General features: G+C 38.5%; 3 protein-coding genes and 1 pseudogene across 4 annotated transcripts in view; 3 read left to right on the plus strand and 1 right to left on the minus strand.

Annotated features, from left to right (window-relative positions):
- Nucleotides 1–215: 215 nt before the first annotated feature.
- Nucleotides 216–115,804, minus strand: SLC41A2 (solute carrier family 41 member 2). Of its 2 annotated transcripts, XM_042947580.1 has the most exons (12): nt 115,683–115,804; nt 110,268–110,433; nt 95,476–96,201; nt 76,260–76,367; nt 64,236–64,307; nt 61,881–62,025; nt 57,572–57,718; nt 47,740–47,887; nt 42,154–42,233; nt 38,342–38,473; nt 36,372–36,520; nt 216–625 (listed from the first exon to the last, which is right to left on the minus strand). In XM_042947580.1, the coding sequence occupies exons 3-12, from the start codon at nt 96,028–96,030 to the stop codon at nt 440–442; spliced, it is 1,722 nt and encodes a 573-aa protein (XP_042803514.1). In that variant the 5' UTR covers nt 96,031–96,201; nt 110,268–110,433; nt 115,683–115,804; the 3' UTR covers nt 216–439. The 2 variants fall into 2 exon arrangements, with proteins under 2 accessions (XP_042803514.1, XP_042803515.1); XM_042947581.1 differs by lacking the exon at nt 110,268–110,433.
- Nucleotides 27,539–28,078, plus strand: LOC122225025 (40S ribosomal protein S11-like). The gene has a single exon (XM_042947582.1). The coding sequence runs from the start codon at nt 27,554–27,556 to the stop codon at nt 28,028–28,030; it is 477 nt and encodes a 158-aa protein (XP_042803516.1). The 5' UTR covers nt 27,539–27,553; the 3' UTR covers nt 28,031–28,078.
- Nucleotides 115,805–128,051: 12,247 nt separating the features above from the next.
- Nucleotides 128,052–129,381, plus strand: LOC122225026 (annotated as a pseudogene).
- A 12,944-nt stretch (nt 129,382–142,325) lies between these two features.
- Nucleotides 142,326–144,179, plus strand: part of NOPCHAP1 (NOP protein chaperone 1) — a 7,278-nt gene continuing 5,424 nt past the window's right edge. Inside the window, exon 1 of the mRNA XM_042947584.1 lies at nt 142,326–142,471. Within this exon, the coding sequence (XP_042803518.1) occupies nt 142,360–142,471 (112 nt within the window). The 5' untranslated portion in view covers nt 142,326–142,359. The remainder of the gene's footprint in view (nt 142,472–144,179) is intronic.

Here is a 144,179-nt window from a genome sequence, read left to right on the forward strand (position 1 = left end):
GTTGGGTCTCTTTCATTTTGTAGTAGGATTTGCAGTCCAACACATCTGTGAGACAAGAAAGGCTAAAGTAGAGCTCTGTTTCCTTGAACCTGGCATTGTAAGTTAAACAATAACACATATTTCCGCTACATCAGCGGTTTTTAACTTCTTCATTGTAAACATCCTATATTCTTTCCTATTTTGTTAATTTCAGAGCTTGAGCTTGTGTCTACATCTATGTCAAATTATCATTTATTCTATGAAAAGGAGCACAAATACTGTTGATTCTGGTTTTAACACAAATTCCTTAAAAAAATGTTAAGGCCATTTAATTGAATCAGGGCCAACTGAAGATTACCCTGGTAGAAGTCAAACTACTGATTTAAGATTTTTGAAAAAGAGTCATAAGTGGTTGTCTTGTGTTTTCCTCCGTGGAACTTGAGAACAGTTTGAGGACTTATTAGTCTCCAACGTCTCCATCTCGATCGCCAATAAGCCAAAGAAAATGAAAACTTAAGGCTAACAAAGCTGTTCCAAGCAGATCACCCAATGCCGTCAGATAGGGGATGGAGAAACTATCCGGGTCCTTTCCTTTCCTCCAGAAGTGATGGACCATCCAGTCAGCAATCCACAGCAAGGTAAACACCTAGAAAACACCAGAGATTACTTCTATTGCCTGGATATTCGTACCCCAGTAGACAAAACGCCCACTGGGCCATAATCCTACACCACTGCTTTCTGAAAGGAAGAGCATGCGTCAAGTCAAGAACCATGCTTGAAGAGAAGAAATCTTTAACTGACAAGAACATCTTTTCACAAGAAAAAATAGCGTGTGTATCTGTTATTAATAACATTTTTCTTCCACTTTTCATATACCTTCTCATTTTCTTCAAGCTTCCCCAAATCCCACTAATCCTTATATTGAATAGTATTATACAGTTGCCAAATCACTGTAATATTTCAACTTCTTTCTATATGATAAACCTGAGAAGAGCATATAAAGAAGGAAATAAAAACTAAAATAAGGAATAACATTTCTCCTATTGAAGGTATATCAAATGAAATAAAGATGGGGAACTGACCACACACTCACTAATTATAAGGCCATGGGTGGCTTCTCAAGGGAAATTTCAGCCAATGGTAAGGACAGTAACTAGAAGGGAGGTGTAGTGAGGAATGACTCCTCTACATGGATGTATTATAGATCTAGACATACAGTCAAAATATATTAAAGGGTTATTCAAATGCGAAGGTGATATATGTAAGCACTTTCTAGGATATCAGGAATATGAAGACGTTTGTAATGCTTTGAATTTTGGGACCAGATATTTTTCTCTTCGAATATTTAGAGTAGAAGGATTGTCTAATTTTCAAATTCCTTTAGTAAGAAGGGATTTGGGACTAGAGAGGTCCGTGTTCCCTGGTTGTGGACAACTCGTCAAGTAGAGTTTAGTGGCTACGAGCACTTCTCTGTCACCTACGAGCCAAATGAAGGCAAGTCGCTTAACCTCTCTATTTCTCGCAAGTGAACGTTAGAGATAATAATGGCACCTACCTTCACGAGAACGCTGTGAGGATTAAATAGACTGAATAGTTCGGTCCTTGGCACACAATAAGCTTTCATCAGATGTGTGCTACTAGTAGATTTTAATGGTGTCACTGCTAGGACCATTTGTGGCCATCTCATTCCTATTTCTATGTGCAGGAGGAGGCGCATCCTAGGCCCAGAGTCTACGCCAAGGGTCTGTTACCTTTCACTGACATGTAGATATGGAGGCTCACTTTGGGCGAGCTGCCTTGGGTTCTACACTTGTGTGTGCTGAGGTTTAGCTCTGACACCTTCAGAGGAGACTGGCTCGTCTACACAGAGAGACAGATGTGTACCCATTCCAAAGGAGTGAACTTTAAATATCTTTGGACATCTGTCAGAGAGGGAGGCTGTGTTTTAGCCCATTTTATTTTGTATGAAGTTATTTGTTCTTTAGTGTTTCCCTGGCAAAGACTGTTTTAGAATCACAGAAAGTTCCATCAGAACAATCTGTTTTGCGTGTGGAGGAAGCATGGAATATTAGAAATAATTCTGGACTTGAAAATGATAAGATGCGGATTTGATTTCCATTTATCAGCTGTATGACTGTGGGCAAGCTTCTTACCATGCTGAGTTTAAATTTTCTCATTTTTAAGAAAAAAATTTTAATGGTTATTCATTTTTTGAAAGAAAGAGACAGAGAGCAAGCGAGGGAGGGGCAGAGAGGGAGGAGACACGGAATCCGAAGCAGGCTCCAGGCTCTGAACTGTCGGGCACAGAGCCCGACATGAGACTTGAACCCACGAACCACGAGATCATGACCTGAGCTGAAGTTGGATGCTTAACCAACTGAGCCACCCAGGTGCCCCAAATTTTCCCATTTGAAGAAAACCCAAAAGGGCCTAATATCTGCCACACTGACTTTGAAGTAAGTAATAAGAGCCTTGGTCTGGGGGCATGAAGAGAAAGGTAAGAAAGCACGATCTCAGGGTACATCAATAAAAGCATAATGCACAGAGAGAGAAAGAGTCATCCACTGGACCCTGAATGGGCCAGGCCACATCTGGGCAGTGCATTCTGTTCCGGATGCCGTATTTCCATAGAAACTAGGTCACCCAAGTTTGCTAGATTCAGGGTCTAGCAAAGTGAGTAGCTCACAAAGCAGATACTTGGTATCCAACTGAATGCTGGGGAATCAGCGTGAGACAATGTCATACAACAGTCTGTCCCAGGCAGGGAGGGTGGCAGATGTGAATGTAAGAAGGTTATAGTATCAGGAGATGCTAGATTATAATACACAGCTTCAGAGGGTAGTTTTAGGCTAAAGGATAAAAGGTACCAAAAGACAGAACTTTTTTCAAGAAAACAATTGGGGTTGTCTATAAATAGAATAAGTTAGGTAGTAAGCTGTATAATACTGGACTATATGGAAGTTCAATAAAGGAATGTGCTGATGAATGAGTAATGTGTACAAGAGGAAACAACAGTTTTAAAGAGAAAAAGGTAGCTGATTTCCATGAGACTGGCAAGAAATGTAAATAAATAAATCTCTTTTATCATATATGCATCATATTATATATTCATGTAGGAGATATTTAATATATAGTTATATACATAAATTTATTCAATATATAACATCATACATATGTGATATATACACAATTTACTAATTCCTTGTTGCACATCTGCATTGAATAGATTAGATTTGTCTAGAACAGGAGTGGGCAAACTATAGTCCATGGACTAAATTCAACCTGCCAACTGTTTTTATAAATAAAATTTTATTGCAACACAACCCCACCCATTTATTTACTTACTTTCTATTTAGTCTATTATTCAATCCTCACAAGATTCTCATGAAATAGGCACTATTATTACTCTTGATGTTCATTTGGAGCAATCAGGTCGGAGAGGTTAAATAACCTGTTTTACAGGTTACACTACAATGACAGAACTATGTAGTTGTGACAGAGACCATATGGTCCACAGAACCCAAGACATTTACTCTCTGGCCTTTTACAGAAAAATGTGTGCTGACCTCTACTCAGGAGACAAATACTTATTCATACAGAAAGAAATAAAATAGCATCCTTACCTCATACACTAAAATAAATTCTAGCTAAGACTCAAGTACAAAAAGCAATAACTGAGAAGTTCTGTAAGAGAATGTCTTGTGACCTTGATGTAGGCAATGATCTCGTAAGTAAAATGCGTAAAAATGCATAAAATATTTTAGTTTATAAACAATTTTAAATTAAAGATTTATAAAAATAAATAAATTAATTAAAGATTTCTGTGGTTCAATAAATACCATAAATAAAGTTAAAAATCACTCTCCAGGCTTGGGGGAGAAAAAAATCTCTGCACTGTTTATAACTGACAAAGAATTAGTATTCAGAATATTTAAAGAGAATATACAGAGAACTCCTACAGTTCATAAGAAAAAGAAACAACCCAATAGAATAGAAAAGGGAATCTAAAGTGTTAATAAACATATGAAAAGATGCTCACCCTCACTAATAATACACGAATGCAAATTAAACCGCATTAAACTCCATTTCATACCCAACTGACTGGCAAAAATCAATTTTTAAGCAACAGTAATAGCAATTTTGTTTTGTGAAACAGCTGTAATGGGTACATGCAATGTTCAAAGAGGTTCATGTAAACGGATTGAATTCTCAAAATACCTCTATTATATGCTATGGACTATTACTATCCCTTTTTGACACAAGAGGATACTAAGGCATATGTGAAGGGTTGGAAGCCTGCCCGAGATCACACAGCTCACGGGCGGAGACAGGCTCAAACCCATATCATAGTCTAACGCTAAGGCCCAAATTGTCACCCGTCAGTGCAGCTCACTGTTTTTGGTCAAAAGAACTCTGCACTGCCAAAGGGAGTACAAATTGGCGCACTGCTTTGGGGACCAACTCGGCAACATGTGTGCATTTCCTCAATTCGGTAATTCCACACGAAAACATGATTTTTCCCCTCCGTTTCTTCTGCAGCATAGGTAAAAGGGTAAAATTGTTCATGGCTGAAGGAGACTGCCCCGGGGGCTTCACTGAGCCCCAGTCCCACGTGGCTACCTCAAGGACTGAGAAGACCAATATCTTGGTGTGTTTGCAAGAGCGCCGCCGGGAAACTCCGACATGCATGCTCGTTGCACCGTTGTCATAAAAGTCCAAAGTTGGAAATAACCTAGAAAGTCTCCAGGCAGAGGGATGACTAAATGAACTCCGAGGTCACATGACTGAACACTGCAGAGAAGCTAAAATGAATGAAAAAGAGCTACGCGACTCGATAGGAGCATGTCTCAAAAGCCTAAGGATTGAATGAAAAGGCAGTAGGAGACTACGTAAAGATTCCAATGAGGCTTATAAATACGACAAAAAATACAATATGTTATTTATAGATTCATTCCGTAGCAAGAGTACAGAAACATGCTTGGTAGTGACACATACCAATTTTGCTAACTGCTCGGGAGGGAATCAAATGAGACCGGGTACAGAAGGCACCAGCCCTATACATGATGTATTTTTGATTATTTTGAAGTAGTTGTTTAAACAATTTGTTAAGAGTTGATAAAGCTGGTGCTAAATACAAGATCATCTTATTTCCTATTTCCTATAGTTCCTGTTCATTTGTATTTTATAATTAAAAAAAAAAAAAAGTGAGCTGCTGGGGCAGTGGTAACTCACTGACCGGGGCGATCCAAGCTACATCTTAGAATGCCTGCCCAGGGGGATACCTGAGAGAGGAAGTCAAGTGTGCCCTGAAGAGGCCACAAAAGGTTTGGACTTGTTAGTACCAAATGGCTCTGAGGCTAACACCAAAGGGGTCTTTAAGTGTCTGTGTGTGGAGTGAGAAACTGGCTGGTTCTTTGATCATTCTTGCAACTGTCCTCTCCAGCTGGGAAATAAGGGGACGTTTTGTGGAGAAACTGAATGGGAAAGTCTCAGGACGCAAAAACACGAGGAAGTATCAGGCACTGGTTGAGAATGAGGATTAACTGGTAGTTAACAATGGGATCCCTTTAGCCCCTGGTTTTGTTCCAAGAACAGTGGCAGGTGGGAGTATACCCCCCAGAGAGGACATTAGACGTTCACATTTGGAGGGCTCCCAGTTAAGCGCCCCCACCCCTCCATCCTCTGCTGGTAGAGCGCCCAGTCAGCAGCCTTCTCCACTGCCAAGCTACCTAAGTTTGCCGTGCCGCAGTCTCCTCCCCGTAAGATAGAGGAAATGATGCCTACCTCAGCGAGACAATGATGTGAAGATGAAATTGGGCAGAATACTTAGAACAGCGCCCGATACATAGAAAGAGCATAACAAACACTGACTATGATTTAAAAAAACAACAGGTCATACATGAAGGAACAAGAACCTGACTTTTCCAATAGCAATACTGGGAGACGAGGAAGCAAACGCCTTCGACATTCTGAGAGAAAGGCATTTCCAAACTAGAATCCTATACCCGGTCAATTTATCTACTAAGTGTGGAGGCTAAACGGAAGCATTTTAAGACATGCATGCGCTCAGGAAGTTTTCTCCCATGTTCTCTTTCTTGGGAACTTTCTTGAAAATCTGTTGATGCAAAATGAGGGGAGAACCAAGAAAGAGAAAGAACGGGGATCAGGAAATAGAAGAGTGAACCGAAAAGAGCAAGGAGGGAAGAAAGCTCTGGGATGGGAGCCATGCAGTGGGCTGGGGAGCCAGAGTCCAGACACAGAAGGAGGATGGAGTGTCTGGAAAGGAGGTCTCTGTGATCAAGGCAAATGGCAAATTATCTGACATAATAGAGTTTGGGGGCAAAAAACTAAGTCTAGGTATGCAACAACTGTGATGGAGCACTTAGGAAAAAATTAAGGATAGGTCTATAGGAAACTATGCCAGTGAAAAAATAGGGCAATTATCTCTGGGAAAAAATCAAAGAGAGGTTAAGAGGAAGAAAATATAAAAGGAAAAGAAAGAAAATATCATTATACTGCATGACTCGGCTCTGTGATAAATGATATTTACGGTCATAGAATATAAACAATACTATTTGTTAAATAAATTTGAGCCTTCCTATATTAGGAGGATGAAAGTTGGGGAAATAAGGCATTGAGCAAGATGGCTATATCCTCATCTACCATAACTAAAAGTCCATAGATAATTTCTTAAATTAAGAAAGCAAAATTAGCAATCCAACATAGAAATAACAGAAGTAGTACCTAAAGTTGCTCTGGAGGACTAGTAGGAACTAGTTTTATACACACACACACACACACACACACACACACACACACACTTAAAAGAACTTTTTAAAGCATAATTGTATATAGAACATATCCTTTTCCAATATGTGACCCATGAATGAATTATGAAATCAATTTAATGTAATGAAATAGAATAAAATAGAATACAACGGGTTAGAGTAGAAAGTACTAGCATGCTACTAAGGACATTTCATAAAACTTTTGTTTCAGCTACAAAATTACATATATTTAAATATAAATAAAATATAGAAATATATATGCATTAGTTTCAGTATAAACATATTTCTTACTGAGTGTTGTGGTCGAAAACATTTGAAAGCTACTGATCTAACATGTACTTTTCACATGTTAGGTTCCAGGGATCTCACATGTGAATCTCTGGAAGGGGAAAACCATGCCATCTTTCTATTTGACCTCTTGGTTTCTAGCAAAACACTTTTACATGATAAGCCTGAAACAAATGGGTGTTGCTGAAGGGGCTCTACCACTGAATGACTGTGTTACTGTCAACGAGTGAATAAAACCCTCAAATGTTAGTTTCCTCATCTTTTCAATGAGATATCCATTAACTATCTCATTGGTACATTGCAGAAATTAACTAATATGTGTTAAGGGTTAAGCAAATGTCTGTACACAGTAAGTACTGATGGGGAGAAAAGAGAGGGTTTCAATACCACTAGAATTCTATAAACACTAGAGTGCAGAGTCTGAAGTTTCAGAGCTCAGTGCCTGGTGGTGCTCTGGTGAGGAAACAGGGCAAGAAATCCCCAAGAGCAGGCAGCAAGTCTGAAGGGTCTGTGTGCCACACGGGGAGAAAGTGGTTCCCCTGCTTGAAGAGCATTTGGTAGAGGCCATTCGGCCTCCCTGCTGGCAAAAGTCTCAGCGGACCCCAGAGAGCAGCCACATTTGCTGGTATTGGGACAAAGATGCTAGAGTGTGGCCAAACCTGGCACTGACTGTGTGTTGCGATTTGCCATAATCTCTGAACCTCTGTCACTGAGTGACCACACAAACGTTTTCTAGGGCAAGCCGGCACTGGGCCGTTGCTCAGCAAGACCCTCCCCGAGAGAGTTGGTGTGGGTCTCAGCCACAGGGGTTTTGAAACACAACCTCATTTGAGATAAAACTCTACAGAGAGGTGCTGCCTGGCAGGTAGACAGCTTGGGCACAGACAGGATAGAGGTGGGTAGCAGACAGAGAGGGCTGAGACAAAGGAGGGGTGGGGTTATTTTTAATCTTATTTTTTATTTTTTTAAATTTACATCCAAATTATTTAGCATATAGTGCAACAATGATTTCAGTAGTAGATTCCTTAAGCCCCTTACCCATTTAGCCCATCCCTCCTCCCACAACCCCTCCAGTAACCTTCAGTTTCTTTTCCATATTTATGAGTCTCTTTTGTTTTGTCCCCCTCCCTGTTTTTATATTATTTTTGTTTCCCTTCCCTTACGTTCATCTGTTTTGTACCTTAAAGTCCTCATACGAGTGAAGTCATATAATTTTTGTCTTTCTCTGACTGACTAATTTCACTTAGCATAATACCCTCCAGTTCCATCCATGTAGTTGCAAATGGCAAGATTTCATTCTTTTTGATTGCCAAGTAATACTCCAGTGTATATATATATACCACATCTTCTTTATTCATTCATCCATCGATGGACATTTGGGACTCTTTCCATACTTTGGCTATTGTTGATAGTGCTGCCATAAACATTGGGGTGCATGTGTCCCTTCGAAACAGCACACCTGTATCCCTTGGATAAATGCCTAGTAGTGTAATTGCTGGGTTGTAGGGTAGTTCTATTTTTAGTTTTTCGAGGCACCAAGGAGGGGTGTTTGATTATGGGTTGGTGAGTGCTCAAAGTTCCTGCACCAGAGACTAGGGAGCTGGGTGAAACCATTTCCACCTCCCCTGCACACTCGCATGCACATGGATCCACCCCAGGAAGCTAAGCAGCCCCATCTAGTGGAGAATCTAGCCATTACACCAAACCCCACCCAACTGTGCCCTCCAAGGACATCCCCCAGAAGACCAGCACAAGTCACTCCACCTGCTTAGTGTACGGACTATAGAGTGCTTCATAGTTTCAGTTCTAGGAGAAACTGGATGTAAATTCATTTGGGTTTCATTCTGTTTGGTGGGTCATTTGTTTTCTTTGCTTGTTTTTGCTTACATTGCTTTCTTTTTTCCTTCTTTTCTTTCTCTTTCTTGGATACAGAAAGAGAAAAAAATTATTTTATGTTTTTAAATTTTTAAATCTATTATTACATATTTTTTTAATTTTTAAATTTTTTCTTACCTTTTTTCCCTTTTTTTTTTTCTATATTCTACCGTTTCTTTCAACAAGGAGACAAAAACACACCTGGGATCTAGCTTTGTTTATTTGATTTTTTGTTTTGTTTTTAATTTTTCAATTTTAATTTATTTTATTAACATTTTTCTTCCCCCAAAATGACGGAATTCACCCCAAAAGAAAAAACAGGAAGAAATGACAGCCAGGGACTTAATCAACACAGATAATAAGTAAGATGTCTGAACTAGAATTTAGAACCACAGTATAAGAATACTAGCTGGGGTTGAAAAAAAGCACAGAAGACACCAGAGAATCGCTTTCTGTGGAGATAAAAGAAATAAAATCTAGTTAGGCTGAAATTAAAAATGCTATAAATGAGATGCAATCTCGAATGGATGCCACGATGGCACAGATGGATGAAACAGAGCAGTAAATCAGCAATATAGAAGATAAAATTATGGAGAATAATGAAGTGGAACAAAGAGGGAAACAAAAGCAAAAGATCATGATACAAAACTTAGAGAACTCAGTGACTCATTAAATAGGAATAACACCCAAATCATAGGAATTCCAGAAGATAGAAAGGGGGGAACAAATTATACCAGAAAACATTCCCAATCTGGGGAAGGACACAGGCATTAAATCCAATAAGCACAAAGAACTCCCAATAGATTCAACAAAAACCAACCATTACCAAGGCATATCACAGTCAAATTCACAAAATACACAGGCAAGAAAAGAATTATGAAGCAGCAAGGGGGAAAAAAGTCCTTAACCTTTAAGGGAAGACAGATCAGCTTTGCAGCAGACCTATCCACAGAAACTTGACAGGCCAGAAAGGAGTGGCAGAATATATTCAACCTGCTGAATCAGAAAAATATGCAGCCAAGAATTCTTTATCCAGCAAGGCTGTCATTCAAAAAAGAAGGAGAGATAAAGAGTTTCCCAGAAAAACAAAAACTAAAGGAGTTTGTGACCATTAAACCAGCCCTGCAAGAAATTTTAAGGGGGACTCTTTAAGTGGAGAAAAGACAAAACAAAAAAGATCAAAGCAACAAAGACTAGAAAGGACCAGAGAACATCACCAGAAACACCAACTCTACAGGCAACACAATAGCACTAAATTCATACCAGAGACTTATTTTAGACCTGAGACCACCTACAGATCAAAAGTAAGAGGATGGAGAACCATCAATCATGCTAATGGTTGTCAAAAGAAAGCTGGAGTAGACATACTTATATCAGACACACTCGATTTTAAAATAAATACTGGAACAAGAGACGAAGAAGGGCATTCTATCGTAATTAAGGGGTCTATCCACCAAGAAGATCTAACAATTGTAAACATTTATGCTCCAAGCATGGAACGTCCAAATATATAAATCAATTAATCACAAACATAAAGAAACTGATTGACAATAATACCATAACAGTAAGGGACTTCAATACCCCACTTACATCAATGGACAGATTGTCTAACTAGAAAATCAGCAAGGAAACAATGGCTTTGAATGACACACTGGACCAGATAGACTTAACAGATATATTCAGAACATTTCATCCTAAAGCAGCAGAATACACATTCTTCTTGATTGCACATGGAACATTCTTCAGAATAGATCACATACTGGAGCACAAATCAGCCCTCAACAAGTACAAAAAGACAGAGACCATACCTTGCCTATTTTCAGACCACAACGCTATGAAATTCGAACTCAACCACAAGAAAAAATTTGGAAAGGCCATGAATACTTGGAGATTAAAGAACATCCCACTAGGGGCGCCTGGGTGGCTCAGTCGGTTAAGTGTCCGACTTCGGCTCAGGTCACGATCTCACGGTCCATGAGTTCGAGCCCTACGTCCGGCTCTGGGCTGATGGCTCAGAGCCTGGAGCCTGCTTCCGATTCTGTGTCTCCCTCTCTCTCTGCCCCTCCCCCGTTCATGCTCTGTCTCTCTGTCTCAAAAATAAACATTAAAAAAAAAAAAAAGAACATCCCACTAAAGAATGAATGGGTTAACCAAAAAATTAAAGAGGATATTAGGAAGTATGTGGAAGCTAATGAAAATGAAAACCCGACAGTCCAAAACCTCTGGGATGCAGCAAAGGTGGTTATAAGAGGGAAGTATACAGCAATCCAGGCCTTCCTAAAGAAGGAAGAAAGGTCTCAAATATACAACCTACCCTTATACCTAAAAGAGCTGGAAAATAACAGCAAATAAAGCCTAAAACCAGAAACAGAAGAAGGTAAGTAACAAAGATTAGAGCAGAAATCAATTTTATATATACATAGCTGTAGAACAGATTAATGAAACCAGGAGCTGGTTCTTTGAAAGAAATAACAAAACTGACAAACCCTTAGCCAGATTGATCAAAAAGAAAAAGGAAAGGATGCAAATAGATAAAATCACAAATGAAAGAGGAGAGATCTCAACCAATACCACAGAAATACAAACAATAACAGGAGAATATGAGCAGTTATATGCCAAAAAATTGGGCCATCTGGAAGAAATAGGCAAATTCCTAGAAACATATAAACTACCAAAACTTGGGGCGCCTGGGTGGCTCAGTCGGTTGAGCAACTGACTTCAGCTCAGGTCATGATCTCACGGTTTGTGAGTTCGAGCCCCACGTCGGGCTCTGTGCTAACAGCTCAGAGCCTGGAGCCTGCTTCAGATTCTATGTCTCCCTCTCTCTCTGCCCCTCCTCTACTCATGCTCTGTCTCTGTCTCAGAAAAAAATAAACATTAAAAAAATAAAAAATAAAAAAATAAATAAACCACCAAAACTGAAACAGAAAGAAATAGAAAATTTGAACAGACCATAACCAATTAAGAAACTGAATCACTAATCAAAAATTTCCCAACAGACAAGAGTCCACAGCCAGATGGTTTTCCAGGAGAATTATAACAAACATTTAAAGAAGAGTAGGGGTGCCTGGGTGGCTCAGTTGGTTAAGCGTCTGACTTCAGCTCAGGTCATGATCTCACAGTTTGTGAGTTCGAGCCCCGTGCCAGGCTCTGTGCTGACAGCTCGGAGTCTGGATCCTGCTTCGGATTCTGTATCTCCCTCTCTCTCTCTCTGCCGCTCCCCCACCCCTCAAAATTAAAATAAAAACATTAAAAAAAATTTAAAGAAGAGTTAACATCTATTCTTTTGAAGCGCTTCCAAAAAATATAACTGGAAGGAAAACTGCCAAACTCATTCTATGAAGCCAGAATTACCTTGATTCCAAAACCAGACAAAGACCCAACTAAAAGGGAGAACTACAGGAAATTTCCCTAAGGAAAATAGATGCAAAAATTCTCAACAAGATTACTAGCCAACCAGATCCAACAATACATTAAAAGAATTATTCACTATGATCAGGTAGGATTTATTCCTGGGATGCAGGGCTGGTTTAATATATGCAAATCAATCAATGTGATACATCACATTAATAAAAGAAAGGATGAGAACCACATGATCCTCTCAATAGATGCAGAAAAAGCATTTGACAAAATACATCATCCTTTCAGGGTAAAAACCCTCAGGAAAGTAGGGATAGAAAGAACATACCTCAAGATCATAAAGGCCATATATAAAAGACCCACAACTAATATCATCCTCAATGGGGAAAAACTGAGAACTTCCCCCCTAAGGTCAGGAACATGGCAGGGAAGTCCACTCTCACCACTGTTACTCAATATAGTGTTGGAAGCCCTAGCCTTAGCAATCAGACAACACAAAGAAATAAAAGGCATCCAAATTAGCAAGGAGAAAGTCAAACTTTCACTCTTCACAGATGACATGATACTCTATATGGAAAACCCAAAAGATTCACCAAAAAACTGCTAAAACTGATCCATGAATTCAGCAAAGTCGCAGGATATAAAATCAATGTACAGAAACCAGTTGCATTTCTATATACCAATAATGAAGTAGCAGAAAGAGAAATCAAGGAATTGATCCCTTTTACAATTGCACCAAAACCCATAAAATACATAGGAATAAACTTAACCAAAGAGGTGAAAGATCTATACACTGAAAACTACAGAAAGCTTATGAAAGAAATTGAAGACACACAAAAATGGAAAAACATTCCATGTTCATGGGTTAGAAGAACAAATATTGTTAAAATGTTGACACCGCCCAAAGCAATCTACATATTCAATATAGTCCCTATCAAAAGAATACCAGCATTCTTCACAGAGCTAGAGCAAACAATTCGAAAACTTGTATGGAATCAGAAAAGACCCCAAATAGCCAAAGTAATGTTGGAAAAGAAAACCAAAGCTGAAAGCATCACAATTCCAGACTTCAAGCTGTGTTATGAAGTGGTAATCATCAAGACAGTATGGTACTGGCACAAAAACAGACACATAGATCAATGGAACAGAATAGAGAACACAGAAATGGACCCACAAACGTACGGCCAACTAATCTTTCACAAAGCAGACAGAATATCCAATACAAAAAAGACAGTTTCTTCAGCAAATGGTATTGGGATAACTGGACAGCAACATGCAGAAGGATGAACTTGGACCACTTTCCTACACCATACACAAAAATAAACTCAAAGTGGATGAAAGACCTAAATGTAAGACAGGAAACCATCAAAATCCTAGAGGAGAGAACAGGCAACAACCTCTTTGACCTCGACTGCAGCAACTTCTTGACATGTCTCCAGAGGCAAGGGAAACAAAAGCAAAAATGAACTATTGGGACCTCATCATCTCAAGATAAAAAGCTTTGCACAGTGAAAGAAACAATCAGCAAAACTAAAAGGCAACTGACGGAACGGGAAAAGATATTTTCAAATGAAATATCAGATAAAGGGTTAGTATCCAAAATCTATAAAGATCTTATCAAACTCAACTCCCAAAAAACAATCCAGTGAAGAAATGGGCAGAAGACGTGAATAGACACTTTTCCAAAGAAGACATCCAGATTGCTAACAGACACATGAAAAGATGCTCAACATCACTCATCATCAGGGAAATACAAATCAAACCATAATGAGATACCACCTCACACCTGTCAGAATGGCTAACATTAACAACTCAGGCAACAACAGATGTTGGCGAAGATGTGGAGAAAGAGAAACCCTTTTGCATTTCTGGTGGTAATGAAAACTGGTTCACCCACCCTGGAAAAATGTGGAGGTTCCTCAAAAAATTAAAAATTGAGCCACTCTACAACCCAGCAATTGCACTACTAGGTATTTATCCAAAGGATACAAAAAGTCTGATTCGAAGGGGCACATGCACCCCAATGTTTATAGCAGCACTACTGACAATAGCCAAAGTATGGAAAGAGCCCAAATGTCCATCGACTGATAAATGGATAAAGAAGATGTGGTATACACATACAATGGAATAATACTCAGTGATCAAAAAGAATGAACTCTTGACATTTGCAACAACATGGATGCAACTAGAGTGTATTACGCTAAGTGAAATAAGTCAGTCAGAGAAAGACAAATATATGATTTCACTCATAGGTGGACTTTAAGAAACAAACAGATGAACATAGGGGAAGGGAAGCAAAAATAAGATAAAAACAGAGAGGGAGACAGACCACGAGAGATTCTTAAATACAGAGAACAAACTGAGGGTTGCTGGTGGGGTGTTGGGTGGGGGGTACAGGCTCAATGAGTGATGGGCATTAAGGAGGGCACTTGTTGGGATGAGCACTGGGTGCTACATGTAAGCGATGAATCACTAAATTCTATTTCTGAAATAATTATTATACACTATGTATAATCCAACTAACTTGAATTTAAATTTTAAAAATAATAAAAATAAAAGGTTATTGGACTGGAAGTGTAAACACTGGTTTCTAACACTTACTAACATGATCTTTCCCCCTGAGCCTTAGTTTAGCCTTCCTGAAAATAGATGAATTTATGTCGTCACCATCTGTTCTAGCTCTGGAGTACAAAGGTAAGAAATCTGTTGTCCTAAATTACATAGTGATTGTTTGCCTCACCTTTGCATTTCTTCTCCTGCCCTGCCACACATTCTTACTCTTTTAAATAGGATTTAAATTCCCTTCCCATGCAATTTCTTTTTAAAGGTATTGGGATGACTTAAAGTTCATGCAGGTTTCAATTTATTAAATTATTTTTTTGCAAGTTAACAAAGGATATCAGTGTTTCCTTGGAACAGTGTACAATGCATTATTAAAGTCACAACGAATATCAGATACTTCTTAATGCAACATGTTTTATTTTAAAACTAAGTGATTATTTAAGGACTGCATGCTTTTCACTGCAAAAACACACTGAAATCAAACCAAGGGTAGACTGTGTTTTTACATCGTCTGTTTTTTATGAAATATGCATAAATTCTTTAGGTAAATATACCTTCTGAAAAGGCAACTTTGTAGCCTGTTCTGCATGTTCTAGATGTGTTGCTTGGAATTTAAATAAATATCCCAAATACAAGAATATATGTTTGCTTTGGACGATATTGATTCTCTTGGCCAGCTCCTTCTTTGAGCTAGAATCAACATTCCTGGGTACTAGCATCCCCTCAATGTCCCAAATGCCAGTAACAGCCTTGTGTACTGTGTAAAGAAAGATGATTCTTCAGGGAAGGAAGGCTTAGAAATATGGTACAAATAAATGCCAGGAGTAGCAAATTAGTGCAGTTCTTCCAAACCCCTAACTTACAAAGGCTGAATTTACTTCTATAAAAATGTGCTTCCCTAATCCAGTCTCCAGACTAGAAACCCTACTCATTAAAATCTAATATACAAATGTTTGCTCAGAAGAATTTAGGATTATCAGTCAACAGGAATTCAATCTAATTCTGATATTTAAATAAAAGCATCTTTTCTTTGGTCTAAACTATTCTTGGGAGGTGGCAGGTGGACGAAGGTGGGAAAAGAATAAACCTTGTTTTGAGAAGGAGTCCATAATATTCTCAAGGAGTCCATGGCACAAAAACGGTTAAGACCTTCTGTCCAAAAGAAACTTTTATTTATTTTTTTTATTTTTTATTTTTCACTAAGGGAATATCAGCTTTATTTTGTAACTTTTAGAATGTGGAGCTTTACAAGGTACAAATACTAAGGTTCTGGTAGTGTTCTGTTTTTTTTTTTTTTAATTTTTTTTTTAACGTTTATTTTTTTGAGACAGAGAGGGACAGAGCATGAACAGGGGAGGGTCAGAGAGGGAGACACAGAATCTGAAACAGGCTCCAGTCTCCGAGTCGGCACAGAGCCTGACGCGGGGCTCGAACTCACAGACCGTGAGATCATGACCCGAGCTGAAGTCGGACACTCAACCGACTGAGCCACCCAGGTGCCCCATGTAGTGTTCTATTTCTTAAGCTGACCGCTGAGGGTCCTGGTGTTCACTGTATTATTATTCTTCATACTTTGTGCAGGTCACTGTTTAGTCAATATTTAATATATAATTAAAACTTTAAAAAAGCATAATTTTTGGCTGGGTGCTCATTAACCCTGGCCCAGTTAATCCTGCCACTGATCACTCCCTCATCTGACCATGTCATTCTGTTCCAATCATGCAAAGAGCCAGTGATAACTAATGTCACTTAACATTAGGAAATGACAGCCTGGAAAATTAAAAGAAAAAAAAAAAGTCAGGCAAAATAAGATGTTTCTTAGTTTCTAATAAGAGGAAAAAGGATAGAAATAAAACATATGTGCATAGCTATAGAAAATGAACCTTTATTGATTTTCAACTACCAAGCTAAATTACTTGAATGCTGTTAGTACCCACAGAATAATAAGGAAAGACGCAATCAGCAGAGACCAGGCCCTGAGCCACTTAGGGGCTCCTCCTTCACCCTCTGCCCTTAGCCCAAAGATGGCCCTGCTTGTCTTACAAGTAGGAGGCCTTTCTGTGGGTTGCCTAGCAAAACACTTAACTGAGGAAAAAAAAAAAAAAAAAAGAATATTCATTCATTTAAAACCACTTATTGTATGCCTTTCCAATATATGTATTACTCAAATTTGAGAAATAATCTTTAAAAAATGTGTTTTTTTAATAGCACACCGAAATATTTGTGGTGGTGGTCTTTGGATTGGGGCAATTTTACCATCATGAATACATGTTGCTTGACAATACGAAACAAAATTCAAACTAAAACACACAAAAACCCCATGAAATGATGACCCAAAACCCCTTCCTTGCCTAAATTCAGTACAGAAATCTGTTTTTTCACTTTACTAGGTGACATAGTGTCTCAGAAAACAGATTTAAAAGGATAACTTTGAAATCTATAGGAAGTGAGTAATAAATAGTGCTAGAACATGGAACTACCTGGAACCACTCTGATTGCAGGTAAAATAAAAGGTGTCAGGAGTACAGTTCTGAACTTCTTTGACCTTAGAAAGGTAAACCCTGAAAGGAAGACAACTCATTTTAATGGGAGAAAGGAGCAAAGAAACAATTGAGAGATTTGAAAATAGATCTTTTCTTGATATAGAAGGGTCTAAAGTTATGCTTAGAGACAGAATATGGAGAGAAGCAGGGAACAGAGTTGGATGTACAAAAAGAAGGAACATGCGTAGTTAATCGAATTCACATCTTAGAAAAAAGCAGCCATGAGAAGTGACAAGTGTGAAAGCCCAGACATAATCCACTTGGACTTCCATAAGGTTTGAGATACAGTATCACATAAGAATTCATAAATATAATTACTGCTGCTGTTGAAATGCTAGCACACTGAGAACTCTTTGTTAAGAGTAGAGAACAAAAGGATGTTGATTTGGCAGGAATCACAGAAAAAAACATCTACATTAGTTTTGGTTATTTGGCATATCTGTAGCTGTAAAAATAAAAATACTCCCATAAATGAACTGAGACCCACATAAAGAGAGCTTGCAATTAAAAAGAACGGCCAAAAAAAAAAAAAAAAAAAAAAAAGCAAATGATTTCTCTTGAGGCTAAAATTAAAAAAAAAAAAAAAAAACACCATGTGAAGGCTCAAAAGAAAACAGTTGCATAAGAATAGATATATACATCAGTGAAACAGAATAAAATTTAGAAAGAGACCCACATATACATAGTAAATTGATTTCTGATAAAGGCACTAAAGTCATTCAAGGAGGGTAAGGCTAGTTTTCTCAATAAATGGGGCTGAAACAACCAAGTATTCACAAGAAAAAATATGAACCTTAATCTGTAGTTCATAAAAATTAACTCAAAATGGATCAGAGCCCCAAAGAAAAGCTAAAAAATCCAGAAAATTTCTAAAACAAAAAAGCACTAACCGTAATGAAAAAAATTGATAAACTGAACTTTATTAAAATTGAAATTCCTACTGTTAAAATATATGGTTAAGAAAATGAAGAAGCAATGTACAGACTGGGAGAAAATATTTTCAATACATGTATATGACAAAGGACTTATACCCAGAATATACAAAGAACTCTTAACAACTCCATAAGTCAACCCATTTTAAAAAATGGACATAAGATTTGGACTTCACAAAAGAAAACATGAACGGCCAGTAAACCCATGAAATTAACCCTGTTAATCAGGAGGCACATGGAAATTACGATGGTCATGAGCTACCACTTTTATACCCACTGGAATGGCTAAAGGCATAAAGACTGACAATCCTAAGTAATGGTGAGGATGTAGAACAATGGGAACTCTCACCCTAATGGGAATGCAGAACAGTATAACCACTTTGGAAAAAAGACTGGCAGTTTCTTCTAAAGTTTCCAGAAGATCCAGCAACTCTACTCCTGGGTATTTACCCAAGGGAAACAGAAACATATGTCTACACAAAACTTATACATAAATGTTAATATCAACTTCATTCATAATAGACCCAAACTGGATACAAACCAAATGCTCATCAGCAGGTGAATGGATAAACCAGTTGGGTATAGTCATATGATAGAATACTAAGCAGCAAAAATGGAACAAATTACTAACATATGTAACAATATGGATAAATTTCAAAACACATGTGGAGTAAAAGAAGGAGTCAAAGAATATAAATTTATATTCATTTATATGAAAACTCAGAAAAGGAAAATACAATTTATAATGATAAAGGATAGATCAGTGGTTGTCTAGAGCCAGGGATGGAGGGGCACTGACTGCAAAGGGGCATGAGGGAACTTTTTGAGGGCGAAGGCAATGTTCTATATGTTGATTGTGGTGGTTGTTACATGGATGTATGCATACGTCAAACTATGCAAACTACACAAACTAAGCAAACTACAAACTATGCAAACTATGTATGCAAACTCATCAAACTACACTTTACACAGGTATGGTTTACTGCATATAAATTAGACCTTAATGTCATTGTCTTTCAAAATTGCTTTTGTTGGAGAATTCATCTCTTTAAAACAAGTAGCAGTGTGCAGCACATAGGGAGAGGTTTGATAAGTATCTGTTGAACTTTTTAAATCTGTTTATAAAGGAAAGGAAATTCCTAAAAATATGTAAGGACTCTGATAGGGGTTTCTTCTAGGAACAGCCTACAGCAGGGGTCAGCAAACTATAGCCTGTCTGGCCCAGCACCTACCTGTATGGCCCATAAGCTAAGAATTTGGTATTTCTAAATGGTTGAAAATAACCAAAGAAAAAATAGTATTTTGTGACACATAAACATTTTAGGAAATTTCATTTCCAGTGTCCATAGGCAAAGTTTTGCTGGGACACCAGCCACACTCATTTATTTACATATTGTCTGTGGCTGCTGTTGTGCTGTTCTAGCAGAGTTGAGTACTTGTGACAGAGACCGCATGGCCTCCAAGTCCTAAAATGTTGACTCTCTAGCCCTTTTCAGAAAAAGTTTGCTGACCCCTGCCCTCGAGTGTAGGACCTCTTTCTGTCATCCTCTGCTAATAAATAATGAAATTACCAGGTTAAATTCTTGGTCCTTTTACTTTGTGATAGAATAGACAGAACAAAGACTTTGAAGTAACACAGATCTAAATTCAAATTTTATCTACTACTTAACTACTTCTGTTACTCTGCATAATTTTTTTTTTAAATGTTTATTTATTTTTGAGAGAGAGGGAGACGGAGAATGAGCAGGGGAGGAACAGAGAGAGGGGGAGACACAGAATCCAAAACAGGCTCCAGGCTCTGAGCTGTCAGCACAGAGCCCTACTATGTCGGGCTGGAACCCATGGACCGTGAGATCATGACCTGAACTGAAGGTGGACGCTTAGCCAACGGAGCCACCCAGGCTCCCTGACTCTGCATAAGTTTTTTAAACTTTCAGTCTCTCTGATTTGTCACTTGGAAAGTAGAGAAGACTGCATATCTCAGAGGGCTGCTAAAAGTATTATGTGAAATAATTTCAATGAAAAGTGTTGTCTGGGGCACCTGGGTGCCTCCAGTCGGTTGAGCAGTCAGCTCTTGGTTTCAGCTCAGGTCACGATCTCATAGCCTGTGGGATTGGGCCCCATGTTGGGCTCTGTGCTGACAGTGTGGAGCCTGCTTGGTATTCTCCCTCTCTGCCCCTCCCCTACTCATGGGCTCACACCCTCTCTCCCTCTTAAAATAAATAAATAAACATTAAGAAAAAATGGTGTCTGGCTAGGGCACCTGGGTGGCTCACTTGGTTAAGCATCTGACTCTTGATCTCAGCTCAGATCCTGATCTCAGAGTTGTGAGTTCCAGCCCCACATTGGGCTCCGAACAGGACGTGAAGCCTACTTAAAAAAAAAAAAAAAAAAAAGTCATCTGGCAATTAATAGACACTTAATAAATATTAGTTCATATTCTTCTTGTAAATAGGGTATCTAAGAACAGTAGCGAGTAGAAACAGAGGCAAGGAGAAAAAGAATGATCCTGATCACTCACCAAACAGTTTTTGAATTAGAAGCCACAAAGCTATTGTTTCTTCCTTTGCCCCAGTTCTTATTCTGGCACAAGTTAGTTATCAAACTTCATTTACTTTCTTTTTTAGTTGTATATGCCTTTATCTATACTTAATATAAATGTAATAATATATTATGTATTCTTTTTGTGTCTGGCATCTTCTGCTCAAGCGGTTAGCAACCATGTCAAGTATTTTCCCAAATATCCAAAGTATGCTCAATGCATCTTGAATCCAATTTAACGAATATTTATTGGTACCTAACATAGAAAACACTGTGATAAGCTTTCTGGGTTACTCAGAAAAGAATATGACATAGTTATTGCTTTCAGTGAGATCAGAATCAAAAAGAAACATGACTGAAATGCCTAAAATAATCTAAGAATTATATAAAGCTGAATGTATTTGATAATTATTTACTGCATTAGGGGCTGGTGCTGAGTCTATGATGATGAATAAAATAATCCCTGATCTTTTTGTCTATGTACAGGTACAACCCTGTTTGAAAGGAATGTCAATTATTCAGCTAAAAACAAAACAAAACAAAACCAAAACAAAACAAAACAAAACAAAACATGATCCCTGGATAAGACTGAACGATGGACATCCTCTGGGGGAAAAAATGGAAGGGACCTTAGAGGAGCCGGAAGGTAATACCAGTCGAGAACCTAAAACAGGTTCTCCAAGGAGCACCTGAGTGGCTCAGTCGGTTAAGCACCCAGCTCTTGATCTCAGCTCAGGTAATGATCTCATGGTTTGTGAGACAGAGCCCCGTGTTGGGCTCTGTGCTGGCAGTGCAGAATCTGCTTGGGATTCTCTCTCTCTGGCCCTCCCTCACTCCTGCATGCTTTCTCTCTTTCACAAAATAAATGAATAAAACTTAAAAAAAAAAACAAAAAACAGGTTCTCCAGAGCACCCCCAGGAACAGATGATTCATAGAACTTGACTATTAACCCAAGATTCTCAGAACAGAGATGATCATACAAGTAGACAGCTTCCACACAAGACTATCAAAATAATAGTTCCAGTTATAGATGACAGAATGGCTTTGGACTTTCTTTTGGCCAACTGAAACCATTACTAACACTCATGTTCTTTATACCTGACCCACATTACAGGTGGAATACAGCAATCTATATCTAAGCTGAAAGAAAAGGCAGTCTGGCCACCTAGGGAATGCCTAAGACTTGTTTTCTTGGTCATACCTGAAAAACCTTAGGTTATGCGAGTGAAATATATACTAGTCCCTCCCAATACTTCTAATTATTCTTGTTTGCCTCAGAGTCATTTGATGTTTATTGTCTAGCACCTCAAATTCTTCTACAGTTACTGTCCTGGCAGATGTTTCAATAAATGCTTCAAAGAAATAAATGAAATCATGCTGATTGATACAAACTGAAAATCAGAGCTTCACAAATGAAACCCCATCTTCAAGAAGAACCAACAACAGAGGGGAAGGTCTGGACAATCCTTAATGATCTCCTGGAGCTTTGACTGAGTTAAGAACAATGGGGACTGAGAATTTCGAAAGTTCCCCCATTCCCGGGAAAACACTGATGATTCTTTCACCATGTAACAAAAAGCCGACAGAAGTGGTTTTGAATTCATTCAATCAATAAACAACTTACATTCTTGAACACACTTTAAAAGCCAGCCAATCAATGACAGTCCTTGCTTCTGAAGTAGCCAATTAGGAACAAATTCAGTCCAATAAGTATACGGCTTGGGGCCAACCAAACAACACTACTCACACCCCAGTAACCGTACTTCTCCACCTGGCATCAGCCCACTTGTGCTTTTGAACCCTCAACTCCCAAACCCTAAACCCTATGTAAGAATGGCAGTTTGCTGTCTCTTAATTTTAGATACAGAATGATGGTCTCATCCTCCTTTGACATTGTTTAAACATTCCTTTCAATAAGTACAACTAGAGCTGACATAGACATTTAGCTTTAAAATTTTTTTTTAAAGTGGCATGGCACTAAACATTTTTTTTAAAATAAGCTAAACATTTTAAGTGATAAAATCAGGTCAGGTCAGAATTTTTACAGTGACTATTCTGGAATCACAGTTAACCAGGACTTTATTCTGGCAAATTTGAGTAATGGTTTTTATATTTTTCAATTAAGTGCTTTCCCATAGCTGTGTTATAAGATTTTTTTTTTTTTTTTGTCAGTGATGGATGAGTGCTCTAAGTCACGTCTGCAGTCTCAGCAGGATTCAGAGCACGGGTGGTTACATCCTCACCAGAACACTAGAAAAAGACAGCTCAGCGTCTCTGGCCCTACCTTCGTCTTCATCAGGGTCGACAAGCCTGAAGAGAACTCCCTTTCTCAATGCCTCACTACCCAAGGGATCCAGCATGCTATGTCTCCAATGAGGCAGGCTATGGTTTCATCTTCTGCGGCTGTCTGGCCTGGAGCCCGAGCATACTTGTCTAGAGAATTAATCCTAAAAAGGGATTTGGGAAATTGTCTCCATCTTAAGACCCTACAACCTAAGCTACAATAGCGTCATCACACTATCGTATCACAAAAAATACAATCAAAACAAGGTGAAAAGGGAATCTCAAAAATTCACCTGTTTCAACTGTCTACCTTAAGGTAACATATTCATCAACTCGCAAAGCTAAAGTAGGTGTTTTTAGAACAAGAGAAGAAAATTCCTGCAACTGTTGACCCTCTCCTCACATTTCCTTACCATTCTCTTCATACTTTTCCTTCAACCCAAACAGAAACCAATGAAGAAACAGAGACAGAATGCAGAAAGAATAAAGAGATCCTTATTTCCCATTTGAAATCTGGTGGATTTAAATCTTGAGGAGTGAGAAAAGAATGGGAATGAGGTCAGGCAACCTGTTACAATCCCCTAATTGCTTAGATCCTTCCTTTGTGATGCCATCTAGGAATAGGATTTGAGTTAGTGTTGTAATAAAAAAAAAAAAAAAAAAAAATATATATATATATATATATATATATATATATATATATATATATAACCATACCATTTAATAAGGCCTACTATGTGCCACACATTTAAACATTATTACTACTATACAATGAGGAGTCATTATCCTCATCTTGCAGGCAAGAACAATGAGACCCCTAAGGAATTAAGCAACTTGCCTAGGGCTGAGCCAATTAACTCTCTCAGTTATTGGGTAGTTATCCTGGGATTCCAGTTATGGGCAGGTTGCCACCACATGGCTACATTCTTCCTTACTGAGAATGACTCCAAGCAATTACTGGGGTATCAGAATCATGGTAGGGACTCTTGATGCTAGATTCCATAGGTCTTGATCCTATCACTGATCCCCTAAGAGACTCATTACTCCAGTAATCCACAGCTACTAGTGATGATGGTAATAAAATAGTAAAACCGTAATAGCACCTTTCATAGATTATCTCGTTTCATCCTTATAACAACAGCCAACAAGGTGGGTCTATTCTTAGCCACTTTTTATATATGAGAAAACACAGTCCCTGAGAGGTTACCGTGCTTAAGCTGACACAGGTACAAGTGGTGAATACCAGAGCCCAAGCCCTTACATACTATGCTCCCTGCATCGGATGAATGAAATGTTATCAGATCTCACAAGTTTGTTGCAAGGGGAACAAATTTTGAAAATCATCATTTTGTAAAACAAAATAAACTCGTCAGTCCGGTCTTCAAGATCCTTCACGATCTTGCCACAATCTGTTAATTTTCAACCTTTTTTTCCATCACTTCTTTACATAAGCCCCTATGCTCCATAAATTTTCTTACTATTTTCTGTAAATGCCCTGACTTTTCTCATTTACCTAATGCTATTTCCTTTTGCTGAAATGGCATTTTCTATGGATTCCACAAAACAAAATTTTATCCATTATAAATCTTCCTCCCCATGGAGGGAAAAACTCCCACTACTGAACTCCCATAGTGCTTTGTGCTTCTCTCAGGACATTTGTTTTCTTGACTGGATTCCTACCTGACTTCAGTAGACAAAGATTCTATGTAAACTCTGTGCAATGAAGGCCCTTCTGAGGCAAAATGCCAGGCTGGAAGGAATATGAGGATGGAACAAAATAGAGACAAAAGGCAGCTTTAAGTCTTCAGAAACTGCCATCCTAAGAACCATGTACCTCTAGGAGCACAACAAAGTGTCAAACTTATTCTTGTAAAACATAGTGGTTAGGAGTACAGACTATAGACTCCATCTTGCTGTGTGGCCTCGGAGAAGTCAGTCAACTTCTCTCTATGTCATCTGCCTCATCTGTGAATGGGAACAGCCTAACGTAGGTCATGGAGTTGTAGCGAGTACTCAGCAAGTTCATATATGTAAGGTGCCTAACAGTAAATGGCTCATAATAAATGCCATACACTGTTTGCTATCACCACTTTTGAAACTCTTATATATATTGAAAAAGTGGCTGAGATTACCAAACCCCAAGAAAGGAACTGTCAGAGATGGGAAACTTTCAGAATATATAATTTAGGTGATGAGGTGATGAACTGGCCTATATATACCATTACGCTCTTCCTCTAAAAAAATCCAGAAGAAATATAACTGAACACTATAATATAAGTCAAATTATGGCAGAGAGAAATGCCAGGCTTCCGGGTTAAAAAAAAAAAAAAAAAGACCCATTAAAAATAAGCTATTTTTTGAAAAAAAAAGTTAGCAGACTTGGAATACAATTTTTCAAGAAAACAACATTTTTTGTATTGCTTTGGTTCTCTGGCTAACCCATAAAAGCCAATTTAACTTAATATTACTTTAGCAGCAATTATTGATTTCCATATTAATAGACTGTTGTAGTTAGCAGATTATTTTTTTTTTTTAACGTTTATTTATTTTTGAGACAGAGAGAGACAGAGCATGAACGGGGGAGGGGCAGAGAGAGAGGGAGACACAGAACCGGAAGCAGGCTCCAGGCTCCGAGCCATCAGCCCAGAGCCCGACGCGGGGCTCGAACTCACGGATCGTGAGATTGTGACCTGAGCTGAAGTCGGATGCTTAACCCGCTGAGCCACCCAGGCGCCCCCAGATTATTTTAATATTAGCATATACATTACTAAATATATACAACAATGCTTTGTAACAAATCATCTTTTCTGTAGAAGTGGGAATTCACAAAATCAAACATCATGAATGCAGGAGGGGATCTGAGTGATAGCTAGGGTCACTATGCTTCCTCATTTGCCCAGAAGTGATGGTCATTCTAATTATCAATAGCTCCCTTTCACTCTCCAAAGTGTCCTAGTTTGGACTAAAATTAAATGGTTACCTTAGTGTTAGTATCTTCACTGTAATGTTACAAGTGAAAAAACTAAGCCACACAGCAGTGCTGTGACTTAGCTAAAGTCACAATACAGGAAGGGGCCAGAAATACTTACTCCAGGGAGCCCGGGGGTCTCAGTTGGTTAAGTGTCCCATCCGACTCTTGGTTTTGGCTCAGGTCGTGGTCTCACAGTTCTTGAGTTCAAGCCCTGCACTGGGCTCTGCGCTGACAGTATGGAGCCGGCTTGGGATTCTCTCCCTCTCTCTGACCCTCCCCCCCCAACATAAAATAAACAAACTTAGAAAAAAAGAAAGAAATACTTATTCCTAGTCCAGGAGTCTTCCCGTCACAATGCACGCACTTATCAGTAGCAGGATAATGGTGATGACTGTGACGGGCAGGATTTGGGGTGTCAACAGTGCACATGCCATAAGCCTACGTGAATGAGGCTCTCCCCATCCCAGAGGGACTTTACAGCATCAGGGGCTGAGGATGGAGAGGTTTCGAGATCTTTGCTTGTGTGCCCTAAGCTTGGCTTCTTTCCCTTTTCACTGTACCCCTTGTGGCTTCTCATCTCCCCACCCCTGCTACTGAGATGGGAGAGATTATGGGGGAACAAGGAATTTAGTTTTGGACATTTCACGTTTGAGAGATCTTTCAACATATAACTGGAGATGTAGAAAAGGAGTCCAGACTAGAGACGTCAATATGAGAGCAAGCACTGCAACGATGCTATCTAAAGCTTAGGCCACTCATCAGAAGGGCAAGAAGGGAATTGTGTGGTAAAGAACAGGCGTCAAAATGAAGGTGTCTCCAATAATGAGAGGAAGGAAAAGTGATGCCTCTGACAATAATACGATACACTGCAGCTACTACCATTATTGGAAACTTACTATGTCCCAGAAATTCCACCAAGTAATTTATATACATTAACTTAGCTCTCATCACTACCCTCTGAGTTAGGGGAAAAAAATAAGGCCAGGAAGGTTACAAAACTTGATTAAAGTCACAAAATAAGTAGCAGAGCAGAAACTCTGACTCATGACTGACAGTGAACAGCTCCAATCTCTCTACAGTATTGCTCATATTGGGATCTTATCTTCCCTCTTCTTCCCTTTGTCCTTTGTATGGGATGTATGTGATTACAGACAGCCTGCCTTATAAATATCCTTCTGTGAAAACATTAATTTTATGTCTTCAAAGTTAAGATGACACTAAATCACGTGAATGTGACTTCAGAACTAAGATGCGGCCAGTGCTTCTTTCAGTAAGTATCTAGACCATGTTTCTGTCCCAAGCATACTCTACTAGATAAGAAATGGAAGATATTTGTTTTTAATTTATACTATTTGTGTCGTGGCCACACTCATATTACAAACATATATTTCAAAATGACCATGAGCGCCTTTTTCCAGGCGGCCGGGAAGATGGCGGACATTCAGACTGAGCGTGCCTACCAAAAGCAGCCAACCATCTTTCAAAATAAGAAGAGGATTCTGCTTGGAGAAACTGGCAAGGAGAAACTCCCGCGATACTACAAAAACAGCGGTTTGGGCTTCAAGATGCCCAAGGAAGCCATTGAGGGCACCTATATTGACAAGAAATGCCCCTTTACTGGTAACGCCTCCATCCGAGGGCAGATTCTGTCTGGTGTGGTGACCAAGATGAAGATGCAGAGGACCACTGTCATCCGCCGAGACTACCTCCATTATATCCGAAAGTACAACCGCTTTGAGAAACGCCACAAGAACATGTCCGTGCACCTGTCCCCCTGCTTCAGGGATGTCCAGATCGGCGACATTGTCACAGTGGGCGAGTGCCGGCCCTTGAGCAAGACTGTGCGCTTCAAAGTGCTCAAAGGCACAAAGGCCGCTGGCACCAACAAGCAATTCCAGAAGTTCTGAAACTAGACGTCTGTCCACACCCCCGAAGAAAATAAAGTTATTTTCCCAGTCAAAAAAAACAAAAAAAAAAAACCAAAAAAAACCCCAAAATGACCATGAGCTAAAAAAACAAAAACAGAAACAAAAAAAAAAAAACAAAACAAAAAGCCCCAAAATGACCATGAACTATTATTTATAAGACAGAAACACTTATTAGGAAATTCATTAATCAAGATCCTAATGACAAATTTTATTATGGGGGCATACATTTGTTCATTTAAGGTGGGTTTGGGATTTGCTGGGAACAATTTTTCTTGAGAATATGAACCCATGCGATTTGCACATAAGTGTAAAATTCAAAATCAAATACTGTCTACCAAAAGGTAGTAATAAAAACTAAGAAGGGGCGCCTGGCTGGCTCAGTCAGAGGAGCATGTGACTCTTGATCTCAGGGTTGTGAGTTCGAGCCCCACACTGGATGTGGAGATTACTAAAAACAAATAAAAAATAAAAAATAGATAAACTTCAAAGAAAAAAAAAACTAAGGGGACTCCATTTTTTTTAAATCATACTAATAAAAAGTGTAAGAATCATTATTTTGCTAAGAATAATTTCATATTTATCAATATTAATTGAAGTTTCTCATCAGCTACAATATATACTCTGATTCTCCTCTTCAAAAAAAAAAAAAAAAAAAAGGAAAGAAAAAGAAAAATCTAAGGGGCACCTAGCTGGCTCTGTCAGTGGAGCATGTGACTTTTGATTTTAGGACTGTGGGTTCGAGCCCCACCTTAGGTGTAGAGATTACTCAAAAATAAACTCATAAAAAGAAAAATCTACTGAGGCACTTTTAAAGAATGAAATCCAGGCGTTGGCAAAAAGTTTGATTCTGAAGTTACAGAGGAAGACTCTATTATCATAGGGAAGAAAGTCAGGCTTTTCTCTGTTTCATGCATTTAAGTCCAATCTCCCACAACAGAAAAGATGGTAAAGGCCAGGGTCAATGTCTTCTATTTCTTTTGTACAGCAACGAGCACAGTGCTTAGAAGACTACATGTGTTATGGATTTGGTATAATCCTGATACATATCATTCTAAATTTTACACATTGGGAACATGTTGTCATTACACCATTTAATGGAAATATTTTGTCTTCCCCATATGCAAAGACAGATACAGCCAGGAGCAAAGGTTTTCTACAATCAACTTTCACAATGAATTTCTCATGGAATTTGGTGCTGCTGAAATTTTTAGTCGAGTTCTTAATAACCTAATTTTCTGCCCAAAACAATCACTGCCTACAATAGGGAATTAAAAATTTCATTTAGAAATGGTTTTGATTTGGTGCACCTGGGAGGCTCAGTCAGTTAAGCATCCGACTTTGATTTCAGCTCAGGTCACGATCCCATGGTTTGTGAGATCAAACCGCACATCAGGCTCTGTGCTAACGGCATAGAGCCTGCTTGCGATCCTCTCTCTCCCTCTCTCTCTGCCCCTCCCCTGCTCACACTCTCTTTTTCTCTCTCAAAACAAATAAATAAACATTTAAAAAATTTTTTAAATGGTTTTGCTTCATAATTTACCAATTATATTAGCAAGCACTTTGTTGGAATTCAATAGGCTCTAGAAAATAAAAAAAGTCTTTTTTTCCCATTAAAATATTTTATAGCAAAAAAAAAATGTTAATATACTCTTATGGGCTTATCTTTTTGGCTCTTGGAGGGTATGTCATCCAAGCTTTATGCTTTTGTCTTTTTACAAAGGAGGCACAGTTAGTATTTCAAACACAAAGGGCAAGTAGTAGAGACTTTAAATAGGGAAACAAGCCACAATGTACTCTGTTCCTTCTTTGCTCAAGAAATTGCCAGTCTGCTTATTTGATTGATAGTTACTTTTGTACCTTCTTGGGTTTATTATGTTGTCAAAATACCACATCCTTGAAAGAGACTGTCTGTAGAGAATAAGGCAAACAAATGAATTAACAGACAGAAAATCCTGAAGAAGGCATCAGGATTCCCTTTGATGTATCTTGAAACGCCGAAAAGGTTCATCACAGCCTGGAATTCCATATTATGCTTTTCATTTCACAAATTCACAAGCTTTGAACAGTTAATGGAGCATCTGAATAAATAAGATGTGAAGCCGAGGAAATCACTGCTTAGGGAGAAAGACCCCAGTCATCTCTAAGTTTGTAGAAGAAAGTATATTTTGGTTCTATAAAATCAGAGTTGTGGGTTCCATGGGCTAATGTGACACAGATGAAAAATTACGTTCTAAAGCCCAAAACTACATCCTTAGCCACAGCTGGCAGTCTTATAAATGTTGGCTGATATCACAAAAGTTGTAACAAGCAGTACAGGATGGTTAGCTTGTGAAGAAAACTCAAAATGCAATATGGTCACTGGTGTACCAAATAAAATGCCTTTCACACATTACTCTGGCCTTGACACAGTCCAACTAACCCTGATTGCTCTCGGGCCCTGGGCAAGAACATGAGTAAGCGTATAATCCATCACAGCTACTGACTGGTTCAGTGGCCTTACTGCACACAACGAAAACACATTTGTTAGGTTCCTTTTAATTGCAAGACACATAATAAATACCTAAATAACGTAATTTGTGTAAGTAGATTTTTAAATTTAAAGAATAGTTTTGGGGCGCCTGGGTGGCTCAGTCAGTTAAGCATCTGACTCTTGCTTTCGGTTCAGGTCATGATCTCGTGGTTTGTGAGTTCAAGCCCCGCATCAGGCTCCATGCTGACAGTGTAGAGCCTGCTGGGGCTTCTCTCTCTGTCCCCTTCTCTCTCTGCCCCTCCCCTGCTCATGTGCTCTCTCTCTCTCAAAATAAATAAATAAACTTAAAAAAAAAAGTAAAGAATAATTTCAAAAAATGTAGTTAGAGTGTGCCAGAGGCAAAATAAAAGACACTTAATCATTCCAAGTCCCAAACGATTTCAAATTCAAATTGACGTTTCACTTTTCACTTGATATGAGAAATAGTCAGCTGCAGGACCAAAATTAGAAAGCTAATATGCTCTGAAAAAACTCTTGTGTTAACATCTGAAACTAAACCTTAACTTTTTAGAACTCTTTATTATGTAAAAGTTCAAATACATAGAAGAGAACAGTATAAATTAACCCACACCACTCCCATGGACCATCACTTGGCTTTATCAACGATCAACTCATGACCAATTCTGCTGTATCTATCTCCCCCTACCTTTTGTTTTCTCTCAATACCAAGTCATTGCATCTCTAAACACTTCGGTAAAACTTTATAATTCTGGCTGAACACTGATGGAAATTTGGGGGGTTTTGTGTTTTATTTTTCACTGCCTCTTATTTTCAATCCTCATGTCATTCAAAGAGAGAAAGCTGGTGTTTATTGACGGCAAGGAGAAGAAAATTGAGATGTTTCAGTTTTTCTGGCATTTCCAGGACTTAAATACAGTTGTAAACTTTTCTCCTCCCTCCAGTGAAGGAGGAGGCAGAGTTGGCAAGATATAGTCATTTTGTTTAACAAACATTAACTGAACACCAGGGATGGGGCTAGGTAAAAGGCATAAAAATGAATAAGCCAAAGATCCCTTCTCTATAAGGGGTGAAACACGCATAAACAGATAATGTCAATATAATGTGTCAGAACTAGAATAATGATATTCACGGGGTACTATGGGAACAGAATAAGGGCACTCAGGCCAGATTAGGGATTCAAGCAAGGCTTCCAGGAAGAGATGATATCTGAGTAAATGCAAATATACTGCAAATGATTGTTACTATGTCATTATAATAAGACCAGCACGAGGTTTCCTTCAAACAGATTTCCTTCATTTAATTGGTTGGGGAATTGGGTGGGGAGGGATAGAGGGGAAAGTTCATCAAAGAATATTAGGAAAAAAACCAAAACACCAGGAATTCAAAAACAACCACTATATAATGTCTCACGGGGAATACCATAGGGAAAGGCCGGTCTCTAGCCTCAAGGAGGTAGGGATACAGATGGGGAGAAATTAAACATGCATCAGAAAATCTTACTATAGCATATTCAATCAAAATATATAGTCTAGGGATGGGAAAAGTGGACTAAAATATTTGGGTGAGAGCTGGGACCTAAACCAAGGTTCTGAATATAAATTTAACCCAGATCAAAAAAGGGAAGCCAATCAAGTAAAGAAGAGTAAAAGGTAAGCCTTAAGTAGTCAAGGAGGCTTTGTCTTTAAAAAGTATTTACGGGGGTGCCTGGGTGGCTCAGTCGGTTAAGCGTCCGACTTCGACTCAGGTCACGATCTCATAGCTTGTGAATTCGAGCCCCGCCATCGGGCTCTGGGCTGATGGCACGGAGCCTGGAGCCTGCTTCCGATTCTGTGTCTCCCTCTCTCTCTGCCCCACTACCGTTCATGTTCTGTCTCTCTCTGTCTCAAAAATAAATAAACGTTAAAAAAAAAAAAAAGTATTTCTGGGGGTGACTGGGCAGTTCAGTCAGTTGGATGTCTGACTTTGGCTCAGGTCATGATCTCGCAGTTCACGAGTTCAGGCCCTGCGTTGGGCTCTGTGCTGACAGCTCAGAGCCTGGAACCAGCTTCAAATTCTGCGTCTCCCTCTCTCTCTGCCCCTCCTCTGCTAGTCTCTTTCTCTCTCTCTCAGAAATAAACATTTAAAAAATTTTTTAAATAAAAAAAAATAAAGTATTTCTTCCTTCTGTCCATCTCTGAATTGATTGAAGGAAGCAGGGGAAGGGCTTGTATCTGAACCTCAGTTTCCAAAGAGGTGTGTGCATATATGTATTTACATGTGTGTCACATATGTCGGCATCAGAACATGAAGATTTGATTTGAGCATTTACAATCTGGCTCTAAGCTATTCCACTGGAATAACACACAATGTCAGATGCATACAAAGATCTACTCTTGGGGGCGCCTGGGTGGTTCAGTCAGTTAAGTGTCTGACTTCAGCTGAGGACATGATCTCACGGTTCGTGAGTTCAAGCCGTGCACTGGGCTCTCTGCTATCAGCTCAGAGCCTGCCTCAGATCCTCTGTCTCCCTCTCTGCCCCTCTCCTGCTCACACTCTCTCTTTCTCTGCCCCTCCTCCACTTGTTCTGTCTCCCTCTGTCTCTCAAAATAAATCAACTTAAAAAAATCTACTCTGGCAGATATCTGATTCTTGGGGAGAAACCCATAAAAATGAAAGCTGTAAAAGATATATAAGAAAAGCCAATCAACGCTGTAAGATTATAAAAAACGTTTTCTGATTGTCATCAGAGGTCAATGCCTCACCACTTATAATTCTATTTTTAATAACAAGAGCACCAGCTAACACTCAAACAGCATCTGCTATGTTACAAGCTTCATATAATTCACTCATTTAATCTTCAAATTGAGTTTTGTTGTAGATACTCCTATTCCTCCCATGTTATAGAAGAGGTAACCAAGATTCAGAGAAATAAATATCAATCTTTCCTCCAGCTTTTCAACCTTCACCTGTAAGAATTTAAGTAGAGCTTAAAAAAAGACATGTAGGATTTCTCTGAGTACAGACTGAAATCTAGTATTTTTTTAAGTTCAGAAAAATTATTTCTATCCTTCACTGACCCAGGTGAAATGATGCGTGATAGTATGTTGGCACAGAGCCATAAACATAAATGTAAAATCAATCCATGAGGCTAAGAGGTAGAGTTGCAAATAGAAACATGCTCTAAAAATGCCATGTTTATCAATAGACCAAAGAACAATCTCTGAATATTTCCCACCGGATTGAAGAATGCATCTTTTTCACAATACTTACACAGAGATAAATGACCGTATCATTTACAGTGATAAAGGTAGCCCGTGGTAAAAAAGCATTTGAAATAACTTTTGTCCCTACTGAGCAGTAGAAAAATATTACTCCCCAGGTAGAGCTTTTTCTTCTAAACTCTGAAAGCACTTTATAGGTAGCCATCCCCAGCATTTGTATATCATATTACAATATAATTATTTGTTCATGTAGCAGTCTTCCCTCCAGACTTCTAGTCCTGGAGGATAGGGTGTGAATTTATTCATCCTGGGATTTAAAACCCATCTCTGTATCTAGTAGAATAAAGGTTTATTGGGTGAATAAATGAATGAATGATTCAAGAGGTGACTTTTGATAAACTCTCAGGCACTACACAGCATTATAGAAAAGTTTAAAATATCAATTAAGTCATAAGGGTGTTTGTGATTTTAAAAATAGATTCCAGCCTCCCATGCCTCGCATTTAAGGCCTTTCTACATGAGCCTTAATCTACTTTCTTAACCTTATCTCATCTACTCTCTTCCTAGTTATATCCTGGGCATAAATTACTTTGTCTCTCTTTTTTTAGTGTTTATTTATTTTTGAGAGACAGAGATAGAGAGTGAGCAGGGGAGGTACAGAGAGAGAAGGAGACAGAATTCCAAGCAGGCTGTGGGCTGCCAGCACAGAGCCCGATGTGGGACTCGAACTCATGAACAACAAGATCATGACCTAAGCTGGAACCAAGAGTTGGACACTTAACCAACTGAGCCACCCAGGCGCCCCAAGAATTACTTTCTCTTTCTGACATGAGCTCTGTGCTTTCTCATCTCTACACTTTAACTCAGTAATCTCCAAAAGTTTTAGATTATTTAGCCCTAGTATAAAATACCCCAGCATACTTATTTAATACTGTGCTGATATATTATGTTTGTAATAAAACAATTATAAAAACACATGAAAATAGACATTTTAAGCAAATACGGAAAGATATATAAATAGAAGTTTTAATTTTTTCATCCTGGACACAGCAGATTGTTTTAGATGTACTTCACTTTGAAAGTCACTGATTTATATGAAAAGAACAAATCTCATAGAGGTTTTTTGAGAATTAAGTGAATCAGTACATGTAATACACTTAGAACAATACTGGTCATGAAGGCCCAATGTAAATGTTATCTCTTCAAAGAATTATTTGAATGCACTTCTTATGAGGTTAGGATTTCTCACTGTAGAAGGCACTAACCCTACAGAGTTTGGCAAAGAGCTGAGCCTAAGAAGCCAAAATAAAGTAGAAACATTGGAAAGATTGGGTTTATGGAAAATGATGCAAAGGAAAAAAGGTAATTATTAACCTCAAGAAAAATAAAGTACACAAAAAGCAAATATAATCATACTACACTATCTGGCTCTATAGTACATATTTCCATAGGCTTAATCAGACAAACACGGACGGCAAATTTAACAAAAAGAACTGTGATATAACTATACGGAAAAGACGGAGTGTTAACACAGCCCCTGAAATCCACAGTTTTTATTAGCGAAAGTCTAAAGTTCAGGCATGTTACTTTAAAACTTGCAGATATCTATCAGAAGAAACAGCTAAAATATTTCAGTGATTATCTCTGAGGAATGTGATTGGAAAGGTAGAACACTTTAGTACTATTTAATTTTTAAATTTTGTGCATGTATTATATCGATCACAGATCTTGAAAATGAAGTCAATTTTCTTAAATTTTAAAATAACCTCCCACAGAAAGATGGCAAGTTGAATACATATGTTCAACTCTACCCTCTCCAGATACCTCAGTGACACAACAGAGAAAAGATGCAGAAAGGCACAGAGATATTCCAGAAAGAAGAGAGAAAAAGATAAAGAAATAGAGAATAAGAAAAGATCAGAAATTTAATGCAAGCGTTGTAGGAATCAAATCATAAGACGCCAGGAAAAGAGAATGGAGAAAATGATGAAAAAAAAAATCAAGTAAATAATTCATAAATTTTTCCTAGAACTGAAGAACATGAAGTATTAGACTGAAAGGGTCAAATAACATCCAACAAAACGGACAAAGGACTTCCAAACCAGGGCACATCAACGTGAAATTGAAAAGCATTAGGAAAAAAGAGAAGATCTTGCAAGCTTCTAGGGAGATGAAAAGAAGTTATGTATAATGAGATCAGCAGTGAGAAAAGCACCTGTTGTTCTTCTCATGGTAACAGAAGTTAAAAGGCACTGAAGCAAAGCCTTCCAAATTCTAAAAGAAATAATTTTATAGTCACTCAACCTATTCATGTAAAAGCATTTTACAAATTGCAAAGGTTCTTAGGCACTCTCAGGCATCTATCAGAAGACGTGTTCATACAACATTAGAGAATCTAAAAAAAAGGGAAAGCCGTGGAATTCAGGAAACAGGAAATCCGAAGGTTCTATTTATCAAGTCATATTAAAAGTGATCATGAGCTTACCGGTTTTAGGAAGATGAAATCCATATGAAGGCTGTCAGTTGCTTTTTGGAATGTTAACATATTTCATGTGCTTTTAGATTTGCATAGCTATGCTTTTACAGCATTCTGAACATAAAAGAGATTATAAGAGGTTTCAACTCTTACCTGTAGCACAGCAGCAAATAAGTACACTACTATGAAGATGACAGTTAAGGACGTGTGACCACTTTTCATCAAATGAATAGTGTAGAGGAAAATTAAATGTCCGGGAATCACTAAAAGCAGTAAAACTTGAGCAGACTTATTATTCACTCCTGTAATAGAAAATATAAGAGTTAAAACAAAGTCATATTTTGGTTAATAACAGGTCAGTTATTAACATTTAAGTACTACTTTCTACTTACTATACTGACTAGCACTGCATAAAATTCTGTTGCTGGGGCACCTGGTTGGCTCAGCCAGTTAAGTGCCCAGCTCTCGATTTTGGCTCAGGTCATGATCTCATAGTGGGTCATGAGATCAAGCCCCACGTCAGCATCTCCTTACCCTCCCAACACTCCCTCCCCCACTGGGCATGCAGCCTCTTTGAGATTCTCTTTCTCCCTGTCCCACTGCCCCTTCCCTGCCTATAAGCACCCATGCACATGCAGGCATGCTCTTTCTCAAAATATAACAAATAAATCTACTCCTGAAATCATTGTTTCACTATATGCTAACTAATTTGGATGTAAATTTTAAATAAAAAAAAATAATAAAAAATATATATATATAAAATAAAAAATTCTGTTGCTAGCAAAACATTTCAACTTTTCACAATTCACTTAATTCTTTGAAATTCTTACTGTATGTTATAGGCTAATTAAATGACAGGAAATTGATAAAAGCTTGCTATGAAGAACACTGGCCAGACTTTTAGTCTATCATACTAATAGAGGGAAGACAAAAGAAAACACATAAAGTTCCTAAAGCATAGGAATGTTCTGGTTTTTTGGTTTTTTTTTAAACGTTTATTCATTTTGAGAGAGAGTGAGCCAGCAAGCAGGGGAGGTGCAGAAAGAGGGAGAGAGGGACAGAGGGAGAGACGGAGAGAGAGAGAGAGAGACAGAGAGAGACAGAGACAGAGACAGAGAGAGAGAGAGACAGAGAGAGAGAGAGAGAGAGAGAGAGAGAGAGAGAGAGACTCCCAAGCAGGCTCTGCACTTAAACCACAGAGCGCGAAGCAGGGCTCAAACCCACAACTGTGAGATCATGATCTGGGCCGAAAGCAAGAGTCAGGTGCTTCACTGACGACAGCCACTCAGGGGCCCCAGGAATGTTTTAATTTTACTTTTCCTTTAGAGTTCTTTCACTGATATTTTACTGAGCATTTCTCATCCCCGTTCAAAAGTCAAGAATAACCTTTATTTTGATCAAAAAAGAAGTGACAGGAATTGTGAGATTTAATATAGTGGTCTTAGTTTTTTGGTACTCACTGCCCGGGTGACATAAACAGGGCACTGTTCCTTGTGACAGAAGTTATCCCTCTCCTTCTCTTTGGGATCAAATGCTTACATTTAGAAAGGCCAAAAGGATTAATACAGTAAAGACAGTACATCCGTCTCTCTAGATCACCTAGATCTAGATAAGGTTCCTCTTTCTTTACTCATGAACAAGGTATCCCAGAGAAAAGAATGAAAGACAAAAAGTATACAAAGTTCCTCAGCAGCTGCAGACTTGATACAAATAACTTTTTGTTCACTGAGATTTAATTTTTTTTTTTTAATGTTTATTTTTGAGACAGAGAGAGAGCATGAACGAGGGAGGGTCAGAGAGAGAGGGAGACACAGAATCTGAAGCAGGTTCCAGGCTCTGAGCTATCAGCACAGAGCCCGACGCGGGGCTCGAACTCATGGACTGTGAGATCATGACCTGAGCTGAAGTCGGTCGCTTAACCGACTGAGCCACCCAGGCGCCCCTGTTTACTGAGATTTAATGAACACAATCTATTCTACTTACAATCTATTCAGGTCTCAGAAAAAAAAAAAAAAAAAGTCATGCAAAACTCTGACAAAATAGGTATTCAGCAACTGTTGCCTGCCTATGTGCTCAGAGCAGAATTATTCCTGATATAAGATGCAAAACTCCAAAGCACATACCTGGACCAAAAAAAGTTCGAAATGGGTAGTAACAACCTTTGGGTTCCTCAGGCAATTCTCCAGGAATGCTATGTAAATGGAGGTAGGTAGAAATCCTGCTAGCCTGAATAGCCACCAAATTACCACCAATACCTGAAACATAAGGAAAAACAAAGCAGTTATCTTTCTATTTTAAGCAACTTGCATAAATTCAACCAAAGGCAGGCCTTCTTTGTGTTATGTGCTGGGCAATAAAACAAGCAAAAAGAATTTCTTCTGAAATGTTGATTTATTTAATGTTGAAGTAGATATTCCAAAGGCGTAAAGTCATTATTAGGAAAGACTCTTGCATTACTTTTTCAAATCTGACTCACCGACTGAAAGCAGACCAGACTAAATAATTGTTTTAAATTACTATCACGGCCAAGGTATAAAGCTAGGCAGCAAGATATTTAATGCTTACCTCCTTAATGAAAGGAAAAATAAGCTTGATTTTTTTTTTTTTTTTTTTTCAAATAGACAAGGCTTGGTACTTTTCTGCTCAGGTTCATAAAGAAATTGGTAGAAGAGACTGAAAAAAATACTCCAGAAAGTAATCTTGTAACCTAGATTATTCTCTCAAATACTTTACAGACATGCTCTACAGGAAACATTAAAGGGATTTCTCTTGGCAAAAGGAACATAAATCCAGATGGAAATCTGGAACTACACAAAGGAAAGAAGGATGCTAGAAATGTAAAATATATCAGAAAATAGAAAAGATATTTTCTCATTTTTAATCTCTTCAAAAAAACATCTGACCATTTAAAGCAAAAATAATAACAATGTATATACAAGGTTTATAACAAAGTAGAATGTATGACAAAAAGAACACGTAAGAAAGAAGAGTGAAAATCCAAGTATACTGATGCTAAGTTCTTATCCTTTATGTAAATGGACTAAATTATTATTTGACAGTGCTCTGTGATAAAGATATACATTATAATACCTAGAGCAGTAGTTTGCAAAATATGGTCTGGGGTCTGAAGGAAGGTTAATTCTAGAAATTCTAACCCCTTGCTAGCACAAGTCCCAGAGGGAAAGATTCACAGTACACATTAGCATGATAAAGATCTTTAAGAAATCCTGTAGTGAAGAAATCTATTTGACCTAATGCTTCCCAAACTGAATGGACAACAAAAACTCACTTTTCAAGTTATACTTATTAATATCTCATAGAACTAGTATTCTTGTGATATATATACACACACACATACACACATACTCTAAAGTTTATTCATTTATTTTGAGAGAGAGAGAAAGCACGAGTCAGGGAGGTGCAGAGGGAGAGAGAGAGAATCCGAAGCAGGCTCAACATGGTCAGCATGGAGCCCAATGCAGAGCTCGAACCCACGAACTGTGAGATCATGACCTGAGCTGAAGTCGGACGCTTAACCGACCGAGCCACTCAGGCGCCCCTGAAATATATTTTACAAAATGCTACTAAATGCTGGGAGATGTGTTAAAAGATGTCCTAAGCAAAATATCAACACTGATATGCCTTACTTTAAACAAAGTGTGTATTCTTGTATCTAATAAAACAGATAAATTAGCAATTATTTTGAGGGGGAAAAAATCACAGCCTTTGGAATCAAGGAGATCTGGGTCTAAACGCTGAGTTACCACTTACTAGATATAAGATGCTGGACAAATTACTTTCTTATTGGGAGGATTAAATGATAGGAACGTGCGTAAAAGACCTGCAAGTTACCCGGTACACAGTAGGTACTCACTAGTTAGTAAATGATGATGGTCATGATACATAGGGGTCCTTCAAATAGCACATCCTCTAACACATTTAAAATGAAATTCAATTCTCAAAAGTTCCACTTTTTTGAGGACCATGGAATTAATCTTCTCTATCAATGTCTTTAAAGAGTGGAATTTAACATAAAGTGAGCTCCTTGTGATACGCAGCTAAGAGATTTACTTACTGGGATACAAAAAAAAAAAAAAAAAAAAAAAAAAAGATTGTGTTGCCATGTAATATGATGGCTTCCAAGAAGAGCACTTCAATGAAGCTCTAAAATTATTTCTTTTGTAAAGTGAAATAACAGAAATACTGATTAAAGTGAAATAACAGAAGTACTGATTAACACCTTACTCATGACGGTATTGTTGTAATTTACATTTTTCACTGAAATGTTGGACAATACAGCTCTAATGGCATTAGTGGGTAAAACTTATGCTAGTCACCTCATCAACTAATATTCACTGAATAGGATTGGAACAGGTGGAAGAAAAGCAGTAATCATTCCAAGCAGTGGAAATTAGATCTTTGTGGGGCCCCCAAATAGGAATCCAGTTAGAAAGATAAAGGAAAAAGTTGTACGCAGCCAAGAGCATATAGAGGGCCTTGAAAAGCAAAGCAGAAGAATTCAAACTTGATTTGACAGGTAGGAGGAAACCACTGATACGTTCATCATCTTAAGTCTGATGTAATAAAAACAATGTTTAAGGATGACTAGTCTGTTAGTGACATTTAATTGGCACTGAATAGGGAGTGGGTCAGGAAAGCTACTTTGTTACTTCAATGATGGCTGAAGTGAGATACTAGCAGACTACAATGCTGAGACTGTTGTCGTATAAGTAAGTGAAGAAGTGAATTACGTTAATGGGCGAATAGACAAGGTTTGGTCATGTCTATTCAAAGAGGATGAAGGGCCAGGTTGATGGTGCCATGATTTTAAGGGTGGATGATGGGGAGGAGTGTGGCACTAGGAAAATTGGGAAGGGGATCTAGAGGGGAAATTTCTTTCTTTTTTGTTTTTTAATGTTTATTCATTTTTGAGAGACAGAGAGAGACAGAGCATGAGTGGGGAAGGGACAGAGAGCGGGAGACACAGAATCTGAAACAGGCTCCAGGCTCTGAGCTGTCAGCACAGAGCCCGACTTGGGGCTCGAACTCACAAGCTGTGAGATCATGACCTGAGCTGAAGTCAGACGCTCAACCAACTGAGCCACCCAGGCACCCCAAGGGGAAATTTCTTTACAGACATTTTATAACTACACAGAAATGTAAATGTTCAGTTGAAATTTTAGATATGAAGTTAGATTTTGGAGAACTTGCCTTCATAGAACATATTTTCTTACACATAAATATAAAAAGCAGTTTATATTAAATGTGTAGCATATCCTATGACAGGTTTTCTCTCAGGTAAAATTACTTTTTAAGTTATATTGGTGTAGGTTATACTAAAATCCAATTTAATGAGCCAGCCCAAAAGTCAGTATAACTGGATTAAAATTATTTTATTAAATGGAATACATACAAGAAACCCTGTGAACCTAAGTATTACAGTTCCCACTTTATAGGTAAGAAAAAAAAAAAAAAAAAAAAAACATAAGGCAGATTTTAAAGGGATCCGCAGAGGAGTGATAGATGTTAATGGACTGCATTGACTTAAGCAATGCTTACACCTAGCTAACTCTAATTTATCCATAAAAATTGACAGAAGCAGCAACAAAACAGGACAGAGCACATAACCCAAAGCCAGTGATAATCCAGAACTGAAATGTCATATGTTGCTACATTAACCTCAAAAATCAGGTATGCCTGATTCTCAAGCTAAGATCAAGTGGTAAGAGTAAAAAAACAGCTTTTTTCAAAAATGTGTTGTGCATACTGAGAACAGGGAACATCATTTCTACCACAGATACCACCCTGGGCTTGGAGAGAGAATGGAAGGGAAGGGAAGATACACCTCTTAAAATCTGAACCCTAAGATTCCCACTAGTGCCTAAGAGTATATAATGATTTGTTGCCATCGTGAAACAGTGTATCTCATTCTTACCATTAATAACCGGTGTGTAAACAACAATCCCCACCAAGTTTGGATCAGATACAGTTGTGTCCAGAATAAGGCCCCCAATGCTGGAAGAAAATCACACAGTTTAGGGAAGAGAAAAGAAAACACACTAATTTAAAGCTGCTCTTTACATACAAACACCTCTACTTTTAAAAGTAAACATTTCAGACATTTAAAAAACAATAAAAAGGAAAAATATTCCAAGTAAAAATCAATGTCAACAGTGAAATGTTGAAAATAAAACATGGCATGAGCAGTAGCCCTCTGTTTCCGTTCTCATTCTGATCTCCAAGATGTGTTCCTTGTAAAAAGGAAAAGAACATAGGGGCACCTGGGTGGCTCAGTCGGTTAAGCGTCCGACTTCGGCTCAGGTCTAACCTCACTGTTGGTGAGTTCGAGCCCTGCATCTGGCTCCGTGCTGATAGAGCCTGGAGCCCTCTTCAGATTGTGTCTCCCCCGTTCTCTCTGTGACCCTCTCCTGCTCACACACTGTCTCTGTCTCTCTCTCAAAAATAAATAAAAACATGAAAAAATAAAAAAAAAACATAAATAAAAAGGAAAAGAATATGCTTTAAGTGCTTTAAAATGTCTGGAAGGATATATAAGAAATTATTAACAGTGTCCATCTCTGGGTGGAGGGGCAGACAAAAGACTGATGATTATTTAATATCCTTCTGTATTTGTTAATTTTTTAAAACCATGTGTATTTATTGCTCTTATAATTTAAAAAATAGGGTTTTTTGTTTTGTTTTTTTAAGTAAGCTCTAAACCAAACACAGGGCTTTCACTCATGACTCTGACCCCACCATCAAGAGTTGCATGCTCTAGGGGCACCTGGTGGCTCAGTCGGTTAGGCATCCGACTTTGGGTCAGGTCATGATCTGGCAGTTCGTGGGTTTGAGCCCTGCATCAGGCTCTGTGTTGATAGCTCAGAGCCTGGAGCCTGTTTCCGATTCTATATCTCCCTCTCACTCTGTTCCTCCCCTGCTTGTGCTCTGTCTCTCTCTATCAAAAATAAATAAACATTAAAAAAAATAGATTAAAAAAAATAAAATTAAATTAAATTAAAAAAAAATAGAATAAAAAAAAAAAAAGAGTTGCATGCTCTACCAACTGAGCCAGTCAGGCGCCCCTAAAATCTAGTTTTTAAAAGAATATTTCTTCATTTATGAAATTAACAAAGCATTAAATGGATCATTTTTATGGTGTTAAAACTATATATATATATATATACATATAAATAATCTTATCACTGGTAAATTGAAATAATGAGCTGTAGCATAGAAAGGGCTGATTTTCAGAATGGAGGTCTGGAAAAATAACATATAGCTACATAGAAGCAGGCCTTCAACTTCAATGTCTCAATGGAGCTCTGAGGGTTTTTTTTAAGTTTCAAGACCATTACTAATTGGTTAACTTCAGTTTCTTGGTCTAAGCCCTATAAAACATTAACAGTCCCAATATTCCATGGGGTCGTACTGCCTAAATTTTCTAGGAAAATTTAATCTACATTACACAAAAATAAACTACATGTTATCAGAGAATGGAATTGATTGTCAAAATATCAGATCAAAATATTCTTACCACTACTTGACAGCTAACATTAGGAATTTATTAAATCTTTATTAATTTTTTAGTAAAATAAATGAATTGTGGCTTAATATGCCTAAATTACTAGAATTTCCCATTAAAAGTTACACCATAGGGGCACCTGGGTGGCTCAGTTGGTTAAGCGTCTGACTCTTGTTTTCAGCTCAGGTCACGATCTCACGGTTTTGTGGGTTTGGGCCCCACATCAACACGTTGGGCTCTTTGCTGGAAGCACTGAGCCTGCTTGGGATTCTCTTTCCCTCTCTCTCTGCCCCTCCCCCACTTGTGCTATCTCTGTCTCTCTCAAAATAAATAAATAAACTAAAAAAATTTTTTAAAAATTAAAGTTACACTGTAAAGTCCAAAAATAGTCATCCTTAGCAGTATTTTCATATTTTAAGCTCTAATTTAAAATATATATATATATATTTCATAGAACTAATTATGTATTAAAGAATAAATCTCTGTGCCAAAACACATAGGTTCATGCTGTGACTGTAACATGAATATTTGCTAAAACACATTTAAAATGTTTTTATGGGCGCGCCTGGGTGGCTCAGTCGCTTAAGCGGCCGACTTCAGCTCAGGTCATGATCTCGTGGTCCGTGGGTTCGAGCCCCGCATCGGGCTCTGTGCTGACAGCTCGGAGCCCGGAGCCTGTTTCAGATTCTGTGTCTCCCTTTCTCTCTGACCCTCCCCTGTTCATGCTCTGTCTCTCCCTATCTCAAAAATAAATAAAACGTTAAAAAAATTTTTTTAAATAAAAAATAAAAAATAAAATAAAATAAAATGTTTTTATGACCCAGATAACAAAATATAGAAAAATTAGAAAATACAAACAAGAAGAAAATAAAAATCAACTATCATGACATCATTCAGAATTATACTGTTAGTATGTTGGTAGCTAGACTCCCAGACATTTTTAAACACTTAGATTTTTAAAAATGAAAACCCACATTGCAAAAGTAGTTCTCTCTTCACTTTTATCAAATTTTGATTTTATCCAATAAACACATGTACATTATTTAAAAAGTGAGAGTGCCGCAAAGCCTATTACATAGCCCCTGGCCCCTGCCCCCAGAATCTGTTCTGCACCAGTAAATTTTTTTTCAAGTTCTGTAGCTGTTTCCTCTGGCATTTAATTCTGTATTTCCAGATAGTATGTTTATACTGTGATTTCTTGATTTTAATTTTAGACACTTACCTAATGACCTCCACTATGACGGATGAGGATTTAGTCTCACTTGCCCTTCTCTCTCCACCTAAGACCATTCATAAACCCCTTCCTCCCGGTATCCTGCCAACTTGGTTCTGTAGTTCTGGGTGGAGTATTTAGGGTTTACTTTATTGTGACAATGGAATCATTATTCACAGCAGGACCACCAAGTGTCATTGGATTTCCCCACTGTTACTTGTTGCTCTGTCCCATATTTTTCCTAATTTTTAAGGTACTTACTACTAATTCAGCCTCAAATTTCTAACAAAGTTAATGAAGTGCCTCTGAATAAGTCAGTCACCTGGCAACCAATCAATTCTGCTTTTTTTTTTCTTAGAGACATTCCTCCTTGAGCCCACTGTCCTCCTGCCAACCTGGACGGTTGCCTCTAGGCCTGATACACAGCTGTCAAACTGAACTTCAATCTCCCACACTGGGTCTTTGAAAAAAGTCCCAACATTTCATAGGACCCTATTGCCTGAATCTTCCAGGAAAAAAGCAATCTACATCAGAGAAAAATGAACCACATGGTCTCATGGAATGGGTTTCCTCATGCCCATGTCATCTTCCTTGATTTATTTCCTCATTTTGATAGACTGTATCTTCTACCAGCTTTCATATGAAAGGGTACATAGGAAGCAAAGTTTTTGAGATCCTACATGACTGAAAATTGTTGGATGCCACTCTTCCATTTGGCTGATACTGCAACCATACTTTGTGTTCAAAATAATCTCCCTTCAGAATTTTCTGGAAGGAATCACTTCCAGTGTTGCTACTGGACATCATTCAGATTCCCAATGCTTTATATGTAACTTGTCTTTTCTCTCCAGGAGATTTTGAGATTTATAGTAAATTTATGATTTGGGGCCCTCCTCGTATTCACTGTGCTTGGTCCTCAGTGGGCCATTTCAATCTGGAGGCCCGTGGTCTTCAGTCCTGGGGAATTTTCTTGCACTATTTCTTCGAGAATCTCTTCTTATTGTTTACCTCCAGTTGCCCGCCTCTTTGTTTTCTGTTCTATTTTCCAGAACACTTCTTCAGCTCTGTCTTCTAACTTTTCTACTCAGTTTTTTGTTTGCTTATTTGTTTCTGCTCTTTACATATATTCTTCGTTCCCAAGAGCTCTTCCTGCTTTTCCAAATCCTCCTTATTAGAACATTCTGTTCTTACATTATGGATGCCATAGATTCTCCTATTGCTTTAAGGGCACTGATGAGAGTTTTTGAGGCCTTTCAACTATCCCTGCACTTTCTTTGAGTGCCATTTTTCTGGTCTCTGTCTTTCATGTTAGAAGCCTTAATCAAATGTCTGGTGATCCTTTTACTGTCTGCTCCTCTGTAAAGGGCACTGCAGAGCACACTCGTCAGCAGGTGAGCCTCGTGAAGAATGGTCAGGTAGCTCTTTCACTCAAGGACCCACAAGGGTCAGTAACCACCGAGTGTTTCTCTGGCTCTCTGGTGCTGATGAGTTACCCCAGGAGGGAATTATTCTAATTTTTTTTGCCTGGGGGTATAGGCTTGACTACCAGCATTCCATGAGCAAAGAAAAAGAAGTGGGATAGGGTTTTCACTGCTGGGCATCTAGATTTTCACTTAATCCTACTTTCCATACAGTGCTTAATCCACACCCTCACTTGTGCAGGTGTTTCTGAATCCACAGCTTCTCTGATTTAGTCTCTCCAGAGTTAATTCTTGTCTTTTGCCAAGGTGGGAGGGGGCAGTCACTTGGGTGGTCAAGCTGGAGAAGGGCTTTGAGGGTCTAATTGTTTCTCACATAAATTTTCAACCAATCTTCTCCATTTCAGCTTTGAGAAGTACTTAGTGCCTCCAATTTCTCCACGTTTCTGGGTTTCTGAGGCTTAGATCAGCTCGCTTCCTATGGGTGTCCCCTCACCCTGCTGGAGGTTAGGCTTTAGCCTTTTCCATTCTGGCGGTTCAGCTAAAAGTCATCCATCTGATTCCTATTTTACTAATTTTGTTGAATCTCTCACCTGCTGTCCTCTCTGCTCCCCTTCTGCTTTTGTGGTTTTACAGCTTTTCTGTTCTATTACTGTCATTTTAGTAGTTTCAGGAAGGAAGACAGTAAATGCGTGTCAATATACCATGCTTAACAGGAAATTCATACCCTTTTCTAGCTGGCTCTTTTCACCAAAGGCATAATGAACATCTTTCCATGTTAACAGAAACATTGCAGTGTTATTTTTAGCAGCGAATATTCCATTTCGTGACTATACCATAATTTATTTGATCACTACCTGGTTGCTGAGACCTCTAAGGTGGTCTCTCTCTTCTTTTGTTATTAAAAGTTCCTCTGTGATGAGGACCCGTACAACTTAATCATTTGCAAATATCCTTAATTATATCCCTATGTTCTGCCAAAGTCCTAGAAGGAGAAGTAGTCAAATGGTACGTCCATTTCTAAGGCTGTCTGATACTTATGTGAGCAACTTACTGTTAAAAATAAATAATGTCAGGCTAACACACACACACACACACACACACACACACACACACACACACACCACTAAGCCTTACTCGTCAGTCTGGTAAGGATTTGATTGGAGAAAAGTTTGAAACTGGTAGCGAAATGAGGTATGTCTACTCATTCCAAGAACTCCTGTGACTAATAGCTCTATTACATGTGATAATAAAGATGTGAGTATATAAAATGCCTGAACCAAGAAATGATGTTTTAATGTATACACAGATGCAGGCATATAGAACACACAGATAGATACACACACACACACACATTTTAATACTAACCTACTTATAACCATAGCTGTTATGACAGGCTCCCAGCCTGAGTGGAGAACTGTCCTTGTGGCTGGATGTTTGGCAGCTATTATAATCCAGATAGGAGTTAGAGCCAAGAAAAAGACACCAACTAATGGAGAAATGTAGTAATACCTCTCTAAAATTAAAAAAGAGACAACATTTCAATCTCTCTTCTAACCATGGAGCAAATGTAGATATTAAAAGTAGAAGTTTCCCAGAAGATAGGACGTTATCCAACATATTCACGTGCTATATTTTCTATAAACTTCAAACAAATTTAAAACAGTAGATAAGGTAAAAATATTAAAAATGTAACCAAAAACTAATACATTAATTCAACAAACATTTATGGAATTAGCTATCTGTGCTAGATGAGAATTGCAATAATAATGATAATAATAATAATAATAATAATAATAATAATAATAAACAGTAAGAACAAGAGTAAAAAAGCTAACATTTATTTGGCTTCTATTATTTACCAAGTACTGTGCTAAACACTTTCAACTCAACACATCAACTCATGTGACAGTCCTCACAAATATGAGGTAGACACTGTCATTTCTATTTTATGAAGAAAACTGAAGCTTTGGACCTTAAGAACATGGCTAAGAGACAGCAAGAGTTGGGGGGAAATGGAATCTGACACCAAAGTTAGTGCTCTTAACTCTCGAGTCAAATGGGATATTGTTTTTACCCACAAAGATCTTATAGTGCAAGCATTCCAAGGAGTATTGGCCAATCAATTGATAACAGATATCCCCATATTGAATAGTGTTCCAAGCTCCAAAATAAAATAGAAAAACTAAGTTTAATAAAGTTAAACACATTTTTTCACTGCTGCACTTCTCAGAACCCTTAATATTCTAAGACAGAATATAGTACACCATGTTAATCACAGGTTGGCCAGACCACCTAGTTTCACATCTAAGTGTGACAACTTACCTTGGACAAGAAATTTAATTTCTATAAACTTCAAATTCCTTATCTATAAAATGGCAATAATAATAGTATCTATTTCATGGGGTTATTGTGAGTCTTAAGAGAATTAGTACACATAAGTACAATAGTGCCCAGGCACCTAGCTAATATTTATTGAACACTTACTATTGTCGTAATTATCATTGCCATTATCATTAACATCTTGCTATTTGGAACACACTGAGATACCAGATTGCCAGGACTTTGTTACAACCCCTTTGTGGTAAACTGTTTTACTTGATCACAACTATTCACTGTCTCTCCATTCTTGTTATATTTTCCTATAAAGTGAATATCCTTCTCTGTCTCATTGACTCTGAGCTTAGCTATTTGTCTTGCTTTGTGGACATGCAATATATCACCTCTGAACAAAATTTTAAGCGCTTTCAGAAATGAAAGAGGTAGATTGATAGATAGATATGGGTAAATATGAACTGTTTTCAGACACTAGACACTAGACAACAGGCATTGCAAAACTGTGATCCCTGAGAGAAGGGAAAGAAATGAGATAAGCCCTATAACAGCCTCAGCTCTTTGACTTAAGGCACATTCCAGACCACAGCTCAGGAAGGGAAAACTCAAGCAGAGTGATGATAGGGCAGCAGGAATTTATAGGACAAAATACTAGAGAAGAGGAAGCTCTCAGAGAAAGAGCTTGTGAACTGAATACTAAGTCAAGCATGCATAGGGTGAACTCCACAAGGCCAGGCCAAGAATAATTGGGGAGTCGTAAACTGAAAAATTCCCAGAGTTTACAAAGGGCTGGAAGTCATTCAAGAGCTAATCTTGTATCGAAGAGAGGCCTCTTTGAATACTGAGAAGATTTAGTAAAGACCTGAGAAGGGTCACATCTTAGTAGTAGGGCCAGCCCTAGCATAAAGTCTACTCAAGATTCACTCCAATAAAGCTTGAAACCATGCCTTGTAAGGCTCAAGCTAATCCACAATTAACTGCCTACAAGAATAAAATTAAACACTCTGTAAAGAAAACCAAAACAATTGAGCACTTAATGGTATTACATCACAATGTGTAGCACCCAACCAAAAATTATTTTTAAGTGTTTGAATAATATTTAGTCACATTTACAAACTTAAATACTCTGAGATACTCTGTTGTACTTAGACATTTCTCATGTCTCTCAAAAGTTTCCAAGTACTTATGACAATCTTTATAAATCTAGCGAATTAAATGTACAAATACAGAAAGTCTTTAAGTTTTCATAAATTTTTATATAATGCATAAAAATTTGGGAACATTTATATTTAAAATCACAAGAATAAGTCAATTACTTAATTACAAATTTAAGACAGAATTAGAAGACTGATGTGTTTCTCTAATGGGTTAAGTTACAAGTATATTAAAAAATCCATGTTTTGCCTCTTCAGCATAAAACTGTTAATACCATGAGTCTGATTCTCAAATATTTTTATAGTCAATTCTAAATATCCCCAGGAATACAAGTTGCCTACGCCTTCTTAAAACAGTGACACCCCAAAACATTTTTGGTAATATCATTTTAGCTGACCAAGGTTTTACTATTATCGGAGATTTCAGCCAGGACGTTCCTGGATTCTTCTCAATGATTCTAATACTTATTGTGTATAGTAGAGGCCTCACCTTATACCTTAAAGACAGCCTTGAACTCACGGTCCTTGTAGCTTATAGTCCTAGATTTTAGTTATATGTTACTAAGTTTTTCTGGCATCTCACAAAATTCTTCAATCCTTATCCAGACTCTTATCTTTAATTGAACTTTGTATTTCCTCATCTTAAAATATTTAAAGATCTTCTTGCCTATGACTAAAGATGTTTGAACTAGATAGAAACTCAATTTTTTTTTTCCTAGCAGATAGGAACAAACAATTACTATAAATATTAAACTAATATCCAACCAAATTTTCTCATGGCTTTATCTAGATCACATCTTCAAAATAATTATGCTAACAAAATCCATTAAATATTTTCTCCCATTTACAGGAATATGACGAATGCTACACAGTGTCATCTTCTCCATGAATTTTTATAAAAGGTTGAAAAAAAAAAAAAACCTTTACTGAAAGGATTCCCAGTTCTCCTTGTTAAAACATTAACAATGTTAATGTTAAACATTAATGTTATGTTAAATACCATCCCAATTAGGAGGCATTCTAACCTCTTAAAACAACTAAGGTTGCCAACAATCTCTTTACAGGATCAAGCAGAAAACTAAAGGCAAAATCCACTAAACACAAATGAAAAGAAGTATTCTGCTAGGTCAGATCATCTTCGTACTTCATTTTTAGGTCAAAAAAGGAGCACTATGCTCAGCTTTTAAGTTCTTCTCAACATTAAATCTTTGGAAGGACATCTGCCGTTGAAAGAGGCACCTACCAACTCAACCCCAGGGTCATTGCTTGAACTTTCAAAGTGGGCAGAAACTTCTCAGTAAATAAACTAAAAATAATGAGTGGACAGTTCCTCAGAAAGTTAAACAGTTATCATACGACCCAGCAATTCCACTGCTAGGTAACTACCAAAAGAACTGAAGACATATGTTCACACAAAAACTTGTACAAGAATGTTCACTTTTCATAATAGCCAAAAAGTGGAAGGAACCCAAATGTCCATGGAATGGTAAATGGATAAACAAAATGTGGTATATTTACACATGGAATATTATTCAGTACTGATTCATGCTACAACACAAGTGAAGCATACTCGTTGAAAGAAGCTGGATATAAAAAGTCATCCATTTTGGGGAAACGCCCAGAACAGGCAAGCAAGCAAACCCATAAGTAGATAGATTACTGGTCACAGGGGCTGGGGAGTGACAGCTAACGGTTTCTTTATGAGGTGATGAAAATCTTCTGGAATAGAACATAGGTTCTATTAATAATAGGTTGTACAATCTTATGAATGTACTAAAAACCACTGAACTGCACAGTTTTAAAAGGTGAATTAATTCAGTGTGGAATATAAATTGTATCCCAATTTTCAAAAATTCTAATAATGAAAAAAAAGGAGAGGCAACTACAGTCTTCAAAAATGTCAATGTCCTGGGGTGTCTAGGTAGCTCAGTCGGTTGAGCACTTGACTCTTGATTTCAGGTTAGGTCATGATCTCAGGGTCATGGGATCAAGCCCTGCGTCACCACTGGGTGTGGATCAAGCCTGCTTGGGATTCTCTCTCCCTTTCACTCTGCTCCTCCTCAGCTTGCAAATGTATGTGCTATCTCTCAAAAAAAAAAAAAAAAAAAAAGTCTCTGTCCTAAAGACAAAGAAAAAATATATACATACATATATATAAAAACATATAGAGAAATAGAGACAAAGAATAAAAAACAAAGTAAATGGGGTAAAATGTTAACATTAAGTGAATCTGAGTCCGGGGTATGCAAGATTTTTAATACTATTTTAATTTTTGCAACTATTTTATAAGCTTAAAAAGTATCTCCAAGTACGAAGAAAATGTAAACATTAAAAAAGTGGGAAAGCCATGATAAAATAAAAATTATTAAAACTGATTTACTATAAATCATTACTATCTCAATTTCCTGAGAAACCTAGCATGCCCATTCCCACCAAATTATGATTATGTAGGACCTTCCTATCTTTTCCCTGGCTAACATCTAACCCAATTCTGATGGCTAAATATAAGAAAAGAGAAGTCTCTAAAACACTTCTCTTTGTGGGATATATTGGTGTTTTAAAGATGTCATAAAATTAAGGAATTATTTTCAGAAAACCATGAGTGACACAATTGGTGAGAAAAAATGGTCAATTAAAAGCCAACTGTGAACTTCTGCATTAATACCAAAATCTAAAATAATGTCTTCCTTCTATAGGAAATACATTTAAATAATCCTAGTCAAAATGATATTTTGTATTAATTTCTGGGTAGATCACAATGAGTGTTTTAGTTGGCTGAAATCCACATCCTAAACCTAGAACCTATGGATATTACCTTATAGGGCAAAAGAGGCTTTGCAGATGTGATTAAGTCAAGTGTTTTGAAATGCACAAGTTATTCTGGATTATTAGGGTGAACCCAAAATGCCAGAAGATCAGAGACAAGCAAAGGAATTTCCCCCCAAAATCTCCAGAAGTAACCAGCCCTGTGGACACCTTGATTTTGGCCCTGTGTGAGTCATGTTAGACTGCTGGCCTCCAGAACTGTGAGAAAATTGATTTCTGTTATTTTAAGCCACAGAGTTGGCGGTAATTTGTTCCAGAAGCAATAGGAAATGAACACAGGTGTTCAGATAAAGCTCTACAGAATTTGAAGCCCAATAAATGTCTGTGTGCATTAGTATTGACCCTGTGATATAAGTTGACCAGGGAAAAGTAGGGATGAACACAGCTCAAGTGGTTCAAATTGCTGTAACACTGAACTACCAACCATAACAGCCACCTTTTGGACTCATGGCTTTCACCTTTTATTAGACTGTTGGTGGCATTTTGCAACTACTGTTACGTAACTTCATTAATAACATCCATTATTCTTACCCTAAATTTTTTTGAAATATGTAACTGCTCTGAGTGACATTTTTATATGGCACCTGTTTCTGCGTGAGCAACAAAGCAATGGGCTCTGTAAGTTGCTGATTTTTTAAATGCCCTCTGTTATAACTATCAGAATTTTCTCACTAACTTGACCTTCCAGTAATCATTCTAAACCAAGACGGTGCTGAAAATACCTGAAGAAGAGTGACAGGCAAGACAGATTTAGATTCTACTCATATCACCACTCATAGCAAGGCCATGATATTCTAGAACGTCTTGTAAATAACTAGCTGGCATCCCTGTTAGCTTCCAGACTGAAGCAACCTGAGGTTGACTGTTATTGTCCTTATGGCTCCAACTAAGACATCTTTTAAAAGTTAACCTCAGAGAATGAGAAATCAGTCAACATTGTGCTCAAATCTTGTCTAAAGAAGAAAAGTTGACAGTTTCTCAAATCAGTAAAATCACGTACATACAAGAATTAGATAGCCATGCAGTTATAAACAACTGATAAACATTTTTAAAATCCTCTTAAAAGTATGCAAACAAGAAAGAGAGGGCAACAATCACTGTGTATAAACGTTTCGGTTACTGGCCTAACATTATTCTTTTAATAGCTTTCAAAAGTTACTATTATTCAAACATTACTGTGTGAATGAATAAATACCTTTATATTTTCTCAGCAAGTCATACCAAAGCATATCATAGTCCAGAGCTTAGATTACTTTCTAAACTAACTTTCTATTTTCTCTTCCATTTCGAGATCTTTCCTAGCCATTTTCTGCCATTTAAATTTTTTCCTTAGGGATATTAATCCCCCTCATACTTTCTGCTAAGGCAAGATATTCTTCCAATATTTCCTTAATACCATATGCACAAAAAGCTATAATGATCCATAAAATGCAAAGAATGTTAGAAATATCAGTGTAATGCTACAGGAATCCAGAGGAGGAAAAAGATCAGTTAACATTAGGGACACGTATGAATTTAGCATTGAAAAATGAAAACTGACTGGCCTTAACAGAGGGAAAGGGAATGATGTAAGAAAGAAAAGAGAAAAATCATGGACAGTGTATGAGAATTGGTACTGGCTGAGTCTGGCAGGAGTAACAATCACAGGAAAGTTTCTGCTGACTCCCAGAGGCCTAAACACCAGGCTAACATAAAATTTCAACTTTGTTAAATGAGCAGCAAAAACTTAGGTGACTACACAAAATAAAGTCAATAGGAACAAACAAAGCTCTGGGCTCATTTTGTCCTTTTAGGGGAGAACTGGAGCAGTAAAAAGAGGGAAAATCCCGTCTTTACTTCAAACATCAAAAATCAGCAAATTTTTTCAGGACCAAAGGAAAAGTAACCCATTGAATTAATGTAGAGTGAGCTTCAGTACATGCATCAAAACAAACAAGACAAGAGGGGAGCTGTTCAAAGTCATTTCTAAGTATCCAAAATTAGAGGTGGGGAACTAACTCAGGCTTTTTTCACATCCCAGTCAGTTCTTTGGGACCTATGGAACCCATGGCCTCTATTCGTTAACAGAAGCCCAGGGCTGCCATGAAATCCTCTTATCTCTAAAGACTGCTAAGTGTTTCCAATGTAGCTCAAGAATTAAACTTTGTTTCCAAGAATCAGGTATCTCAGCAGGATGAATGGGGCCTCAGAATTTAAACGAGACTGTTCCTAATCTTTATATCCTGAATACCACAAATACTATAATGATCTTATGATGCCCCCTAGTGCTCACAATGTAGACATGTTATAATCCAACACTGACCCCAGAAAAACCCTTCACTGTTAAATCAACTATGGAATCAATCAGCAGCCCATCAAAAAAAAAATAATTATATATATTTATATATATATTTATATTTATATATTTTATATATATATTATATATATAAAATAAAAATATATATAATATATATTTATATATATATAATATATAAAAATAATTATATATATATTATTTATATATAAAAATAATTATATATATTATATATATATATATATATATATATATATATATATAGCACATCAGGGAAATAAGTGACAGGTAAAATGTAAAGAACCTATTTTGATTAATTCATCTTGAATTACTTTCAGCTAACTTTCACAAGACAAGTAAAGGCCCAGAAAAGCCTAAGCAATGTTTAACAATAAAATTACTTCTCAAAATAGAAATCATTCTATTTTCCTTTTTTTTATTCATCTAAACTACTAATGTATCACATACAACCCTCAAAATAGTGAAAGCTTTAGATAGTAACACATGATTAAGTCTTTTGTAAGAAGTTCATCACTCGAGTGATTTAAAAAAACACACACACACTTTAAGTCAGTACACATTACTTTCCCCAAAAGTTGATTTATCTTCTGCAATATCATAATGTTAAGTCTGTATCACTGTAACAATTGTAATATTTGTTATGACATTCTTCAATAGCATTCTCTTGCTTATTTTCTTACTACTGGGACTTCGATTGAGGAGATACCAGCAGCTGGGAAATGTGTTACAACTGACTTCATGTTAATTTAGGTTTCCAAGTCTGAAAATAACGTACCTTTCTTTTTGTGTATATAAGGGAACCCATCCAAGAACCACTACCAACCTTCCAGCCCCATCCCCACCCCACCCTCAAGGGTCTTGGCAAGACCTATGGAATAATACTAAGAAACCCTTTACCCCCTTGTGCTTCCCCTTTCCTTTCTCTTACCTCCTCCTCACAGTGGGAGAGACTGGTCTAATTGGTAAGACTAGGGAAAGGGGCACTAGCCATGCCTAATTCATCTCCTTTTTCTTTTGGGATCCAGCCTATTGATGACCGCCTCCTTCCCCAATGCAGTTAATCTGTTCCTTCGGGGAGGTGAGGCCTCCAAGTCGTCCAGCTACCTGCCTGTGAATGGGTGAAGGAGTCTAATAGAGAAGGTAGGTGAAGAACATTAAGTCACGTTCTCTAAAACTAGCCAAAGCTAGTGTTTCAATCCTTGACTTCAGTATGAATTTCTAAACTGTATAATAGAGAAAAATATGACCAGTTATCACTCCAACAATATGAACTAAAGAAGATTATCCTTTTAATAACATTACTCATTTTCTGTACTTTATTTGACTGGGAGAAAGAAGGATTGAACATTAATTACCCTGAGCACACTTGCACACACGTCATTCCTTGCATATTTCACAATAATGAAAACCCAAGACCTATGGGAACAAGATCTTACATGGAGGTCATTGATCATTTATTGTCTTCTACCTTACATCAAGTGGACACACGTCATCTTCTAAATGAGAAGACTCTTCCTTGAACATATACATCATGTTTTATTGACTAATTTCATGCCACTCATTAAATAATTTAAGGTAATTTTATATACTAAACAAAGCTTCCCTTAATATCTCCAAAAGTAGTAAAATGCCTGCTTTTGTTAGGTTAAATAAAGTCTTTTCTTTAGTTCAAAAACATACATGAGATCCTTACTTCTTCAAACCAAAGGTACTTTAGACTTATACCATAAACTGTATAGAATTCATGGATCATATGAGGATATATGAATAAATGTTTGCTTCTGGTTCAGCTTATAAACTATCTTTTTTTTTCTTGTAGAATTCTGTGGGTTTCTATTCTCTTTTACTTTTTTCAATTTGGCATCTAAAAATAAAACCATAAACAACTTTTAGCACTAAACCAATGCTCACAAATCATATTCATTTACATTAACAATAATCCCGAAGTACAAATTTGCATTAAAAAGATTCATTAGATTCCATATGTAATCTATTACTATTATCAGGAATCTTATATAAGATGTCTCCAACTTCACACAGCATTCAGGCTCATTTTCATGGTGACTTTTTAGTTGTTAGTAATTGCCATGTTGGTTTCTGATGGGGGGGTGGGGACAATCACTAAATTTCAAGCACTGTTCTAACCTTATGCCCTGGGACACTAGTACAATGCATATATCAGAATACTGAGGGTTGACTCCTCACTGTCTACACACTTAGCGAAAGGGCAGAATTCATAGAATACTAGGCCCGTGGTCAACTTTCCTACCAGTAGGGAGTAACGTGAATAGCCTCTATGATCCACAATTTTCTCATCTGAAATTAGAGATGATAATCCTTATCTTACAGAGTTTTAAACTCCAGAAAAAGAGGGAAAAAATGTGAGAAAAGAAATATATGAGAACCACAACACATAGTAGGTATACAACAAATGGCAGTTATTGTTCTAATCAGTCTCAACCAGAGTTCTACTGCAGGTGAAGGCCACCAGGGGTTCACAGCATTGTTGCAACAATTACTTATTTAAAGAGACTCTGAATAGCACATTATATTTAATATCAAGTCAACTTACCCAGACAGGAGTACAAACCCTGACTTATCCAAGCTAATATGGCAAGAGTTATGAGGTCACCAAAACTAGCAGCAATGGGGGTAGCAACGTTATCAGGATTTATGCCAGTCTTCTTTGAACCAACAATAACCCCAACCATTATTATTCCTGGAAGAAAGAAAACTCATTACTTTTTATGCTATGATTTAGAGAAAATCAATCCCCTAAATACTGAAATATAAAAGCTAGACAAACAGTGAGTACATCATTTCCAGTTAGACTGCTTAGATAAGCTGACTAAAGCAAACAAAACATTTTACTCTAATGCTCTGGCAAAATGCCTTTCAACAAATTCCAAGTAGGGATCATAGAAGATTTGAGAAGTTCAGTGTAACATTTAGAGAACTGAAAAGCTACTGTAAAATAACATTCAAGCTGAAGTTTCAAATTTAATAACATGTATGTCTTAGATGTAATGTATATTTGTACCAAACCCAAAGATTTTATGTTAACCCTCAAATAAGGAATGAAAATATCAAAGAAAAGGTGATTCGTATTTATATGCACAGCAATTGGGAAGAAGACCAACAAAAACAGCTTTGTCTACATGGTGGTAGCCAGAATGCTTGCTTCATTTTATTATTTAAAATCGTTGAAGTATTAAGAGGGAAGTAATTAAAATTTGAACACTGGAGACCAGAACACAAAAAGCAGTCTTTATAAAGGATATTCTTTAAAACCAAAGTTTCTGTCTATGAACTTCCAACTAGAGAACAGAAGATGAAAATACGACTGTGTACTTATACTCCTAAATATCTATTTTCTTGAATCATAGAAATGGGGAGGGGGATTGATAACATTTACATCCATACTCAATTGTATAGATTTTCTCATGCCAACATTTAGAGGATGCAGTGCAGAGAATATTTAAGATTAGTTCACTTATATGCTAACCATAAACCAGTATGGAAGCCTAAAAATGGCTATAGGGGGAAAAAAAAAAACCAACAGAATCTCACTGCATTTTTAGACTGAAAATGACTCAAAATGATTTTATTCTAGCATTACTCATTTTATAGATAATAAAACTGAGGTCTTGGGAGTAGAGCTTAAATTCTTGTTGAAGGTCACAGAGCTTGTAAGTAACTCTAGTTCCATGTTTTCTACTACCCCAATAAAGCCACAATTATTAAAAGTAGAATCTCTGTCTTGCTTCAAATAATTTCTCACCTCTTATGTTCTGGAGATGTTTTCAATCTATAGACTTACCTTTCCCATAATATCATTGTAAAAAGAAAAAAAAAGCAATAGAAAAGCTTTTAAAATGTATTATGTAATAATCAAGATGTGCTCACATAGAATCCTTTTTTCAAAGTCAGCACATTTAAAGATCAACATGGAAAGTTCTCCCAGGACAGGATGCCATCCATATCTTTTCAGCTAAAAACAAATATTTTGCCATCATGGGCCAGCAGAAAGAGCTGGGAGTCAGGAAACAGGTTTTAATTCTGATTTTCTGCAAACAAGCTGATGAAATTAGTTAAGTCACCTTACCTGAGTCAGTTTTCTCACCTACAAAAGGTGGTTAATAGTATCTGCTCTCTCTACATATAAATGTCCAACTATCATAAAATTAGAACACACATTGTTCAAAGTAACAAGCTTTAAGCACATGTATTTTAAAAGTCTGAATTCTTATGATTTTGAAAATCCTAGGCAATACCAATAGTTTTTACTGAAAGCTTTTAAACAATTATTTCTAAATGAAGCAAGATTAGAAAACAGAAACGAACTTAAGGTAAAAGAAGCTAATGCTTTGACTTTTTTTTTAGTGTTTATTTTTGAGGGGGGGAAGGGGCAGAGAGCGATGGGGACAGAGGATCAGAAGCCGTCTGTGTGCTGACAGCAGAGAACTCATTGCGGGGCTCAAACTCACAAACTGTGAGATCACGACCTGAGCCGAAGTCCAACGCTTAACCCAACTGAGCCACCCAGGTGCCCCAAATTTCTTTTAACCATAAATTAATTTCCCAATAGCTTAACTTCATCCCACTTTGGCCAGTGTTAACACCACTGAATTCTGGTAATTCTATATATAGACAAGAAACTACCCTTAATAAAAGTACCAAAACAAAATGCTTGAAAATATTTTGGAAGTCAAGTCTTAATCTTAGTAAGATTCTCTAAATTCCCAGAACCTAACCAAAAAAGTTAGCTTAACAGTTTTATAATCACCTAACGTGAGAATTTTCTATTTTTCACCTTGCTGGTGATATAAGGGTAAGAAGATGACAATTGTAAAATAAAAATGATTATAATTTCATAATAAGCTAGTTCTCTAGTGTTAAGTTCTTTTATTTAATTTTTTTTCAATATATGAAATTTATTGTCATATTGGTTTCCATACAATACCCAGTGCTCATCCCAAAAGGTGCCCTCCTCAATACCCATCACCCACCCTCCCCTCCCTCCCACCCCCCATCAACCCCGTTTGTTCTCAGTTTTTAAGTTCTTAATAAATAAAAAGAATGATACTGCAACTGAAAAGTTTTAAGGTAGTTAACTTTTTTTAAGTTTATTTATTTTGGGGGGGAGGGGCAGAGAGAGGGGGAGAGAGAGGGAGAGCCCAAGAAGGCTCCATTTTGTCAGCTCAGAGCCTGATGCAGGACTTGATCCCACAAACTGTGAGATCATGACCTGAGCTGAAATCAACAGGTGGATGTTCAACCAACTGAGGTACCCAGGTGCTCCAAATGTAGTTAATTTTTAAAACTTTCTGGCTTTTTAAAAGTCTAAAGCCAGTAATATACTGTGCTGAGCATACAGTTATATTTGTATTGCCACAGAATTAGTAAAAAAAAAAAATTTTGAAATCTGAAACTTTAAAAAATTTTAACAGAGGGACTGCTTTTGAAATTCAGAATTCCTGGAATCCTTGCTACTCAAATGACAAGCCAGTAAATCCTCTGCATGATTTCCAGAAAGGAGTTTCTCAATTAATTTAATTTATAGAAACTAATGAATTATCTATTTTCTTGATCTCATTTGGGAACTCTACCAGAGTACCTAAGGCCAGGAGACAACCTCAGAAAGCCTGTTCTACATTAAGGTTTACATACAACAAATATAGGTATTTGTGAAATAAGATATTTTAAAAGTTTGTAGATAAATTTTCTCTCCTTCTTGCACTCTTGGTGGGAATGCAGGCTGGTGTGGCCACTCTACAAAACAGTATGGAGGTTCCTCAGAAAGTTAAAAATAAAACTACCCTATGATCCAGCAACTGCACTACTAGGTATTTACCCAAAGAATACAAAAATCCTCCTTCAAAGGGATACATGCACCTTGATGTTTTAGAAGCATTATCTACAATAGCAAAACTATGGAAACAACCAAAGTGTCAATTAACTGAGGAATAAAGAAAGAAGATTATGGTATACATATATACACCATATATATGTTTTATATACATATAAATATATAAATATATATATATATATATATATATATATATGCTTTATACACACACACACACACACACACACACACACACACACACACACACAATGGAATATTACTCAGCCATAAAAAAGAATGACATCTTGCCATTCACAGCAACATGGATGGAGCTAGAAAGTATTAATGCTAAGCTAAATGAGTCAGTCAGAGAAAGACAAAGTATGATTTCACTCACATGTGGAATTTAAGAGATAAAACAAAAGAGCATAGGGAAAAGACAGAGAGAAAGACAAACCAAGAAACAGACTCTTAACTACAGGGAACAAGGTGGTAGTTACCAGAATGGAGTTGGGTGGAAGGATGGGGGAAACAGATGAAGGGCATTAAGAGTACACTTATCACGGTGAGCACTGAGTAATGTACAGAAGTGTTGAATCACTGTATTGTATGCCTGAAACTAATATGACACTGTATGTTAACTGGGATTTAAATAAAACTTAAAATTTCTTTCTCTGCGGTTCTTACAATGAACAGGTATCATTTCAATAAAAATAGTCGACATGGGGGCGCCTAGGTGGCTCAGTCGGTTAAGTGTCCGACTTCGGCTCAGGTCATGATCTCACGGTCCGTGAGTTTGAGCCCCACGTCGGGCTCTGTGCTGACAGCTTGGAGCCTGGAGCCTGCTTCAGATTCTGTGTCTCCCTCTCTCTGACCCTCCCCCATTCATGCTCTGTCTCTCTCTGTCTCAAAAATAAATAAACATTAAAAAAAATAAAAAAAAATTTAAAAACCTTTAAAAAAATAGTCGACATGGAAAATAAATTATTTGAAAGTGAAGGACGGCACAGTAGCCATTTCTAAAGCCACTTACCCTGCAGAAGAGATGCAATGAAAGCAGTTGCCACACTGCTAGAGCACAAGAGTATGGAATGGTCAAGATAGTATTTCCCCTCTGGAATCCAGCCCAGTATAATTGCTGCCACAGCTGCTAGAAAACCAACCACTGTTGCCTGAACCTAAAAAAATTTTTTAGAAAGTCCAACTGAATTATTCATTTCAAAACCAGTTTTTACTTCATTATGTAAATATGCATACCAAAAGTCAGAAGAAAGGATTGCATCTGGTCACTGAGCCGCATTACCTTTTGAAGAAGCCACTCTATTTTGGTTTTAATATTCCCTAAGGCAGTGAGTTCTCGAACCGCCACGATCTGGTGCCAGTGGGTATGGAATGGGGTCCAGGAATCTGTTTTTATGAAGCACCTAAAGTGACTCTGACGGTCTAATCCACAGATCATCTAAGAAGATACCAACCTTAAGACTGAAACTGAAACGTGTACCCAATCCACACGACTGAAGTCTGACTTCAGAGGCAGTGCTGGTAAGAGACTGGATTTTATGATCAAATGATAAGAATCTGACTCTTGGCTATATCACCTAATCTTGTGGCAAGTTATTTAAATTCATTCACCCAGCAAGTACTTATTTAGAATCTACCACGTAGGAGGCGCGCTATCCTGGGTCTTGGGATACACAGTACTCAAAATAGATTTATTCCTTGTTCTCCCCCAGCCCTTATCTATTTTTTAAAGAGACATTTAAAGAATCTTTGTAAAGATTCTCTTCTCTATGAAAACACAGTTGTGCTCAATATTTGAGAAGAATTTCTAGGTGCTCACAGACTCTCTGAAGCCAGTCCATGTACTGGAATCCAGAGCCATCTCTGGCTCCCATCCTGACCAACAGCTGCAGGGAAGGAGGATGACAAGGGAAGGGTACAAAGAACAGAAGGAAAAATTAAGCTGAGATAGAAGTTATGAGAATGATGCGACGAATAATTTATACTACCACTCTTACTTAGTAAGAGTTCAGAATATTAAAAGACTAAAATGCAATATACTTTCAACTTTTAATTTACATATTAATTTATAGTAGCTTACTTGTTGTTAAATATTTTGATTATTAACCCTGCCTAGGTTCCTACAAGTTCAAGCTAGAAAAGATCACAGACATCTCTAATGCAATACCATGGTTTAAAAGAAGGGGGCCAGGAAGCCCAGAAAAGTTAAGTAAATTAACAAAGTTTATGCATCTGGTTAACGTTAGAGCTCAGATTAAATCACAGATTTTCTTATTTCGAATCCTGTGATCTTAGAAGCAGCGAGACAAATATTTCTTTTAAGCCCACATTCCAAAGATCATTTTATTTCTATGTCTTTGAAATACATTACATGAAATTACTTTTCTGCAACCATGCCTCTCAACGTGATGTCCTAATTGAGCTAACATTAAAATAGTGAGTGTTCCCTAAGCACACTTGCTGGAGAGTTACTAGAGGCTGCAGTCCTGTGTCTTGGGCATAGTAGGAAGTAGTGGAAGATGAAGAGACATTCACCTGAGATCAGAAGGAGCTGTAAATAATCCATATATAATCCATGATTTAGTGTATATGTAACTGACAATTTAATGTGTTCATTTAGATGAGCTCGAGTAACATTAACAGATTAAGAAAAACTCAGTTTAAATAAATATATAACCATAATACATAAAAGGGTTAAGTTTAATTTAAAAAGATTTACTTTTAAAAAAGTAGAAAAAAAAGTACCTAAGCAATGACGTGCTAAATATTTATTTGTACAGCTATTAACTCAAGTACTCAAATTCTGGCTCTCTTACACACTTATGATTAAAAATTTATATATATATATATATATATATATATATATATATATATATATATATATATATATATATTATATTTTAATTACATGTTTTTCAAATTTGGAAGAACCTGATCAATTTCTAGAGAAAGAAAACTTTTAAGCAGTCATGGGTATCCATTTACTCTATCACTTTTTCATTGTACTAAATTGTTTTGAGCCCCCTGAAACAATTAAAAAAATTTTTTTAATGTTTATTTACTTTTGAGACAGAGAGAGACAGAGCATGAACAGGGGGAGGGGCAGAGAGAGAGGAGACATAGAATCCGAAGCAGGCTTCAGGCTCTGAGCTGTCAGCACAGCTGACACGGGGCTCGAACTCACGGACCGTGAGATCATGACCTGAGCCAAAGTTGGACGCTCAACCGACTGAGTCACCCAGGTGCCCCAAGCCCCCTGAAACAATCAAATGGTAGTTTTTATAGCACTAATATTTATTCCATTCTTACAGGTAACACCCAAGATGTATAAACCCAAGATCCATAGGCAAATATCTGCATCACTTACCTGCTTTAAAGCCAAGTTGCCAATTATTAGGTTCCACTTTTCAATGGGTGAATCCATCTTCCCGATATTTACCTGTTAAGATAGATACTTTCACATATCACTGACTAATCATATGCTTTTAACTCTGTTTTAGCAGCGTATGAAATCTTAAGCCAAAGATAATTCTTTAGTAAATCTGATGAACTCACATTTTTACTTAATATAAATCTGATTTCACTACCAGCCTTGAATCTCACATTTAGCTTGCCCAATACGTTTAGGGAAAAAAAACACTTTTTTAAAATTTAACTACTATACTAGCCCACAAGAACTAGCGGGCCAGTTAATACTATCCATTTGCCCACTGTTTACAACATCATCAAATGTCATCCTAACATGCCAAATTTTATGTACTGAAGCCCAATAGGAATAATCACATAATTCTGAGCTGCTAGCATTTTATTCCACATCATGAAACTAGTCTAATTTGAAGAATTAGTGACCAGAAAACCCAGGATTAAATAAGTCATTTATATGTACATAATTTATATTTGAGCCATGACTAAAACTCTTAGCAATAAAAAATTCATTCAGTTCACATATAAATTTTCATTGTGTATTTCACTATTAAAATTTATGTATCTTTCTGCTAAGTGGAAGAATACCCTCTAAAAAAATATTATTCAATTGCTCTATATGCTAAATCATTACTTCTCAACCATTTAGGACTCAAAACACGTATATCCAAATCTGTCGAGTTTTTCTAATGCAATCATTTGGAAAGCAGTGAACAATGTTTATTAAAAAAAAAAAAAAAAAACATACCAAGTTGGGTTTCAATTATTCATCATCTGCTTGGTCATGGAAGGTTAAGTGAACGGGTAAGGTAGGAGATACATAAGGATTGTTATTTATCAGTAGAGTTTAGCTCACTGGCTTCAGACCAGAAGATTAAGTGCTACATCAACATTTCCACTATCAATTTGGAAAACAGATTCTATTCTCCAACCTCCTTCTGGGATCTAGTCCCAAAGTACCCAGCAATGCAAATATTAAGATTTCTCAGTTTTTCAGTATAATTATTCATGCTGCCTTTATTTGCAGATTTCTTTCCTAAGCCTGGAAATCTACATTATTCATGAAATTTGTGTTTGTAGCTCTAACAACCTGAGTCTTTCCTCCAGTGAGTAATGAGGCAGAGGTAGTGTTTAAAGAGTGAAATCCGCTTAGGGTTTAATATTCAGGAAATAGGCATGACAGAAATTAGTGTTAGTTTTAGTAACTTTTAGAAAAAAAGTCTATAGGTATGAGAAGCAATCTAAAATGATTCCATGAAAAAGTAGAAGATGTGAAGACTCCAGGATTACTTGATAATCAGGAGAGGTAGAGACACACATACACTAAGGTCTAGGAAAAGGTCAAGAAAGGGGAGTCACAGAATGAATGAGTGCTATGGATTAGGTATGCTACTGTGCCACATTCACTTGTACCATTGCCACAGTTCCTGCTAAAGCCTGAAGCTACCTTCCTCAAAATCCTCTCCCCTAGAGCTGCAGGTTACAGTCTGCCAGTGACAGGAGTTTGCCTAAGATTTGGAAGGCAGAAGTGAAACAGAGGCCACTATTTCTGTAAGGTCTTGGTGGTCAGACATATGGTAGGCATCCAGATGTCTACACTGCAATACACCCATAGCTTTCTTCCTCTTCTCCAGTGCTTCAGGTTATTTCTCCGACCCTTCCATCACAGATCTCTCCTTCTCCCCCATTTGTGTAAGCCCGAATTGCTCTATTAAATTCCTTATTGCTCTCTATAAATTCCAATATACACCTTGGCGGTTCTAGTGAGCAAACCCATACTGATAGAACAATGTCACGCTATTCAATTGCTCTGTTTTGTAAATGATGAAGATCACAATTTCTAAGTCCCTTCCAGATCTATAAGCCTCTAAATCTATAGTTCTTTTAGTCTAACATAAATAACAAGTTAATGTATGATGTGAAATAAAATATATTTCACATTTTATGAAATACAATTTATAATGAGAAATCACAATGTATTATGTGAAATAAAGCAGAATATATTCACAAATAAAAATCACCTTTTTTTGTTTTTAATTATAAAGCAAAGATTTTTAGAAGGATAAAAAAAAGACAGAGAGAGAGAAATGTTGATCCAAATTTAACCATGTAGGGAAAATACTTATGGTACGGGCGTGCATTGGAGCAGAAGTGGGAGTTTGGCAGGAAACTGAAAATTGACCTGTGCTGTCCAAGAATTGGGCTGACCTAAGATACTGGCCAGTGGCCTAGGATCAGCATGAATCATCTACATTTTTCCAGAGTAGAGAGGAAGAATCACAAAGTGTTCTGTTTAAAGGCTTTTGCTAGACGTACTTTTATTCAATTAGCTGACCTGAATATCCTGGCTAGAAAATCTGAGAACTAAGAATGTGATATAGTGGAATATGATCTGATAAAGACTTCTATATGACCTGGGTTAATATTTTTAAATTGATATGTATTTTATATATTTTAAATATATATATTTTATGTGTTTTAAATATTTAAATATTTATATACAACCTGGCCAATATTTTTGCAAAGACACTAATTTTTTTTTTTAATTTTTTTTTTTTAACGTTTATTTATTTTTGAGACAGAGAGAGATAGAGCATGAACGGGGGAGGGTCAGAGAGAGAGGGAGACACAGAATCTGAAACAGGCTCCAGGCTCTGAGCTGTCAGCACAGAGCCCGACGCGGAGCTCGAACCCACGAACTGTGAGATCGTGACCTGAGCTGAAGTCGGACGCTTAGCCGACTGAGCCACCCAGGCGCCCCAGACACTAATTTTTTTTTATGTTTATTTTTGAGACAGAGAGAGACAGAGTGCAAGCGGGGGAGGTGCAGAGAGAGAGAGGGTGACACAGAAGCCGAAGCAGGCTCCAGGCTCTGAGCTGTCAGCACAGAGCCCAACATGGGGCTCAAACTCACGGACCGTGAGATCATGACCTGAGCTGAAGTCGGACGCTCAACCGACAGAGCCACCCAGGCGCCCCAACACTAGTTAATTTTTAAGGAAAGAGAGCTGAGGTGTCCAGAGCCTGAAGATGTTTTGGCCAACACTGTGGTTTTAAATTTTTTTTTTTTTAATGTTTATTTTTGACAGAGAGAGAGACAGAGACAGAGTATGAGCGGGGAATGAGCAGAGAGAGAGGGAGACACAGAATCCGAAGCAGGCTCCAGGCTCTGAGCTGTCAGCACAGAGCCTGATGCGGGGCTCTAACTCACGAACCGTGAGATCATGACCTGAGCCGAAGTCTGATGCTTTAACCGACTGAGCCACCCAAGCGCCCCATTAATGTTTTTAATCTAAATGCCTTAGCTTGAGCCTGCAATTCCTACTTTTTATAATCCCTACACCTTTTTCTCCATAGATGTATATGTTACTTTTCTGACCCTGAAGCACATGAATTACAGATAGGCTTTAAAATTTACTGGGACCAAAGATAAAAGTAGGTTGGAATGACCTTGAAAGTACAGATTTACAAATATAGTTACTATACTTGGTATTGGAAAAAAATATATTTAATATGTAAATAGATGAAACAAGGGTACCGAAAGTCTCCACTGAAGTATTAGTCTTAAATATATATATATTAAATATGTGCTCCAGGGGCACCTGGCTTGCTCAGTCAGTTAAGTGACTAATTCTTTGACTTTGGCTCAGGTCATGATCTCACGGTTCATGAGTTCGAGCCCCACATCAGACTCTGTGATGACAGCACAAAGCCTGCTTGGGATTCTCTGTCCCCTCTCTCCCTGCCCCTCCCCTGCTCATGCTTGTGCACGTGCGCACACACTCTCTCTCTCCCCTGCACGTGTGTAGTTTAATTGTCAGCCAAAGATTTAAGCAGAACTTATGCCCAGATTTTGGGGCTCATCCTTTCTACAGTTCTATTGCTGCTGGGATTTCCCCATAAATTTCTACCTGCTCTGTCAGCTCCAAGCTCTGTTATCTAATAATTCAAGACAATAAAACTTCAGCTTTCTGCCACTATACCTACGCACAAGTCACAAAAGGCATTTGACCAACAAAAGCAAAAAAACTCACAAATCTTAACCAGTGTATTTGTCTTTCAAGAACAGGCCCCTCTCATGCTTCTATTTAGTTGTGTGTTTTGTTTTTCCTTTTTTGTTAGACTTCCTGACCTCTGTCACCTCAAACTGGTAAGACTGTGGGGTTTCTGCCACATGAGATCCAGAGACTGGGGAAACTCCCTCAGGCAAAAAAAAAAGCTACAAACTTTGCAATGCTTACTCATTGCAGACATGGTCCTTTAAGGGTGACCTCTCGTTTCTACCTGCTTTTAATTACTTTCTATTGCCTTCATATAGTTTGTCTAGGTTTTCTAATTGTTATTCTCTGGGAAGGGTCACTCACTATTTCATTCTGCCGTTATATGGAATTAGAAACCATATTACACACTTTTACATGTTTGAAATATTTCATAAAACATAATATGGTCAAACACATATATGTACACACACACCCTAATATATCTTCCTGAATGTGCAGGGGTGAAGCCTATGCTCATAATCTTGAATGCGGTAATGGTTTCACATGTACACACTACGTATTGAAGCTCATCAAACTGTAAACTTTGGATTTGTGTAGTCAGTTTGTGTCAATTATACCTCAATAAAGCTTCAAAGAAAGGGGGGAGTTAAAAATCTCGATGACTGAAACGGTTTAAGTTATACATAAGTAGTACACTCCACAAACCTATGGCTATGGATTGGTATTTATAACTTAAGAAACATACTCTAGGGGTGCCTACGTGGCTCAGTCGATTAAGCATCTAGCTCTTGATTTCAGCTCATGTTGTGATCTCACGGTTCATGAGTTCGAGTCCCATGTTGGGCTCTGTGCTGAGAGCACAGAGCCTGCTTGGGATTCTCTCTCTTTCCCTCTCTCTCTGCCCCTCCTCTGCTCATTCTCTCTCTCTCTCTCAAAATAAAGAAATAAACATTTTAAAAAGTAATGTAAAGAAACATACTCTAAAATTGAGACCAGTAGGAATATGCAAGTTTTGTTTATATCTAACAATCCGGTTTTCTGACAAGAACCTGTAAAATTTAGAATTATGTCAAATTTAGGAAAGAATACTGAGACTGTAACTATATCAAAGTTATGCCAGAGTTATTAATATCATTATTTGGGATTTAATTTTTCTTTATTTTAGAAGTTTTACAATTTGAATGGGAAATCTAACTTATAGTTATCAGGGAAAGGTTTTGCCAGCTTCTTCATATCCTTTTACACTGGGATGTAAGCTCAGTGAGAGCAGGAATATTTTCTGTTTTATTTATTGATGATTCCCTAGCACACACTAGCACTTGGCATACCGTAAGGGCTCAGAAATATTTTTTGAATTAATGAATTAAAAAGCTAAAATGTTACAAAATAATTTCAGAAAATCAAAGGAGTTTTCTGAGAGGTTTAAGGCAACAGAAATCAGTTTTGTCTAGAGTGGGAAAATACTAATCAAACGGTTCTTGGCAATTTGCTCCTGGAAAATAGATTTATAAGCTTTAAAAAAAATATACATTGTCTTTAAGACAGTGGATGCCATTTTTGACTGTTATATCTAGCATCCAGAAGCAGAAAATTTTAGACCTCAGGTAACAGAATTTAAACAATTTATAGAACCACTGTGCTTGGGATTGTTTTCTAATTATATACTACTGTTATATATCCACAACAATTATCTACTATAATATATATCTACTGTTGAAAAGATAAAAATCCAGGAAAAATTATTCAAGTTAATCATTATAATTTAGAGACAAATTTTGACTCAGGTAAGAGGGCATGATAAAGTTGATTTGAATTCATCATTATTATATCTCCCTTGTTAAAATAGAAAACCTTTTTATTGAAATATCTTTTTATCTGGTAACATTTAACCTTTACCTTTATAGAATAACAAGGTTTTTTTTAAATTTTTTTTTAATGTTTTATTTATTTTTAAGACAGAGAGAGACACAGCATGAGTGGGGATGGGGCAGAGAGAGAGGGAGAGACAGAATCCAAAGCAGGCTCCAGGCTCTGAGCTGTCAGCACAGAGCCCGACGTGGGGCTCGAACTCACTAACTGTGAGATCATGACCTGAGCCGAAGTCGGACACTCAACTGACTGAGCCACCCGGGCGCCCCTATAATAACAAGTTTTAAAGACAACTGCCCTTCAACAATTGAGTGAGTAGGCTCTATATGATATCTTATGTTTTAGGTTCTCTATCTTTATACTTACACAAAGCTTTCCTTATAATCCTATAAGTTCATTTATCCTGATTCTCCGGCAGACAATGATAAAAATGAGAAAAGACTCTTTAATGGAGCAAAAAGATTAAAGTAATCACAGACTTGCCTGCCATAGCTATAATGATTTTTACTCCTACTTTTATTTATTTATTTATTTATTTATTTATTTATTTATTTATTTATTTATTTTTATGTTTACTTTTTTTGAGAGAGACAAAGACAGAATGTGAGTGGCTTAGGGGCAGAGAGAGGGAGACACAGATCCGAAGCAGGTTCCAGGATCTGAGCTGTCAGCACAGAGCCTGATGCGGGGCTCAAACTCACGAACTGTGGGATCATGACCTGAGCTGAAGTTGGACACTCAAAGGACTGAGCCACCCAGGTGCCCCTTACTCCTACTTTTATAACTGAAAATAAATACTACACAAGAAAATTGTAAAATTTTTAAAAGAATTATTTTTTGACCATAGATGAAAAGGCTGACTTTCAAAGAGTACTTGTTTTAAGTTAAACAAACAAACAAACAAACAAAAATCATTGACTTTTTACCCTGGAACCAGGGAGTTCAGGTAGGAATCTGCCACAACAGTCCCATTTAGAGACAATTGACAACTGAATTAAGGTAGTGGCAGGTGGGGCATAAAGGGAAGGGGAGAGGGATTTCATAGGTTGAATGGACAGCCTAGACATTAACTGGATAGAAGAGGGATAGTGATTGGTAATGTTAATAAACTGATAAATACAGAAAGCACAGTTGGAGCAAGAGAAGGTAATGAGTTTACTTTTGAATGTAGTGAGGCTACAGACAATTGAAAATTCAGCTGTAGTGATCAGGAAAGAGGCTGGAGGTACAGATCTGAGAGTCAGCAATGTATGGGCAGGGGTGGCATACATGAACTTATTGACAGAAACACAAAAACAAGGGACTAATATTTCAGGAAAACCTCAAATCAAGAAGATGAGCAAAGAAAAAGAAACCAAAAAAAATAGACTAAGAAGATGCCATGAAAGAAGTGGAAAGAGTCCACACCGCAGTGTGGGGTCTCAAAGTCAAGAGTAATAAAAATTTTAAGTAGAGAATAGTCAGTGAAGAGTCTATCAAAGGTGAGCCTTTGGGTACTCTGCTTTCAAGAAGGCTTTAACCTAGAGTGGCTTTAACAGTTGATGGAGTATCAGGATTGGAATATAGCTGGCAATGATTCTCTAGCATTCTGTAAGAATGGTAACACACTCCCCCTACCACTTGAGATCAACTTCTCTGAGCAATTGAAAACACCATAAACTAGGTAAATATACCATGTTATCATAGTTTGATGCCATGAGTTACTACTTTTCCATCTACGAATTTTCCATCTCTCAAATCCTGAGAAAATTTCGAGTGACTACTCCCAGTACTTAATTTCAGCTAATCCATCAGCCAATTCTGTCATTTCTCTTTGAAAATTAGTTCTGGACTCCAACTATGTCTCACTATATCCACTGCTACCACCTTATCCAAGCCAGCATCGCCTCCAGCCTGTATTATGGCAACAGACTTTTAACTTGTCTCTGTTTTAGTCCTTGGCCCTTTATAGCTCTGTCTCAACACAACAGTCAAAATAATCTGTTGAAATATCTATCATATCATAGCACTCCTCTGTTTAAAACCTTCCAGTGGCTTCCCATTTCCCACAGTCGGCAAAGTCCTTACAAAGGCCCACAAGGTGATCTCACACCCTGTTATTTTTCCTTTCTCCCACTTGATCCCAGGCCCATTGGCCTCTATGCTCTTCATTAACGCAGTGTTGTTCTCAAACTTTGATGTATACCAGAATCGCTGGTTAAAATACAGATTGCTGAACCAACCCCAGAGCTTCTGATTCAGCAGCTTCTGGGTGGAGCCAACATTTTGCATTTCCAGCAAGTTGCTAACCAAAGTTGCTAACTTTGAGAACCACTGATCTAACGTATCGACAGTCCTGCCTCTGGCCTTTAACACTGACTAGGCCATGCCTATCTCAAATTCTTAAGCCTCAAAAAATAAAAGTACATCTGTGTTGCTTCCAGTTTAGAGCCATTATGAATAAAGTTGCTATTAACATTTTTTGACCAAAAAAATAAAAATAAAAAATAAAAGTAAAACACATTAGTAGATGGAAAAGTAGTAACTCATGGCTTCAAGCTATGATAACATGGTATACTCATCTAGTTTATGGTATTTTCATTACTTAGAGAACTAGGTAATCTCTTCATTTTGCAACTCAAATATCTTACAATCAGTGACAAAATTCCTGATCTGTGGAAGACATCAACTGCAGCCCTACCCCCCCAAAGAAAGGTGCAGCTAGCTCACTCAGCGAAGACATTGGTTGATACTCTCCTCCCATGGACTCTGCTTCTAATCAGCTTTGGAGTTCCACTCTCTTAAATATGAACAAATAAATGTAACCAGACTTTTGATGGAAGTATCTACCATAAAATATAAATGCCACAACAACAACAAAAAAAACTAAAGTTCAAATTAAAAGATTAAGATTAAATTCACCTTTAGGCAGTATTAATGGTAATATGTGACCAAATTACACAGAAATTTATTTGCAGCAAATTCCTTTTTAAGCAGATTCTCCACAGCATGGCCTATTTCAAAATGGAGTGACATTTAAGCTATTATCTGAATCTAAACAAATACTGGAGAGTGCTCAAGAATGTTGCTTTTAGAAATATTTTCTTTGAGATAAGCTAGCCAAAATTTCAGTTTTCCGGGCTAAGTTATCAAGTTGCTTAAAAGTTTGGGTGCCTAACTATATTTATCAGAACAAAGTTCATTTTCCAACAAAATGAAACTAGAGCTACCTTTTAACTCTCATTGTAACGATTTTCTTTTCCTTTAACTGTTGCCAGTTCTGTTTTTCAAGACCTCTTCTTTATTCTCCTGTCTTGCCAAGAAGCCTCTTGGATTGAGTTCTACCTTGCTGACCTACCGGTTCTTAAAACATAATGCAAATGTAGATCACTGGGAAAAGTTGGCAGACGGACCACGTGTATATAATTTCACTAACTCTTAAAACATTGGTAAAACTACATAAAAGTTTTTTTTTTTAAGACAAAAGCTAGAGGTATAATGGACACACATTCCAAGTGTGAAAATCAATATTCAGCTAACACCAAGGTACTCCCCCCAATTATTTTTGGTTAGCATTTTACCTTCTGCCACCACAAGATGTTCCAAGGTCACTTTATACTTTTATGTTCCAGTCCAAAGAGGCTTCATTTCTATTATTCTCCAGTTCCTTTAATATTCAATCATTATAATGATGATATGAAAAATTATAGACTAAAGTGAATTTGCCCAAACAAATCTACCAAGGTCTGGCTAGTATCTGACTGGCTGATACCCCTAGACGTTTCTAGCTCACCAACTAATTACAGAAATAAGTAACAGGACTGTATCTTTAATACTTTAAAAAAAATAACATGGGTGCCTGGGTGGTTCAGTTGGTTAAGCATCCAACTCTTAAATTCAGCTCAGGTCATGATCTCAGAGTCATGGGAACGAGCCCCGCATTGGGCTCCATGCTCAGCATGGCTTAAGATTCTCTCTCTCTGCACCTCCCCAACTTGTGCACGCATGTTTTCTCTCTCTCTCTAAAATTAAAACATTAAGAGAAATAATAAATATCAAAGTTTTAAAATATTAAGTAACAAAAAATATGGTATATTGGTGCTAAGACCAAGCCCTCAGGAGAGCATCCTTACAATGCAGAGGAGACTATCAGGTGTTTGTTACTGAGGTTATTTATTGGTTTTAAAACTCTTGACTCAGTTATCCTGTGCAAGTAAAAGGGAATGTTCTGGAATGTGAGGTATTCCATTATATTCTAGCTCTGTGTCTTCAGGAAAGTTACTCAACTGTTCTAAGCCTCAGTTCCTCCTCTATAAACAGGAATAATAGTGTTTATCTCATAGGGTTGCTATAAGATACCCTTGTAGGCAGTTAGTACAGTCCTGGCACATGATGAGAGCACACTAATACCCAATATTTCATTATGGTCCTGGGCAGAGTTTAGCTATATGACCTTTCATATATAACAGGGAGCTTAGAAGGTTCCATAGGGCATATGCAGCACTTTCTCTTAACTGAGCAAGCCAATAATGTTAATAAAACATTATTTAATGCCATCCATTTATCTCCTTTCCAAGCATCTGTTTTACTCAGGAAATCTTAGGGAACTTACAGTTGCCTGGGGGAGAAATGGGGGAAGGGAAGGAACAGGAGAGAGTACTCCATCACCAACACAGTTGTTCAGGCTTTAGATACACAAAATTTTCCCCCTAGTTCATAGATGGGTTCATTTGCTGTAGCTTTTTTTTTTTAATTTTTTTTTTAACGTTTACTCATTTTTTGAGACAGGGAGAGACAGAGCATGAACAGGGGAGGGTTAGAGAGAGGGAGACACAGAATCTGAAACAGGCTCCAGGCTCTGAGCTGTCACCACAGAGCCCAACGCGGGGCTCCAACTCACGGACTGCGAGATCATGACCTGAGCCGAAGTCGGCCGCTTAACCGACTGAGCCACCCAGGCGCCCCTGCTGTAGCATCTTTAAACAAACAAACAAACAAACAAACAAACAAACAAACCCAACTTCATATACTAAAGGCAATGCAATTAGTAACACCTTTTGAAGGCTTAATTTTTGACTAACATTAAACGGGTAGATGGTTCACTGAAATGAACCTCACTAGTTATGTGATTTTAAACAAAATAATTTGGTTGCACGATGGTGAAACTCCAACAAATGTTACAGTGAGAAAGTAATGCCCTTTTAGGCTTCTAAAATTAAATAAGAACCCTGTTAGTGGCAGTGTTTTTTTAAATGTTTAACGTTTCTGGATGACAATTTAGCATATGTAGCTAAGGCCTTGAAAGAATGCCTTTTTTTTTCTCAACAGTTTAATTACAATCCTAAAATTGCCCCAAAGAAATAAAAGAATGCAAAACTGTCTGTATAAAATTATTCATTATAACATTGTTTATAATAGCAAAACATCAGAAAGAGACTATATATCCAAAAATAGATGCTAGACTAAACTATAGGAGAGCTATATAACAGAAAAGTACATAGCCAATAAAAATGACATAGGTGTATATTCATTGAGGTGGAAAGATGATCAGCATATATCTTAAAACGGATATCATAGATTTTAAGAGACAAAATATATGATTACTGTTCTTTTTTAGAATATACAGTATGTATCTACTCGGATATACCTAATGATGTATAAGTATAGATGGATCTATACCAAAATATTTATATATGACTATGTCTAGGTGGTTTTAAATTTTCTTCTTTATAATCTTTCCCTTTTCTTCAGTTTTTGCAATAAGTTTGTATTACTTTTATAATCACAAAAGGTATAAATACCAATCAACCAACCTTTGAATCATAAAGAATCTCAATATCTGATTTGTCCCATGTCTGAAGCACTGATGATAATTGCCAGAATGCCCTGGAGTAAAATGAGGCAAGTATACTACCTCAGGATAAATGAAGGTCTATAATTTGCAAATTAGCCAACCCAGATAACTTTCAGGGTATCATATCAGGCATTACCACTTATCATATCCCTGAGGTCCAGAAATTTATCAGATAGAGGAAAAAAAATTTTCCTGGTACAAATTCTCCTTCACAGAAAGAAACAGCATAGGTAATATATATACTTAGAAGTAGGAAAAAACTTACTGCAGTGGATAATCTGGATGCCAATGTCATTTCCAAGTTTCCTTTGAGACCAAGAAGTGCAGGAACTAAAATGAAAACTTCTGTTACCTTTTTGAACACCTCCCAGTGCTGCAAGAAAAAAACAAAAACAAAACAAACAGAATTTTCTGACACCCTGTCAAAAACACTTTAGATAAAGGACATTTCTAAAAACCTCAGCCATCTTTCCCAATGTTGCATCCACATATTGAATGAAAACACAAGTCATTTAATGAGTGAACATTTAGCTTAACCCTATTCTCCAGAGCTCTGGAGCCTTGAGTTGCTTTAGAAGATTTGGTTAAATTGGGAATGATAGTCGATGCAGTCACTACATCCCCAAATAACTCCAGCTTGCCACACAAGTCTGATGCCCTTACATTTTGCTTTATCCCTTAATGAGGACAAGAGTCAGTGTAACCAGTAGTTAAGAGAACAGACTCAAGAACCAGAACATCTGGATTTGAATCTTGGTTCCAACACTAACTACAACAACTCCACAGGAAAATTACAGCAATATTATTATCTAATTTCACAGTTGAAGAAATAAAGATTCAGAGAAGTTCAATGATTTTCCCAAGGCCAGAAGACGAGACCTAGACTGGACGTCAGGAGTTCTGAGTCATCCCATGTTGTGGTACCCATTTTAGGGTGTGAGACAAGAGAGCATAATATCATTTAAAAAGCACTAAGTTGGAAATTAGAAAATTTGTGGTTCTAGGCATGGATCTGTCATAATCTAGCCACATAATCTTGGATGAGTCATGTGTCTTTGGATTTCAATTTCCACTCTGCCCTGTCTAGCCCTTGCAAAAATACCATGTTAATGAAAGTACATATTAAAGTACTTTATAGGGGCACCTGGGTGGCTCAGTCGGTTAAGCAGCCGACTTCGGCTCAGGTCATGATCTCACGGTCTGTGAGTTCGAGCCCCGAGTCGGGTTCTGTGCTGACAGCTCAGAGCCTGGAGCCTGCTTCTGATTCTGTGTCTCCCTTTCTCTGACCCTCCCCCATTCATGCTCTGTCTCTCTCTGTCTCAAAGATAAATAAACGTTAAAAAAAAAAAAATTAAAAAAATAAAAAATAAAAAAAATACAGTACTTTATAAAGTGGGAAAAAAAAACCCACACAAATCCCTTAATAGCACAATCTGCTATTTTACTAATGCTATTAAGAGGTGACTGTAGCACTCAGAGACTTTACGGACTGAAAAAACAAAAACAATATTTGACATTCACTGATGGCTTGTTATGTGCCCAGACACTGTTCCTTAGGCTTACTCATTTAAGCTACAGCAAACCTATGATAGGTACCATTCTTAAAAAATCAGACATAATTCAGGAGCACATTTTACCTAGGTCGTAATTTTAAGATACCTACCTATATGACTTAATTTTGGAAACACCAGAATACTATCCGAATATCTCTATCAGTCTAGTTCCTTCACGTCATCACAGATTCTATCTACTGGGATATACTTCTTTTGGTTACTCCCATCCTTTCCAAGTTCAATTCAAATCAAATACTCCCACGAGAAACCCTATGAAGTCACTAACACCTTAGCATTGATATAATAAGAACGAGCAACGATTGATTTCCTATCCCATGCCAAATAAATTCTACATTCTTTTCCTTACACCTGAAGAGGCATGTGTCTAGAAGTTCCCAAACTTTCTCAGTTTTCATGGTACCCCTAGGCCAAAAGAAATACCCAACAGTCCTATTTATTAAGTAGTTGGTCCAAAAAACTTAGTGAATATTTACCTCCTAACAATTTACTAGCCATTTGTAGAAATAATACAATTATATTGAAAAAATAATATTTTATGTTATACCATCGTAATTACTTATTAATTGGGTGTGTGTCCCTGTGGGTCACTGCATGACTTCTCAAACCTTGGAATTGGAAACTACCACCTTCATTTCTTGTTCTGTATTGGTTTTTGTGTGACACTTGCTTTTTTTCACAGCACCACTGAAAATCTAGTCATCAAGATAAATGTTGTGTGATGTAATGTTGAAGTATTAAACCACCTTGAGTCTGTAAAGTGTCCAAGAGATGTCACTGTGTTTCCTTTTAATTTTTTTTAAAAATCCCACAGCAACCCTGGAGTGTCCAGAGACAGCACTTAGGATATATGATGAGGTTAGTGAGAAGTTGTGCAGAACTTTAGTCAAAGGGAAGGTTTCAGATACCTGGGTTGAAATTCTGAGTCAACGACTTGTACTATGTAACTTGGGCAAAATTATGCTTTATTTTCTTCATCTAAAATAGGGACATTATTGAGGGGCACCTGGGTGGCTCAGTCAGTTAAGCATCTGACTTCAGCTCAGGTCATGATCTCATGGTTCGTGAGTTCAAGACCCACATCGGGCTCTGTGCTGACAGCTCGGAGCCTGGAGCCTGCTTCGGATTCTGTGCCTCCCTCTCTCTCTGCTCCTCCCCAGCTCACAGTCTGTCTGTCTGTCTGTCTCTCTCTCAAAACTAAATAAGCATTTAAAAAAATAAATAAAATAGGGACATAATTGAACCTACCTCATATGGTTGTGCTTAGGAATGTACCTGTACATAGTAATGGATAGCAATATTGAAAGTTTATTAGCTATATAACACCAAGATATATTACCAGTTAATTTCCTGGCAGGAGGTATTGCGGGAAAAAAAAAATTCATATACTTAAAAATTTTTGCCATAATAAAGACATGACCTCTGAGGCTATATATATTTATGAATCCCTAAACTTCTCCACAAGAACTTGCCCTAAAGGAAATCAATGTCTAATCTTACCTAATTTTGGACTTCTGTCAACATCCAGAACCTCAGCGAAGTACTCACACAATCAAATGTAATGTCAGAGTGCTCGTACATATGCATTAGACTCAAAACTAAAAATCTTTTAATGGCCAAGAGGAAAAACAAAATTGAAACTTAAAAAATAATAATAATTAAATAAGTTGAGGAACAGATCCACAGAGTCCTAACTTTAATATAAACAGCAAAATTTTAGGGGTTCCTGGGTGGTTCAGTCAGTTAAGTGTCTTACTTCAGCTCAGGTTATGATCTCACCATTCCTGAGTTTGAGCCCTGCATCAGGCTCTCTGCTGTCAGTGCAGAGCCTGCTTTGGATTCTCTGTCTCCCTCTCTGTCTGCCCCTCCCCCCCATAAATAAACATTAAAATACATAAATAAACCAAATAAACAGCAAAAGTTTTAAAAAGTCTAATTGGTAAAAGAAGTTGATGCAATTTTAAGAAACATACATACTCCAAATCTGAAGAAGTTTGGTTCTTATTTTGATTTAGTTAAAACTAAACCTATTCAGGGGCAACTAGGTGGCTCAGTCAGCTGAGTGTCCAGCTTCAGTTCGGGTCATGATCTCATGGTTAGTGAGCTCAAGCCCCACATCGGGCTCACTGCTATCAGTGTAGAGCCTGCTTCAGATCCTCTGTCCCCCTCTCTCTCTGCCCCTCCCCGCTCTCAAAAAATAAACCAAAACATAAAAAAATTTAAACCCATTCACTTTCAGACATATGACAAAATGACCAATCTCATACATAATCAGATAAATGCGAAATAAAAGGTGATAAGTTTTCATCTGTGAGATTGGTAAAGATCGAAAACTTGGATAACATTCCATTGGGAAGAGTATAAGGAAATAGGCAGGCACTCTATGACACTACTGGGGAGAATGTTAAGGTTTAACTTCTTTGGAGGAATTGGGCAAATCAAATATAAATATAAATATATAAATATAAAGTGAACATAATTTTCAACTCAAACCTCTACCTCAAGGAATTTATCCTACAAATAAACGTGAACATGAGTTTAAATACATACATATGATGAATTTACTGCATCATTGTTCATAATAACAAAAGATTTGAGGCAACTGAAATCCCCCTCATTAGGTAACTTAGTAGAAAAATAATATAAAATGATACATCCTTGCAATAGAGCATGACATAGCTGGAGAAGAATTTGGTAAATCTTTGTGAACCTATATAAGGATAAACTAAGAAAAGCAAGGTGAACAGAAGCATTGTTTGTGTCTCTGGCAAATACACACACACACACACACACACACACACACACACACACACCACACTTAATGTCTATTGAAGGAGGCACAGAACAAAAAGTAATGGGGCTAAGGAAGGGAATAGGAGAAAGGTACATACAGGCAGAGAGAGACTACTTTCTCCATTATATATTCTTTCATGCAGTTTAAATATGCTTTATCAAATATACAATTTCATTAAGCTTTTCATTTTGAAATAATTATATATTCACATGCAGTTATAAAAAAAAATTCAGAGAGATCCCATGTACCCATTACCCAGTTTCCCCCAATGGTAACATTTTGCAAAACAATAGTGAACCATATCACAACCAGGATATTAACACTGATACGGTCAAGATACCACCACAAGGATCCCTCCTGCTGCCCGTTTATAGCCACATCCATTTCTCCCCACTCCCAACACCTTCTTAATCCCTGGCAACCACTAATCTTTCTTCATTCCATAATTTGGTCAATTCTAGAATGTTACACAAATGAAGTAAGTATAACCTTTTGGGGTTGGCTTTTTTCACTCAGCATAATGCTCCGAAGATTCATCTAGGATGTTGCATGTTGCATGCAATACTTTGTTCCTTTTTGTCGAGGAGTAGTATTTCATTACATGGATTTACCCAAGTTTATTTAACCATTCAACTGTTGGGGCTGTATCCACTTCTTGGCTGTCATGAATAAGACAGCTACAAAGAGTCATGTACAGGAATTGCGTGAATAGAAGTCTTCATTCTCTGAGATAAATGTTCAGGAATGCAATTGCTAGGTTATATGATGGTTAGCATTTAGTTTTAGTTAGTGTGTGAGTGTGGGTGTGTGTGTTTTTTTAAGAAACTGTCAAGGTGTTTTCCAGAGTAGCTGCTCTATTTTAAATTCCCATCAGCAATGCATGAGTGATACCATACATGAGTGATACCATACATGCTCAACAGCACTTCATATTTTTGCTATTTTTATTATAGCCTCTCTGACAGGTGTGTAGTGATATCTCATAGAGATCCTCACTTGCATTTCCCTAATGGCTAAAGACGTCAAACATTTCATGTTTATTTGCCATCTGTACACACTCTTTGGTGAAATGTCTCTATGTCTTTTGCCAGTTTTCTACATTTTTTTAACTGTTTAGCTTTGAGAGTTCTTTATATAGTCATATTTTGTCAGATATGTATTTGCAAATATTTTCTTCCACTCTGCAAAGCTGCTTTTGATCCTTTTAACAAGGTCATTTAGGGGCGCCCAGGTGGCTCAGTTAGTTAAGCACCTGACTCTTGATTTTGGCTACGGTCATAATCTCATGATTCATGAGGTTGAGCCCTGAATCAGGCTCTGTGCTATGCTTGGGATTCTCTCTCTCCCATTCTCTCTGCCCGTCCTGCTCTTCCTCTCTCCCTCCCTCCCTCCCTCTCTCTCTCTCTCTCTCTCTATGTATAAAAAAATGTCAGTCACAGAGCAAAAATTTTATCCATTTTTCCTTTTTTGGATCCTGCTTTGGGTATTGAGTCTAAGAAATCTTTACCTAGCCCTAGATCCTGAAGGATTAGTGTCAATTCTGCTTAAGATATTAAAATTTTTTTTTAATGTTTTTATTTATTTTTGAGACAGAGAGAGACAGAGCATGAGCAGGGGAGGGACAGAGAGAGAGGGAGACACAGAATCCGAACCAGGCGCCAGGCTCTGAACTGACAGCACAGAGCACAGATGTGGGGCTCAAACTCACAGACCGTGATATCATGACCTGAGCCATGACCAGAGCTGTTCAAATTATCTATTTCATTTTGAGTTCATTGTGGTAGTTCTGTTTTTCAAGGAAGCAGTCCACTTTGCATAAGTTATAAAACATATGAGTGCAGAGCTGTTTGTGGTATTCCCTCATTATCCTTCTGACATCTACAGGATCTATAGCGATATCTCCCATTTCATCCTGTTAGTGGTAATTTGTCTTTTTTTTTTTTTTTTTTGTCAGTCTTGCCACAGATCGTCAGTTTTAGTGATCTTTTCAAAGAACCATTCGTTTGAAACCATTGTTTCAAAGATTTTTCTCTATTGCTTTCCTGCTTTCAATTTCATTGATTTTTGCTGTTATCTTTATTATCTTCCTTCTGCTTGATTTGGGTTTATTTTGCTCATCTTTTTCTACGTTTGAGATGAGCGCTTCAATTATTAAGATTTCTTCCTTATTCTAATGTATGCATTTAGTTCTATAAATGTCCATCTCTGTATTGCTTTACCTGTGACTCACAAATTTTGATGTTACATTTTCATTTTCACTCAGTTCAATGTTTTGTTTTTGATTTTTTTTTTTTTGAGACTTCCCCTTTGACCATGGACTATCTAAATGTATGCTGTTTAGTTTCCAAGTATTTGGAATTTTTTCTTTTTTCTTTCTGTTACTGATTTCTAGTTTGATTACATTGTAATCAGAGAACACAGTGTGAATGACTTCAATATTTTAAACTCGTTGAGATTTGGTTTATGGCCCGGGATATGGTCTCTCTTGGTATACGATCTGTAACAGTTTGAACAGAATGGGTGTTGCTGTTTTCAGGTGGAGTAGTCTGCAGATGTCAATTAGATCTCACTGGCTGGTGGCGTTGCTGAGTCCTTCTATATCCTTGCTGATTTTCTACCAAGTTGTTCTATCAATTATTGAGAGAAGGGTGTGGAAGGCTCTGTGGATTTTTCTATTTCTCCTTTCAGTTCTATCACGGGCTGTCATTACTAGCTACCTAAATGAAAGTCCTGGCACTCTACGTGCCCTTCTCTGATATCACCCTGGCTGAAATGTTGGGGTATCTCACTGCTGCCTCTTCCCCGCCCAGGCTGATTGAGGTATAATTGAAAAACTGTAATATATCTAAAATGTACAACACGATGATTTGATACACATACGCTCTGTGAAAAGTCCCTCCATCGAGTTAATTCACACATCCACCAACCCAAACTGTTACCTTTTCTTTGGTGAAAATGCTTAAGACCTACTCTCTTATTTAGAAATTATTATACAGTACAGTATTATCAACGATAGTCACCATGCTATACATGAAATCCTCAGAACTTATTCATCTTATAAGTGAAAGTTTGTACCTTTTAACCAATCTCTATTTCCTCCATCCCCCAGCAAGGATTATTCTGTTTCTGAGTTTGACTTTTTTTTTTTTACTCCACGTATAAGTGATACCATGCATATCCGTCTTTCTCTATCTGGCATATTTTACTTAGCCTAACACCCTCCATATACATCCATGTTGTTCATTACAGCCTCTTGAGGTTGAAGTCTAAGCCCTGAACTGAACCTTTGCTGCCCTGGGTGTATAGGTGAGACCAAAGTTCTTTCTGTCATGGTTGGCTAGAGCAGGACAATTCTTACCTACCAGGTTTCAATCTTGCTAGGCTGTCCATTTCCTAGTCCTTTAGAGAGCAGGCCTTTCTTGTTGTCTGCATCTGTTGGCATTCCCAGGTTGTTGGCCTCTTTAGCTACAAATCTGGGATATATGAAGCTAAAGGGGACTAGCCAGGCTGCTTTCTTCTTTCCATCTTTTATAGAATCCTTTTAGGTTTGTTTTATATCAAGTTTCCAGGGTGTGTGTGTGTGTGTGTGTGTGTGTGTGTGTGTGTGTGTGTTTTATTTTATCGGACTTAATGGGCAGGATAGGTAAAAGTACATTTACTATAGCTTCCCGGAAGTGAAAGGCCATGTATTATTTTTTAAATAACAACCAGAACCATTACAGCAGCGAGTGCTAGTGCCTTTCTGGGATCACAGCTTTGTTAAAAGAGGTATTTTATCTTTAGTACAAACTCTAAAATTATAGCTATGCTTTATAAGGAGAGACAAACATGGTGATGCCTTCTTAGCTTTGTGATCCTGCCTTGATCCTGCCCCCTTACCTTCTCTTTGCCCATTTAAAACACTGGTATTGTGTCCACAAAACTTCACCAAAGCATCCCTTTTCTCTCTGACCGCTCTACTTTCCATATCAGGAAAATAACCCTAACTCAGAGTCCCAAGTTAGAAACACAACTTAGGTATTGCATCATTCTCTCTGAATTCCAAAACACACACACTGTATGGCAGTGTAGTAATAAATTAAGGAATACTTGAGAGCTATATTACCCTCTATTTCAAAAGAATATTTTCAGCATTGCAAGAATATTGTCTTCATAAAACATAATAGGATCTCCGGGTTTGGCAGATATTAGCTTTCAATAATATTCTAATGAGAAGTATAAATGTACCTAGGAATTACTAGTAGTTACAAAGGTATTAGCTCAGTTTGCTTAAATTTCTTTTAGATGGACGGGTAGCTAACATTAACCGCATTTTATAGAATCTTTACATAATCCAGAGATTAAGTCTATGGACAATCCAAGATACACATATAGCATGTTATACAGAGAACAGGATCCATCCACAAGACAGGGCTCTGCTGTCTACTACCTGTATATTCTTGGGCAAATCACTTAAAACTATTTGCTTATTTTTAGCAAGGGAAGAAAAGCTTAGACTGGGTGCTAATATCTAGGGATATTTCCAGTTCTGAATCCTATAATTTAAAACTCTAAATTTGACTATCAAAATTCAGGAATCTGTATGACAAAGTAGAGTTTGTTTTATTTCATTCGTGCTTTCATTCATTCCACAAGGAATTAATGAACGTCTACTCTATGTAAGGCATTAGTCTGGTCTTCTGGACTGGGCACTACTTAAGTGGGACCAAAGACTATGTGGCCTACCTATCCCGCCCAACTCCATTTACTAGTAGTAAGGGAACTTACATCACTTTAGATTTGTGGTTCTCAAACTCGAGCCCGCATCAAAATCACCAGAAATGCTTGCAAAAACTGTTTGCTAGGTCCCACCCTAGATTTCTGATTCAGGGCTGGGATAGAGCCTAAGAATTTGTGTACCTAAATTCCCAGATGATGCTGATGCTGTGGTTCAAGGAGCACACTTTGTGAACCACTGACTCAGATAAACAGAAAGACCAAGGAGGGGCCAAGTCCTATATGTGAGTCACTACACACAAGGTTTTGTTCCTGCCTCCTCTGCACACTTTTTCATCTCCATTTTCCTTGAAACAACATCCACTCCCTCCTGCTTAAGAAGCAGTTCAATTCCTTTTCTTTGTGATTTTAGTGAAATTGCCAATCTGAGTGGCCATCTGTCCCCCAAGACAGACATGTAACTCAAACAGGGCTGATCATATTATTTTATCTCCCTAGTCACACTGACTGGTTCCAGGGGCAATTATTCCTTAGAATTTTCCAAACTGAAGACAGACAACAGCTCATTCTTTCTTTTTGTAAAACAAACTAAAAGTATATGACCCCACAACTATCACGAGGTATATGCAACAGGAGAGAATGTGGGCAACAAACAAACCGGAAATTGAAATGAGAGATAGACAGAGAGAAGGTAATCATAAAATTAAGCCCCCAATCTAGTTATATCTCAGGTAGGCTGTATACGTATTGTTCCCAGTTACCAAAGACAATGCATTCTTTTTTTTTAATCACTTAAATTAACTGGATATATAGGTTTCAATTTCTCATAACAAAAAAGTTCTGACTCACAGACATGATCCAAAATTAAGATATGTCCCCCATCAGTGAGGAGATAGTATAATAATTAAAAACATGAGTTTTGCAGTCAGCCAACTTGGGTTTAATTCAGCCACTTACCAGTTGTGTGACCCCAGGCAAATAATTTAATATCTAAGCCTGGTACGTAAAACGGAAATAACATCACCTACCTCAGAGTCCTCCTGAACATCAGATAACTAATACGATATACTGACAAAGAACATTCAATGAATGTTATTTGTTAATATTACACCATTTACTGAACATTGATCTCCTAGGCACTATAATTGTGCTTCCCATGATCTTTTACAAGTTCTCTAATTTGGGGCCCAGGATTAATAAAGTGATATTGTAAATCACAAGCACACAAAGGTAGTTTAGGCTGAGACAAAGGCTTACTCCTTGGGGTAAGCTTGAATATGTAAAAAGAGCATTCTGTATCCCTACAGGTCTTTTTGGTACTTCAGTAGAATTCCTATAGCAGCACTCTCTTTACCTCTAAAGATACTTAAATATTCCGTCATACACTATAGCTATAATCTGTGTATATGTATTTCCCACTACTACAGAAAGGCATAAACTTTGGGGCAGAAATTCCAAATTGGAATTGCTAGCTGAGTGAGTTCTCTGAGGCTCACTCAAATTCTTTGGTTGTAAAGTGAGGAAATATCTACACAACTCAATCTTTGAATTACTGCTTCAACTCAAAAGAGGTGATGTTGGCAAATTTTCTCAGCAAACATCAATTGACAACTCCAAGCTGACTGATAATTAAAGAATAAAAGGAAAAAGTAGAGAGACAGGGCTAGAGCAGGTCTTAAATAAAACAGGGAGTAGATGTCCTACTAAAGAGAAGGCAGATAATGGCCAAGCAGTCTATCTTAACTGGCCATCTGTCACATATTAGAATATAAGAATACTGCCTTAAGACACTAATGGCTCTTTAACTCCTTATCTTGAATTTGATAATCCAGCTGAGGCAGCACATGCATCAGCTCCTGCTATGGACTGAGTTGTGTCGCCCTCATAAATCGTATGTTGAAACCCCAACCCCCAGTGTGACTGTATTTGGAGACAGGGCTTATGAGGAGGTGATGAAGGTTACACGAAGTCATAAGAGCAGGGCCCTAATCTGGCAGGGCTGGTGCCTTTAATAAGAAGAGTAAGAGGCCTGCTCTCTCCCGCATGTGAGGGCACAGAGAAGGCAGCCCTCTGCAAACCAGAAAGAGAGCTCTTACCAGAAAGTGAATAGCCTGGGACCTTGACTCTGGACTTCCCAGCCTCCAGAACTGGAGAACTAAATGTCTCATGTTAAAGCCACCCAGTCTGTAGCATTTCATTATAGCAGTCCAAATAGACTAAGACAGCACCAAAGACAAACTTTACTATTTTAGTTGCATAAAACTGTCCCTAAACTCTATTACTTCAGAGGTATGTAGCCCTTAAAGGATTACAAAAGTTTCCACATGCGTAAATTTATATAATGTATAGTGGTTAGGAGGACAGATACTGAATCTGGACCAAGATCCAACCCTCAGCTCTATCACTTAATCACGAAGTATTTTATTTTACAAAACAGAGACAATAACACTTTCCTTATAGTTGTAAGGATTAAAATAAGATGATGTATGTAAAGGGCTTATGGTAGTGCCTAGCCTATAGCAAACCTTCAATAAATGGTGACTGTTAAACTTTTATTCAACAAGTATTTATTGAGAATCTACTCAACCTGCTAGGAATGTAATGGTTAAAAATAAAAAAACAAAAACTTACCACACACAAAATGAAATAGAAAATTTTGATTAGCCCTGTGACTTCTAAAGAAACTCAAGTTGTAAATAAAAACATTCCCACACAGAAAATGGGAGGCCCAGATGCCTTCATCAGGGAATTATACCAAATACTTAGGAAAGAAATAATGACAAAGTGACATAAACCTTAACAAAGGAGGAAAAATGAGAACATTTTCAAATTCATTCACGACACTAGTACTACCTTAATGAAAACTGCCAATGACATTATGAGAAGGACAATTATGGGCTCATCTTACATATGAATTTAGATGCAAAAATCCCAATTCCAATTCCAATCAAAATATTAGCAAAATTAATCAGAATTCTAATCAAAATTAAAGAACAATAAATCATGACCAGGTTATACTTATTCCAGAAATGTAAGGTTGGTTTAATCAATATAATTCAAGGGGCGGCTGGGTGGCTCAGTCAGTTAAGCCTCCGACTCCTGATTTAGGCTCAGGTCATGATCCTACAGTTGTGAGATCAAGCCCCACATTGGGTTCCATGTGACAGGGTGAGCCTGCTTGGGATTTTCTCTCTCCCTCTCTCTCTCTCAAAATAAATAAATAAACTTAAAATAATAATAATAACCAATATGATTCAACACAGCAATAAAGGAAAAAAATCATATAATGTTATCAATAAATACAGAGAAAGTATATCGATGAAACTCAACATCCATTCATAATTTTTAAAACAAGCCTTAGCAAACTAAAAAAGAAACTTCCTTAATATGATAAAGAATATTACAAAAATCAACAACAAACACCATACTTCATGCTGAACTGTTGAAAGCTTTCTCTCTGAGATCTGGAACAAGATAAGCCTGCTTTCAGCACTTCCATTTTATAGTGCTTTGAAGGTCCTAGTCGGTACAGAATGGCACAAAAATAAATAAGTAAATAAAATATAAAATATATAAGGTTTAGAAAGAAATAATACTGTCTTATTCACAGATAATATGGTGGTATGATGAAGTAATTCCAAAAGAATTACAGATAAATTATTTCTTTAATTTTTTTAATGTTTACTTTTGAGACAGAGAGAGACAGAACTTGAGTGGAGAAGGGGCAGAGAGAGAGGGAGACACAGAATCCAAAGCAACTTCCAGGCTCTGAGCTATCAGTACAGAGCCCCATGCGGGGCTCAAACTCACAAACAGTGATATCATGATCTGAGCTGAAGGTGGATGCTTAACCGACTGAGCCACCCAGGTGTCCCAGATAAATTATTAATATTAGTGATTTTAGCAAAATTGCTAGATACAGGATCAACAGATACACACAAACATAAAATGAATTTTTTTAAAGAACTATACCATTTATAACAGCATAAAACGTATCAAATAATTAGGAATGAGTCCAGCAAAAAATATAAAAGACTTGTGCTCAGAAACTATAAAACCTCAGAGAGGGAAATTAAAGATGACCTAAATAAATGGAGAGGGCTATTTCATGTACATGTATCAGAAGAGTCAGCATTATCAAGAATCAATTCTTCCCCTAATTATCTGTAGATTCAACACAATCTGAATCACAACTGCAACACCCCTTTGTTTTGTGTGGAAACCGACAAGTTTTTATACTAAAATGTACATTTAATGCAAAGGGAAAAGAATAACCAAAGCACTTTGAGGAAAAATATGGAGAGAACATTCTCTACTAGATATCAAGATAGTGTGATATTAATGCCAAGCAACATAAATACACCAAAGAAGCAGAATAGAGAGCCCAGAAACACATCTGCACATAAATGGGTACTTCATTGACAGCAAAGATTTTGGTTATGTAATAGTGCAGACACAACTGAAAGTCCATGTGGAAAGAAAAAAACAAAACAAAACAATCCCTACCTCACACTCTCTATAAAAAATTATTCCAGGGAGAGAATGATCTAAATGTAAAAGGCCATGGGCGCCTGGGTGGCTCAGTTGGGTAAGCGTCCAACTTCAGCTCAGGTCATGATCTCACAGTCCGTGAGTTCCAGCCCCGCGTCAGGCTCTGTGCTGTCAGTTCGGAGCCTGGAGCTTGCTCTGGATTCTGTCTCCCATGCTCTCTGCCCCTCCCCCACTCATGCTCTGTCTCTCTCTACCAAAAAATGAATAAACATTAAAAAAATTAAATGTAAAAGGCAAAACAGCAAAGCTTTAAGAAGGCAATTAAAGAGAATACCTTAATTACCACAGAATATAGAAAGATTTCTCAAGCAAGAAACGAAAAGTACAAACCATGGAAAAGTAAGGGAAAAGGCACTATATCAAAATTAAGAATTTCTGCTCATCAAAACACACCATTGAGAAAGTAAAACGGTAAGCTGCAGAGGAAGGAAAGATATTTTTAATACATATAACTAAAGGGCTTGTATCCAGAATACACAAATAATTCTTAATAAATCAGTAAGAAAAAGACAAATAATAAAATGGGCAAAAACCCTTTATCACTAATGTCCAAATAAATGATCAATAAACAACATCAGTCATGAGGGAAACCCCCAAGATTTCCAATACCAGAATTTCTAAAATTAAAAAGACTGCTGATACCTTGTGTAAATAGGAATACAGAGCAATGAGACTTCTCATACACAGCTAATTAATCTGTAAATTGGTACAATCATTTGACATATCTAAATTTAAATGCCTGGATATCCTAAGACACAGAAATTCCATTTCTACATATATATATATATATATACACAATAGAAATGCACGCACATGTGCACCCAGAATCTGGAAACACCAAAGAGCATCAATAGCAGAATGAATAAACTGTGATATATTCATAACTGGATTAGATATGACAATAAAAATAAATGAAATACAATTTCATAAAACTTACATAATGTTGAACAAAAAAACCAGACACAGAGGACTAGATACTCTATACTTCATTATATAAGGTTTTAGAAGAATTAAGTAAAACCAAACAATGGTGTTTAATGATGCACTTTTATAAAGACAAGGAAGCACTGATTACCTTTGGTGATGAGGTATAAAGGGCAGCAATCAGAAGGGAGCACAAAGAAAACAAATGAAGTGCTGATAAGATTCTGTTCCTTGACCTGATAGTTATATGGTTGTGTCACAAAAATTCACTGAGTTGTACATTTTTGGTTTGTATACTCTGTATGTTAAATTTCACAATCAAAAAGTTTTAAAAAGCATATTTAAATTAAACCTTTCAAAACATTTGTTTTTATAATTTTTAACACTAAAGTTTAATATTACAAACTAATTATACATGTGCTGTTATCTCGAATAGTATCAAGAAATGAACATTACACCACAGGAATGTACATATAACCTATATAAATATTCCAATAAACTATACTCCAACACATCATTCTTATAGATGTATAGATGTTATCATTTTAGAACTAAATATTGAGTGTTTCTTCAGAATAATTGGTATATCAAGAAAAAAATATCAGGGCACCTGGGTGGTTCAGTGGGTTAAGTGTCCCAACTCTTGATTTCGGCTCAGGTCATGATCTCATGGTTTGTGAGTTCGAGCCCCACATCAGGCTCTGTGCTGACAACTCAGAGCCTGGAGCCTGCTTCAGATTCTGTGTCTCCATCTGTCTCTGCCCCTCCCCCCCACACACTCTGTCTCTCTCTGCCTCTCAAAAGTAAACAAAACTAATAAAAAAAATTTTTTTTCTTTTTAAAAAAGACCTACCTGGAAAATCCACAAAATCTCCCCATCTCAATATCTTTAAATTAATTATACCTGCAAAGTTTCATTTCCCCCCCCCCAGCATTTTTACTGATATATAATTAACATACAACGTTATATTAGTTTCAGGTGTACAATATGATTCCACAATTCTATACATTACTTAGTGCTCATCCTGATAAGCGTACTCTAAAATCCCTATCACCCATTTCACCCATTCCCTCACCCACCTTCCCCCTGGTAATCATCAGTTGTTCTCTATATTCAAGAGTGTTTTTTTATCTTTTTTTTTCTTTGTACATTTTTTCTTAAATTCCATGTATGAGTGAAATCATATTGTTTTTGTCTTTCTCTGACTTATTTCACTTAGCATCATATCCTCTAGGTCCATCCATGTTGTTCCAAATGGCAAGATCTCATTCTTTTTCATGGCTGAATAAGATTCCATTGTATATATACCACTTTTTCTTTATCAATTCATCTATTGATGAACACTTGGGTTGCTTCCATGTCTTAGCTATTGTAAATAATGCTGCAATAAACACGGGGGTGCATATAACTTTCTGAATTAGTGTTTTCATTTTCTTTTGGTAAATATCATCAATAATGGAATTACTGAATCATATGGTGTTTCTACTTTTCAATTTTTTAAGGAACCTCCATACTGTTTCCCACAATGGCTACACCAATTTGCATTCCCACTAATAGTGCATGAGAGTTCCTTTTTCTCCACATGCTCGCCAATACTTGTTATTTCTTGTGTTTTTGATTTTAGCCATTCTGACAGGTCTGAGGTGATATCTCATTGTGGTTTTCATTTGCATTTCCTTGATGATTACTGATGTTGACATTTTTTCATGTGTCTGTTGGCAATCTGTACATCTTCTTCAGAAAAATGTCTATTCAGGTACACTGCCCATTTTTTGGTATTCAGTTGTAGAAGTTCGTTATATATTTTGGATATTAACTCCTTATTGGATATATCATTTACAACTATCTTCTCCCATTCAGTTGCCTTTTGTTTTGTTGATGGTTTCCTTCACTGTGCAAAGGCTCTTTATTTTGGTGTAGTCCCAATAAATTTTGCTTTTATTTCCCTTGTTTGAGGAGACATATCTAGAAAAAGGTTTCTATGGCTGATGTCAAAGAAATTACTGCCTGTGCTTTCTTCTAGGAGTTTTATGGTTTCAGGGCTCACATTTAGGTCTTTATTCCATTTGAGTTCATTTTTGTGTATGGTGTAAGAAAGTGGTCCAGTTTCATTCTTTTGCACGTAGCCGTTCAGTTTTCCCGACACCATTTGTTGAAGAGACTGTCTTTTCCCCATTGTACGTGCTTGCCTCCTTTGTCATAGATTAATAGACCATATAAACATGGGTTTGTTTCTGGGCTCTCTACTCTGTTCCATTGATGTAAGTGTCTATTTTTGTGCCAGTACCATTCTGTTTTTTCTTTTTTTTTTTTTTTTTTTTAAGTAAACTCTATGCCCAGTGTGGGGCTTGACCTCACAACCCCAAGATCAAGAGTTGCATGCTCCACCAACTGAGCCAGCCAGGTGCCCCATTTTAATCAAAACAGCTTGTAGTATATCTTAAAATTTGGGATTGTGATACCTACCAGCTTTGTTCTTCTTTTTCAAGATTGCTTTGGCTATTCAGAGTCTTTGTGTTTCCACAAAAACTTGAGTACTATTTGTTCTAGTTCTCTGAAAACTGCTGTTGTTATTTTGATAGGGATTGCATAAGATTTGTAGGTTGCTTTAGGCAGTATGGACACTTTAACAATATTGGTTCTTCCAATCCATGAGCATGGACTATCTTTCCATTTGTTTGTGTCATCTTCAATTTCTTTCATCAGCGTCTTATAGTTTTCAGAGTACAGGGCTTTCACTTCCTTGGTTGTCTAATAATAGGTATTTTATTACTTTTGGTACAACTGTAAATGGGATTGTTTTTCTTAATTTCTCTTTCTGCTATTTCATTATGAATGTATAGAAATGCAAAAGATTTCTGTATATGAACGTTGTATCCTGTGACTTTACTGAATTCATTTATCAGTACTAAAAGTTTTGGTGGAGTCTCAAGGGTTTTCTTTTTAATGGTTTTGTTTTTACTGTTTATTTATTTTTGACAGAGAGAGAGAGAGAGAGAGAGACAGAGAGACAGAGCATGAGCGGGGGAGGGGCAGAGAGAGAGGGAGACACAGAACCAGAAGCAGGCTCTAGGCTCTGAGCTGTCAGCACAGAGCCTGACGTGGGGCTCAAACACACAGACCCTGAGATCATGACCTGAGCCAAAGTTGGATGCCCAACCGACTGAGCCACCCAGGCACCCCTCAAGGGTTTTCTATATATGGCATCATGTCGTCTTCAAATAGCGAATGTTTTACTTCTTCCTTACCAATTTGGATGTCTTTTATTTCTTTCTCTTGTCAGATTCCTTAAAAATTTAATATACTTTTTAAAAAAATTTTTTTAATGTTTTTATTTTTTTTTGAGACAGGAAAGAGAGAGCATGAACAGGGAAGGGTCAGAGAGAGGGAGACACAGAATCTGAAACAGGCTCCGGGCTCTGAGCTGTCAGCACAGAGCCCGACGTGGGGCTCGAACTCACGGACCGCGAGCTCATGACCTGAGCCGAAGTCGGCCGCTTAACCGACTGAGCCACCCAGGCGCCCCTTAATATACTTCTTAACATGGTTCTTTTTATATCCTTTCTCCAACTGATGGTGGAAATTATGTTCCTATTTATGTATGTTTTCCATTTAGATAAAAATATTATCTGTTGAAAGCTTTTTAGTGTCACAAATGACCTGAGATTTCTTTTAGGGAGCAAGCAATGAAAGACAAGGGCATGTTACTCTTTCTCTGACTGATGAATGAAAACTGACAGTAATAGAATTTCACATTTTAACAACTTACTACTTTAGAAAGATAATTATAGAATAGGTAATTCTGTAACCACACTACATTAAGAACTCCTAAAAATGATAAGTAGCATATACATTTTTAAAATGAATAACATACATAAAAATAATTCACATAAGAAATATCCATAGAACAACTAAGAATGGTCAACAGACATATGAAAACACACTAAACATTAATAATAAAGAAGTTACTTTTTTTAAAAGGCTGCTAGTTAAAATATGAAAACATTTTCCTATCAGTTGCCAAAAATGAAAAGGATCAAGAATGTTCAACATGGATTGATAAGGACATAGCAAAATGAAAGTACTTATATATTGAGAGGATTATAAACTGGCACAAACTTTTTGAAAGTCAATAGGACAGTGTCTAATAAAATTTTAAACATATACACCTACCCGAATTCCCAGCAATCCCATTTTTAAAATCTAGCCTATGAAAATAGTGTAAATATATTTCTAAGTGCATTCATTATAGCACGAGCATGGGAGAGTGAATAAACTTTGGTATGTACATACAATGGAATATCAAGTTCTCATTTTAAAATGCAGAATATCTTTGTTACTAGTTTGGAAAAATATGTAAGATGTATTATTAAGCAATGAAAATAATTTGCAGATATATATGGCACTTCATTTTTATTTCTGAAAAAGAAACTGTGCATGTGTATATATGAAAACATAGAAAAACATACGCAAGTAAACACAACCAATTCTGAACAACAGTAACCTCTGGAGGGGAAGGGAGTTTGGTCTGAAGAGGAAAAACCGGGAAGACTTTTTATCTTGTATTTAATTCTCTGCATGGTTTTCATGCATTTTAACAAGTATATGATTTTATTCAAAAAGTAAAGAAGCATTTAAATGTAACATTTATTGGGTTTTGCATTTAATTGATTTATCCATTTTGGGGTTGCTTTATTATTGTAATACTTTATGAAGGGTTACTTTACAATCAGAATGAGACCATTCTCTCAGAACTTGTAAAGGAAAACAAACACACACCTAGAAGCAGCAGATTCGCTGCCCGAGCCAGCATGGGTTCATTTCACTAAGGGATAAGTTAGATCTAAAGTAAATGTGTGAGATGAGTAACCCACCTAAAGCACCTAAAGCAACAAAGACGGTGAAGATAAAATGATAAACCCACCTGGACTATATCCAAAACCATGCCGGCTGAAACCGTTCCAAAACCAGCTAGCAAAAATGGCACAAGTATTTGCAGCGCCATGATGCCACTGGATTCCTTTGGTGACTTCTGGTTGACTTCCACAGTGGCATCTTCATCGCCATCACTGGATGCAGCTTCATTCTGTAACATGGCAGCTGTTTCCGCAGCGTCCCTTGCATCACAGTAATTGTAGCTGGCATAGTCATCATACTTTGGACTGCAGCCTGACGGCGCATGCCCACTGTTGCCATGAAAAGGCGGCTCTGAGAAACTGTGATACTCCATGTGCTGCTCAGATCGATTACTAAAAGTCTGGGCTGCAGCTGATAATCCCTCTTGCCAAATGCCATTGGTTTTTTTGTGCCTATCTTCCTGGTTTTTCTGGTAAATTACTGGAACCATACTCAACAATAAGTTTAAAAACTTATCAGATTGAATTGTATTTAAGCTTAAAGTCCAGTCTACAAAACCTCCTCCACTACTTGGACCACTACTCGTGTTACTGGTAATAGATCTTCCTTTACTATTAGTCATATTGTCATCACAAAAGACCCTGTACTCCTTAGATCTCAAGCTTCACAAACCATAGCAGGTAAAGTCAGAACCACACAAATGCTGGTTTAAATTAAGACGCTGACTTCATTTTGTAGGAAATAATGTTTCTACTAGTAAAAGATGTTTAGAAGGTCCACAGAGGGATTGGATCTGAAAAGAAGAAAACAAAATCATTTTTAAAAATCAGATTAACTGTCTTCATACTTAAGATTCTCATAGAAAACACATGTTCTTTTTTTTTTTTAATTTTTTTTTTTTTACATGTATTTATTTTTTGAGAGACATAGAGAGACAGAGCACAAGTTGGGGAGGGGCAGAGAGAGAGGGAGACACAGAATCGGAAGCAGGCTCCAGGCTCCGAGCTGTCAGCACAGAGCCTGACGCAGGGCTAGAACTCACAAACTGTGAGATCATGACCTGAGCCGAAGTCGGACGCTTAACCGACGGAGCCACCCAGGCACCCCAAAAACACATACGCTCTTAAACCAACCCTAAGGTATAGGGACACTATACTTTGTGGCCTTAACACATACCTGTTTTGAGCCATACAACTACTTTGTACACAGAAAACAGTACAGGGCTATTGTGCCCAATCTTTGTCAAAAGTTTCTCATCTTTGCATACTTAATGTAGCTGATACCTATGTAAAGTCATCAAATGTCCCTGCAGTCCTTCCTACAGTAGACAAATTTATTAAAGAAAGTGATGGCTTCTATTACTTACAGGGAGGTCTCAAAATCAAATCATTACAACTCTTTACATACGTCAGTACGTAATAAAAGGTATATGGCATCATGTTTTAAATGTGTTAAATAATAAACCGTGTAACTTTATTTACAACTTGAATAATATATATTTTATCAAAATGTTATTTTTATTAACTATGAGGAGACAATGATAATTTTGCCATAAAAACATTTGGTAAATATCCTAAATACTGCTCAGGGCATTTATTTTACAAATACTTACAGAAAGATCTACTTTGCAAGCCAACCAAAAGAAAGCTTGTAATGCACTTATAACTGAATGCTCTTCTCACAAAGTCTGCTCTTTGTAGACTGCCCGGAGTAGAGCCAGCCCTCACAGGCTGGCCAGTGACCAAATTCTCTCTAAAGACTGAACGAAGAGACACAGACACAGCTGTAGCTGGTTTGAGAGTGACGGGCACTGAGCTGCAGGTTCATACCCCACCCCCACCCCCGCCAATGCAGAGAGCCTAGGCGAACCACTGCTGCCGTAGCTGCAGAGGCTTTCAGAACAATCTACTGCAATGGGTCTAAAGGCCTCAGGTCAGAACACTCAGGCCTGCCTTATACTTGCAAGAGCATCCGCGATCAAGAAATCGGCACTTATTTGATAAGGGACAGATGACCCACTGCCCACCCACCAGGTGAGAGTAAGAATGATTGCTGCCCGTACTGCTGCTTTTAGTGAAAACGATTACATCTTTCAATATTTGTTTTCAATTCCTTAGAATGTCTATCTCCTCTCCTGGCATAGGAAAATCAACAGCAAGAAATGGCACACAGAAAAAGAGAAGGAGCTACGGAGGGGACAAGCAGGTGCGAGAGCCTGTCTCATCTACTCATCATTCACTCACTTTTCTTCCTTCCCTATTGTGACTGTGGAGGCTCTTGGAATTCCTACTGGGGAACATTTTCAAATAGATTCTAGGACTCCAGACCTCCTGACTCGGAATATCTGTATTTGAGGCCTGTATATCTTTCTTTTTAAGCTCCCCAAGGGATTACAGTGCAGACTTCTTGTTGACTTGTCCTGAGAATCCAATGAGTAGATTAAGTACTAGTTGCTTTTTTTTTTTTTTTTTTTTTTGCCACTCGCAGGTTGATCTGCATATAGAGAAAAGTCAGTGTTTAAAGAGAATCAGTGTCCAGAGTAAAACCAAGGTCGAGACTAAAGCAGAGGAGAAAACAAGGAGTCCCAGAAAGAGAAAGACAGGCAGAACAGCAGCCTGAAAACCCTTCATGTCAAGATGCTGAGCTGTACTTCTGGAACTTACGAGATTCCCAGCAGCCTTATATGAGAAGATTGAGCGGGTTTCTGTTCCTTCAACCTATTTGCCCCTTTTTATTTTTTTAAATATTTATTTATTTATTTTGAGAGAGAGAGAGACAGCACACACAAGTGAGGCAGAATCAGAGAGAGACAGAGAGAGAGAGAGAGAGAGAAAATCCCATGCTGCTTCGTGCTATTGGCACAGAGCCCAATACAAGGCTGGATCTCACAAACCATGAGACCAGGACCTGAGCCAAAATCAAGAGTGGGACACTTGACTGATTGATTGAGCCACCCAGGGGCCATTGCCCCTTTTTAAAGAGTGAGCATTTCACTGCCTCAAAGAGATCCTCAACTAAATAAAATATAAAACAAACCCCAAAGGGATTGAGTTTTAAGACAAATCTATTCTACTGAAGGGCCTGTGATATATACAGGGAGTTTCTTCCTTTTGAAGTAGAATTATCAGGTTGATCAAAACAGAAATGTGGAGAAATGTAAATAAATCAGAAAGAAGCATGGTAGCATCTGTACCACCATCCAGTCACCCTAAAGTTCAGAAAACTCAAAATGTGTCCTTGGGAAACTTGACCAATTAACCCTAAATAGAAAAATAAAGGAGAGGGTAGGGGTGGGGAAGAGAGGAATTTCTCAAGACATCTCTGTTAGAATATTTTTACGGCTAAGCACAGTCTACACAGTGTCGGCCAAGAGCGATCCAGATGCAAAGACATGTCCAGCTCATACTTTTGTTCCTAATATTCTCATTTCTGCATAAGCTATTCAGAAACTGAGATGGAGAGATAGATACTCATCAGGGTCTCTGTTGACAGAGACCACAGAATAGGGCTGAAATCTAGCCCAAGCCTCCATTCTCAGGGCTACCTTTTTCTGGGAAGCACTGTACAAATTTCAGGGGCACCTGGCTCGCTCAGCCAGTAGAGCTTGAGACTCTTGATCTCGGGGTCGTGAATTCAAGCCCCACAATGGGTGCAGAGATCACTTTAAAATAAAAATTTATACAAATTTCCATTTCCTGCGTGAACACATTCTTCCTCTATTCCATGCAGTTCTGGTAGGTCTATCAATCAACAGTATCCTACCCTCCAGACTACATGATGACAAATGGTTTGAGCAGAACCTACTTCCTCTCCCGGAATTTCACATGCAAGTAAAACTCTGGATTGCGAATAACTTGTTCCACAAGTGTTCCACAAGACAAGCAAACATGTCTAGTAAGTTTTAAGTTAATAAATGAGTGACGTCTTGCAATACAAGTAATACAAGACACCAAACATCACATGATCACAACTGAGCCAATGGTTCTGAAATTCGCTTTGATATACCAGTGCTTTGGATTACAAGCATGTTCCCAGAATGAATTATGCTCACAAACCAAGGTTTTACTGTATTTTTTTTCTTACTATGTCCTGAGTGCCTACTGAATGCTGAGACTAACATAATTAACAAAATAGGCACCATTCTTGCTTCTAACAGATTTTACCTTGTAGTGGGGAGGAAAAGCAACCAGGTGAGCAAACAAATGAGATAATTTATGATAAAAGCTATAAAAGAGAGAGCTGATTTAATGAAGAGTGAGTAAGTTATAGGACTACCTTAATGTGGAAGGTCTCTAGGAGAGTTTACTCACTTCCCTTTGGAACAACATAATTCTGAAGCTGTCCCTTTATCTTCCACCTCAAAAAGTCCCCTCTACCACCACCACTATTAGTACCACTTGAAGGAAAGCCCATCTACATTAGAAGAGGATCCACAGAGAGAATCAAAGCCAGGAGATGAAAGGGTCCTGACAACATAATTAGAATGTCTATTTCATTTATTTTAAGCTCATTCCAGCGTTGTTGTTACCAATTATATGGGCCAATAACTCTTCGTTGCATAAGCTAGTCTGAGTGGTGTTTTTTGTCCTGACATCTTTTTTTGTTGTTGTTTAAGAATGCAATTTGGAAATAGTAGGGATTACCTTGTTACAGGCACATGCCGTGGACCACATATCACTATTTTGCACTGAGGAATATGTGTTTATTTTTATTTTCTCCTTCATTTTATCAAGTTAGTGACTGATCACCAGTTAGTCTAATGCTTGGTTACTGACAAGTTCCATTACCACTCTTAAAGACTCCTTAAACTTTTTTCTTTTAAAGAAATCACCTAGGGGCACCCAAGTGGCTCAGTTGGTTGAGCATCAGACTCTTGATTTCAGCTCAGGTCATAATCTTGCGGTTCATGGGTGAAGCCCTGCATCAGGCTCCATGCTGACCACACAGAGCCTACTTGGGATTCTCTCTCTCTCCCTCTCTCTCCAAATAAATAAATAAAATAAAGAACTCATGGAAATAATGGATTACAATCGAAATACTTTGTGGTAGATTTAAAATGAGTGATGTACATACATGCCCCCAAATAAAAATTGGTTACTCTATATTGTTGTTTACCCATGAATGAGTAAAAACAAGTAAAAAATTTTAAAAATAAATAAAAGGAATTGGGCAAAGTTTCCCGTAGCTTTAAGGTGCTTAAGTTAAAGAATGCCAGTGGAGATATTTATGGCTCATTCTTCAACCTCTTAGTAGATTATATTAATCTAGTATCAACCTAGATGAGAAGAAATAGTGTCTTTAGAACTTTAGTGGAATGGCCGAGGCTTAAATTCTGAATTCTTGCTGTCAGTTATAAAGCGACAAACTCTAAGAAAAAATAATCCACTATTTTATTCACTAATGGCCAGCATTTCCACAAAACAGAAGTTTCAAATTAAAAAACAAAAAAATCAGCAGTAGAGTACAAGTAGAATGATTAAAATTGTGGCCTGGGACTTCTTTTTTTTTTCCCAAAATTGCTAGATGAAAAATACATATTTATCTATACTACTCATCTAACGTCAGTGAAGATATCGGGCATAATTCAAAAACCCTAGATTAAGGGCTGCATCAAATACTGTTATTTAGCAGTTTTGTTCCAAAGACTCTTTAGGTGCTGAGCACAACCAACACAGGGACAATTCTATTTTAGTGCCTTAGATCCTTGTTACTCCAAGCATGGTTTATGGTCCAGCAGCACTGTCATCACCTGGGAGCTTGTTAGAAATGCAGGATCTCCGCTCTCATCCCTAGCCCAACCTGTGAATCAAAACCTGCTCTTCTAATAGCATTCCCAAGTGATTTGTGTACACATGAAAGTTTGAGAAGTGTCTCCCAGTACATTCAAAAAAGAATCTGATTTACATTCATTACACTAAAAATTAGATGTTGTGAAACTTTCGAATGTGAACAAGGATGTGAGCACTGGTAATACACAAAACACTACTAGTGCAACTATAAACATTATACTGCCTTGGAAAACAATTGTTGTATGCTAAAATTAAAGATTCTATGCCCCACATTTCCGCAAATTCCACCCTAAGTTCATATCCTGGAGAGACTCATGCACAGTATACTAGAAGACACATAAAATAATATCCTTAGCAGCATCTTCATACTAGTAAAAAATTGGAATTAACTCAAGAGAAAACATAAATTGTGGGATATTAATACAATGGAATATATGAAGAAGGGTAGGATATAATCACAAACTTCAAGAGAATGGGTATATTTGAGTACGTGGTATAAAAGCACACAGAGAGCTTCAAAGGTATTGGTTATATTTTTTCAGCTTGATAGTGGATATCTGTTTCTTACTGTTCTTTATTCATATAGACTACATGAGTGCTTCAGTAAGAATGATATTGTAGATTTTATTTTACTCCCATTATTGCTGCCCTCCTATAAGAGAATTATCTCCACCTGTTGAAGGGACTATGAGAGAATTCTACTTCCTCATCTCCACTGACAGCAGATTTGGCCATGTGACTTGAATTGGCCAATGGAATAAGAGCAGCAGCAACACCGACAAGCAGAAACAGTTCGGCTATGTCTCCTCTTCCATCTGTCATGAGAATGGGATGTCCTAGGTTAGTGCTACTTCTTCAGACTGGGTCCTGGGACAAAGACCCATGCAGAGCCCCAGCAACTGCGGCCAATACACAGTAACCCACAGGCAACATGTAAAGCGAGAGAGAAATAAAGCATTGTGGTTGAAAGCCATTGAGAGTTTGGAATTATTACCACAGCATGATCCAACAAAAGCTACCTAAAAGTAAGTATGTAGAAAAGGACCCTGACCCATAGATTCCTACCTATTTTAGTTGAGTCTCTGAGCACTTAAGGGTTCCATCTACAGTTAAAGAATTTTGTAACAATGGTTTGCAAACATTTAGATCTCATTAAACAGTCAAATTTCTCCCCAAATTTTACCAAAAACAATCTTTCCCACTTGATGGCTGTTAGAATGGCCATCAACAGGACAAAAGATAACAAATGCTGACTAGGATTTGAAGAAAAGGGAACCTTTGTCCACTGCTGGCAGGATTGTAAATTGGTACAGCTATTACGGAAAAAATATGGAGGATCCTCAAAGAATTAAAAATAGAACTACCATATGATCTAGCAATTCCACTTCTGGGAACATATCCAAAGGAATGATCTTTAGATCATTGAAAAGATATCTGTAGCCCTGTGTTCAGAGCAGCATTATTTACAATAGCCAAAACATGAAACAACCTAAGAGTCCACTGAAAGGTAAGTGGATAAAGAAGTTGTGGCGTGTGTGTGTGTGTGTGTGTGTATGCATGTGTGTGTGTACATAGTGGAATATTATTCAGCCATAAAAAAATAAGGAAATCCTGCCATTTGCAACAACATGGATAAATCCTGAGGGCATTATGCTAAGTGAAATAAGGCAAAAAGAGAAACACAAATACCACATGATCTCATTTATAGGTAGAATCATAAGAAAAAGAAAAGAAAAGAAAAGAAAAGAAAAGAAAAGAAAAGAAAAGAAAAGAAAAGAAAAGAAAGAAAAGGACCCAAACTCAGAAAAAGGATCAGATTTGGAATAACCAGAGATGGGGCCAGGGGAAGAGAAGGGTGAATTGGAACAAAAAAGGTTAAAGAGTACAAACTTCCTGTTATAAGATACACAAGTACTAGGGATATAATGTGCAACATGATGACTATAGTTTCCTCTGCTCTATGACATATAAAAGTTGTTAAGAGAGTAAATCTTAACAATTCTTACCACAAGAAGGAAGGGTTTTTTCCCTCATTTCTTTTTATTCTCTCTATATGGCTTGATGGATGTTAACTTACTATAGTAATTACTTCACAGTCTAAACTTTATGCTGTAAACCTGAAACTCACACAGTGACATATGCCACTTATATCTCAATAAAACTGGAAAAAAATTAAATAAATATATATATAAAATTTTTAAAAAATTTAATGATTTTTTCTAAAAAATAAGCGTACATAATAATCTCTATCAAAATAACACCAGTATTCTTCACAGAGCTAGAACAAACAATCCTAACATTTGTATGGAATCAGAAAAGACCCCAAATAGCCAAAGCGATCTTGAAAAAGAAAACCAAAGCTGGAGCCATCACAATCCCTGACTTCAAGCTGTATTACAAACCTGTAATCATCAAGACAGTACGGTAGCGGCACAAAAACAGACACTCAGATCAATGGAACAGAATAGGGAATCCAGAAATGGACCCACAAACGTATGGCCAACTAACCTTTGACAAAGCAAGAAAGAATGGCCAGTGAAATAAAGACAATCTCTTCAGCAAATGGTGCCGGGAAAACTGGACAGCAGCATGCAGAAAAGTGAACCTGGACCACTTCCTTACACCATACACAAAAATAAACTCAAAATGGATGAAAGACCTAAACGTAAGACAGAGAGCCTCAAAATCCTCAAGGTGAAAGCAGGCAAAAACCTCTTTGACCTTGGCCGCAGCTACTTCTTACTCAACACATCTCCGGAGGCAAGGGAAACAAAACCAAAAATGAACTATTGGACCTCATCAAAATAAAAAGCTTCTGCACAGCAAAGGAAACAATCAGCAAAACTAAAAGGCAACCAACAGAATGGGAGAAGATATTTGCAAATGATATAACAGATAAAGGGATAGCATCCAAAATCTATAAAGAACTTACCAAACTCAACACCCAAAAAACAAATAATCCAGTGAAGAAATGGGCAAAAGACATGAATAGACACTTCTCCAAAGAAGACATCCAGATGGCCAACCAACACATGAAAAAAATGCTCAACATCACTCACCATCAGGAAAACACAAATCAAAACCACAATGAGATCACCTCACACCTGTCAGAATGGCTAAAATTCACAACTCAGTCAACAACAGATGTTGGTGAGGATGCAGAGAAAGAGGATCTCTTTTGCACTGCTGGTGGGAATACAAACTCTGGAAAACAGTATGAAGGTTTCTAAAAAAATTAAAAATAGAACTACCCTATGTCCCAGCAACTGCACTACTAGGTATTTATCCAAGGGATACAGTTGTGTTGTTTTGAAGGGCCACATGCACCCCAATGTTTATGGCAGTACTATCAACAATAACCAAAGTATGGACAGAGCCCAAATATCCTTCAATAGATGAATGGATAAAAAAGATGTGGTATGTATATGTATATGTGTATATACTCAGCAACCAAAAAGAATGAAATTTTGCCATTTGCAACTATGTGGATGGAACTAGAGGGTATTATGCTAAGCAAAATGAGTCCGAGAAAGACAAATATCATAGGACTTCACTCATATGAGAAGCTGAAGATACAAAACAGATAAACATAAGGGAAGGGAAGCAAAAATAATATAAAAACAGGGAGGGGGACAAAACATAAAAGAGTCTTAAATACAGAGAACAAACAGAGGGCTGCTGGAGGGGTTGTGGGAGAGGGGATGAGCTAAATGGGTGAGGGGCATTAAGGAATCCACTCCTGAAATCACTGTTGCACTATACGCTAACTTGGATGTAAATTAAAAAATTAATTAATTAACTTTAAAAAATAACTGTACATTTTAACACCAAGAATGAAGAAGGGAGCGGTGCCTGGCTGGCTCAGCTGGAAGAACTTGATCTTGGAGTTGTGAGTTTGAGCCCCATGTTGGGTGTAGAGGTTACTTAAAATGAATAAATAAATTAAAACTTAGAAAAAATATTATATGGGGTGCCTGGGTGGCACAGTTGGTTGAGCATCTGACTTCAGCTCAGGTCATGATCTCGCAGTTCATGAGTTTGAGCCCCACATCGGGCTCTCTGCTGTCAGCACAGAGTCCGATTCAGATCCTCTGTCCCCCTCTCTCTGCCCGCGCCCCTACTCATACTCTCTCTCTCTCAAAAACAAACATCTAAAAAAATAAATACAATAATTAAAAAAAAAAAAAAAAAAGAATGCAGAAGAGACAAAATCTTAGACCAAAAGACAGCCCTTCCATTAAACACATTTAGATTAATGAAGAACTCACTCCGTGTTCCCTATAAAAGTACTGTCATGGGACAGCACTGGTCTACAGAGTCACATCAGAGAACCACTGACTTAAAGAAATATAAACTAATAATACCAGATACTCCTTATGAATTCAACTTTGGTCACAAAAATTAAAAACACTAGTTTAAATTGCTTGTTTTTAAAAGTTAGGTGGGGCGCCTAGGGTGGCTCAGTCGGTTAGGCGGCCGACTTCGGCTCAGGTCATGATCTCGAGGTCCGTGAGTTCGAGCCCCGCGTCGGGCTCTGTGCTAGTAGCTCAGAACCTGGAGCCTGTTTCAGATTCTGTGTCTCCCTCTCTCTGACCCTCCCCCGTTCATGCTCTGTATCTCTCTGTCTCAAAAATAAATAAACGTTAAAAAAAAAATTAAAAAAAAAAAAGTTAGGAAAAGCAGCATATTGTATGTATGTATTTACTACATCATTATCTTGGAGAAAATCTGTTCCTGGTGCTGGAGGAGGCATTGTTTGATTGCAAAGGCTAAATAATACACTTGAAAAATCCAACAGAGCTGTGAGTTACCAGGCCTGTCCTGCCTAATTACTAAGAAAGGCACTAAATGAGAGCTTAATACTTTGTTATCTTCCCACAACAAAACTGTTTTGAGTTAATCTGTTACCAGCATTCTCACAGTTAGTCAAAAAATCTCAAAACTTGTCCATCAGGTGGGTATATTTATATAAATATATTTGTATAAATTGTATGTATTCGTATAGTGTGCATTCTGCTCCCTTCTGTTTTCTCTTTGACTATGTTTTCTGGTTAGTTATTCAAATGTAGGTAGTTACCACGGAGGATGTATTATGTAGTCAGTTAGTTTTCAGAGAGGTTAGGGCAGACCTCAGCTGACATACAAAATTATTTTCTAGTTTCATAAAAAATTTTGGTTCATTCTTTTGAATAATACTCAGTAAGTACTTAATTGTTTAATTGTATAATTAGTTCATAAAGAAAGATCATGTCTAGTTAATTTGCTTTTTGCAGCACCTAGGCAACAAGTTGACTTTAAGTATTTTCATTTTAAGATCTAAATCTGTGTAAACTTAAATCCTCACCAATTTCTCTCAATGATCAACTCCTTTCACTTAAGCAAAAATTATGTTTAAAAGTCTTTTAGATATCAGTTTCATGACCTGAACACTTCAGGTTCCCCATTTCTTATTCACAATTCCCTTTTCCTAAGGATTTTCCATCAAATCACCTTTCTCAGAGCTCATCCCAATAAGCTCTTAAACAATCATCCCTCTGGTTTTCTCATGTTCACCCCGACACCACTCTCTGCCATTTTGCTGTGACCTCATGCCAACTCCTCCTTCCTTGAACGCTCATCAGAACCTGGGAGGACACTCTAATCCCATCTATGGGGATCACAGACCTTGACTACTGGTTTGTACTGAAGAAGTCTCTTCTCATTTGAGCTAGCCCTGCCACTTTTACAGAAATCATTTCTCATTTTTAGCCCTTGATTATCCTCATCCACTGGGCTCCCCATATCGCTTATTTTGGGTTCCTAATGTTTCACAATAACTCACTGCCTTCTACTAGATTACCAAACCCAGGTAAATTATTCTCTCTCCTCTAAACTTCCTTCATTCAATCCAATCTCCTTTATTCAGCTTTTCCACTTCTATACTTCCTACCAAATTGTTCCTAACAGCTAGGAACAATTCATCTCATTCAAAAGGTGATGATAAAAGTATACCACCTCAAAGAAATCTACCCGGGGCACCTGGGTGGCTGAGCTGGTTAAGCGACCAACTCTTGATTTTGGCTAAGGTTATTGCTTCTCGGCCTTTTGGCTAAGATCAAGTGTTGATTTTGGCTCAGGTCATGATCTCATAGTTTATGAATTCAAGCCCGCATGTGGGGCTCTGTGCTGACAGCGTGAAGGCTGCTTGAGATTCTGTCTCTCCCTCTCTCTCTCTCTACCCCTCCCCCACATGCATGTGCTCTCTATCAAAATAAACACTTAAAAAAAAAAAAACTACCCAAATTAATGTAGGATTAAAGGTACAGAGAGGAAAGAATAGTCAAAATTTATTGCCAACAATAATTAGCAATTCTCCTATCACAGTTTTAAAGAGAGAATTTAAAAAAATTTTTAAGTTTTTATGTTATTCTTTGAGACAGCATGCACGTGAGGGGGGCTAGTGGGGGAGAGAGCGGTGGGGAGGGGGGGTGCGTAGCAAGAGACAGAGTGAGAGCGAGAGCGAGAGAGAGAGAGAGAGAGAGAGGGAGAGAATCCCAAGCAGGGCTCAATCCCACGAACCTTGAGATCATGACCTGAGCTGAAATCAAGAGTGGGACGCTTAACTGACTGAGCCACCCAGGCGCCCCGAGAATTTTTCTTATTTTAAATGAAAGGTATCCATTTGGTTTCCCAATGCCAACTCCCACATGGCACAGATGACACGTTGTGTTTCTTATGATATTTGAATGTATCGCTTGGCCCTCAAAAGGTAAAAAATCAATTTGTAATATAAAAGAAACCTCCAGAATTCCAAATGCACCATCTTGGCTTGGCAGAGGTATATACTTCATGGTATCCAGTTAAGAACGTAGAACTAGGGGGAAAAAAGCATATAAATGTCTTCTGCTCATGTCCCGTAGCTAAACAAGGAAAAGGAACCATTCCACAGTAACAATTCTAAAGAATGAAGGTGAGCCCACTTAATAACTATCCCACAGGCTTTATAAGGGGTGAAGTCTCAAATTGGTCCAAACAACAGATGAGCTATAGTAATTTACATATCTCATAATTTTTATCATTGTTGAGCTCATTTAAAGGTAGTTGGAGGGGCCCCTGGGTGGCTCAGTTGGTTAAGCGTTGGACTTTTGATTTTGGTTCAGGTCATGATTTCATAATTGCAAGATCAAGCCCCACGTCAGGCCTGAGCATGGAGCGTGCTTAAGATTCTCTCTCTGTCTCGGCGGGGGGGGGGGGGGGGGGGTGCGGCTGGGTAGCTCAGTCAGTTGAGCATCCGACTTTGGCTCAGGTCACAAACTCGTGGTTCATGAGTGCAAGCCCCACGTTGGGCTCTGTGCTGACAGCTCAGAGCCTGAAGCCTGCTTTGGATTGTGTGTTTCCCTCTCTCTCTGCCTTTCTGCTGCTCATGCTCTCTCTCTCCCTCCCTCAAAAAATAAATAAACATTAAAAAAATTTTTTTAATAAAATTAAAAAAATAAAAAATTCTCTCTCCCCCTCTGCCCCTGCCTCACTCTTTTTCTCTTTCTCAAAAAAAATAAAAATAATAAATATAATTTAAGAATGGTTTATTTAGAAGGATACGTCAAAATCAAGCTAATGATTCAACTAAAACATATCCCAGAGTTAAGCCATTTCTACTTATCGAGAAAATGTTGACAGAATAAATATGCGTGTCCAAAGAACTATGTGTATTGCATAAACAAAGTACAGTTTATTCTGCCAAGTGCCATCAGTTAGATTACATCTAGTCCCTATCAAACCAACCAACTGAAAAATGAGGAAAAAATTCAACCATTTAACTAGATATTCTGATTAAATTCAGAGCAATACACAAATAGTTTTAATAACACAGGAAGCCAACTATTACCAAAAACATCAGTTAGTGCTACTGTTTGAAAAAACCTGAGGAATAGTTGGGTGGCAAACAAGTTTAATCAGAGAACTCTGTTTTGAAGTTGAGAAAGCGCTTTTCAACAACAAAACAGTTTATTTCTCCTACTCTGTCTTCAACATTTCTTACACGTATCTTATTCAAAAATTACCACTTAACACTCTCTCCTTCAATTGACAAGCTATTGACATTCATTAATTTCCTGCAAACTCCTGCTGAGAACATCACCTTCTCATCAATCATTCATGTATAAAGTCATAAGAAACTTTAGAAATAATAGCTACAGACAGCGTTGCTACTGAAAACCAGTATTTTTCTTTTCTTTAATAAATATTGAAACCCCCCCCCCTTTTTTTTTACTTCAGCAGCAAGGAAACTGATAGCTATAGTTAAAATTCAAGTCTATGATTAATGTATTCATCTTAATGTGATACTCCTAGTTTTATTTTCTCTAGTACTAGTCTTGTAATTCTTTTTTTAAAAAGCCAACATTTCTTGTAGGTGTTGTTTTTTTATAAACTGACTCAACACCTCTGTGTAAAAGATAGTGTACATAAGAATAAAACATAAATAATGCATTTCCTTAGCAGTGTTCTCTGGCACTTGTAAGTCTAAAATACCTAAATTTAGAAAGTAAGTAATGACTTCATCAGCATTTCAAATTAGTAAACATTTTTCCGAACTCCTACAAAAGTATACTTTCATACTTTTCCCCCATGACACATCCTTATATTCTTACAGAGAATTCAACCCTGAAAAGGTAAACCCACTTCTAGACCAACATAAAATATACCATCAACTCTGTGTATAATTAAACTAAAAATTGAAAATGAACTCTTTCAGAATTTTAAGGTACAGAAAGGATGCCAATGTCCCAAAGTTTAAAAGAAAAAAAATCCCATTTTTAAGAACAGAGAAAGGAAGAAAAAAGCTAATGTGTCAAAATTTAAAAGAAAAATGAAACTTTCTTTTTAAGAAAAGAGAAAGGAAAAAATGATTTGCCACAGATAAAGTCAGCATTTTTTTTCTACATTTTAAGACCAGGAGTATTCCATAATTGTCACAGTATCTCATTTTAACTATTTACTTAAAGCACTTCTACTCACCCACAGCTCCCCCCTCCCCCGGCCCCAGATGTCAGAGGTGAAGCAGTGAACTGACGGGCAGGCCATATTACATTACCTTCCAAAGTGATAAAACAGCACAGCTCCCTCGCAGAGGTGTTCCTCAGGTGGCAGCCTAACACCACCTTCCCTCGCTGGGACACCTGCACAATGGCACCGCCCAGAAAGATCTTCTACCTTCCCAGGCTGTGCTTTCCCTCAAGGGTGCTCCCTGTTACATAGCACTGTGAAGTCAATTCAAGTGCACAGACTCAGTACAAGAGAAGATACACAGATGAGGTAAACTACAGGTACACGGTGTTATGTTACTTGATTATCTTGGCAACAAAGTGAAACAATGGCCTAACTCAATCAAGTCTCTTCTCTACCCTTTGGTCAGGGCTGTGTACCTTTTTACTCAAATACCAGCTGGGTGGGGGCAGGGCGGGGGACGGGGAAAAAGGTTGGGGGAGGCTCTGGGTCCAACTTGAAGTTCAAGCTAACTATACTCAAAGCCACCTAAAAACCAGCCTAGTTGTCATGATGGTCTTTGCTCATAAAAATATCCTGACTACCCTTCCTTCTTTCCCTGCTCATTTGAAACTGTTCTTCTAATTCCCACTAGCATAGAGGGAGGTTTTTTTAAATTATTTTTCTTTTTTGGTCTTCAGTGCAAAAAAAAAAAAAAAAAAAGAAGAAGAAAAGGCAAAGATACACAAAAATTGTTTATTCTGGAAACCTATCATTCCGAGATAATCACTGATGACATAGTGGTATATAACTTTACTATATATATATATATATATATATATATATATATATATATATATTCAAAACAAAAATAGGCTTATATTGTACATATTATTTTACATCCTGCCTTTTGCATTTCATAAAATATCCCCCCAAATTTCCTTATCAATATTATTCTACTGAGTTACTATTAATGGTTACTTACAATTTCCTCTTTCTGAAATTCCTCAGAGCTCTAAAATTGCCTCTTCCTTCCTACTTCTCCCTCTGCACTCATCTCTCAATAAGAACAGCACAACCAAAAAGCAACAGCCTTCATTTAAAGAACACAACCTAAACACTGCCAGATAGCTGACAAACGGTTGCATTCATTTTCCATAGCCATGATTTCATTTATACTTTATACTTGTTACATAATTGTGGATGAATAACTACGTGTGCCCACCAAGCTCCAAAGCAGGGTCAGATTACCAAGTCTATGGCGGGTCTCCCTCATAATCCATCACATATAATTCAAAATGACAGTAACTCCAGGGACTCCTAGGTGGCTTAGTTGGTTAAATGTCCCGACTCTTGATCTCAGTTCAGGTCTTTTTCTCAGGGCTGGGAGTTCAAGCCCTGCACTGGGCTCCACACTGGGTGTGGAGACTACAGTAGTAGTAATAATAATAATAATAATAATAATAACAACCCCAAAGTAAGAGTCACAAAAAGGTATTATTTTTCCCAAGACTACCTCACTGTTTCTTTAAAAAACATTAATTTTTTTCTCTCTCTTTTGGTACTTCCTTGCTAATGCTCAAACACATGTTTGGATTGCCTAGTAAGCACTGCCCCCAGGGTTGAGAAAGGGATAGGTTTGTTCTAAAGAGTAATAGCATTTAGAATTCAGATTACAAAATCTATTCACAAAATCCCATACCTGAGTATACAGAGTTCAGTCAAGTACGTTTTGAAAAGGAGAGAATACTAACTGTCTGTTCAAAGTTGTAGACCCGATGTGGAATCACTGGCAAATGCGTTATGCTGTGTTTGAAACTGTACAAAGCTTACCGAGATATTTACTATGCTTTCATTAAACAGGTTAATCAATAACAGGGCTTGCACTGAGTGATTTTACGGGGACATTTCAAGTGACTCATTTAGCCAATCTCCACACTTCAATTACGAGAGATGAGCTTCTTAGAAAAACTTAAATGTCAAGAAGTGTCCACCCGCCAATGATATTGACAGTAGTTAAGTCAAACTGCTGTGTCTTAAATCCTGACTTTTACTAGCTGTGGGATCTATGCCTCTAAATCTCCGTTTCCTCATGATAAACAAACAAACAAACAAACAAACCTCCCTAACTGGGTTTTCATAAAGATTAAAGGACTTAATACACGTAAAATGCTTACATCGGTGTACTGAGTCTTCAAAATATGTTTAGCTAATTATCATTATGCATCATTAGTTTTATAGTTTATAAAAGGTTCAAAACCTAATATTCCACCTCTTTCTCCCCATCCTAGGGAATATACTGTACCATACAATCACAAAAATATTATATATTGCTAGGTTGAACCCCTGGCTTATAACTTTCAGATCAACTGTTTTGTTCCAATTTTCTCTAAAAAAAATAAACTGAGGGTAAATATTTATCTTTTATACAGCTTATCCAATCTTGCTTTTAATTACACTGCCAGTATGCTATAAAGTGGTATGTGTGTGTGTACACAAATATTTATATACGTATATATATATATTGACCAGTTTGTACATACACTAAACAGTACACGTACTGAACAATACGGGTCTTCAGGAAACCAGTACTTTAAAAGAAAAAAAGAAAATGAAAGCTGAAATAGGAAGTAGCTCTAATATTGTTGTTAAGTTTACACACCATACCTGATGTATCTTTCATTTTTAAAACGATATCTAAATAACATTTTTACAGTTCACAAGGAACACAGACTACCTTAAACCACACGGTAAGGTTTATTCTAGACTGAAAACTAAGTCTACTCAACCAGAACATGAAGCACTAGAAAGACAGAATCCATCATGAGTTTGCCTGGGGTTATTTTGAAACCTTATCATCTGCGAATGCTAGAGTACAAGAGTTTTCTGCTTTAAAAAAAAAAAAAAGAAAAGAAAATTCAAATGTTATTAAACATTCTTTGTTAATTATTTATCTAAAAACATAGAGGAAAGTGGCAGAGTGTGAAGAAAATAGCAGACAGCACTCTGGACTCGCACATAGTCTTTTTCGAAAACCTGGGAGACAGACATGTTCATACCCTGCAGTTTGAGAAACTGAGTCTTGAAGAGGTTAAGTAATATGCCCAAGTTGTAAAGTTAGTAAGATAAAGATACAGGACTTGAATTCATGACTTGCTGACTAACCAGCTCATGACAAGGAAGATGCTACAGGCATTCTCTGTGTTATGATCCTTCTGTCCCAGAGCGGGCCATGGGGGACAAGGACTACAGAACCAAGATCCTTCCAATACTCGTTCTCAACTTTGCTCATGCCCAACACTGGAATCCAGTAAATTGGGTTCAAGTTATTTTTTAACACAGCTGATGGTTCAAGAATGAAAGCAGCTCCTTCTGAAGTCTCATCCCTAACTCACAGGTGAATTCTCTGCATTTTCTTCTATTATTCAATTAATAAGTTAACAAGTATTTCCTGAAGACCCAGAAATGTAGCTGTATCGTAAATTGCCCTTTTATAAGTCACATATAAAACTGCAGAAAAGGAAGAGACCACTTCTATCTTAGCAGTACCTGCCCCCTCCCCGCCAAATGCTCTTTCTTTGCAAAACATTACTGCCCTTATTTACATGAAGGTCATCCTTTACTAGTTTATGAGCTTTTGATACAAATTCTGCGTATTTCCTATTCAACATTAGTCAAAATGTAGATGTTCACTAAATACCTGTTGAAAGAAGGAATGAACTAAACAATGGTGAACAAAACCTTAAAGAACAGGTAAGATTTAGGTGCGCCTGTGTGGCTCAGTCAGTTGAGCATCCAACTTCAGCTCATGTCATGATCTCACAGCTTGTGGGTTTGAGCCCCACCTCGGGCTCTGCACTGACAGCTCAGAGTCTGGAGCCTGCTTCGGAGTGTATCTCCTTCTCTCTCTGCTCCTTCCCTGCTCATACTGTCTCTCTCTCTCTCTCTCTCTCTCTCTCTCAAAATAAATAAACATAATAATAAAAAAAATTTAAAGAACAGGTAAGATTTAGAGAGATGGGAAAAAAGGTAGTTGGGGGAGAGTGCATTCCAACAAGGTGACTGGTTACCATCCATAAAACTGCTGGGGAAAACAGACAGGTCTATGCAGAACATTCATGTCACTATGTAGCAAAATGGTGAACTGGGTAAGATCTGGAATTCCTTAGTAGGGTGTTTAGGACTTCCTTTTCTTATTTATTTATCTATCTATCTATCTACCTATCTATTTATAGCAAGCAGGAGAGAGGGGCAGAGAGAGAGAGAGAGAATCCCAAGCAGGCTCCTATCTATTTATTTATTTATTTTAGCGAGTGGGGGGCGGGGAGGGGGCAGAGAGAGAGAATCCCAAAAAGGCTCCACCTCCATGCCCAGTGCAGAGCCTAGCGTGGGGCTTGATCCCATGACCCTGGGATCATGACCTGAGCTGAAACCAAGAGTCAAATGCTCAACCCACTGGGCCACTTAGGTGCCCCTAGACATTTACTTTTAATGCAGAGCAATTATTTGTTTAAATTCAACCCTATGTGAAATCCCTATATATAAAACAGGAACAGACAAAGCAGTACAGAGTGAAGCACCCTGCTTCCCATCCACTAGGTCTCTACCTACCTAACTTGAGAAGACCCAGAAGCCCCTCATGAGAGCACAATTTGAAAAACACTGGGTTGAAGAAAGGTCTGGAAGGGCAGATACCAAAGTGCTCAGAGTATTTATTTCTAAAGAACCAGGTTGGCCTCGGTCGTGGGGTAGGGTAAGGAAGGACTTGAAACACCACTTTCGCTTTTTAAATCCTGTATATTTTTATATTATCTGTACTTTTGCTTATATTGAGCACTTTTTTTAAAGTTTATTTATTTATTTATTTATTTTGAGAGAGAGAGCAGACACGAGTGTGAGCAGTGGAGGGGCAGAGAGGAGAGAGACAATCCCAAGTAGGCTCTGCACTGTCAGTACAGAGCCTGACTAGGGGCTTGATCTTGATCTCACAAACCACAGGATCATGACCTAAGCCGAAATCAAGAGTTGGACCGTTAAGTGACTGAGCTACCCAGGGGCCTTTATTGAGCACTTTTTATTTTTTAATTTAAAAAGTAATAAATAAGAAACCATTGCTCTAAAACGGCACTTTTAATGGTTAAATTTCAAGTGCACTGCCACATTGTAATGAATCATTTCCCTATAGCAGGGCATTTTCTTCACTAAACTACATTGCACCGAAAATGAACATCTTGGTGCATAATAATTTCCCATATTTAGAATGACTTCCTGAGGATAAATTTATACAAGTTAGCAGCTTCAATTTAGGTTCTACAATGCACTGCTTAAAATAGGACTCTGTAGAACATAAAAATACAAGACTCAGTAAGTATTTTTAAAAAAGCCATCCCATATTAGCAAAATTAGATCCTAGCACTCATGTTTAAGCTACATAAAATCTAATTTACAAAACTAATTAGCCAAGTTTCCCCATCTCAAAAGTATATTAAAGAGAAATTTGAATCAGAACTTGAAATCTCTCTACCTTTCATGAATTTTTCATAACTTCTCTTGCCACTTATCGAAACCATACACTTAAAGAATTTTTCCTTCACAGTTGGGTTTCACAATCTAATTCTGTGAAGTCACAGTACTGTGACAGTACAATCATTCTCTGGCAACAAACTGACATCATTAAATTCTTATTTGTAAGTTCTTTGGGTGTATGGATGTTCTATTTTTACTTCTTCTAAAACCAAAATTTATTCTCTGTTGCCTCTCCACTAAGCTCATATGATTGATACATTTTAATCTAATTTATTCTCTTTGTTCCTAACCATCTTCATAAAACTGTCTTCTGGTGAGTGCTCCGAAAATGCCCATCCAAACAAAATATAAATGACTGCTAGATTGCCTCCTCGTATGAACAATCTGTCATTGCTCTATAGTCCTTGGGAAGAAAAACTCCCAGATCAGAAAGTCTCTTCTTTTTCTTCTCTCTGCTACTGCTTTAGAATAACATTAGAGTACTTTTTGTTAAATATTATCTTTTAAATAAATCAATATGATTCTATCACTAACATGATTCCAAATGAGAATACAAGAATTGATGGGGGAGGGGGGGATGGGGAGAGAAAGAGAGAGGGAGAGGGACAGAGGGAGAGAGAGAATCATAAGCATGGGGCTTGATCCCACAACCCTGGGATCATGACCTGAGCTGAAATCACGAGTCAGACGCCCAACCAACGGAGCCACCCCAGGCACCCCCCAAAAAAGAATTTCTAATAAAACCTTTTTCTTTTTCCAAAAGCAAGTATTATTAGAAACATCAAGGTCATTTCTACTACCATGTAACAGTTCTAATACACAGGATATTTAGACTCTATCAACAAAGATTTACTTAATCCCTACTGGGTACCAAGCACTAAGCTAAATGCCAGAGGTTCAACATGAGACAGATCTTTCCGTCAGTGCAAAGGCACTTAGGCAGACAATAAGTCTTTATGAAATGGGAGGTTCCAGTACAAAAAATAGAAGAAAGATTCTTTAGAAAAAATAGATTAGAACCAAATTTGGAATACCTGTAACACTGGGCCAAGGAATTTGCGGTTTGTATTTGAGTAGAGAAAGGCCAGGCACTCAGAGGTATCTCTGGAAAATAATTAATCTAATCAGACCCTTTTCAGTGGCTTCTCATTTCCTCTAAAATAAATCCAAATTCTCGGGGTGCCTGGGTGGCGCAGTCGGTTAAGCGTCCGACTTCAGCCAGGTCACGATCTCGCGGTCCGTGAGTTCGAGCCCCGCGTCAGGCTCTGGGCTGATGGCTCGGAGCCTGGAGCCTGTTTCCGATTCTGTGTCTCCCTCTCTCTCTGACCCTCCCCCATTCATGCTCTGTCTCTCTCTGTCCCAAAAATAAATAAAAAACGTTGAAAAAAAAATTTAAAAATAAAATAAATCCAAATTCTTTAACAAGGTTAACTAAATCCTGTATAATCATTCCCATCCACCTTTGCCTGTGGTCACACAGGCTTTTTGTCTCTTTCCTCTATTGCAGACATTTTCAAACTTTACATATTACAATCTAGTAACTATGTGTGACACATTTTCTTTTTTAAAAGATGCAGATCACAGGGGCACCTGGGTGGCTCAGTTGGTTAAGTATCCAACTTCAGCTCAGGTCATGATCTCATGGTCCGTGAGTTCAAGCCCCACATCAGGCTCTGTGCTGACAGCTCAGAGCCTGGAGCCTGCTTTGGATTCTGTGTATGTCTCTCTCTCTCTGCCCGCCCCCCCCCCCTCTCTCTCTCTTTCTCTCTCTCAAAAATAAAATAAAAACATAAAAAAAAATTTTTTTTAATAAATAAATAAATCAAAGATGCAGATCACAATCCACTAAATTGAATTTACAATCTACTGGTAGCTGCCCAGGAGCCTGCAGTTTGAAAAATACTGCTTTAGTATACCACCCTCTCTCTCCCTTCTTGGCCTTTCCGTATGTTCTTTTTCCTGAAACTCTTGCTCATCCTCACTCTTCCTTTTCACCTGGCTACTTCCTATTCCACTTTGTGACCTTGGGGCTCAGCCATCACTTCCCCTGACACTCTCAGATTGGGTCCCCCTCTTCTGGTCCCAAAGTACTCTAAGCTTTCTAACATTTATTACGCTTTATTGTAATTGTTTCTGCACTAGCTGTCTCTCTAGGCTGTAAACTCCATGAGAGCAAGGACCCTTTCTTGTTCACTGCTGAATCCCAAGGGCCCAGCCCAGTGCCTATTAGACACTCAGTAAATAAATATTGGAGGAGTAAAACAAGTTAGGAAAAAGACTTAATAATCTATACATTTAACCATACAATGAAATGATCACCCACTTAAAAAAACTCTTCCAAGGAAAACATGACCTCAGCTCCAATTTTATAAATGATTAATTTCCTAGGCTAGTCTACGAAACGCAAGAGGATGGCTGCTTATTTTTCTAATGACAGCAGAACCTTCACTCCTCTGAGTAGGAGAAATGGGGATTGAAGGGGGGCCATGGAAGGGACACTTTTCTCTTACCCCAGCAGCAATTCCTTGGAGAAAGTGATTTACCTAAGGGCTAAGATAAGAATAAAGGTCAATATTCCAGACAGGCCCCGCCCCCAAGCTCTCACTGGCTGTCTGGAACTTGGACGCCTTCAAAGAAAGTTTCCTTTCCCATTCCAACTCCTAGAAGGTAAACTTCCTGATTCAGGACTTTCCCTCCCTGCAGGTGAGACCTGTACCTTAAGTGCTACAGTTGCCTCTAGGTAGGCAAATGAAGAAGGAATAGAGAAAGCAGGGATCTAAACTAAGTTTTCCAATCCAGCTCTACCAGAAATAACAAACTATTTTAACAGTATTTTCATCTTCATCTGGTTTCTTTACTCTGATCTCAAGAAACCAGAATCTGGAGACAGAAGGGGTGTAACTGGCACACTGAAAAGCTTACACATGCACAACAGTCATCGCAATCTGACTTCAGGGTCCTAGGAGGAGAGTAGCATGGAGAAGCAAGGTGGGGAAAAGGGGAAGAGGAATGGAATGAAGGAGAAAAAGGTTCTTCCACTTGTGCTATTTAGAATTTCTCTTGGGCAAAAATATCTCGATATATTGAATCTATCTTCATATCCTACAACCTTCCCTTCCAAATTCTCATTCTTGCTTTTCTTGACTCTTCTTCCAGACCTTTTATGCTGTCCAAAGATCTCCATTTTCAACACCCACACTTCTAGAAATACAGCAAGTTTTGCCAAACCCGCAAAATGTTCCATGATCTCATACTACTTACCTCTCTTATCCTTCTTCAAGTCAAAATTCCCATTTCCTCAGTGTAGCTGATCAAGGGGAAAGCAATCTGAATAAATCCATTCACATTAAGATAGAATAACTGATTGACAGTCCTAGCCTTTGAACCCTACTGGAGATATATATGACTTATATATATTAAAACACATACAGTATTTTTAAGTTACAGAAATCTAACTACAATAATCTCAGAGAAAAGATGAGAGGTACCTAGAAGTCCACCATAAAGGAGGCAGGGTCTGCTCTGACCACCATTTCCCAGGGATCATGTCCCCAAATTGTTCCCACTTTTCATTGTCCTCGACTCTCAGTCCTTAATAAGTGACACTAAAAACTCCAGAGTGCAGAGAAGGCCACCTTGGAAAACATTTGTAGCCTCGGGACATTTACGTACCCTTTGGGTGAGTCAGTAACAAACTATTGGTTTGGATGGGTGATATTTTCAACATGTTTGATAATCATTCCATTAGCTAAAAGAAAAACATACACTCAGCTTATACAGTGAAATTATGCATTCTATGAAGGAAGTCAATGAGGCATAAAAGGGTTAAATGTTTCCATTGTTATATAAGTTAGCAGTTGAAAAGCAGGATTGGGCTTTTCTTCACACTTCTATTCAGCTGCTTATCCATTAATTCCACTTGGAAATCTTTAATTTTATTTTCTATAACATTTCTGAAATTTGGAAGTATATTTTTGAACAGTCACATTAGGATAATAGGAAAGTGAGCCTGAACTCCTGAGAGACAGGTGCCGTGTCTTTTCCAGTGGTTTTTGCTATAAAAGAGCTGAGGCTAACGCTGAATTTGTGTGTACTCAGAAATTAACGACGAAATAAGCATAGTCGTGTTCATTCAGCTCTAAGTGGCTCTTAACTTCAGCGCCATCAGAAAAATTTGCCCCCCCCCCACAGATGAATACAACTGTAATAAAACTACACGGACTTAGTAAAATAAGACCTTCCACTTTGCTTGAGCAGGTAAGTATATGAAATTTTAATTGAATCACTGGTGTTTGCCATTTTTTATTAGTTTGTTTAGCTAGCCATCAATCCGAGTTATTTGTAATTACAGTGATAACTGGGACTTTTTTCAAACCAAGCAAAGAATATATGAAAACACCAACTGTGTGTGGTCTCTCTTGTGGCTTTTCTCAAGATACCAGAAAGGGAAACAGGCAGTAAGACACCCAAGAATTGACAGGTTGGGTATTCTGAAAAAAGCATAAATGGCACTTAGTTTCCCCCAAGTAGAAGCACCATGTCACTTGCTATCAGGTTGGTTGGTTTTTTTCAAGTTTACTAGCCCCCAAACCTAAAATTTCGTCCACAAATGAACGATACAACAGTAAAAAGACAAACACCCGACATGTAAGAAAAAAGACAAATAACCCAATTAAAATATAGGCAAAGGATACGAAGAGACATTTCTCCAAAGAAGCCGTACAAACAGCAAATAAGAACACGAAAAGATGCTCAACATGATTGGTCATCAGGTAAATGCAAATCAATACCACTTCCCACCCACTAGCATAGCTATAATAAAAACTACCCAATAGACAGTAACAAGTGTTGGCCAACAGGTGGAGAATTTGGAACCCTCATACACTGTTCCGCAGGAATGTAAAAGGTTGCAGCTACTATGGAAAAGTTTGGCTGTTCCTCAACAAGCTAATCATATATACACCCAAGAAAAATGACAGCATATGCCCACATAAAAACCTGCACACAAATACTCATAGCAGCATTATTCACAATCACCAAAAGTGGAAACATCCTTAATGTCCATCAAGTGATGAATAGATAGACAATATCTGAAACTATGCTACATCAATACAACGGAATAGTACCCAGCCATGAAAAAAGAATACGGATACACACTACAAAATGGATGAACCCTGAAAACATTTTTTATGCGAAGGAAGCCAGACACAAAAAGTCACCTACTGTATGATTCCATTCATATGAAATTTCCAGAACAGGCAAATCCTTAGGGAAAGGACGTAGATTAATGGTTGCCAGAGGGTGGGCTAAAGGAGAAATGAGAATGGCTGCTAATGGGTCAAAGGGTTTCATTTTGACGTGATGCTAATTTCAGGATAGTGGTGATAGTTGCAAAACTTTGTGACTATGTGAAGGCCGCACTTTTGAAAGGGCGAATTTTACGGTGTGTGCAGTATATCTCAATTAAAAAAAAAAAAACCCAAGTGCTCATTTACAGACAGACGACACGTAATATGCATGTAAATGGTAAATACATAATTACATACGAACATATAATCTCTCCATGTAGATGCACGTTTGGGGCGGGGGGGGGGGGGTTAACTGAGATGCGTGTATTTCACTTACATAAAGAAAAGAATCAAAGAGGGCGGGGACACAGAGCAACTGCGGAGCCCTGAAGCAGCGGAGCCGGGGTGTGCCCCGAGCCCGCCTGGCGGCGTCTCCAGCCCAGCTCACCTTCCACCCATCACTCGGCCACCACCCGCTGCCGGGCCCAGCGGGGCTCGGGGCCGCCCGCCCGTCCACCCGCGGCTGCCGGCAGCCGGCGCCCAGGGCCAGCCTGCGGTCCCGCCCGAGGTGGGGCAGGCGCGGGGGCCCGAGGGGGTGGGGAGACACGGCGGCTCGGGAGGGGCACGCCGCCGCTCCCCGTCGCCCCGGCCGCTGGGTCCCGAGCCCGGTCCCGCCCCTCCTCCCTCCAGTACCTGGGATGCGCCCGAACCCGGCGCCGTGGCCAAAGCCCAGACTTCCCCTCCATTATCACCTGCCCCGGAGCGCGGCCGCGGCGGCCGGTGTAAGGAGAGGGGACCCCGCCTCCTCAGACGCGACCGAGGCACCCGGGGCGGGGGACGGAAGGAGCATTCACCTGGTCCCCCGCGGCGGCGGCGGCGGCGGCGGCGGCGGCTGGCGGCTGCCCCGGGCCGCGGCTCCTTCCTGCTCGCGCGCCTCCTCGCGCCCTCGCCGGCCCGGCGCTGACAGCCCGGGAGCCGGCGCCCGCGGCCCGCTCGCTCCCCGCCCCCGCGCGGCCGCCCCGCGCACGCGCAGCCGCGCCGCCGCCCCAGGGGAAGCGAGCGCCTGGTGATGTGGCCGCGGGGGCGGCGACCTGGAGCGCGAGCGCCGCCCCCTCCCGGACCCCTGGCCGCCCCCTGAAAGCCGCGGGCCCGGGGCGAGAGCGAGGAGAGCACGGGGTCGGGGGCATGGGGGTGGGGGGTGGGGGTGGGGGAATCTTCGGGGAGCCCTACCCGGGAGGGAAGGACTGTGGCCTTTCGGGAGCCCCCTCCATCCCCGCAGACCCACGCCCATCCACATCGCCAGCTGCTCCTAGGTCCGAACCCCCGAATCTATGACTCATGATTTCTGTTCTCAGACCAGGGGCCTCCTGGTGGCTGGGTTCGTGTTTCCTTCTCGTAGACTGGAATGAAAACCAAAGCGTTTGCAACTCTCCGCTGGCCTTTCCGCGGAGCAGCGCAGCAGGGGCCGAGCCGGAGCCGAGGTCAGAGAGAGAAGGGGGTGGCCCCGTAGGGGGATTGGATTTAGGGCGGCTCCCAGCACCCTCCCCCTGGGAGAGAGGTGGAGAAGCAAAGGGCACGGGCACGGGGGAGGTGGCCGGGATCCCAAGCCTTTTCAAGTTCGCCACAACCTGGGTGAAAGTGACCAAAGTTTGCAGTGTAAACCGAGAACTCTTATCTAACAACTATTGAGCACCTTTTGTATAGGACTCAGGTATTGGCCTACGCTCGGGGGACATTCCAGTGAACAAAACATAGGCGTCGGTCCTCAGGCACTTATTCTGAAAGACTGTCATTTTAAAAATGACACAGCTGGTGGCACTCATTTTCTCAGAGCAAAGTTTCCAACTGTCAGTCACGCCCGTGATTTAGTAGCAGCTTTTCAGGTGCTAAGGGACAGCAGAGCATACGTTTATCCAGTTTTGTTTTGTTTTTTTCTGTTTTTCTCCTTTACAATCAAACTGAGTTTTGACCTTCACATTCAGGGTGAAGTATGCCTCCGTGTCAGGCTTGATCCTGTGCATTAATGCTTTTTATAAGGGTGTATGCAGGGTTCTTCACGCCCTAAACACCATTAGGGGTATGAAAGGATGATTGAAAAGCATATGGGAAAACACAATGCTTTGTCTGTATTTCCAAGTGGCTTTTGTTCTTACTGTTCTCAATTACATATCACTAGGAGATAAATAGCTGCTCTTAAAAGTTTGCCAGAAGTCAAATTCCAACCAGATAAGTGTTCCTCCCCTGGGTCAAGTAGTCCTTCAGGACTTCTGCGCAAAGTTGGTGTCAGAGAAGCCACCCTCTCCCAGTTTTGAAAATTTTACCACCATTTTCTTCTGATTGATTCTGAGCTGATGGTTTCAACTGCCCTAAATTTCACTCGTTGGCCGTGGTGGGCAATCTTCTACTTAGACAGTGCTCCACATTCTGTATGCCACAATGTAGTGTGTATTTTTTTAATGCTTTATGTATTTGTTCCAGAGAGAGAGAGAGAGAGCGGAGGAGGGGCAGTGAGAGAATCCTAAGCAGGCTTCACGCTGTCAGCACAGAGCCTGACTGGGGGCATGAACTCACAAACCTGAGATCATGACCTGAGTCGAAATCAAGAGTGGGATGCTTAACCAACTAAGCCACCCAAGTATCCCTATAGAGTGTTTGTTTTGTTTTGTTTTAGATATTTTAAGCTTTAAGTTGGCATCCAAATTGGTTACTTTCTTAAGTTTATTATTTATTTTGAGAAAGAGAGAGTGGGGGAAGGGCAGAGAGAAACGGAGAGAGAAAGAGAGAGAGAGAGAGAGAGAGAGAGAGAGAGAATCACAAGCAGGCTCTGCACTGATAGCACAGAGCTCCACTCGGGGCCCCATCTTAGGAACCATGAGATCATGACCTGAGCCAAAATCAAGAGTCAGATGTTTAACCGACTGAGCCACCCAGGTGCCCCTGAAATCCAAATTTAAATTAAATTTCAACTCTGAAAATAGCGCAAGGTGAATTGGGTCCAGAGACACCCCCTTTTAAAAAATTAGGTCCTAATGTGTGTTGGCAACAGTGATGGTAATGCCATCTTCTTCTGCCTGACAGCTGGCAACTTAAAATGTGAAGCAAGTGGCTTAGAATTGAGGATCGGTATTAATCACGGTTGTGATGATTGCTAGAGGAAGGCCTGGGACTTATGAGACTGTGTAACCAAGGGACCTGTCTGCTCTAGCGGTAAAAAAGATCTCTTTGAGGAAGTGACATTTAAGCTGAGCCTTCAAGAATAAGGAAGAGTTAAGTCGGGCAACAAAGGAAGGGGGTGGGGTGGGGAGTGCACTTGTTGCTATGGAAACTACAGGTTTGAAGGCTCTTGGGTAGGAACAGGCTTCACCTGTGGCTACAGGGAGGTGCCTGTGCTGAAGGAGAGGTGGGTAGAAGGTTTGGGGGCCACTCTGAAAACTTTAGACTTAATCCTAAAGACAAAAGGAAGCCACTAAAGAGTTGGAGAGGATCCATCGGGACACGACCCGATTTGTATTTGTAAACGACCTTTCTGGCTGCAGTGTGGAGAATGAGTAAGAAGGGAGCTGCAGAGGGTGTGTGAAGACCAGTGTGCAGGCAATGGAGAGTTGAAGATGGGGGACCGAGAAAATTGATCAGAGTCGGAACCGTAAGCACCTGATCGTTAATTGCACGTGAAAGGTGAGAGAGAGGAAAGGACTCCTAGATGTCTGGTGTGAGCTTATTCCATTGCTGGAGAAGGGGGACTTGGAGGAGGAGGCCTCCAGCAGACAAGTTTGAGTTGCTTTAGATATGTTGGGTTCAACATGTCAGTGAGACATCCAAGTGATGATGCTGAGTACGTATTTGCAAAATAAATCTGGAACTCAAAGTAGAGATCCGGACTAAAGATGAAATCAAACCTAAAATTAAAAAAAAAAATTTTTTTTTACGTTTATTTATTATTGAGAGACAGAGAGAGACAAGAGCATGAGCATGGGAGGGGCAGAGAGAGGAGGAGACACAGAATTCAAATGAGGCTCCAGGCTCCAAGCTGTCAGCACAGAGCCCGACGCCCAGCTCAAACTCACAAACCCTGAGATTGTGACCTGAGCTGAAGTTAGACGCTTAACCGACTGAGCCACCCAGGTGCCCCCAAACCTAAAGTTTTAGAGAGCAAGGAATATGATTTGTTTGTAAGAATTTTACCTCTAAACTTTAAAGAAAATGAGCAGAAGCATTAGTACCTAATACTCTGTGTAAGACACCCCACAGAGAATATTTTATGTAATCCTTACCACCCTAGTGGATGGTATTATAATCCTATTCTTCATATAAGGAAACTAAAGGTTAAATTCTTGCTCAAACCTACTTAAATTCCCAATTAAATAAAACCGATTGAATAAGAATCCCTGTGGGTAATTCTGATGATAACTGAGGTTTAGAAACTTAAAAGTGCAGACTACTTAAAAGTGGACATACAAACCGTATAAAACCCTCATTTTATTTATTTTTTTTAAATGTTTTTTTATTTATTTTTGAGAGAGAGAGAGAGAGAGCAAGCAAGGGGCAGAGCAAGAGGGAGACACAGAATCTGAAGCAGGCTCCAGGCTCTGAGCTGTCAGCACAGAGCCCAGCATGAGGCTTGAACTCATGAACTGTGAGGTCAGGACCTGAGCAGAAGTCCGATGCTTAACTGACTGAGCCACCCAGGCACCTCTGAAACACTCATTTTTAAAAAGCATTAGAAGAAACCGTGATTCCAAGAACATGCAGCCCATGCAGCAAATGTTTGTGCATACACGTCCCCGTTTCTTTCACCTGAGCCCCCCATTAGCAATGCTCTTCTGGGGAAACTATGGAATATTCATTTGTTTTTTTATGCAGTAAGTAGTTATGGTGGACCTACTACTGTGTACCAAATAACAATAGTCATTCATTTATTTACAAATATTTATTGAGCAGTTATGGCATTTATGCCATGTTGTTTCATGCTCTGGGAGTGTAATAGTGAACAAAATAAACAGATACCTGCCTTACAGAGTTTACATTCAAGTGGGGAAAGACAATAAACAAACATATATATATATATATACACACACAGCTTTCTGTATACATGTATAAAGATACATAGATAGATACCCCACATAGTAATAACTACTAGGAATATAAATAAAATAGGTTAAAGAGTTGGAGAGTCTGGAGTGGAGGAGTATAGAGAGGAGGGAGATGGTTTTATATAAGGTGGTCCACGGAGTTCTTACTGGTTTGAGCAGAAAGGAGCGAGGGAGCTCTCTGGAGGAAGTACAATAAGCACAAAGGTCCTGAGGCAGAAGTGTGTATGTTCTGTTCAAGAAACAGCAAGGAGTCCCGTGTGGCTGGAATGAGACTTAGCTGGAGGCCAGTCATGAGACTTGTGGGCCATCATCAGGTCTTGGGCTTTGACTCTGAGTGAGACAGGAGCCACCGAAAGGGTCTGGGCAGAGAAATAGCCCACTCCGACTTGTGGTTCAATGGGATGATTGTGGAGAGCTGAGTGAGGGGCAACGGTGGAAGCAGGAGGAGGACCAGTAAGGATGCTGTTTCAGTAATCCAGGTGAGAGGGATGATGGCTCAGACCAGGGTGGTCGTAGAGGAAGTGGTGAGAAAGTGCTGCATCATTTGAGCAGTAGATCATTTGGGAGTAGAGCTGACAGGCAGGATTTGCTAATGGATTGAATGAGGGGTAAGAGAGAAAGAGAAAGGTGGTTAAGGATGCGTCCAAAGCTTTTGGCTCAAGCAGTCGGAATACTGGAATTGCCATTTGCCAAAATGGCAGAGGATGGGAAGATCCAGGAGCTGGTATGAGATCATCTGTGAGGGTCTACTGTTCTAAGCGCCTGGTCTGTATGAACTCATTCAGTGCTCACCACAATGCTCTAAGGTAGGGCCTGTTGTTGTGCCTGTTTTATAGATGAGGAGTCAAGGTATCGCTCTACAATGTACTTCAGATTCCACAGCTTAAATGGTGATAAAAATACTCCCGAGGGTACCACTTCATTGTCTTTCAGGGAAGACAGATGACTAAATAAACAGTGACAACAAAAGCTAGAGTTAATGGTAAGGTGAATCTGAGAAGGCTGTAGCTGTACAAAGCAGAAGCATCTTCCAAAGTTTGGGGATCAGGGAGACACGAGGGAGTGGGGAAAACTTGTAAGAGGAAGTGATATTAAACTGAAATGTAAAGGATCAATAGCCATGCTAATAGAAGTTTTAGGAGGGGGGATAGGAAAAGAAAGAGAAAGTATTCCAGGTAAAGGTTATTCCCAGGAACTTTTACCAAAAAAAAAAAAAAAAAAAAAAAAAAAAAAAAAAAGGCAAGCAGGGGAGTGGGGAGGAGAAGGGGATTTTGAGGAATTAAAAGAATTTCGGTATGATGTTTATATCTCTTTTGGAAATATAGTCATTGGTTGGTCCCTACTGAGAGTTTCTGCATGAACATGGTAATGTTTCAAGGGTTCCCTATTCCTGGTGTCTTTATAATGTACCTCTGAAGGAGCAGAGGTTTGCTGTCCTTGAATACTCATCAGGTTCCTGTGGTTCCTCAACTGTGCCCACGAGTTCCTGCCTCTGGGCTTTGGACTTCCTGTTCTCATTAACAAGGACACTCCAGTTTCCTGTACCCCTTCCTGGGTCCACACCCACCAGGTGGACTATAGGGTCTCTCTCCTTCCATGACACCCAATGAAAAGCATGATCAGAGAACGCAGAAGATAAGTTATGGACAGATACTATTTACTTATCTGACCATGTCCCTACTAAGGTTGTCAGCAGAGTCTTTGTAAGTCAGGCTAACACAATGTTGTCAATCCTGAGTGGATACTCAATTCTTTTCCTCCTGAAATGCATGGATACATACATTTTAATTTACCATCCTTTACTTTTAGTGGTGCTGCTACTGGCTTTTTGATTTTCTGTTCTGGTTCCACTCCCAGCAGAATTATTAATTTACTTAAAAACTTTAATTATAGACTGCATTGTTCTAGCGTCTTTAAGCTGACTTTGTTGGATTTTTGCTGGCAGACAGGCTTTGTGCAACACTGGGATGCTGATGGCTGAGCTATTTTTCAGGGACATCTGCTCATTGACTACTCTTCTGGGGATGATGATGTGGCTTGCTGATAATGTCTGGCTTAAGAACCAGGCAAAAGCCAAAATGTGTAACAATTCTCTTGAATGGATGCTCGTATATCCAAAGAAAGAGCATAGAAAACTGTTCATAGCCTAGTTTCTAAGGATCATGTCTGTGAGTCAGGAATCCCAATCCAGAGACAATGACTGTGTCGGGACGGAGCCCAAGGCATCTTCGAGAGTAACTAGAATGAAAATGTTGGCAGCTTTGATGACACGAACCTCTCTGAGTCCCTCCTCTGTGACATCTACACCTCTGGTTTTGAGAGGCCTTTGGCCATCCAGCAGCAAGACATTCTTCCTTGTATCAAGGGTTATTACGTGATCGCTCCAGCCCAATCTGGGACTGGGAAAACAGTCGCTTTTGCCATGTGGATCCTGCAACAGATTGAATTGGACCTAAAGGCTCCAAAGGACTTGGTCCTGACACCCACTAGAGAGTTGACTCAGCAGATACAGAAGGTAGCCATGGCATTTGGAGATTATGTGGGTACCTCCTGCCACACTTGCATTGGTGGGACCCATGTGACCCATGTGCATGCTGAGGTACAAAAGCTACAGATGGAAGCTCCCCATATCATCGTGGGTACCCCTAATCATGGGTTTGATATGCTTAACTAGAGATCCCGTCTCCCAAATACATCAAGATGTGTGTACTGGACAAAGCTGATGAAATGTTAAGCTGTGGATTCAAGCGCCAGATCTATGACGTATTTCAAAAGCCCGACGACAACACCCAGAGGGGTTTGCTGTCAGCTGCAGTGCCTTCCGATGTGCTTGAGGTGACCAAGAAATTGATGAGGGACCCCATTCAGATTCTGGTCAAGAAGGAAAAGTTGACCCTGGAGGGTATCCACGAGTTCTACATCAATGTGGAATGAGAAGCGTGGATGCTAGACATTCTGTGTGACTTTGTATGAGACCCTGACCGTCACACAGGCAGTCATAATCAACGCCGGAAGGTTGGTTGGCCCGCTGAGAAGATGCATGCCCGACACTTCGCGGAGTCTGCCACGCATGGAGATGTGGACCGAAGGGAGTGAGATGTGATCATGACGGGGGTCCACTCTGGCTGTAGCAGAGTATTGATTACCACTGACCTGCTGGCCAGAGGCACTGATGTGCAGCAGGTCTCCTTAGTCATCAACCATGACCTTCCCACCAACAGGGAAAATTATATCTGCAGAATCAGCCCTGGTAGATGATTTGACCATAAGGATGTGGCTTTTAACATGGTGACAGAAGAAAACAAGAGGACTCTCTGAGACGTCGAGACCTTCTACAACACCTCCATTGAGGAGATGCCCCTCAGTGTTGCTGACCTCATCTGAGAGGGGTTGTCCTGCTACATCCCCCTAGCCGGGGTCCAGTCCTTGGGGGACTAAAGAGAAACAGGATGGGGGAGGGAAGGGAGCTAAGGGATGGATATCTGGTCTTTTCTTTTCTTTTCTTTTCCTTCGAATGAATGTCACATTTTGAGGCCCCCCCCAAAAAAAACAAGAAACCTGTTCATAGTAGCTTTATCATAGTAGTCTAATAACTGGAAATAATCAAAAGTTCATCACTATGAGAATGGCAAAACTAACTTTGGTGTTTCATATAATACTACTGTGCAATAAAAAGAAACAAATCATGGACTCAGCAAAAGGGATGAATCTCACTGACTGAGAGAAAATGCCCTGACAGAAGAAACACACACTGTGCCTATTCATTCTCCATTGCTTTTATAACAAATTACCATCAACTTAGTGGTTAAACAAAACATTTGTTACCTTACGGTTCTGTACGTTAGAAGTCCAATACGCGTTGAACTAAGCTTAAGGTGTCAACATTCCTTCTGGGGGCCCTAGAAGAGAATGCTTTTTGAGCTTCTAGAAGCCAACCACACTCCTTGGCTTGTGGTCCCCTTCCTCTGTCTCCAAAGACAGCAAAGTAGCATCTTTGACCCCCCCCCCCTTCCATCCTCATAGCTCTTTGACTCTCTTCTCTGCCTCCGTCTTCCACTTTTTTTTTTATTTAAAAAAAAATTTTTTTTAACGTTTTATTTATTTTTGAGACAGGGAGAGACAGAGCATGAACAGGGGAGGGTCAGAGAGAGAGGGAGACACAGAATCTGAAACAGGATCCAGGTTCTGAGCAGTCAGCACAGAGCCCGATGCGGGGCTCGAACTCACGGACAGTGAGATCGTGACCTGAGCCCAAGTCAGAAGCTTAACCGACTGAGCCACACAGGCGCCCCTCCCTCTTCCACTTTTAAGGACTCTTGTGAGCACCTTGTGCCCACTCAGATGATCCAGGATAATCTCCCTATTTTAAAGTCAGTAGATTAGTAACCTGAATTCCCTTTTGCCATGTAACCTAAGTATTCTGAATAACTCTGGGTATATTGAGGGTAACGGAAGTCAGATTTCCAGTGGCTCATGCGAAACTGACTTGGGGTGAGGCGGGGTAAACACTTGATCTGTAGCATTTGCCAATTGTTATATTATAAATGCTCAGATGGCTGCTTTCAACCTACAACCAGCTCACAGAATTGCAATTATTTAGTAAGCCGGTTCAAGCTGGTTCCAGCACACTGCTGCAAGTTTCTCATTCTTACTTTTTAAAAAAAGTTTATTTATTTTTGAGAGAGAGAGAGAGGAAGAGAGAGCATCTCAAGTGAGCTCCCCGCTGTCAGTGCAGAGCCGGACTCAGAGCTCCATCTCAGGAACTGTGAGATCATGACCTGAGCTGAATTCAAGAATTGGATGCTTAACTGACTGAGGCACCCAGGCACCCCAAGTTTCTCATTCTTGAAGTTTTAAATACAGACAGATAAGGAAACAAACATTAATATATGAGGATATGAATGTGAATGTGTGTGTTTCCTTGCCCTCTACAATGAGAGAGCCTAAAGGTTAGGGCACATCAATAGCAATGAGTACACCTGCCATCCAGATCTCGCTCTCTAAATACCACTCCCGACAACAACAACATAAATAAATGAATAAGTAAATAGATACCATTCTCAACATAGTGTTCCTTGGAGAAAAGGCTAATACCAGGGCTGGGTCAGGAAAAATACAAAATGAGCCCAAAATAGCTGTACCAGAAATTAAGGAAGTGCTCAAAGAATGAAGGCAACGTATAAAAAGGAGAGGTTTGCAGATTGAAAGGGCTCCCTCTGGGACAACTTTAATATCAAAATAAATTATAAAGTAATGAATTAAAAACCCATTAAACAGAATAAAAATCCATGAGTCAAAACTGACATAAATAAATAAATGAATAGGAGAAGAGAAAGCTCTTTCTCACGGTACAATACCAACTAAGACATAGAATATGAATGAAGGAGGGGCGCCTGAGCGGCTCAGTCGGTTGAGCGTCCGACTTCGGCTCAGATCATGATCTCATGGTTCCTGAGTTTGAGCCTAGCATCGGGCTCTGTGCTGACAGCTCAGAGCTCCAAGCCTGGAGGCTGCTTCACATTCTGTGTCTCCCTCTCTCTGCGTCTCCCCTGCTCATGCTCTGTCTCTCCCTCTCAAAAGTAAATAAACATTAAAAAATTTTAAATAAAAAAAGAATGTGAATGAAAGAATTAGAAAATCATCAATAGATGTAAAAATTAAGGAGTGAAAGTTTAATGAGACAGTTATGTTTTCATATCTCCCCACAAATACTAGTTAACTGAAAAGACATAACTAATAATTTTATAAAGTTAACATTGCCAGTAACATTACCAGTTAACATTACCAGATCAAAGTTAACATTACCAGTAATAAGACAAATCTACAATTACGTGCCTCCAGATATGATTCACTGAGAAAAGAACTAATATCACTTCTGTGGTGTATTTGCAAAAAACATACGATCTGAATGTAATCACGAGGAAACAGAAGGAACTGTCGCAGATTGGGTTGAGAAGACTGAATACAGTCCGTGATCCTGTGTTAGGTCCTGGGCTGGAAGGAAAAATTGTAAAGGACATTATGGAGACGATTAAAATTTGAATACAAACAGTGGATTACATAATAGTCCTATATTCATGTCAAATTTTCTGATTTTGTTCATTACACTCTGGTTCCGTAAAAAAAAAAAAGATTGTTGTACTTAGGATTCATACACTGAAGTATGTAGGGATAAACAAAGTCTACAATTTGCTTTCTTTCGGATTATTTAGAAAAAGATTGTGTGGGTATGTGGTGTGGGGAGAGAGGAAAAAAAATACAATGAAGCAAAATGCAAAGGGAGCAAAATGTATCCATTTTTGAATCTGGGTTATCCTACTGGTGCAATTTGTCCATAAATCCAAAAGTATATCAAAAGAAAAAGTGACAGGGGAGCCTGGCTGGCTCAGTCAGTAGAGCATGCGACTCTTGATCTTGGGGTTGTGAGTTCGAGCCACACGTTGGGTGTAGAGATTTCCTAAAAATAAAATTGTTTTTTAAAAAAGTGACAGGGGCGCCTGGGTGGCTTGGTCCGTTAAGTGTCCAACTTCAGCTTAGGTCACGATCTCGAGGCTCGTTGGTTTGAGCCCTGTGTTGGGCTCTGTGCTGACAGCTCGGAGCCTGCTTCGGATTCTGTGTATCCCTTCTCTCTGCCCCTCTCCTCTGCTCACACTCTCTCTCTCTCAAAAATAAATAAACATTAAAAAAAAAAAAAAAGAATACCCATTCAGCATTATTAGTCATTAGGGAAATGCAAATTAAAGCCATTAAGTGGGTGTGAAGTACCCACTTAGGTGACCAACTATCACTGATTACCAGGGATTGAGGGGTTTTGTGAGACATGGGACTTGTAGTGCTAACACCTGAAAAGTCCCAGAAATCCTGGGGTGAGTTGTGTCTTCCTCTCTCTCTCTGCCCCTCCCCTGCTCACGCGCTCGCTCTCTCTCTCTCTCTCTCTCTCTCTCTCAAAAATAAACATTAAACAAAATTTTTAATAAATAAATAGTGACAAAAAATGGAGCTGGGCGAGTAGGGACATAGGAAGCTGCTTTAGCAGCATCCCGCCCGTGCAGAGGGAAAAGCCATACAAAAATATGCTGGTTCTGCTTCACTTCTCTGTAGCCACCTCTCTTCCGATCCCTTCTGTATTCCCTGCTAAATAAATCAGGAACTTATAGCCAGTGTGTAGGTGGTCCATTTGGCAGCTTCAAAGTATTATGAACTTGAAAGCATTCATTTAAAAATAATAGAGACTTCTCTGTTCTGAATAGCAGTGTGGGGCCCTGTAACAGTTTGTAATCAGAATGTGTAAATGTGCAAAATGTTCTTAACATGATATAGGTAAAAGGGGTAGTGTAGGATGAGAAAAGGGGAACAGTACAAACTATGCACAATTTAACCATGTAAAAACAAAAGGTTTTCCTTCAAGTCCTCTCCCATGATTTCACTCTTGTTTGTATGTGTTCCCTCTTCTGATTATACCTATCAGGTTGCATGCCTATCGTTGTGTGAAATAGTATTATTAGAATGCTTCATTATTGACCTCATTATGTATAGATCTTTTAAATGCTTTTTTAAAATGTTTCTTTATTTTTGAGAGAGTGAAAGCTGGGGAGGGGGAGGAAGAGAGAGAGAGAGAGAGAGAGGGAGGGAGGGAGACAGAGGATCTGAAGCAGGCTCCGCACTGACAGCAGAGAGCCCGACAGGAAGCTCGAACCCACGAACCATGAAATCATGACCCGAGCCGAAGTCGGATGCTTAACTGAGAGCCACCCAGGAGCCCCTTAAGTACTTTTGAGGAGATGCCAGCAACCTAGTCCTAGACGCTCTGTTTTGCTGTAGCAAGATCCAGCTCATCTTAGAACAAGATCCATGTTTCCAAGATCCTAGAAACATGCATGACCCAGGAGAAGAATTAAAAGAATCAAAGACTTAAAAGCATTTAGTTATGGGAATAATTAAAAGTGACTAAAATGAAAAAATACCTTTCATCAAAAACCAGCGAGTTCTATAAGCTTAAATGGCTCCCTGCTCCACCTGTATGCACATTTTCACCCTTTATTAAAATAATATGATATTACTTCTGATTCGTTGATATTTAGCAGAATTCAGCACAGGTCTTATTTATGCCATGCTGTGGATGGAGCTTTGAAGGAGAAACGATGCCTTGCACTATATACAAAACTTCAACCCTTAAAAAAATAATTTAAAAATTCCAGGGGTGGCTCAGTTGGTTGAGCATCCAACTCTTGATTTTGGCTCAGGTCATGAACCCAGGGTCCTGGGATAGAGCCCTGCATCGAGCTCTGTGTCAAGAGTGGAACCTGCTTAAGATTTTCTCTCCCGCTGCCCCTCTTTCCCACTTGCATACTCTCTCTCTCTAAAATAAAATAAAAATAAAATTTTCAGCAGATGAGGCAGATAATCAGGTTAATTCCAGTTTAAGGTGGCCACTCTTCAGAATACTAGTCTACTAGAAATAAATTTCTGCTCCCCTCTTACCCCCAACCCCCAAGGAAAAATTTTACCCTGCTAGAAAATAAAGCATTTCTTTTACACATTTAATTGTATCCATAGGATTAAAATAGATTAAGAAACTGAAATAAATTATGTGCAGTATAATTACACCATAATTTTCAGCATTAAGTGTTTATGTCTCTAGAGATAAAATAGTTTTGATTCACCAAATTGGGTAATTAAGTTGACCAGATAATTGTTCTGAAGGGCCTGGGAGCCAGGTAATAGCAATTTGAAAAGTTACCAGAATAAATGATCAGTTTGATTAGTCTGCTAAAGATAAAATGTAAGCCTGAAAGGATAAAAATTACCTTTTAGAAAAACCTCAAGCGGCGTCTGGGTGGCTCGGTCGGTTGAGCTTCCAACTTTTGATTTCTGCTCAGGTCATGATCTCACAGTTCATGAGTTCGAGCCCCAAGTCAGGCTCTGGTACTGAGAGCACAGAGCCTACTTAGAATTCTCTGTCTCCCCCTCTCTCTGCTCCCTTCCCTGCTCTCTCTCTCTCCCTCTCTCAAAATAAATAAACATTAAAAAAAGAAAAAGAAAGAAAAACCTCAAGATAACATACCCCAACTATTATTGACTGCAGTAGACATTGTGGGTGAACCCCTAATTTCCTTGGCCTCCTTTCCCTACCACAGAAGCTCTGCCATCTGGATGATATTCATACACCCACCCCAGCTAGAGGAGTGGCCCTGCTTGGCCTAAGCCAATCAGGATAGTCCCATTCCCCTTGTTTCAGCCAGTCCGAAAGTGGGCCCACGACCCAAGTTGGTTAGTTTCATTTACATTTTAACTTTCGGATGACAATCTTATTCCCAAATTTCTCGGGAAAGTTACATGGTAACACCCAATCAGCAATATGGTGCTTCTTGGAATCTATCATCATCAGAGCTTGCTCAGTATAACAACTGCAACATATATGGAGGTCAACCACAGTTTCTTATATTTATATGCCTTCTAAGTATCTTAAAATTTAGAACAGTTTGGGGTGCCTGAGTGGCTCAGTTGGTTGAGTGTCTGACTCTTGATTTCGGCTCAGGCCGTGATCTCACAATCGGTGGATTGAGTCCCACGTTGGGCTCTGTGCTGACAGTTCAGAGCCTGCTTGGGATTCTCTCTCTCCCTCTCTCTGAGTCCCTCCCCTGCTCATGCTCACTCTGTCTCTTTTTCTCTCTAGATAGATAGATAGATTAAAAAAAAATAATAAAAAATTAAAATAAGTAAATAAATAAAACAGTTCACCTTCTTTTCATAACATTTCCCTGTTGAATAAAACAGATATTTATGCTGTAAGATTTCCCACACTCTAGATTCGGCTGATTGCTTCCTTGAGTGGTTTCACTTATCCTTCTATTTCCTGTATTTCCTGGAAAGAGATAGTTAGAACCAGGGGCTTGATACAGGAAAAGGTTTGTTTCTTTTTCTTTTCTCTTTTTTTCTTCCTTTCTCCGCCTGCCCCCGCCCCCTTGTTTTGTTTGCAAGAAAACTTATTAGGTGGCACTGTGCACTTCCTAATGCATTGAATCAAAGGAGCACAAAATCCAGTTGGCCGTGCTTTTAGAGATGTCAGAGTGACTGGTAGAGCCATGTTTTGTCAGCTTTACCCAGTGGGCATCTCAGAGTTAGTTCCAGATTCCTTTCGATATGGTCCCAGTGGTCTTTGAAAGCTTCCTTGCTTTCTGGCACCACTGATGTCCCAGGTTTATACTCCCTGACCCGGACTTGACATCATTTGTACAAGAAGCTCTTTTCCTTTCAGTGAGGAAAGGATTTTAGCAGGCACACACTCGGGGTTGCTTGCTATGGTGCCTTGTCCTTGTGTCCAGACTTTCCAGGGAACCAAGCTCAGGAATGAGTGGTTTTTCAGAAAGAGTGAAAGAAATCATGAATTTATACAGATATTACCAGTTCAAATTTGAAATTACGGGAGGATTTTTTTTAAGTTTTTTTTTCAAGATTTTTTGTTTGTTTTTGAGAGAGAGAGGGACAGAGAGAGAGCACAAGCGAGAGAGAGGCTGAGAGAAAGGGAGACAGAGAATCCCAAGCACGCTCTGGGCTGCCAACGCAGAGCCTGAAGTGGGGCTCCAACCCATGAGTTGTGAGACCATGACTTGAGCTGAAACCAAGAGTCAGACGCTTAACCAACTGTGCCACCCAGGCACCTATGGAGGATTTTACTTTTATTTCTTTTCTCTTGAACAAAAAGTCTGAGCTGCAAATGATATTAATATAATTACTTATTTGCTTTATCCAAGAATCTTCCTAGAGCAGTTTCATAATAACCATACTAATAGTGCTACTAGAAATTAAGATGATTGGATACATTTTAAAATTTCTATGTGGGTGTGTATTGTCACTGCCCTTAAGCTGTATCTTACTAATGATGCACTGTCCCAACACTGTGTTTTAAAGTCTCCTAAAATAGTTTCTTTCTGTATTGTTATGCCAGAAATTTGACATATAGTTAAATTCAGTTATTTCAGTTTGTTTTCGGTTGGGAGGGGGATTTTCTTTCCTTTTGTATTTATTTTTATTTTTAAGTAAGCAAGGTATTTACATGATTCCAAAGTCAAAACCATAAATTGTGTACGATCACAGAAGGCCATCTATATCATTTCTTATGTTGGGAATGCTTGGAATTTTCTTTGCAGACTATGATATGTCAATGTTGTGAAACTTCCATGTGACTTAGAAAAAGGTTGAGTGTTAAGAGGATTCGGTCCCCTCTTACTTTGATATTGGCTTTCTACTATGAACAATATTGTAATTAGCTAGTCATCTCCCCTTTCTCTTTCCTCCTTTATCCCAAATATCAGTCTAAAGTATTATCTTTTTTTTAAGTTTATTTATTTATTTTGAGAGAGACAGAGCACGTGTGCACGTGTGCATGCATACAAGTTGAGGAGGGACAGAGAGAGAGGGAGAGAGAGAATCCCAAGCAGGCTCCACGCTGTCAGCACAGAGCCCAACATGGGCCTCGATCCCACAGTGAGATCATGACCTGAGCCAGAATCAAAAGTTGGACATTTTACCAACTGAGCCATCCAGGCACGCACCCCTAAAGTATTACCTTTTCATTCCCAGTTTGTAAAAAACAAGCTTTTCTCTTCATTTATTATCTCTGCTTTCTCCCCATTTTTGATATTTGTTTTATATCCATATTTTCAAGCCTATAAAAATACATAATATTCTTTTAACCTTATTATCACCGGTCGAACTTGGATTATCCCCAATTCTACTGTAAAATGCTCACCACCAAAACTGAGGCTGAATTCCTCCTATCATTTTCTGAAGCTTATTCTCTAGGAGATTCCTCAAGAAGGCTCTGGGAGCAATATTTCCTGTTCTTATCATGTTCATAAGTGTCTGTGTCTTTAAAACTTTTATACTTGAAAGGCAGTTAAACTACATCCTTAGCTTAAATTTTCCTTCTTTGAGCATCTTAAATAAGTTATTCAATTGCATTCTGGCAAAAATCTTTCTGTCAAAATATCCAGTGCCAGTCTTATTTTCTTTCCTCATGACTTACTGGGTCTTTTTGCCAAAATACTCTGACAGTGTTTTTCTTATATTTAAAGTCCAAGAGTTTTACCAGAGTATGTTTTGGTAGGGACTATTCTGGGCTGATTTTTCTGGAAAAATGATACGGTCCTTTGATACGTATACTCAAATTTCTACACATTTTAGGACAATTTTCTTGAATTACTTTTAAAGTAAATTCTTTATTTCACAATAATTTTAATTTTATGGAAAATTCTGGAAGATAGCACAGAGAGTTTCATATGTCTATTACCGAGTTTCCATCTTTTGTTATTATTGTACATACCATGGTACATTTGTCAAAAACAAGAACCAGTATTGTGATAGTTGGTGTTTTTCATGGAATCTGTCCATTTCATCTAAATTAGAAAATTTATTGGCATAATTGTTTAGGATGTTTCCTTTATCCATTTGATGTCTGTAGAATCTGTGGTAATACCCCTTTTTCATTTCTGATATTAATATTACTTGTCTTCTCCATTTATTTTCTGATTAGCTTGGATAGAGGGTTATTAACTTTATTGACTTTTGTAAATAATCAGCTTTTGGTTTTATTGATTTTTTATATTGTGCTTATTTTTTTATTTTATTGATTTCCACACTTTATAATTTTCTTTATTCTGCTTGCTTTGGGTTTAATTTGTTCCTTTTTTTCTAGTTAATGTGGAAGCTTAGATAAATGAGACTTTATATCTTTTCAAATATCAGCACTTAATGCTATAAATTTCCCCCCTTGTACTGGTCCAGCTACACTGCATACATTTTTTTTTGAATGTTTATTTATTTTTGAGAGAGAGAGACTGAGCATGAGTGGGGAGGGCAGAGAAAGAGGGAGACACAGAGTCTGGAGCAGGCGCCAGGACGTGGGCTGGAACTCATGAACTGGATGGAGATCATGACCTGAGCTGAAGTCGGATGCTTAACCGACTGAGCCACTCAGGTGTCCCTACACTGCGTACATTTTGATATTTTCTGTGTTTATTTTAATTCATCTCAAAATATTTTATAATTTCTTTTCTGTTTTTTATTTGACTCGTGGGTTATTTAAAACTGAATTGTTTAATTTGCAAATATTTGGAGATTTTCCAGATATGTTTTTGTTATTGTGATCTAGTTTGCTTTTGATAATCAAGATAAGATTTTTAGTTTTGTTGACATCAGAGAACAAACTTTGTATGATTTCAATCTTTATTTTTTAAATTTTTTAAAACATTTTATTTATTTTTTTGTAAGACAGAGAGACAGAGCATGGCAGGGGAGTGGCAGAGAGAGAAGGAGATACAGAATCTGAAGCAGGCTCCAGGCTCCCAGCTGTCAGCACAGAGCCCGACGCGGGGCTTGAACCCATGAACTGGGAGATCATGACCTGAACCGAATTAGGATGCTTAACTGACTGAGCCACCCAGGCACCCCTGTATGACTTCAATCTTTTAAATGTTTTGTGACTTGTTTTATGGCCTTGCATATGATCAATCTTATTGATTATTCTGTTACCATTGAAACAATGTGTATTCTGCTGTTGCAAGGTCCCGTGTTCTGCATGTCAGTTAGGTTAAGCTGGATGATAGTTTTGCTCAAGACGTCTTTATACTTACTGGTTTTGTGTATACTTTATTCTACCAACTATTGAGAGAGGAAGGTCAAAATCTCCAACAATAATAATAATATTGTCTATTTCTCCTTTTAGTTCTATTAGATTTTCCTTCTTATACTTCAAAGCTCGGTTATAAGATGCATTCCCAATTATTGTGAATCATGATGAATTTATCCCCTCATCATTATGAAATGTCCCTCTTTATCCTTCGTGCATTAGTCTGCTCAGGTTGCTATGACAAAATACCACAATTAAACAAGAGAAATTACTTTTCTCACAGTTCTGAAGGCCGGAAAATCCAAGATCAAGGTTCTACCAGGGTTGGTAGCTGATGAGAGCTCTTGCCTTGGGTTGCATAAGGCTGCCTTCTTACCATGCGTTCACAATGTGTGTGTACATGTGGAGAGAGAAAGAGTAGTACTCTGGTGTTTCTTATAAGGGCACTAATCCTATTGGATCAGGGCCCCACACTTACAACCTCATCTAATCATGATTACTTCCTCACAGTCCCCATTTCCAAATATAGCTACACTGGGGGGTTAGGGCTTCAACCTAAGATTTGGGGAGGACACAAACATTCAGTCGACAGCACTTTGTCTTGAAATCCACTTTGTCTGATAGTAATGTGGCTACTCTGACTTGATTTTTGTTTCATATTTGCATGGTTTATCTTTTCCATCACTTGACCTTTAACCTATGTGTCTTTAGTTAAAGGGAATTTCTTGCTGACAGCATGCAGTAGGGTCTTGTTTAATCCAGTCCAACAATGTTTGCCTTTTAAATCTTAGACTAATTTACATCTAATCTAATTACTGAAATGGGTATAACTTAAGTTTATCATCTTCTTATTGGTTTTCTATTTGTCTCATGTGTTCTTTGCTCCTCTTTTCTTTTATCCTGTTTTGTTTTTTTGTTTTTTGTTTTGGACTAATTGATTATATCTTACAGCTCAGTTTTTATCTCCACTATTGGCTGATTAGCTATTCTACTTTTCACTTTTTTTAGGAGTTGCTCTAGTCTTTACAACATAAATCTTTAACTTATCACTATCGATCTTTAAATCCTATTAAAGTACTTCACATAAAGTATAAGATCCTTAATTTTAATGTTTACTATTTATTTATTCATCATTATTTTTTTTTTTTTAAGTAAACTCTACCCCCATGGTGGCTCTTGAACTCATGACTCCACGATCAAGAGTCACATGTTCTACCGACTGAGCCAGCCAGGTGCCCCTGAAATATGAGATCCTTACAACAGATTCACTACCTCCACTTTCTGTGCCATTCTTGTCATATGTATTTTAGTTCTACATTTGTTATAAACCCTATAATATTTTTTAAAAATCTAAACAATGATCTTTTAGAGCTATTAAAGGTGAAAAAAATGTTTTACATTTATTGTCATATTTTACAAAATGGCTTTTCTGGTTAACAACATCATTTCTAGGAGGGAGAATAAATTCTGCCAGTGCATCTTCTACTCTATCTTGGCTAAATATGAATGTCTTCCATTTCTTTTTTTTTTTTTTTTAATTTTTTTAATGTTTATTTATTCTTGAGAGAGAGAGACAGAGTGTGAGCCGGGGAAGAGACAGAGAAAGGGAGACACAGAATTCAAAGCAAGCTCCAGGCTCTGAGCTGCCAGCACAGAGCCCGACGCGGGGCTCGAACTCACAAGCAGTGAGATCACGACCTGAGTCAAAGTCTGATGCTTAACGGACTGAGCCACCCAGGCGCCCCTGAATGTCTTTATTTCTAAGCTATTGTTACAAAGAGCTCCATTAGTTTTATATAGCATTGTACCTATGGGCTGCTTCTGATCTCAGTCAACAATTCACAACAGAGATTTGAAGACATTTCTAAGGGCTAGAATACGGTTTTACGGAGGTGAACCATCAATCAATGAAACAATTCACAATAATTCATTTGTTTAACTTCTCTCCGTTCATTCACTAAACATGGATTAATCATTAACTATGTGCCTGACTCCAAGTGAGGCACTGGAAATATAAAGAAAGAAAGGTGCTGTCCTTCCCTGAATGATCTCCAGAGTAGATTTTAAATAGAAAGAGAGTGAAGTCAGCTTTTAAACTACATCAATCAGTGTTTTCAGTGCCTGCTGTCATTTCTCCCATAATTTTTTGTGCCCTACATTTTAGAATTTGGTTGTAATATAATGTTAAGTTGTTATTATGGTAACAATAAGGGGGAGTTGCTCAACGAACAGTTTCAGCTTTGCAAGATGAAAAATTCTAGAGATCTTGTGCATAAACATGTAAATACAGGTAACACTTCTGAACTGTCCACTTAAAAATGGTTAAGATGCTAAATTTTATGTTGCCTATGTTTTTTTTTTAACCACAATATAAAAATAAAAGAACGAGAAGGACAGCCCCATGGTGCGCTGTTGTCCGGATCGTTTGACTAAAATCAACTTTTGCCAGCTGTTTCATCCAGTGATGGGACCTCAGAAGCCCCAACCTTCCTTTTCCCACCACAGAAGTGGCCTCAGGGATCCGCCAGGTGTCGCCCTGGCCGCCGGCTGCCATAACCCCGCCCACTTCCTAGTTTCGTCCAATCGCGGCCTTGGCCCCGCCCCCTGCCCGAGCTTCTTTCCTGCATCCGGGTCTGGGTGGGCTGGATCTCAAGTCTAGCGAGGGGCATGGAGGTACGCGAGGAGTCCCAGTCTGGAGCTTCTCCCTCTTCACCCCGGGACTGCTCGGGGATCTCGGTGTCTAAGGAACTGCTGACGGCGGGAAGCGGCGGCCGCGCAGGTGACGGGCGGGTGGCGTTGGCATGCAGTGCTCAGGTGCGGCGGGGGGCGTATGAGCCGGGGGGACAGGCTGACGGCCCCCTGCCCGAGCCCGGCACCCGCGAAGGGACGCCCAGGGGTGGCCACAGGGCTTCTGCGTGACCGCCACGGCGCGGCTGGGGTTCGGAGGCCTCGGGGCGGCCACGCGGCCATGGGCCCAGAGAGGGTCTTAGGTTCTGCGGAGTAGTGGGCCCCCACCCTGCGGAGCGGCGCGGCAGGACACGTCCCCTAAGGGGGAGGGCTTGAGGAGGGCCTTAGGTCGGCTGTCCCGGGTCCCAGCAGCTGGCTGGTGGGGGGAGCAGGTGACTATTATGGATTAACCCCCGCACCCCCACCCCTCTGTGTTCTCAGAACCACCCCTTAGTGCCTTGCCTCTGTCTCGTAGAGGGACACTTGGTTCCAGGAAAGCTACATAGGATTGCAGACACCGTAGTGGAGTTTAAAAGCATGGATTCGAATCCCAACTCCACGCGTGATTAGCTGTAGAACTATAGGAAAGTTTACGTTCTGAACGCCCCAGTTTTCACATTTGGGAAATGGAGGTATTCTCAGTGAATATTAGCTTGAAGACATTCGGTGAGAACCCAGAGCATCCCAAAGTTATGATAAGAGCCAACGCTTAGGTAGTGCTTACTGTGATCCAGGAATTAATTAACTTGTTTAATCCTCACAAAAGCCTTGTGCAGAAGGTTCTGTTATCTCTATTTTATAAAGGTGAGAAACTGAGTCACCGTGTATCATACAGATAAGTAACTTGCTGGAGATCTCTTGGCTGGAAAGTGGCAAAATTAGGATTTGAATGCAGTCAGTCTAGCTCCAGACTGATGGGATTCTTTATGCTAATCCCATTGTTAGACCTAAAGTAGTAATCAAAGAATATTTGTTAAGCTCTGCTTTGGGGGTGAACAGGAGTTTTGTACTTAAGTGAAGAGGTTTTCCAGTTGCTGGAAACAGGGGGATCAAAGCCTTGAGTTTTGAAAAACTCAGGCCCTGTCCTCTGAACTCTGATGGGCTGAAGAGTTGTTTGATTTGGCAAGTAGTCGTGAGGGGGCCGAAAAAGTGTATGGGGGTGGTGGGGGGACAACAAAAGGTTTTCAAAGGGCTCATTTGTCTAGGTTGGATATTTTTCTTTAATTTTCTTTTAATGTTTATTTACTTTTGAGAGAGAGAGAGAGAGAGCGTGTGAGTTGGGGAGGGCCAGAGAGAGGGAGACAGAATCCGAAGGAGGCTCCAGGCTGTGAGCTGTCAGCCCAGAGCCCAACTCAGGGCTCAAACGCACGAACCAACCGTGAGGTCATGACCTGAGCTGAAGTCAGATGTTTAACCGATTGAACCACTCAGGCGCCCCTAGGTTGGACATGTTTAATGAAGGTCCACTAACAAAGGCAGGTGTGCTTTATAAATAAAGGAATGCTCCAAGAGGTTAAATAATTTGCCCAATATAACCACGTCTGGCTCCACTTAACTATTATTGTGTCTGTACTGCTTCCTCTGTCCCTTTGTTGCAGAAACTCATTTGTCACTGATGGATTTCTGATCCGCACAGGTGCAGGTTAGTTTGCACTTAATGCTTAGCATCGGTGACACATACAGATGTATGAGACAGGCCTAAGGAAGGGCAGCTGGGTGTTTGTAAAGAGGTAAAATGTTGCAATGGAACTTGGAGGGCC

The sequence above is a fragment of the Panthera leo genome, chromosome B4, assembly GCF_018350215.1.
Source record: "Panthera leo isolate Ple1 chromosome B4, P.leo_Ple1_pat1.1, whole genome shotgun sequence".
Taxonomy (NCBI): domain Eukaryota; kingdom Metazoa; phylum Chordata; class Mammalia; order Carnivora; family Felidae; genus Panthera; species Panthera leo.

Bases quoted from the DNA above. Each gene is read 5' to 3' on its own strand.
- LOC122225025 (XM_042947582.1), top strand. From the start codon at position 27,554: ATGGCGGACATTCAGACTGAGCGTGCCTACCAAAAGCAGCCAACCATC.
- SLC41A2 (XM_042947581.1), bottom strand. From the start codon at position 96,030: ATGACTAATAGTAAAGGAAGATCTATTACCAGTAACACGAGTAGTGGT. The intron at 76,368-95,475 runs GTGGGTTTATCA...TTTTTCTTGCAG, and splicing joins TGGTTTTGGATATAGTCCAG to CACTGGGAGGTGTTCAAAAA. The intron at 57,719-61,880 runs GTAAGTGGCTTT...TCTTTCTTCCAG, and splicing joins CATTGCATCTCTTCTGCAGG to GAATAATAATGGTTGGGGTT.